Source organism: Strix aluco, chromosome Z, assembly GCF_031877795.1.
Source record: "Strix aluco isolate bStrAlu1 chromosome Z, bStrAlu1.hap1, whole genome shotgun sequence".
NCBI lineage: Eukaryota > Metazoa > Chordata > Aves > Strigiformes > Strigidae > Strix > Strix aluco.
The window spans coordinates 60,441,122-60,583,056 of record NC_133971.1 but is presented as its reverse complement, the minus strand read 5'-3'; the positions used below and the strand labels follow the sequence as shown (position 1 = coordinate 60,583,056).

At 43.3% G+C, this 141,935-nt stretch overlaps 7 protein-coding genes across 16 annotated transcripts in view; 3 read left to right on the top strand and 4 right to left on the bottom strand.

Annotated features, from left to right (window-relative positions):
• The window catches only part of LOC141918224 (transcription factor JunD-like), a 12,823-nt gene extending 11,668 nt beyond the window's left edge, over positions 1-1,155 (bottom strand). Inside the window, exon 1 of the mRNA XM_074812426.1 lies at positions 1-1,155. This exon is cut by the window's left edge and continues 379 nt beyond it. Within this exon, the coding sequence (XP_074668527.1) occupies positions 1-1,152 (1,152 nt within the window). The 5' untranslated portion in view covers positions 1,153-1,155.
• Positions 1,156-4,066: 2,911 nt separating this feature from the next.
• Positions 4,067-11,467, top strand: THAP1 (THAP domain containing 1). Its single transcript, XM_074813187.1, has 3 exons — positions 4,067-4,286; positions 4,798-4,993; positions 9,413-11,467. The coding sequence occupies exons 1-3, from the start codon at positions 4,216-4,218 to the stop codon at positions 9,872-9,874; spliced, it is 729 nt and encodes a 242-aa protein (XP_074669288.1). The 5' UTR covers positions 4,067-4,215; the 3' UTR covers positions 9,875-11,467.
• Positions 11,468-28,596: 17,129 nt separating this feature from the next.
• CHRNB3 (cholinergic receptor nicotinic beta 3 subunit) lies at positions 28,597-43,011 on the top strand. 4 transcript variants are annotated; one of them, XM_074813221.1, is made up of 7 exons: positions 28,597-28,839; positions 32,484-32,635; positions 33,666-33,710; positions 38,427-38,536; positions 38,762-39,291; positions 39,379-39,644; positions 41,400-43,011. In XM_074813221.1, exons 1-7 carry the CDS (start codon positions 28,752-28,754, stop codon positions 41,532-41,534), a joined length of 1,326 nt encoding a protein of 441 aa, XP_074669322.1. In that variant the 5' UTR covers positions 28,597-28,751; the 3' UTR covers positions 41,535-43,011. The 4 variants fall into 4 exon arrangements, with proteins under 4 accessions (XP_074669322.1, XP_074669323.1, XP_074669320.1 ...); XM_074813222.1 differs by lacking the exon at positions 41,400-43,011 and having other exon boundaries at positions 38,762-39,024; positions 39,244-39,291; positions 39,426-39,623; XM_074813219.1 differs by having other exon boundaries at positions 38,762-39,644.
• Positions 43,012-46,666: 3,655 nt separating this feature from the next.
• CHRNA6 (cholinergic receptor nicotinic alpha 6 subunit) lies at positions 46,667-59,423 on the bottom strand. Of its 3 annotated transcripts, XM_074813140.1 has the most exons (7): positions 59,167-59,423; positions 54,312-54,451; positions 52,468-52,512; positions 51,279-51,388; positions 50,159-51,146; positions 47,344-47,397; positions 46,667-47,171 (listed from the first exon to the last, which is right to left on the bottom strand). In XM_074813140.1, exons 1-7 carry the CDS (start codon positions 59,243-59,245, stop codon positions 47,034-47,036), a joined length of 1,554 nt encoding a protein of 517 aa, XP_074669241.1. In that variant the 5' UTR covers positions 59,246-59,423; the 3' UTR covers positions 46,667-47,033. The 3 variants fall into 3 exon arrangements, with proteins under 3 accessions (XP_074669241.1, XP_074669242.1, XP_074669243.1); XM_074813141.1 differs by having other exon boundaries at positions 46,667-47,397; XM_074813142.1 differs by lacking the exons at positions 52,468-52,512; positions 54,312-54,451; positions 59,167-59,423 and adding an exon at positions 51,578-51,619.
• A 23,001-nt stretch (positions 59,424-82,424) lies between these two features.
• Positions 82,425-129,802, top strand: IDUA (alpha-L-iduronidase). Of its 4 annotated transcripts, XM_074811708.1 has the most exons (15): positions 82,563-82,581; positions 83,674-83,777; positions 85,788-85,928; positions 114,895-114,977; positions 115,582-115,689; positions 116,315-116,410; positions 116,972-117,174; positions 117,636-117,815; positions 119,378-119,594; positions 120,170-120,385; positions 121,005-121,126; positions 122,388-122,513; positions 123,105-123,181; positions 123,979-124,079; positions 126,160-129,802. In XM_074811708.1, the coding sequence occupies exons 3-15, from the start codon at positions 85,843-85,845 to the stop codon at positions 126,258-126,260; spliced, it is 1,716 nt and encodes a 571-aa protein (XP_074667809.1). In that variant the 5' UTR covers positions 82,563-82,581; positions 83,674-83,777; positions 85,788-85,842; the 3' UTR covers positions 126,261-129,802. The 4 variants fall into 4 exon arrangements, 3 of the variants coding, with proteins under 3 accessions (XP_074667808.1, XP_074667809.1, XP_074667810.1); XM_074811707.1 differs by lacking the exon at positions 83,674-83,777 and having other exon boundaries at positions 82,425-82,581; XM_074811709.1 differs by lacking the exons at positions 82,563-82,581; positions 83,674-83,777; positions 85,788-85,928 and adding exons at positions 94,875-96,305; positions 114,095-114,299.
• SLC26A1 (solute carrier family 26 member 1) lies at positions 90,773-103,547 on the bottom strand. Its single transcript, XM_074811711.1, is given in 4 exon segments — positions 90,773-92,837; positions 94,159-94,809; positions 102,474-102,499; positions 102,502-103,547. Coding segments are annotated over 4 exon segments (2,256 nt in total). The 5' UTR covers positions 102,563-103,547; the 3' UTR covers positions 90,773-91,319.
• Positions 129,803-132,673: 2,871 nt separating the features above from the next.
• LOC141918526 (purpurin) lies at positions 132,674-139,541 on the bottom strand. Of its 2 annotated transcripts, XM_074813139.1 has the most exons (6): positions 139,436-139,541; positions 138,416-138,533; positions 136,820-136,956; positions 135,138-135,250; positions 133,833-134,045; positions 132,674-132,773 (listed from the first exon to the last, which is right to left on the bottom strand). In XM_074813139.1, exons 2-6 carry the CDS (start codon positions 138,530-138,532, stop codon positions 132,763-132,765), a joined length of 591 nt encoding a protein of 196 aa, XP_074669240.1. In that variant the 5' UTR covers position 138,533; positions 139,436-139,541; the 3' UTR covers positions 132,674-132,762. The 2 variants fall into 2 exon arrangements, with proteins under 2 accessions (XP_074669240.1, XP_074669239.1); XM_074813138.1 differs by lacking the exon at positions 132,674-132,773 and having other exon boundaries at positions 133,819-134,045.
• Between the last annotated feature and the right edge of the window lie 2,394 nt (positions 139,542-141,935).

Here is a 141,935-nt window from a genome sequence, read left to right as displayed (position 1 = left end):
CTGGCTCTCCGCGTCCAGCGGCGACAGCGACGGCGGCGTCGGCGCGCTGCTGCCGCCCTCCCCACCCGCCGACGGCGGCACCTCGGGCACCGTCTGCGGTTCCTCCAGGGACCGCGCCGGCGGCAGCCGACCGCCCCCCAGACCCGCCGCCCCGAAGGCCAGGCCCGGCGGCGGGGGGGCGGAGGCGGCAGGGTAGGCGCTGCCTGAAGGGCTCAGCGGCCCCGCGGAGTTGAAGCCGCTCAAGTTGGTGTAGACGGCCGGCGGGTCGGCGGCGGCGGGGGCTCCCGGCGGCCCCGGGCGGGCGGTGCAGCAAGGTCCCGGCGTGGAAAGCGGCGGCGGCGGCGCCGCCAGGAGCTGGTTTTGCTTGTGCAGGTCGGCCAGGGCCTTAACAAAACCGTCGGCGAAACCCTCCTGCTCCTGCGTCACCGGCTGCCGGTAGAGAAACGGCCCCGCCGCCGCTGCCCCGCCATTCCCCGCCCCGGGTGCCGCCGGCCCCGGGCTGCCGGACCCCAGCCCCGCGCCCCCCTGGATCAGCAGCTGCTCCAGGTCGGCGGCTGGCGGCAGTTTCAGCAGCGGCAGCTCCGCGGCCGAGCCCAGCGCGGCCTCCGGGCCGCCGCGGGCCGCCACCGCCGCCCCGCCGCCGCCCGCCGGCTCCACGGAGCCGGGGGGCGGCGGAGGGGCGGCGGCGGCGGCCGGCGGCGGCGGTAGCAAGCGCAGAGCCGCCGCGCTGCCGCGGGCGCCGGCGGGCGGGCGAAGGGCGAAGGGCCCCGGCAGAGGCGCGGGGGCGGCGGCCGCCTGGTCCCGCTTCTTCCCGGCGGCCAGCAGCAGCTTCTGCCCTGTCGCCGCTGCCGCCGCATCGGCTGCGGGTCCGCCTGCGGTACCGAAACCCGGCAGCGGCACGAAGTCGGGTAGCAGCTCCAGTCCTTCCTCGGGGTAAAACGGCGCCTCCATCTTCACGGCAGATCGCCCGCTACGCCCGCCGCTCATGTTGCCGCCCTCGCCGGCCGGCGGCGGAGGCTCCGGTGCGGAGCGGGCCGGGCCAGGCGCCTGCTCCGCGGGGCCGGCCGCCCTCGGCTGGCAGCGGGGACTGAGCCGCTTCCTGGCGCCGCCGGCCCCACGCCACGCCCCAGGCCCGCCGACTGCCCGCCCCATCGCCGCCACCTCCCCTCCGCCGCCACCGGTCCCACCGCTGCTTTCCCCCGCCCGCCCCGCTTGCGCGAAAGGGCTTCCCGCCGCAGCCACGGTGTTGCCCCGGTGGGGTGTCCGTGGGCGACTCGCCCTGCTTCCCCCCGAAAACTCGCCCCGGGGCTGTAAAGCGGGAGAGGAGGCGCTGCCGGCGGTTCGCCAGGGACGAGGGGCTTCCCGTGGGCATCACCCAGGGATGCTCCAGCCGCGACACACGTCCTGCAGGAGGAAAGAAAGCAAAGCCCACGCGCGGCGGCTGCTGTTGGGTCTGTGATGGACGAGCACAGGGTAGTGCAGGTGTCGAGGGTTAACGCATCCCGACAACGCGGGACGGGAAGTCTGCCGGGGAAACGCTCAGCACGCCGACTTGTCAAAGCAACAGCCGCTAGCAAGAAGGAGATGGATCTGACAAAGCTTTTCTTCTGAAAAATTATGGAAATGGTTCGAAACAGCTTTAGACGTCTTTTCAACGTTACTGAAACGTGAAGTATGTTTTTTTCAGTTTAGGGGTGGTATTTACTTGTTATCTTCACTTGAGACAATTCCCCCTTCCAAGTCTCCATAATTCTTACAGGATGAGAAAATCACTTCCCACCCAGTCTTTTAAAAATCCCTTCTGCTGGGGATAATAAAGTGATCCTGAGAGAGCTGCTGAAAGCTCTCTTTTAAATCAGCTTGCTGACTAAGGGCCTCATCTACATTCACCAGTTCTCCCCATCCATGGTGGGATCCACCAGCATCCTCTCAGGTGTTGCCCTTCTGCAACCTACTCGTGCTTTCTCCCCAGACACTTCCTCCGTGCACATCAAAACCAAATGACTCTTCTCCTAGAGTCTAGTGATGCTGCTGAGCTCTGCTGTAGCTCTACAGTGTGCATGGCCACACTGTTCCTCCACTGTTTGCTGCAAAACTGAGAGGTGGGGGGAGAGACAAGGACACTGATGTCAAGTTAGGAAGGACTTCACCCCAGACATGCCACTTCAGATGGATAGGAGAACCAGACTCTAAGCACACTAGCTGAGGCCTTGATGTCTTGACTCACCTACCTTGAGACCCCCAACTACACACCCTGCTCATGGGGTGAGAGGTCCATTTCAACTCAGGGCCTTCAGTTCCTGTCCAGCTATGTTGCAAGTGTTCATCTCTCCAGATCCAGCTCCTTGGTGGACCTTGGACTTGTGTTTTCAATTCTGTTCCTGGCGTCACCTCCTGTTGCTCCTGCCTGGACTCCCTGAGTGGACCTTGCACATGGTTCATCACCTTGCCACATCTGGGTGTGTCAGTAGGTCCAACCACTACTGCCTGCTCTGCCTGCCCTGCTCAGGTGCTACAGGACTCTCCCTGGGCTGGTGAGGGCCACTGCATTTGTTCCAGTCACCTCATCTTCCCGTGGGCCAGCCCCACTCTGCCACTCCCTGAGGCTGTGGCAGAATTGCTGGCCAGAGAACTGACAGCAGCAGGACTCCAGCGAGAAGAAAGCTATCAGGCAAAAGTCAGAAACAGAGGCATTTGTGTGGATAGGGGAGGAGTAAGAATATCTGTTGATATGGAAGGTGGTGCTGGAAAGAGCTTATTTTTGTTTCCTTGTCTCTTGGCTAACCTAGCAGGAGAGGGGCAGAGCTAGCAGTGTTCAGGCAACACCAAGTAGTGAAATCAGCAAATGCAAGTGGCTTTGTGGAAGTATTCCTGTGGCTGCTTGCTGTACAAGCTTTTCCTGTCATATTCCTGGGTGAGCAAGTGGCAGTGACTAGTACCTTCTCTGCAGCTGGGCAAAGAGGGCTGTCTAGGCAGAGAAGCTGCAGCCTCCAAGCTAAAGTCAGTACAGCTTCTCTGCTTTCCCTTACGAAGCAAGTGCAGAGAGAGAAAGCAGACTGAAAAGAGAATGTGGTCCTGGGTGGGGACAGAGAAAAAGCTGGGGGGGTTGACTTGGCTCTGGAGTCATTGACAGAGAAATTCTAGGTATGATGTGATACACAACAGAGATGTCAGTCCTCTGACAAGACCTGTTGGTCAGTTATATAGGATGGTTTTACTAGCTGATCTAATGCAGAGTTGGAAGGTGAGCCCACAGAATGGAAAAATGCAGAAGTTGCTTGAAATAAACTTACTTGTAACAACAGATCAATTTATTTCAATTGTTATCTAATATTTGCCAATATACCTGCAAGCCAGGTTTTGGTGAGAGAAACAGAGTTGTTTTACACATCCTTAGGCAACCGTGTTATCGCACTGTGGTCTTTCTGTTGTTTTCTTTTTCTTCTCCCCGACCCGTCCGCCTTTTACTGCTGAAGAGATCCTGGAAAGCCTCCGGCTCTCGCAGAGCCAGCTTCCTGAGCCTGTGACAACCGCGTCGCGCACGCCAGCCCTCCCGAAGCCCTGCCTGCCGGGTGGGGCGAGCATCCCCGGCCAGGGCCCCGGACATCGCCCGGACGAAGAGCACCCTGACGGGTCTCCCTGCCCGCAGGCACGACCGCAGCGCGAGCACCGCTTCCGCCGGCCTCTGCAGGCCCTGGCCCAGGGTGGGCCCCGGCCCCCACCGCCGCGGCCCTCGGGGGTGCGGGTCTCCGCAGGCCAGGCCAGCCGTCCCTCGCCTCAGCCCCACGGTGGTCCTGCGCGGACGCGGGAGGCCGGGTGGAGGCGATGGGTGGGATCCGCAACTGCCGCTGCCCAGATGTGCAGGCGGAGGGGGGTGGAGGAGAGGGCGGGCGGGGCACGGCCGCAGGGAAGGGGGCGGAGCGGGGAGAACTTCGGCTCGCGCTCACAGGCTGCGGCCCGATTGGAGGGACAGCCGCGGAGGCTCCGCCCCCGCGCGCAGGCCCGCCAATGGGCCAGCGTGGCGCGCGCTACCACCGCGAGAGTTGCGCTGAAGCTGGTGCCGCCATCTTGGAGTTGGGAGACGCCGCGTCCCGTTCCTGTCCCTCTTGGAGGGTCACGGGCGGGGGGCGGAAGCGGGAGTATGGGTGCCTGGCGGTGATTTAAGGGCGCCCGCGAGCTCATCTCCCTGACGCTGGGCCGCACGGGTGCGGAAGGATGGTGCAGTCCTGTTCTGCTTATCGCTGCCGGAACCGATACGACAAAGAGAAGCCCATCTCCTTCCACAAGTGAGCGCGGGCGGCGGGGCGGGGCTGAGAGGGGGCGGGGCCGTGGTGGTGGCTGCGTCTGCGTCGCGCGCGGACGCCCGCCCGGAGGGGAGGGGTCGCGTGTCGGCGCTGGGCGCGCGCAGGATTTGTGGGGAGAAGGGGGGGACGCGCGCGGCGTGTCAGTGGGGGTGGGGCGCAGCGGTCGCCCGCGGAGAGGGGACCCCCGCTGGGGCCCGAGCCTTCCCCGACTCTGCGGAGCTCTCTGCGGAAAGCCGAGGGGCAGTGCGCTTTTCGCTACCTTTTTCCGGGAGAGGGGGACCGCACACACACCTCGCGGGGTTCAGAGGGCTGAGACCCCCCCAGCCCGGTCCGCGTGCGAGGTCTGGATTGTCAGGAGGGGTTTGGCTCCGAAGATGAGCCCGACAGAGGAAAACCCAAGCGATCGTGCGGTCAGTCACAGCAGGGCTTAGCTGTAACCCGACCCCCTGTTACAAAGCTTTCCAAAAAAGCTGAAAGTGCTTCTTATTTACAGGTTTCCTCTTACACGACCTGATCTTTGCAAGAAATGGGAAGCTGCTGTTAAAAGGAAAAACTTCAAGCCAACCAAGTATAGCAGCATTTGTTCAGAACACTTTACTCCCGATTGCTTTAAAAGGGAGTGCAACAACAAGCTTCTGAAAGAAAATGCCGTGCCCACAATATTTTGTTATACTGAACCCAGTGAAAAGGTAAACCCAGAGCTCTTGTAGTCTAAGATACTGGAATGCATGTGTGTTGCTCGTATTAGCCCAGCAGGGCTTGATGTAGCAGAGCAGTGGGGAGAAGATGCAGATTGTGAAGGGTACTGACTGAGCACGTGTACCTGGAGGCACATGGAGGGCTGTGGTGGCTGAAACACATCCAACAGCTGTTCTCATTTGCTTTGACAAGAGCAGAGGCATTCCGAGGCTCTGGAGCATGTAGAACATTGTAGAGACATGCAGTAGCTCAGATCTGCTCTTGAGTGCATATGCAGAAGCCTGAGCAGTGTAACTTTGGTTAAAACCTTGTGCTGAATTAAATGGAATGGCAGCAAAGTAGGAAAGTATTCCCTGTAGCTAACTTGTTCAACTGTATTTGTAGCATATTTGGAGTTTTAGAGAGCCTTCAATAATTCTTGCAAATTGCACTGTACGCTCCCATGCTGAGTGATGGCTACTGCTAACACTGAAGAGATGACGGACCTTAGTTCTGAAACTTAACTGTCCTCTTTAAAGGTCTCTGTCCTGGCTTCACAGAGTTAAAAGTGAGATGCAAACAAAGGGGCAGAACAGTAGCTGTATCTGCTATATATCTATCTGTGCTGAAACCATCTCTGTATTGCCTTAACAGTTACCTTGTATCATAAGCCAGACTGGTCCCTAACTTCTGTATCTGAACTTCTGATGGTAGTCTCTTGTGAGATGTATTGTTCCCTTAACTGTGCTGCTAAAGCAGCTTATCAGGAGATGCAAGTCAGTTATGAGTTCTTCCTTCTTCATGTAATAACTAAAGGATAAGAATGGAAAAGATTGATTCTTAATTCCCGTATTGGATATGAAATATTAGATATCTTGCCACTCTGCTGTAGAGAAACTGGCAAAGGAGAGGATGAATATGATAGGTCTAGGGGGTGAAATACTCTAATGGGATGAAGTGCACAGAGGAAAACTTGGACTTTTGCTTGTTTGGTTTTTCTCTTTATATACAATATTAGATTTGATGCAGAAGTAAAAAGGGAATGTATTTGAAAAATGAGAAGTGGTTAATAACAGGGAATATAAGCAGAAGGTATATAAGGAAAGACAGACAATTTCTAGGTAAATATGACTGTGTTAAGTTTTTTGTTTGCTTATGCTTCCTTGCTATCTGCACAACACACATTTTCTTAGTCATATGTAAAATAGTTGCAAAGTTTTTTACAATCCGAAAGCTGAATGGGTGTATAGGGGAATCTGCAAAAGTGCAACTGGTGCAGCAGAATTAGTGATGAGCCACATTCCCAATTTCATTATCATGCCTGGATCTAAAACACACAAAAGAGTGCCGTTTAATTATGGAGAAGGATTTAGTGCTATTCCTATTTGTCTCACGGCACTTCTAAGTGAACTGCCATATATCTTAAAGAAATAACAAAGAATAGTGGTGGTTGTTTTGGAATTGAATCCACACAGATTTTGAAATACAGCTTTTTATCTTTTGCATTATGTAATTTGAAACACTTTCTTATGTCTTAGGAGAACCATTTATTGGCTGTAAGAAGTAATTAGAAGTCACCTATGATATGTCTGTGATACGTTGTGACAATAGGAACATATTTATAGAGGTAGCATGTGCTGGATAAGCTGCACATAGAAGTCTCTGTGTGAATTCAGCTGTCCAGCAATGATCTGATCTTTGCTTGTGTTTCCAACAAGGGTGAATCTCTCTTTGCCAATTACATCTTTACCTTGTAGGTTTTTTTAGTAGAAAAGTTTGACAGTGATAGCTGATAGGGTCAGACTCTTAGAATATTCATGTGTGAATTAGATAGACCCACTGTTAGCAGCACTTTTGTATGATTGAGACATAAGAGTGGTAGTTGGCTGGTCTTGTACTTAAAGTGATCAGTAATATTTGAGTGCATGTGAAACCTCCCTTCAACATCAATCACCAAACTGCCTTCTCAGTGACTGTCTGCCAAGTGTTGTAGTTTGTTCAAGAAGGATATCTAGACCCCCCAAGATCAAGTATTAGCTTGTTTGCATGTCAAGTCAAGGAAGTTAATGACTGACCTTCAGATCTGATGAGCTTGATATTTAGATGTTGAGGATTGTCAGCTGTTCTTATAAATATTTTCCCTGTCTTCATGCTTTTATGTCTAGTAAGAATATTGGCAACAGGTGGGTAGTTAGAAAATGTGTTCAGTGCCTCTTTCACTGAGAATATCTTAGGCTTTCTTTTTGACAGGGACTATGCAAGCTCGTTTGTTTAAAAGTGCTTTTTTTTTAATCATTATGTGCACAGAAGCATTTCTGAATTCCTTTGGGGCAGAAGGAGTCTGATTATCTGCTCTGGTCTGTACTCAGGTGGTGAGGGATCCATGTTGTCCTGAACTGTGTAAGTGAATCTATTGAGAGCAGTTTGATAAAGACTGCAGTTTCACGTGGAGTTGAGCCAGTTGATATTCTGCTGCTGCCAAAAGGGAGAATCATGCTTCTCCCTTCTCCATCCCATCTGCCAGCCGTGCAGTCCTGTTTCTCACTCCTTCCACACACCAGTGCAGGTGTAGGTCATACCTTGTCTTGCATTGCTTTGAGTTTTAGTGAAGGACAGATGTCTGCAGTGGTGATGGGAGAGCAAATAGCTTTCTGTCATCTTAGCAACTTACTATATTACAGCAAAGAGTAAATACCAGGGCTGGGAGGGTTGCTTTGCTTTGAAGAGCTGTTTATTTTGGTTCATCATGTCTCTTGAAACCAAACCCTTATGCTGCAGCCCAAAACCAGTGACGCAGTCCCTTCCAGTTGTTGAGAGGCCGGCCTTGCTGTGCCTACATCTCTGCTTTGCCAGTTTGTCAGCCCTCTCAGTAGGTGACCCTTATTCTACTTGTTGCATTTAGGGTGAGAATAAATTTGGTAAGAGATAAATCCCCTTGCATTCTAGCCGGTCCTCAGAGATTAGAGGGGCTAGGGGTGGCTGGACTTATTCCTTAATATGTATGCCAGTTGGAGCCATAACTATAGGTCTGACCTGGACGCCCGAACAGCCCGTACGCTGTAGGTCCGGTTGTGTTCAAAAGAAGCCATCAGATTCACAAATAGTGTGGATTAGTGGCCATCACTATAGGTCTGTCCCAGCCCAAACAGCCCATATACTGTAAGTCCGGTTGCATTCAAGAGAAGCAGTCAGATTCACGAATAGTACGGTTTATTTTCATGCAACATCTACAGATTCTTTAAGATTGCCTACGATAAATGCACAAACTGCAGGTTGGCTATATAGCACTACACAAAAGGAAAACAATTGCAGTCACACACACACAGTTCCCAGGTATACACTCGGCGTAGCCAAGGAAGTCTTACCGAAAGGCGTCCCTTCTCGGGGGGGATGAGAGCACAAACCCATCGATCTGCCTCTCCATTTTGGTGTTGGATTATCATCCCTCCAAGTTAGGTACGAACTTGGGGTACTATTTATCTTAGTAGGTATGGTGAGTGGGTGGGACTGTAGTCAAATAATTATTCTGTTGGTAATGGCATAATTAATTTCGTGGTGCCAAGGGGTACAGCTGGTTTTTGTGGGAAAAAGAGGGAGGACAGGAAGCAAGGTCGACTTTGTATGATGGGTGCAGCTGGGTTGTGTGGGAAAGAAGGGAGGATGAGGCACAGAGTTGGACGGTTGCTACAAAAAATCATATTTCGAGGGAAACGAGTAGAACAGGAGATAAATCTGTCCTTGAAGTGAAAGAATGGGACCACGCGGCCTGCACCCTGCTTCATGTTCCTCCTTAGCGCCACATCAAACACAAGTCACTGGACCTTCATCCCATCCTGTGTTTATTCTGGGCACTCTGTGTCAAGGAAAATGTGTGCTTCGCAGATTTTTCACTGTTTGCTGTTTTGCCTTCCTCACGCTTCCAATACCTAACGCTACCTCAGCAGAAGACTGTCCACTTCTGCTGTGTTTTTGATTAAGTGAGCTGGTAGGTTCAGAGTATATAATGGTAAGATACAGTAGAAAGGAGGAGGAACAAAGGGGAATGGGATGGCAGTGATGAGTTACTAGGTCAGCTGAACTCTGTTTTATGGAACTGCAGCCTGCGTTCTTGCTTCTTAGGTAATCATGGATGTTTTTGACCTAAGTCTTCAAGTGAGAGTGATTGCTACATTTTTCAGTTTTTGATTTATTTGAGACATCAAGGACTTGAGTTTCAAAGAGACATGAAAATGGAGCTGCTTAAAACTATTTCCAGTTGAAAAGCCAGACAAAACAGGCTCGGAACTCTTTGTCAATTTTGAAAATGTAGGCTTTGAAATTTATTTTATTAATTTCAGTCCTGGTTGTTTATGTTATTCTGGGAATGTGGAAAGGGAGTTGTGTTGTAAACAATGTCAAGAATGAAAATTTACTTTTTTTCTTGTTTCTAGCCTGAAGAATTTGCAGAGCAGCCGGAAGATCCACTACCACCTCCTCCATTGCCACCACCACCACCACCACCACCACCACCACCAGCAGCTCCAGTACTACCGCCATCTCCATCAACTCCTTCTTTTCATCTGTCTCAAATAGATGCCAGATTTGTAGATCCAAGTATTGGATTATTGATGCCTCCTCTCCAGACCCCTAGCAATCTTGCTGTTTTTTGTGATCACAACTATACCGTAGAGGATACAGTTCATCAGCGAAAAAGAATTCAGCAGCTGGAGGAACAAGTTGAAAAACTGCGGAAGAAGCTCAAGACAGCGCAACAGCGATGTCGGCGTCAGGAAAGACAAATTGAAAAACTGAGAGAGATTGTTCAGTTTCAGAAAGAAAAAGACATATTGGCAGGAAAAGGCTATGTAATTCTGCCCAATGACTATATTGAAGTTGTAGAAGTACCTGCCTAGAAGTCATGAACATCAGTTTTCACTTTGCTAGGCCAAGAAATTTAGTTTAAAAACTAAATGCTCTCTAATTCTGCGTGTAAGACTTTCCAGAATTCTAAACCAGTAAATAAGCAGTCGTGCAAATGAGATCACATTTTATTTGTTGTTGTTTCAGTTTGATACACTTTTAATATATTGAAAATGCAAGCATCTCAGAATTAGAATACGCATTTAGTTTACAAAATCTGAATTGCTTTACAGAAGGAAAGGATGCAAGGTTGAATGCATTTAAAATCTGTTAATTTTTTTTTTAAATTTTTTTTTTTTTACAATGGCTGTCTTATGCTTACAGGGTATGGGGAACTGAATCTGGCTGAGAGTGAAGTTGAGGTTGTTTTACACTTAGTGCAAAGCTTTGTCAAGGCATTTAATGTTGGCTTTGGTGATACCTAGGAAGTAGTTTTCATTGATTTCAGAAGGAGCAGAATTAGGCCAGCTAAGAACACCTGCAAGTACTGCAGAAACAGAAGTATAACATACACATTTCAGCATGGCAAAACTTCCAACCTGTTTGCTGTGCCTTCAAAGCACTGCAAAAAGTCTAATTCCTGGATCCCTTTGGTAAAGTATGTAAATTAACCTCTTCTTTTGGAGTAACCTTTCACCACATTTGTGCTGTGAGGGAGATGAGAAGAATTATTTAGCATAGCTGGCAAGAGCTGTAGAAGAAACTTTTGTTTTGAGGGCACTTAGAAATACTCCTGAAGTGCAGTGCTGCAGTGAACATACATATTATTAGACTGTTGGCAGTATCAAGAAGGGAGTATACTGTTTAGGGTGTCTGCTTTTCAAAAGTACTCTGATAACATACAGTCCACAGTACGTTGGAGTGCAGTGTTCCCATAAACACTGTAACAGGTAGAATGTTGTCCTCATCTTTGAAACTGTTGGTCTTAACTCACATCTCAACCATGTATTTTTTTTACTTATCCAGGGTGTCAGGCATTTGTGACTTTCATTGCAGTATGCTGTGATTTTCTTTCTTTCTTTTTTTTTTTTCTCTGCTCCTTAAAAGGTATCTGCTAAAGGGCGGTTGCAGAATTAGACTTTGGGAGCTGCTTGGTGCTAGACTGGTTTTTAATATCTCAAATGCTGCTGCCTCTATTTCAGCCTTATTAAGACTCTTTCTAAAAATTAATTTAGCATGACAAAGTAGTGCAGCAGTTTGCACTTACAGTCTAATAATTTGCTCAGTCAATGAACTCATTCAAAATGAGAGAAAATGGCATCATGCTAACTAACCCTATTGTAGCCTTCACAGCTGAAATTCCTGGATATATTAGACATGAGGAAAATTATTCAGTCCATGGCAAACTTGTGTGTAGTGTGGATTCTTGATATTAATCAAGCCCTGTTCATGATGGCTTTAAAAGCTTCCCTTAATAATCTGTTAGCATGACATTCTGAAATGTTTTGAACCAGTCTTGATACTTCTGACCTCACTCATGCCATGTATCTACTTTCCCTACCGTTTCATATACTTAAGATGAACAAAAATGCTGATGCATCCTTTTGTGTACATTTATTATACCTGATTAAAAAATGCAAAGCAAACGGTGTGTTAAATTTTTAACTGCTCTCTCTCAGGATTCGTCCCAGGACTTTGGCAAAACTAACTTGACATTTTATATCTTTTTTTCTGAAGTAGTTCTTTGGTTTAGATGCTGGGTTTTTCTCACAGTGTTCTCAAGTCTTGTTGCTGTTATGCTTTATACTTAAAATAAACTTGAAAATGCTCAAATTCAAAAAGTGACAAGGAAAAGACGTTTAAACAACTGTTGCTATGCTGTTGGCATGTGTGGCCAAATAGCAGATTGTTTCTGTTTTCTCTGCAGAATACCCTCTCTTCTTGCTCTCTGGGAATTTAAAGTGTGATTTCCGGAGGCATGGTGGGTTGCTGCAATACCACACCCCTGTGGTTGGGGTGCTTCTGCCATCCCTTTCTTCCCCCTGCCTGTGTACTCTCATTACCACCCTTCTTATTTGCACCAGTTCTGGTGCTGGTTGTGCCCTTCTGTGGGACAATTCAGCTTGCTAAAGCAGCAGGTTTGGCTGAGTGGAGAGTCAGAGGAAGATCAACAGTATCAGGTGTGATACAAAGAAAAAGGCAGGGCTGGGAGCCGGGGAGAAAAAAGTCCTCTTCCCTGGCTGCAATGAGCTGTTGCATTATGTCAGCTGCTTCTGAAAATATAAGGGTAACTTCATACTCTTAATGTTCAGCACTGTTTCCTTCCACCCTGATCAAAGATCCCTGTCTTCCCTCATCTTATGCTCTGGCTGTCGTGCTTGTTGGGCCTGCCCTTCAGTTATATTTTAGCTTCATAACCCTCCAGAAAAGCAGCCCAACAAAAGTAAGTCAGCAAGGTAAATTTAAGGCACACTGATGGATGGGTGGTGTGTAGAGGTCTTCTGTGTTTAAGCTTTTCATGGTGAAGTCGGTTTAATGGCTGACTCAAGTAAATGTTTCTTCTATTGCATTGAGAGGGGTGATTATTGCTTATCTTGGAGGTTTCAGTAGCACCAGGTTGAGGGGACTGCTCCCCAATTGCTGACATTTCCTTTCCTGTTATAAAAGAATTTTTCTAAGAAGAGATGTAGTCCATCCTGACAATGGGCTTGAATTTCTCCTGCAGCAAATTTTTTCTCTCTTTTTTTTTTTTTTTTTTTTTAAAAAAAAAAAAAGAACACCTCGCTAACTCCTGGTGCAGTGATGTTAGGGCTAGGTGTGGACTCTTGCTAGGCCCATGAGGGCTGTCAGTATCACAGATCTCTGAAGTGGGGAAAAAAGGCTGACACAGAAGCAACTAATTGTCTTTCAGCAGTTGATTTCTGCATTGTGACCCACGCCAGCACTATACTACAATCTTTCTGACTGATAGCCTTCATCTTCTCTTTCTATATTGCTATCTGCTACTGGGCAGGCTAGGAAAGGAATTATAACTTTTCATGTAAAATAAGCACAATATGTTTCCCAAGCATTTGCTAAAATTTCCTTTTTTTTGAAAGTGGGATGTCTTACATTCACACAATCAACTGTAAAAAAGGTCTGCATCACTTACTGTTTGTATTGGCAACAACTGGTACCTGCACATAAACATCTCTAAAAAATGATTGGGAGTTAAAAAGCAGAGGTAGGAATGTAGAATGGTGTGTGGTTGTCCAATTGCACATGAAGTAGGTGACATTTGTTTAAATGCATGTAACTGCACTTCACTGAAGCCTATTCTATAAAGCAAATAATTCAAGGAAGTTAGAAAGTAGCAAAATTGACAAAAACGCTCCATCCTTAACGTCTGGACAGAGAGATTTGTTTTGAAATGGACTGATGCTTCAACAGGCAGAAATTAGAGCCACTTCTAAATAGAGAATTTTTGGCTTACTTCCCCCCATTGCCCCAATTTCCCTTTTGCTGTGGTAGTGTATCTGACCTACGTGTAGTGTTTACTTTTTTCCTCTTTACACCTCTGCAAAGCATTAGATTTCCCTGTCTAACTGGGACAGTTCAAACCCAGAGATATGTTTTGTGGGAAAATATGAATAGCTAAGTACTTGCATTACTGCTTGTCACACTGAGGGAGTCCTTTGTCACTGACCTTTTTTCTGCTCTGCTTCCAGTTGCCATCTTGTCTATGTTGTTACAAGCGTGGTCTTAACAACTGTTGACAGCAAATTAATGAAACTGAGACTTCCAAGATATCTTGTCTTGCTGAGATTTTTATATTCTTTCAGCTGTACAAAGGGTTTAGGGTACAGGTGCCCTCTGTGAGTTTTGAAGGAGTTCTCTTGTAGCTGAAGAAAGTGCAAAGCAAATCGCAGTTTGAATGTAGGAAGAAGGAAAGCGAAGTAGCTGCTTGGGTAAAACTAAAACCACAACAGTTTCAGAAGTCCATTTCAGAAGATGTCTCCTATTACATGCTTCTCTGGAATCAGGCAGTTATTCCTATTTGCCCTTTTGCTTTGATTCTTTCCTGAGATCTGTTTTAAGTTTTAGTCTATAGGCTTATCTGTTTTCTGTCAGTTTACACCTTCAACAGGTGGTTTTGGCAGGGTAGAAAGGGGTGTTTTGAGCTATTGTCTAATTTTAATAACCAAAACACAATCTGCCAAAGCATGGTGATGCTTACAGTCTGTGATGACTGCAAATTCAGGTCTGTAACTTCTGCTGTTTCAAGCACAGCAGGTTATTTGCCATATTTTAGCCATGATAATGATTTATTAATAAATGAGAAAGAGCAAAACAGGATACATGATTCAAAAATAAGATGATGACAGTAATTGCTATTACAGATTTCTCTTTGTGCCTGTTAATGCTTTCAATGGAAATTTTACCTTTTTATAGAGATCCTTTGATGGAACTGCAGAATTTTATTGTACAAACTGGGCAGAAGGCCTTACAGTGTTATACAGACTGAAGTAGTTTAACAGTGTGCTGAAAAAAGGTGTTGCAGAGTTGTTGTTTAATCCACTATGAATACTTGAATAATCCACTATGAATACTTTTCCCAAAGGAAAGTCATTTTAAGTATTAAGTCAAAGAAAACATTTAAATCAGTTACTCAGAAGGAAATTTTCAAGAACTTCTCTTGAGAATAGATACATTAAACTGTCATAATTAAATTATTGCAATAATTAAATGTCTCCAACAGTCCTGCCACTATTAGTTCATTTAGCATTGAATATCAAGCCTTTTATTGCCTGTCAAGCAAAATGATCTAGTGTTCCTCCTGTAGCTGCCTCCTCCCATTGTACAGGAAAATTAGATTGTAAGGCTTGAGCTCATGCATTCCTGGAACCTCTGAAAAAGTGATTGTCCTCTGCATCTTAATTGATTCTAGTGGTCTATTAAAAGGTCTTTTAGTTAGGAGAGAATATCATGTGACCAGTCATTTGAAGTTTTGCTGCTTTTTTCTAAACTCAGGGAGAACTTGAGCAAATTAGGCAGGCTTCTCATTTCCTTTCAGGTTTATTTGGATGTGACTATTAAAGATTCAGGGTCTGTGGCTATACTAGTCATCTATAAATGCACCAACTCTTCAGTATTTGCATCTGTGAAAGGCGTGAGATTTCCTACTGGGAGATCTTAAATTCAGTGACCTGGGACAGGTAATCCAGAAAAAGGAGGAGGTTTTGCCTTCTGGAATGGTTTCTTCTTTTGTTTTGGGCTCATTTAGCAGCTCCCAGCCAGAGTCCAATACTAGCTAACCAGGTTCTTACAGATGTACCCAGGACTTCGATTTAGCGGAATGATACAGCAATATACTGAAATTGCAGCACATGTATAGCAATTACAATATACAGCAGAATCACACTACAAACGTACTATACAAATTCCCATTACTAGTCTCTAAATGCTTGCCATCATGACACTGTGTGTCCCCAGCTGCTGGGAAGGAATATGTGGGTTAAACCCAGCTCAAGCCAGTCATTCTTCTCCAAGTTGATTTTGTGAGTTGTTCAGTTTTTATACTTTATATTGGGCTGAGTCGCATAGAGTCTTCCCTCCCACACTGATCTGGCTAGCTCAGGAAAACGTTACTCTCAACTAATTATTTCAGGGAAGGCTGTTTATGCAGTCTGATGACTGATACAGCTGTATACCAAAAAGAAAAGTTACCATCCAGTCCCCTTGTTTTGAGATAATTTCAGCTTTCTTTATGACAATTCATCATTGTTCCTTACACTCTTCCCTGAGCTCATCATTCTCGCTCATCTCCTGTGGGCCCTCTTACATTGCAGGGGTCAGTCACACATACTCACACAGTCTCTTTTCAGGAGTGTCCTCACATATGTCTTTTGCAGGAAGAAGTGAACTTTTTTTGACTTCAGGTACTTTATATTCTGGACCTGTGGCTCAGAAAAGAAGGAATTTTCAAGGATGGTACTTTTTTTATGTTAAGAGCAAAGGATCTTGCTCTGGTTTTAAGGAATTCTGAGACTTCCATCTGCACTTTCAGTTTTAGGATAATAACCACAGCAGCTGGATCTACAGAGAAGGGAGGTTCAGGATACCCACTTCCACTGTTCAGTCCAGAGTTCTCACTCCTTTTTTTTCCTTTTTCTTTTTTTTCCTTTTTTTCTTTTCTTCTTTTCTTGTATTGATAGGATCAGGCTTTTCATTCATCAGTTCACTGGTGTTGATGCTGTTGGGTCCAGGCGAATGGCACCTGCATGCAAAGAAAATCTACATGCAGAGAGAACTGTTCCCAAGCTGACTGTGAGACACCGAAGTCTTCTCGCTAGAGCACATGCCACGTGAGCCCAGGCCACAGAGGCTGGCCTTACTGATAAATGTTTCCGTTTCGAGTATTTTAAGCTTGATCCACATTTGCAGGCTTGTGTCTCATAGGTTTCCTGAGCTGATATGATGTTTTATCAAGTGATTTTGTGGTGACGGTTTATCTGAGGGACTCCAGGAGTCACTACCAGATGAATGGTCTCTTCTCACAGGTAATTAGCGATAGAACAAGAGGGAATGGCTTTAAACTGCAACAGGGGAGGTTTAGACTGGACATTAGGAAAAGATTTTTCACAGAAAGAGTGGTCAGACAGTGGAATAGGCTGCCCAGGGAGGTGGTGGAGTCACCATCCCTGGATGTGTTTAAGGGTGGTTTAGATGAGATGTTGGGGGATATGGTGTAGGGGAGAACTTTGTAGAGGAGGGCTGATGGTTGGACTCGATGATCCCAAGGGTCTTTTCCAGCCTGAATGATTCTGTGTGATTCTATGATTCTGTGAATGAATAATCATGGTGTTATGTCCAAGAACTGGAAAAGAATTTATTTATCAATAACCTCAAATTCTGTAGTCTGTATGCACATTCAGTTCTTATCTTCATTTTGCTCTTTCTGAGTTTGAACAGGAAAAAATTTTTGCTGGCTTTCTTTTCTTTGACTGACAAGAGATGAAATTGCTCAGAGTTTATTTGTCTGTCCAGCATGGTGATGAACTGGGCAGGTTCTGCACTACAGGTACTACTAAAGCATGGAGATCTCTTGGTCATGGATAATAGGAAACATGTCCATCCTCCCCAAGTGAATGTGCATGTGGCTATTTCAGCCTGAGGAACTGTAGTTATTTGGAAGTAATCTATTTAAAATATAGTCACACACAAACCACAGTTACAGTATGAGTGGAATTATCTTTCTTTGATACTACCATCAGCTGACAAAATTAGACTTCCTGGTGGTAATGTTTCATCTCGTTAAAAATCTATCTATATATAAAAATATCTTTTACAGTATAATGTTCAAGCAAACTTATGATGACATTATAATTAATCTAACAGTATCACTCTGTTGATCACTGTTCTTTCATCAGTATTGACATTTACCTCTTGGTCTGTCTACTAACGTTGTTATGATTTACATTTTTTGCTTCATGATATACCAGCTTAATAGCTGTCAGGTAATTGACATGTAAATAGCTTCAGTGATAAGATGTAATTAAATCAAAATAGTATCTGCAAAGGGTGCTTTCTTGTGTTGTTCCCAGTCTTGCTTGACAGACTGGATTTCTGCACTTGTCCTGGTTTTGGCTGGGATAGAGCTGATTGTTTCTTTGTGGTTTTTTTTTTTTTTTCCTTTGTTCTTAGTAGCTAGAATATTGCTGTGTTTTGGATTCAGTATATTTTTAGTTGTTGCTAAGAAATCAAGGACTTTTCAACTTCTCACATCCTGCTAGTGTGCAGGTACACAAGAAGCTGGGGGGGAGCATAGCCAAAACAACAGACCCGAATAGGCCAATGGAATATTCCATATCATCTAATGTCATGCTCAGTATATAGATACGACATGATTGGGAAGGTCCACTTGGGTTTTTGGGATGGTGGTTTCAGGATTCCCTCTTCTCTGGGATCACTAGTCAGGAACAGGCTGGGCATTGGTCTGCATGTGGTGAGCCATCACATTGTGCATTACCCATTTGTATTTTCTATTATTACTATTATTATTATTTTAATTTTTATTTCAATTATTAAATTGTTTTTATCTCAACCTACAAGTTTTCTTACCTTTACCGCTCCAAATCTTTCCCCCATTCCCCAGGGGTGGGGGAGGATGAGCAGGCAGCTGCGTGGTGTTTGGCTGACAGCTGGGTTTAAACCATGAGAGCACAAAAAGCATGCTCCTTCAACACCTTTTACTCCTCCAGTTACAGAAGAAATCATAAGCTTACACATGTAGTAGATGATGTTGGCCTTGCTTATTCACACTACGATCACCACAAAGTCTTGTGAGCGTGCTGTCTACTGAAACCATCACCTCTTTGATAAAATATGACTGTAGAAGTAAGACTTTTCTCCCCACTAGAAATCTTTTCTAATCTTTAATGTTATATCATTTTCTCTGACATTTTCTTGTGTGCCTTGCCTTGCTCCTCTACAGCATTGCTCTTCTCTCTTACAAAAGATTCATTTGATCTTTTCTATTATTAATTTCAGAATTTAAACACCTGTGTTTCTTACCACATTTGCCTTTTCTGATCTTTTATACATGGTAATGAGACACTGACCTGCTCAGTTACAGAGGCTGTCAACAATTGAGCATTGGGGTGTTTGGAAGGTGGGGCAGTAACCTTTTATTATGGACTGGTAACTTTTTAACTGTTTCATACCATAAAATGTGCCACAGAGATGAAAATGCAAAACACTGTTGGAAACAGCATTGGAATGAAAAGCATGCTCAGCTGAAGACTGCTTCAGGTTAATGGGTGAGTTTGGCCTGAAGAAAAAGGAGGCTTTTTTATTATTTCAATGGGTTTTGCTCTCTGTGCATTCAAGCTGAGTTTTTACTTTTATTCTATTTGTCTCTTGATTCCTATATATAAGACAATGTATGAAGAGGTATAAAAGTGAGCTCAGTGTTTCTTAGGGGAGCTGAGAGCCTTCTGAGCAATGTCTTCACCACTGGCATAACTCTCCTCCCACAGAAATCAGGACAGTAAAAGTCCTGCCTGTGCTGAAATGCTGAAAGCCTAACTCTGAACATTTTGGGCAAGGCCTTGCTGAGTTCTATGAGGCTGGGATTTCTTCTTTATATTGCTGAAAATGGTATCGTTGTACCCTTGGAAAGTCCACCATGGGTTTTTCTCATCAGCCTTGTGCAGAAGAGGGGGCACTGGGGCAGCGTTGTTGTCTCAGACAAGATTAAGCATCATTGCTTTTTGGCAAGAAAGTCATGAAGCCATGTATGGCTTCAGCTGCTACGTGTTTGCTCATGATGTCACAATGGGAGATGGGCTCCACAGAAGGGTGACAGTCTACTGTGCTGCTGTGAGATCACAGTAAGGTAAAATCCAGCTGCAATGATAAATGGTTATTTACCTGAGTGAATAAGGTGTGTGATAGCATTCCTAGCCAAACAGTCATCTTCATTACCTGTAGAGGAATTAAAGTCTGAAGTATTCCTGCAGTCTTTGGTTTTGCTCCTTTTGATTTTGCTGATTATCTGATGCATATGGTGTTAATGCATCATGCTCTCTGGGCTTGCTCAGAGCCTCAAAACATTGTAAACCTTATCAATCTGTTGGCTGACTGAAACACTGTTTGAGGCAGGCACATTGCATTGGAAGTGAATGTGAGGAGTTGCCTGAGTAAGGACACATAAGGGTGATAACATGGAGAAGGGTGACAGCAGCCCGGTTTGTTTTATTAGGGCCTGAGACAGTTAAAAGGCCTTTTTGGGCCTTTGTGGGCTTTGGTGAGGGTGGCATTTTTTCTGCAAGCCCCACAAGAGCCATGGCAATTTGTCTCCTGGCACTCTTTCCTGTCATCCATTGACATGCCAGGGTCTGGCCCTGCGCTTATCAGCCTTCCTTCAGAGAGCTGGACCTCTTCCCAGCCCCAGTCCCCCTGAGCCATGGGAGTAGTATACAGAGCATTTTGGCTGTGGTCCCATATGCACGTCCTCCTCCTAATACACAAAAACTCTTGGACTGTGCTCCCAGTTCAGGGAGTCATTCCAACCCAGCCTTTGTTTGCTATGAGATGAAGTTACCCGAATACCGTTAATTAGGTTAATTCTTCTGGCTAGGCACAGACAGACCATTAAAACAGTTACAGGAAATAGGATATTCTGGCATGGTAGAAAAGACAAATGTAGTTTTTACATATTTTTATAAGTAATATCAATTACCCTTTCTAGTGAGGTGAAGCCATAAACATTTGGGGATTATATTTAGCTTCTCCGGCTTGTCAGAAGCAAGATAAATGACAGATATTGAAGATGTCATAGAGATAGCTTTTTGAGTCTTAAAACTTCTCAGTTTGCTGTGTTAAACCTTTAAACTATTTGATGAATTTAGGCAGTTTTAAGATATATTTATTGGTTACATATGCTATCAAATAATTACAGGACATTCTAGTAGCTAATATTACCTTCACATCCCTTCTGTTATGATTATATATTGTGTAAAAGTTAATTTTTGCAAATTACATAAAAACATACTCCAACTTCACTTGGAAATGGTGAAGGTGTCTGATACACTCTGCTTTCTTTACACTCATGTTTCACAACAAGTGTTTCCATAGTCACATGCTAATTGGTTACTCAAGCACTCTTCTGTTGTAGATATAGGCTGTTATGTATGAATGTCCAAGACCTTTATTTCTGCTATAGTCAATACTCAGACATGTGGTATGAAAACTGAAAAACCACATACCCATTGTTTTGTTTGTGCCACTCAGAAGCCAAACTGGGTTTTGTTTGTATGTATTCATGAGCACAACTCTGAAAAATTTTAATGTAACAAGCAAATACTTGGAGTTAGACAGCACTGAATTTTAAGCACATAGGTGGACATTCAAGGGAACTATATCTCCTTTTGAACTGGAAATAATAACTTCATATAATAAGTTTTTATGGATAGGAAATTCCAGAAGTTATTGTACACAGAAGCTGATTTCTGGGTCTACATTTAAGAGTACTATCTGTTTATAAGCCAGTGAAAATGGAAGCCCAAGATATGCCACAGATGTTCAAAGTGATGATCCTACATATTCTATCTCTTTAGTTCCTACCTCTGAACATTTCTACCTGATCTTAAGAAACCTCCAGAAGGAATAAATATTATTCTTTACAAATCATTTGACATTAATCCAAACAATACAGACTCAGCAAGGCAAGCAGGCATCTCTGGCTAGAAGGCTCACATCCCAGCTCAAACCATCAGGAGGCAGTCTTCAGAACAGCAATGGGCTGATTTGAGCCCTTCTGTGACACAATTAGAGAAGGACAGAAGCAAGTTAGCAGGAGGTATTAAATTAAGAACCTTTTGCAAACTCCCCCCCCCCCCCCCCCCCCCCCCCGCCTCCGGCCTCATTTTCCCACAGAGAAGTTGGTCTTATGATGCTGGTTGCTGGTTAGGGTGATCACTGTGACTGAGGTGAGGTCTGGTCTGCTGACTGGCTGCTGCCAGAGCAGTTTCTGCTTTTTAACCAGGGATGATCTGAAGTAAAATGCATGCACTTCATAGCAGCTACCCTGTTCAACTGAATATCTTGACCACTATGTTAAAATTCCCATTTTGTAAAATTCTTGGCTGTAATGCAGGTGAGTGGGGGGACTTTTCTCTCAGCCTCACAGCCTCTCCACAGCCTCCAAACTATGAGTCCAGGCTGAGTCCACCCCAGGGTGCAGACTTCCTTCCTGAGCAAGTGTTGTAACCATTTGATATCACGAAAAAGATGGCTGCATCTCAAACATCAGGGATCTTGCTCACAGAAGGACTAAACAGCCTGGATCCTGGGTGGCTGAAGATGCTTAGGATTGCCAGTAGTTAGTAACTTAAGCAAACCCAGCCACCATTTGGACACGGAGCATTTCTAAGCAGAGGAGCCTCTGTTCCCCCTTGCAGGACTTCAGCATCTTCTCATTTGGTGGGCACCTAGAAAGTCAGGCATGTAAAATCTCAGCAAAGCAGTGCCTGAATGAGGTGGCCACACTGCACTCACAGAATCACAGAATCACAGAAACACAGAATCATCTAGGTTGGAAAGGACCTTGAGGATCATCTAGTCCAACCATTAACCTAACATTGACAGTTCCCAACTACACCATATCCCTGAGCGCTATGTCAACCTGACTCCTGAACACCTCCAGGGATGGGGACTCCACCACCTCCCTGGGCAGCCCATTCCAACACCTAACAACCCGTTCTGTAAAGAAATGCTTCCTAATATCCAGTGTAAACCTTCCATGGCACAACTTGAGGCCATTACCTCCTGTCCTATCGCTTATTACTTGGTTAAAGAGACTCATCCCCAGCTCTCTTCAACCTCCTGTCAGGTAGTTGTAGAGGGTGATGAGGTCTCCCCTCAGCCTCCTCTTCTCCAGACTAAACAACCCCAGTTCCCTCAGCCACTCCTAGTACGACATGTGCTCCAGACCCTTCACCAGCTTCGTTGCCCTTCTCTGGACACACTCAAGTAATTCAATGTCCTTTTTTTAGTGAGGGGCTCAAAACTGAACACAGTCATCAAGGTGCAGCCTCACCAGTGCTGAGTACAGGGGTAAGATCACTTCCGTGTCCCTGCTGGCCACGCTATTTCTGATACAAGCCAGGATGTCATTGGCCTTCTTGGCCACCTGGGCACACTCTGGCTCATGTTCAGCTCACATCATCCATCAGCCAAACAGGGAGCCTTTTAACATTTCTGGCTCCAGTTTTGAGACAGAAGGCACATAAGGGGTGATGAGACATGCTGCTGCTGAATGGTTGGCAGGGGAAAGTTTCTGAAGAGCCCTCAAGGTGAAGGGCAATGGTCAGAACAAGTCTGAATCAACCAGTACCCAAGTAAGGATTTAACACTTGTTTGGGTTTGGTTTGTTTTTTGTTGTTGTTGTTGTTGTCCCCCCTGTGTTCATCCCCCTGTCCCCGCCCCCATCCTCTTCCAATTTATCTCTGGAAACTAAAGATGAATGCACAGGCATCTGTGCTGTAGCTCAGCAGCCCACATTGAGGAGCTATGTTTCTCAGACCCTGAGTTTTGTGAGGCTGAATGTGGCTGAGACAATTGGTGCTGCTTCTGTAAAAATAGTAGTTTTCCAGAAAAATAAATGGTGGAACACTCACAATATACAAAAATTTGAGTATGAGGGTTGTGTTCATGAAGCACAATCTGATAAGGCTATTGTGTACTTGCAGATTGAAGTATACAATATATAATATTTTTCCACAGAAATGCAACTCCTAATACACATGCTGAAAATGCACATGATGGAGAATTTTTTAACTGTGGAAATAACTGTTTTTCTGTAACCCAAGCAGGTAGGAAAAGGCATAGGACAGCAGAGGAAAATGCACAACAATTGCTTTTCTTCTTATTCATGAAAAAGGCCGCAGCACCAGAACAATATCCAATAATGTAATGAAAGAGACAAAGATTATGGGCCTCCAAGCATTCCTAGAAAATATGTTATGTTTTCACCTTTTGGACAATAGAGAATTATTATCTGTGTCAGGATATATTTCTAAAGCAAAAAAGAAACCTCCTTGTGAATTATGTGTGGACCATGTGGACCCACAAAGCTACCATCTCTGCTAATTCAGGAAGAGATTATAAATAACAAATTCCCTCAAATGCAGGCAGGAACAGGGTTTGTAGACCTCATCCAACTTCTGACAAAGCATTTGATTTTGCTATGGTATCTCCAAGGGATTCCCCCACCCATCCATGTCGGATACAGCGGCTCCAAAAAGAAAGTCTGTCAGCTACCATCATTCAGACTGTGTGGCTGGGCTATTGTGTCTGAAGAGAAGTGAATGAAATGAACCAAGCTGCCACCAGGATTCAGGCAGCTTACTGAGGTCATAGGATGTAGCAGGAATTGCCCTTTGGGTTTTATGGTTGCCCTGGGGACAAAAAGCCTATATTAATTTGGAAGGAGAAAGCAGAAGAGAGGACAATGGCACTCCCTCTTGTCATGGAGCACTGTGTGTGTTGGGATAAGGGCTACCAGGCACCAGGTGTTACCACTGAAAATGAGAGGTTGAGAGGTCAATGAAGAGAAAGACATGGACCAGGCACTTCTGTAATCCCTGGAGCAGTTGTCTTCAAAACAGAGTTTTCTCTCACACCCTGCCAAGTTTTGACCCTTTCTAATTATTTGCTTACCCCTGAAGCCTTGACATCTGAACAGCAAGTCCATGGTGCTCCAGATAAAATTTGGGCTTGATGATGAGCTTGATAAAATGGAAAGACAATCTGAGAAAATAGCAGAGCTGGGTCAGATCTTCATTTACAGTTATCAACTCAGACTAAACAGTTGTGAAAATTATTGTATTTCAGAGCTAGCTAGTGTCACCAAAATGCAGGAAGTGACCACAGAGCCCCAAGACACAGTGCCACATCCTGAACGAGACCTCACTATAAAGTTAGAACTGAAAAAGGAAAACAAAGAGTCTAATACAGAGGGCAATGCACCATCTGTTAGAAATACTAGCGTGCATAGAGTGGTGAAAAACTACACCTCCAAAAGGTCCATCTCCCTGTGTGTCTCCAGTCCCAATGGAGCAGTGGAAGGTTTTTACAGGGAAATGGGCAACAGACAGTTGCATGGACTGCATGCTGTCAGAAGGCACAGGGACTCAAAGATGCCTCAAGTCTGCATTTCATGTAAATGTGGTGGAAATGGAAGGAGGGCAGGCAGGAGTTCATCGTGATAGGAAGGCGCCAAGGAAACCCAGGACTGGAATGGCTCTTGTTCTGAAAAACCTTGACCCTGTACTTGCAGAGCCTGGTCACCACTGAAACAACTGTCTGAGAGTAGCCTGAAAGTGAGTTCAGTTCTGGCAGTCTCTGTCAAGGGTTCCTGTCAGCCCTTTCCAAGCTTGCTGTGCTAAGTGGCTGCTTGTTCCCTAGCTGACACAAAGACCTTTTTTTCCCGTTGCCCACTATGTGAAAGAAGTTAAATCTCTTGAGGCAAGCTGTAATTGCTGTCATGAACAGGTCCATGAGTAAGTGCAGAGTTGTTACACATTTTTAGAACTCATTATCTAGTCCCAATTAATATTTTGCAGAGTTCCAGCTACAAATGTATCATTCAAAGCCTGAGTTTTCAAAACTGCACGCGTTACACTGGAATCCCAAATAAAGCCCACACAGCATGTAATCTGCATTGTAGCCCAAACAAGTCCTACGGGCCAATTATTTCCACAGATCTTAACACAGCACGGCCCTGGGCACTCCAGCGAAAGCACCGCCTTGCACCTCAACGCCGTGCTGCCTGCACTGCCCGGATTCTGCCAGGGAGGGGTGCTGAAACAGCACGGGAGAGCAGGGAGGGAAACGTCGACAAAGGAGACTGAAAAGGAAAAAGGCAAGGAGGAGGTGAAAGGACCTTTCCTCAGCGTGAGAGAAGGAAAAAGAGGAGGAAAGTGGCGGCTGTGCTAGGGCACCATGGGAGAGATGGGTTGCGATAAAATGCGGTGCAGCTCCCCGTGGGAAAAGGGTGCATGGAGGAGGAGGAAGGGATGGAAAGCAAACAGCAGGGAAGAAGAGACTGAATGGGGTTGTGCTTGGTGGGGCCTGTAAGCAAGCCAGGAGGAGTGACAGCAGGAAGGTGCCTGGGAGGGACAGGGAGCTGGAGGAGAGCAGAGAGGTTTCAGGGTGTATGGGCAGGGCTGGCTGCAAACTCTGTGCCCTCTGGCATGTGGAAGGGCCTGGTGCTGTGGAAGTTGCTGGCAAGCTGGGTTAAAAATATCATTTGCCCAGAGAAGATACATGTTTTAGGAAGCTGCTGATGGCAAGATGTGTCTTGTGATGGAGAGAACCGAGAGCAGAGAGGACTGGAGAGGAATCACCAGGGCAAAGATGAAGCTCCAGAAGTGCTGCTGTTTGCCACTCCACTTTTGCTCTAGAAACTGTCCCTCACCCCTTCAGGGCTGGTGTTTGCCTGCTGGCTCCCTCTGTGGTTCATGATGGCACAAAGGTGACTCAGTCCTCCCTTGGGAGCTCTGGGAAGCCTGGCTCCATTCCAAATACTGTCACCCCAGCTGTGCCTCCCTTGGCTCCTGGCATACTAGCCTGAGGGACCAGGGAGGCCAAGGCAGGTTGGGGAGGAAGAAGACACATCCACCTGGAAGGAGCCTCTGCTGTAACAGCCTTGCCTCTGCAGTTTCTCTTTTCTTCTTGCAGCTAACAATGCTGGTGGTGCTGCAAACCCCTCTCCAGCTCTTGGTTCTGGAAATGGGGACCCTCAGTTCTGGTTCACAGCATCTCCCATCCACGTCTTTCCTTCCCACCATCCTTCTCCCCTTAGTCCAGGTTCCTTACTCTCTGGTAGCCAGCCAGCACTGCCAGCTCTCCCTGGAAAATACATTTTGCACACTCAGCTGTGTGACAGCTTCGGATAACATGTCTTGGCACTCTCCATCATAACCTCAAGTTTTCAGTCGCTCCTAATATTAACCATGTGGGCTCAGACTGACGGATTTATGCCTCTAGGTGGATTTTTTTTTTTTTTCCCCCAGGAGTTTGAGCCACCCAGAGCGTGAGGCCCTGTTCCAGTGTTGCTTGTGCTCGTGTAGCTCTTGGCAATTTGCAGCCTGGAATTGCAGACTCATGTCAGGTACAAATCCCATGAAACCTGTGGAAAAGCAAAGGCAGGTTCTCAACAAAGAAGATTCCAGTTTTACCTAGGAATTCATCTGCTACGTCAGTGTGGATGCTCCCCATGCTTCATGGCCCACCTGCTAAAATGGAGCATTCATGCGTACCTCCCTTCCCAAAATGTTGGAGAACATGGCTGAATAAAGACTTGTAAACAGAAAGCATCAGCAGCAGTCAAACAGAATTTATTTCTCCAGTACCCTCGTCTGGTTGCCAGATAACTCTGGAAGCCAAAGACCAGACTAGGTCTTTACCTCTTGTCACAATGTAGGCAGTTGGTGGAAGCAATGGTAAAGCAAATGGTAAAGCAATGGTAAAGCATCATACTTCCTCCAAGCAACTACCATGTAGTAACAAAAAACCTACTCCTATAGCCAGCTAACAGATTAACTTTATTATCTCAAGGCAGCAAGTTAAAGCCTTATGAAAACAAGTTTCTCTTCAGTCTGTGATACAGCACTTGCTATCAGAGCAGTGCTTGGACACGATCTCAGGCAGTAATTACAACCAGAGGTGTCAGTGGGCAAAGGCTGGGGCTTGCAGTCATGAGGCTGTGGTTCAGCAAAGACGATAGATGCTGCCTGTGGGTTCTGAGCCCTGTACAGGACCAGAAACATGCTGGAAAGATGGGTTAGTCTGCACAGACATTTTTAAGGGGTAGCTTTGTGGCAGAAAACTTTGCATCAGGCAGGATAATTGTCTTAAGTCCATGCTCAACTTTATGGCAGGTTGTGGTGCTGTCTGTCCACATGACTGTGGCCAAACATATGCTGTTCTCTCAATGCCAGCATAAAAAAAGGGCCTTCACTGCGCACCTTGCTGAGCTGTCTGCTTATGCCTGGTCTAGTTCTAATGGGTAAACTGTGCAGTCTGGTAGTGACAGCAGCTCGTGATAACAAGACACTTTATTCAAGTCAGTCTCTTGATAGCATTGTTGGTTTTGAGTTGCTTTCTGCAGCTGGGATGAGGAAAGGTGCAGAGGAAACCAGCAGCTCCTCCAGCCCTGTCAGATGAACACTGGCAGAGACAAGGAGCTAATGAGGGCCCTTGCAGATGTCCCATATAGTGGAAAAGGCAAACCCTGCTGCGAGCTGCCTGCGCAAGCGCTATGGATGAGGCAGACTGAAAGTCCACAGCAGCATGAATAAGGTGGCAGGACACTACAAGGTTACTTGTAGCAGCAACGTGACTTTGAACCACACTGAAATGCCATCTTTTTCATTACAGGAAGCTGAATAATCTGATAAGGTTACAGCTGCCAGTTATCTATCCGCTGTGAGAACCTTAGATAAGGCAAATCTGAATCACATGGCTTATGACTGTACCAAAATCTGGGCCACTGCAAGAAATGGGCCCAGCTGTTGCTGAAAAAAACAGGCTTCCTTTCTAAAAGTCAGCAAGCAATTGAATTCCTCTAGGTTGTGTATCAGTGGATGAAGACAAACTCTGAAGATATGCGAGTAGCCACAAACAGTGTTGTTTGCAGCAAATGTGTGGGATTATTGTGATAGCACAGAGACAGAAAGAATAGCCAGAAAGAATAAACCAAAGCAGGAAGAGTTTCACGTCTGGGTGCAAACTAAAACAATTTTGCATCACTCTTCTTCTCTTGCCAATAGATAGTACTGTGCAAGCATTTCCATGCTGTTGTCTGCGATGTTTCGTGTATGAGTGATGAGATATAAATTTAGAAATCAGCCCTGTTTTCCCACCTATATCTTACTGGGTTTTTTCCTCCCCAAATCCATTTTATAGCTGTAAAACAGCAAGTGTAGTATGAAAAATAAATAAGCTAAGTTAAGTCTGTAGGGAGGCTGCCCCTTTTATTAGACCAACTGATACAGCTGAAGCAAACAACCAACCTTTCAGGCATGTGATTTGTCTTTAGGTCTGATCTGCAGCCTGTTTTTTTTTTCCCCAGCTGTAACTGGCAGCATATTACAAGATACTACCTCACCTTAAAAACCTTGCCTCACTTCAAATCCTAGACCGAAGCAGCTATAGCAACCCAAATACCACCACAAACAAATCAGAGTTTAGGACCCAGAGCCCTGTTTCAGGCTTGAGGGGATGTGACAGCTGACTGAAAATCAATGAAGTGTGATTAACAGAGCATCATGATGAGGCAAGATAAGGCTCAGAATGTGCTGTCTTGCCTTGCAGACTCAATTGTCTGCCTTGATTTTTAACTAGATTGTTTTAGTACCCTACTAGGATGGGACCAATTTGCTTATGAAAACAAAAGATCAGACTAAAGGAAAAGCCACGGTGGTGCCCATGCTTTGCCTAGTGCTCTTTGTGCTGTGTTTGAGCCGCTCAGGTAAGTGCTATTTCTTCTTCTTCCAAGCCAAGCTGCAGATGTTCAAGATTTTTTTTTTTCTACTGACCAGTTAGCTGCTGCTTGCTGAGATAAGGTAGATGCTGGCTTCCCTTGATCTCTTCTTAACACCGTCTGACTAGCAAAAGAGGGTTGTATCAGCTGCTGCCTTTGTATTGCAACCACAGCCAGTTTGGTGGCAAGGTTTTAATAGCTGGGTTGGGAGTGGGGGTGGGGTGGTGGTGGTCGGTGGGCAGAAGTTAACAAAAAAATCCTAAACTCGACTCGTACTGCTAAAGGGAATTACGAGACAATCTCCATCACCAGGAGGAAAATTGAAATGCCTCAGGCAAGGTGATGAAAGGCTAAGTGTCCTGCCTGTATTTCTCAGGGTGTTTTGCACATTTGTTTAGCAGACTTCCTGTCCCACGTCTCTTGCTCCTGTGCCTGTGAGGAACTGCTCCTGGCACGGACTGCAGAGAGAAACGGGAACCTGGAGGAGAGGAAAGATGGCAAACAGTGCTTGGTTACTTGTACATGTGGTAACCTGACAGGAAGATACCCAACTTTTGCCTTCTCTGTGCACCATATGGTAAATTCAGGGATGCATCTCTTCTATGGCTACTTCTCTGTTTTTTCAAAGGCAGTGCTACTTTGTTCAGTGTTTTCTCCATCCCTTTATCTAATTTAATCATCATATGGGGCTTGATCAAAGGAGCTTTTAGGCTATTTTTTCGGCTTCGTATATCTTCCTCCTCATTGCTTTTAAACTGTCCTTCTGCCAGTACCGAGGCTGTCTTATAAGCGAACCAACCTTGTTCCTTCCGGCTTTCTTCTTTGTGAGACTTCTCAAGTCTTTTTCACTCTTTTCTGTGGCTTCCCAGCAGCTGAGTATCAACACATCCAGCCCCAAAACCAGCTTTACCACCTCTCTGCTATACCCCCTTGGAGCGTCAGAGCCCTTGGACTTCATGTGAGGTACGGGCTGTGAAACAGCACCATTTTCCTGAGGGAGTTCATACACAGCCATGGACACCATGCCCATGGGATGTGTGGTTGTGTATGTGTACGCAGAGAGTTATACTCAAATAAACACAGAGCAATGTATTCCAGCACTAAGATAAATCTGGTTTTGATCCTGCATGTTTTGGGGTTGTGGATTTTTTCTAGTCAATGGCTTTCCCATTAAATTTCCTGTGTTTAACAAACATGCACCCCTGTAATCCTCCTAAATGGAAAGCAAAAGGGCTGGGAACTAGGGTCTCTGCAGTGACTCTTATGTGTCAGGTGATTGGACCACTGAGGTTGTGGGTAGTGAGGGGGGAGAAATACGTTCTCTCTTCTTTTTGTTGAGTTTTCTTTTGGTTATGCCTGTGTGGCATATTTGTGTAGGTAATCCAGTTTCTTAGGTCAGGCCTCAGAGTCTGCCCCCCATTTGCTGCGGTGGAGCTAGGGTTAGCCCTGGAGTGAGAATAAACTCTGGAGCAAGCAGAAGGAGAAGGCATTTGTGGTTTCCCAGCTGGTAATAGCAGACCTCGAAGGCTTGTGACAAAGCAGCAAGACACAGGGTGGCTGCAGAGGTTGCTATAAACTTTGTTGACAACTGCATGACCCTATCCCTGGCTGTGGTGCAGAGCAGGTGGAAAGGAGTGTGAAAACTCCCTCTGACCAGCTGGCCTCCACCTCTCCAAGGTTTGGTAACCCCACCACAACTGCACGTCCAACAACAGAAGACAAGCATGGCATGTGCTAGAACATCGAACAGTAAAGTAATTGTTACCCTGTGAGCAGCAATCATTAGGCTTCAGAGTTTACAGCTTCTCAAAGAGGAATGGGCATTTGCTGTGGCTGGAAGTGGGGGATGACAGTGCTGCTTGGACCTTGTGCTACCTTGAGAGAATCCAGACTGCATTAGGAAATTATTTTGTCCAATAGGAAACTCTCTCATGGGAGCAGGTTTTTGCCTTAGGCAGCAGTGCCACTTTCTGCCAGGCTGACAGGTCTGCCCCTGCCCATGGCCTCACATAGACCCCACTGAGAGAGAGGAGGCTGCATGGCCTGTCTCACCCAGAAGGTGAATAGCAGCTGCTGTGGGAAGAGAACACAGACAGGGATAGTGGTCTGTGATCACACCCTTTCCTCCCTGCATGTGGCAGAACATTACCCTCTGCCTCCAGTTTTCTCTCTGGAGGCACTGCTGAGCTCGGATGCCCTTTCCTCTTTTCCCATGGCACAGGGACCCTGCTGAGGGCTGCCTTACCTCTGATGTTTGCTGCCCAGTGTGTGTGAGCCCCTCAGCTGTGCCTCCTTGCCAGGGCTCTTCCATTGCCCAATCCTCGCACCGTCCCTCAGCTGCAGCCCTCTGCCTGCAGACCCCTTCTGCACCTAATGGCTGGCAATCTAGGCACGGGTGTCCTGCTCACATTGGAGCTGGCAGGGAATGGGTGGTGAGGGGATAAGGTGGGCCCAGGGCAGTGCCCTGTGAGGTCCCCTTTGTACAGCAATATTGGCTGTGACCACTGTGGAACAGGGTTGATCAACATGAGCTCCTTTTTGCTCCATGGTGCCTTTGAAGATAGATGAAATCCTTTTCACCCTTGGGTGCTGTGCGTGTGCACAAGAGTAGAAGTGGAGGTCATGTCAGGACCTCAGCATCATAGAGAGTGGGGCTGGCATTGGGGAAAGGATTGAGGGTCTGAATGGCCCTTCCCCTTTCATGGTAGCAGGGGGAAGAGGTAACATGGTGGAAGGGACCAGGGGAATCCCAAGTCTTGCAGGTACGGACCATGATGGCTCCATGCTTGGCTGTGGGCAGACCCTGGCTACATCATCCAGCTCCTCCTGCTGCCAGATGAGTCCTTTTGCTTTTTGCTCCACTGATGCTGTTGTTCACCCAATCAACTTCTCCAGCTGGGAGAATTCAACTTTCTCAACTATTTGCTGCTATCTTCTGTTAAGCCCAGAGGAGGATTCATTTCCGAGTGCTGCATGAGGCTCCCTCAGATCTAGCTTACAGGTCAGAAAAACAGCAAGGAAATCCCACCAGCCCAATCCTTGCACAGGGCAGTCTCTCTCTCAGAGACGTCATAGAAACACACAAGTGCAAGTGAAATTCCTGGACCCTAAATTGTTCACGGTGTATTGCTGCTGTTTCTAGCTGCAAACCAGCCAGCCAGGGATTGCCCCACAGTGACCAAATTTCCCCTGTGGCCCCAGTTATCTGTGGTAAACAGAACTCTTTCTGAGGGTTGCATTTATCAGGCTGGATATTTACTACTCAAGAGTGAAAGAGAGTACCTGATGCTCTGGGCCTGTGGATTTTCTAATGAGTAATAAACAAGAAAGACTGGGCAAGTACGTTGACTCAAGACAAAAAGAACACAAAAACCGGAAACCTAGTGCAAGGTCATCACTGCTCTCGTGTGATGATTTTTCTGTGTGAGTTGGGCTTGGGCTGTGTTGCCCTCCCCTCCCGTCCGCCTAGTCCTGACAAGAGTCTGTGCATCTGAATTCCTACAGATTTTACTGGCAAGAGCTGCCCAGAGGCAAATTTGTCTCACATCATTGCTCTGCCTCACTTCTTCAGGTCATGCCATTCTTCACATCTGCTTTCTGGCATGGCCCTACTCTCTGTTGTTCTCTTCCAGATGTGGCTGCCTTCAGCTCAATCGCTGAAAATGAGGACGCTCTCCTCAAGCACTTATTTCAAGGCTATCAGAAATGGGTCCGCCCTGTGGAAAACTCCAATGACACCATCAAAGTTCTTTTTGGATTAAAGATATCACAGCTTGTGGATGTGGTAAGTCTTGTGTTGGGCTTGGTAAAACATTCTTTCTTTTATAGACAGTCATGCATCCACCTGGGAGGGCTGGTGGTGCTGTTGGCTTTTGACTTCTGACACATGACATGCAAAGTGATGGTCAGGCAACAAAACACTGAGTGTGGTGTGGTGCTCCTGCCCCACACACAGCATGGGCTGTAAGACTTGTTTGTTTTGCAGCAAAGCTGAAGGTTCTTTTTTCCCTGGTGTTCTCAGGGAATAAGGCCTCATTGCATCAGGTGTTAATCAACAGTCCATGCCAGTCAATTCCTGACATTTACATTTGTAATTTAATGAAAAGACAGCTACAAGACAGAGGTGAGGAAGAGTAGAGCTGGTTGGACATTGCTTACTACAAGTAAACTTGTATTCAGGTCAAAGGCAGCTTGTATCTTGACCCTGCTGGCCACTAGAGGCAAAACAGACAATCCTATATTTTTGCCCATAGGGAAAATTTCCCTCCCCCTTCCCCTCCATCACTGCAATGCACAGTGCAATTTGCACAGAGCTCAAAGGTACCCACACAACAGCATGCTCCTTGCATCTCCTGGCTCTTGGCAGGATCCCCTTGTGCTGTGGAAGGCAAACTCTGATCCTGTGCTCTGTTCACATGTTCAGGACAATGTTTCAGCTTGTATCTTCCCAAACTCACTCCAGGCTGAGCAGTGTGGGGAGACAAGCTATCCTGTGAGCCCACAACCATGTGTGTCCTGACCCCACTTGCTGGCTGAGCCCTGCTGCCTCCCTGCTCTTTGGCATCTGATTCTTTTGGACTACTGTGAAATGCCACATCTTGATTTTTCCAGCCTCAGGAACTCCCAGCGAGAGCAGGGGCAGCACCTAGAAAGTCAGTTCTCTTCCCCCAACAGTGACTTAAAAGCCCAGGCCCATGGGGAAACAGGACCATAGGGGTCTCCTCTGCTCAGCACAGGGTGGACTCAGCAGGCATAGGGTCTGTTTCTTCTGGCTGTTTTGGTATTGCAATGCTCTCTACCTTGTGTCACCCTAGGATGAGAAGAATCAGCTGATGACAACCAACGTGTGGCTGAAGCAGGTAAACTAGACCAAATCAGACCTCCCCTTTCAGTGTGGGACTACTGAGCGAAGCAGCTATCCCAGCCTGCTGCCTGCTGCACCATCCATCCCCTTTCATGACACTGAGTGGTCAGACAAAAGCAGCACCATGTTACCTTGCCTGAAGTTTTCATATAAAAGGGCAGAAAGGCGGACAGGTGGAGCTTTAGGAAATAGGATACCCTCTTCTCCTGGCCTGCACCCTAGCTGTGTATTCAAGTCAGCTGTATTTCAGGGAAGCAACATCTCTTGATACTGCAGTAGCTGTTCCTGGGATGCTGTGTGTGCCCTGAGGAACCATCCTGTCTCAGACTTAGAGGTCACACAAGTACTGTCTATCTCACCTGAGCTAAGACTGGTGCCTCAGATAGATTTCTTCGTCAGCATAAGTAAAGAGAAAGAAAATGCCATCATGTTATCCCCCCTTACCCCCCCCCCCCCCCCCCCCCCCCAATTAAACTCTGTGGCAAATTAATCAGATCTCTCTAACATAATTACTTCTGGAAGTGACAATAAATTATACAAATGGGGGAAAGGTGCAAGTTGAACTGTTAGGTCTCCTTTCTTTTTCACTCCTGAAGAATGCTGCATTTGGTTTAGATTACATTGCACCAGTTTATTGACCTTGTGACAATTATTTTAAGTCTCTCAGCCATATGAGTATCTATAAACATGTCATCTGATCCTAGGCAGAGGACATAAACCTCAAGCCATACTTGCAGTGGTGCCATGGGAAGTGGCTCCCAGGGGTCGCTGTGCTGGGAAGGAGAAATGTGGCTCAGTTTTTGTTCTCAGTCTGATACACGTAGTGCTGCAGGGAGTGTGAGCTTCTGGATGGAGCAGGACTCCTAAAGGCTGTATGGACATTATGTGCAAAGATGGTCTCTCCCTTGAAGAGGGAGGAGCTCAGACCTCCCCTTACTGCAGGGAGTACAAGAATTTCCCATTTTTCTGGGGAAATTTGCTATGGATCTGAATCCAACTGCTGAGAGCTTGCCTGGAAAGAGCTGACATGTTACGTTTTCCCCACCTTCAGCTGCAATTGCAGAGCCCCTCATGTTCACAGGGCCAGATCTCGACTTCCTTACTCTGTTTGAGTAGCCACTTGGGTGGAGAGCAGAGCCCTTCTACAAAAGTAAACCCCCTGTCTGTCCTCTCCCCATTCCCACCAGCACCCAGCTCCACCTGCAGGTCCAAGCCCTGCAGTCTTCAGGTGTGGAATCAACCCACTTCACCCTCCTCATTCTTTCTATTCCTGAAAGTGTCCCCAGAAAGATTTTACAGCCTTTTGCAACCTTTGACAGAATATTCCTGGGTCTGACCATCTCCTTCTTCTTAGATAAGACTTGGCTGCTTGCTCCACCCAGGACAGCAAAGTCTCCTAAGCCCTGGGGCAGCCTTCATCCCTCTGGCTGGGTGACATCTTGCCAAATGCAAGGTTACAGTGACTGCAGAAGAGAGGGACCTGAAATATTGACTGACATTAGCAGGCCAAATACAAACCCAGGCTGCCCTAGGGCATTAGGCCTGAGATGCTAAGGCAGACAGACACCTAACGGTCCTCTCCATTGCTGCATGAAGCTGTGTGGGGACATTTCAGGTTAGCCCATCCATGCTGACACCCTGTTTGTACTGCAGCATTGACCTCCCCAGAGTCATAGCCTGAAGGCTGTGTCACCATTCTTGCTGTGGGAAATCAGGTTCTGCTGTAGGTTACTCCATGCCACCATCCACTCATTGCCTCTTGGGTTTTGGGGAGGATGAGAATGAGGGGGAAGTCACTTTATCTAATCCTTCTGCCTCATGCTGTAGCTAAAAGAAGGACGTACCCTGGAGTCTGCACTGTAGACATGCTGATTTCTCTGGAGCCTTTGGAGACTGTGCTCAGATTTTAGCCAGGGCAGCTCCCTAGGGTAACTCAGCACTGTGATTTTCAGAATCATTGAGCTGGGCTCTCACTAGTTGTTACCATTTCTAATATTTTTTTCTCCATCTGAGTGCCTGAGAACATCAAGGCCCAAATGAAATGCAATGGGGGCCAAAAATAAGTGAGACACAGGCACATGCAGATGCCCCTATGAGGTCAGGAGGAGCCCTAAATACCTGTGGCCTAAGCCAGGTGTCCTGCTTTGGAAGTCATGCATTCTTGTAGGAACTGGTCCCAAGAGCAATCCAGTGCTTGGTGGATTATTAGAGTGCATAAGCACAACAGTTATGAAAAAATCCATAAAACTAAGCAGAATAAAAATATTTTTTTCTTTTGCGTAGGGAAAAGTGAAAAACACTAAACCAAATCAGAACCTGTCCTTCTGCAGGAAGTCAGGGAAGTCTGGCCCTCCCCCTAGGTGTGTGAGGTTTAGGGGGAATCACAGTCATAATTTTTCTGCAAGAGTCTGGCTTTTCTCAGGTGAGCAAAGCTTAAACCCAAGGGATTTCTTTTTTTTTTTTTTTTTTAACCTCAAATGTCCAGATGTTCAAGATGGTGGGACTTGATGATGTGTATGCAGGCAAGCACACAAGGCACAAAGGGGTTCAGGCAAGCTATGGTGTCTACCATCAAGAGTCAAGAATCTGTATCCAGTGTTTCTTAGTCCACTTGCTGTGGATTGAGCACTTCAGTGACAGCCCAGAGACAGGAATTTGGCAGAACTGGAGGAAGAGGAGAGCAGCTTGGAAGAAAGGGAGAAGAGAGGAAAGGGCCCTTCACATCTGCTGCTACAGTTTGTGTCAGCATAGCCCGTAGGGAGATTCCCATTTTAAACTGCTCATCTTCAAAGTCTGCACACAGTCTATTTTCTGCTCTAAAAAGAAGACACGCAACCATTTGCCTTGCAGACACGAAAGAGCACTTTAGCTGGGAGATAAATCAATGCAGGGCAGAGGGGTGGGAGGAGTATTGCAGATGTAGCAAATAACCCAGGCCAAGGGGCTGTTCCAATTCCACTCCAGAGGGATGATTATATCTCCAGGTGGCTCACAGGGTATTTGCTTCTGTTGTGTTAGTGCATACTATGAGCTGACTGTGTTAGCTGATGCAGTCAGCCCTGACTATCCACTTGCATAACAGATATGTTTCCAGCCTAAGCCCCCTTGCATCAATTACAGGACATGTCCAGGACATGTGTGAGTCTGTGCCCACCTAACAACCCAGGCTGCTGGAAACATCTGGTACATACCCATCCACAGAAAAAGTGGTGTGCTCTGTCCCTTCTGCTGAGGCTAAGAGCGGCAATGACTGCTCTTCTCTTTCTACACCTGAACAGCTCCCATCCCTCCTGCAGGGAGGAGAAAGAGCAGCAAGAGGAGCCAGGGGTGGAGGACTGTTCCTGATAGCTGATGCCAGTCATTTGGGCAGTTCAGAGAGTGGGTCCATGTGTCTGCTGGTGCAGGTAGTGGGGCATTAATCCTGCTATGATAACACCCTGGGCAACTGCCTCCTTTGCTTGTGCCTTGGTCCAGATTTTAGGAGGGCTCTATCAGCCACCTGCCCATGACCTGCGGCCCCATCCCATCCCTGCACCTAGAGGACGAAAATGCTTGTTCTTACTGTCTGTGTTTAGGCCTCTACTGAGGCTCAGGGTTGCTGTCACACTGTAAAGGACTGCAATAACAAGTGTCTGTAGGTATAGCTGTGAAAAGCGTGTGGAATTGAAGAAGTAAGAGGGGAACAATATGGTGGGAGAAGAAGCAGAGAGTATCACATTTTGGCTCGTCCTTAAGTCATAGAGGAAATTACTCAGAGAAGGATGAGCCCTCCCCATCCTCGGGGAGCTCTTAGTGCTGGAGCTTAATGGAAAGTGGTTCATCTTCTGCTTCTTGGTACTGACCACAGTCTACAGTTCTTTCTTCCTCTTGCTGCTATTCCCATGGGTAAGTGAAAACCCCCATCAGTAGTGAATGGGGAACAGAGAGCTGTTTTTCCACTACATCTTTGTGGAAATCCCCAGGTTGCTAGAGCCACTTTGCTAGGATGTCCCCATCTGAAAAACAAAAAGAGGAGAGAAAAATTATTCTGGAGTTCAGCATAATGAAAATGGACAGGACTCCCCTTGCTTTTGCTTTTTTAGTGTTATCTCTTCAGGACTGTAACCAAATGCTTTATAATAGTGTTGTATTATTTTTCCTGCAATAGTGTGCAGGTCTTTCTGATGAAAAAACGATGATTTGGTTTGCAAGGACAGTGTACAGATATTGGATGTTGTATTCTGTTCACTGAAAAAAGACAGGTCTCCACTGAAAAGTAATTAAAGGCCACCTGTCTGTCACTAGGGTAGTACTAGCCATGCCAGCTGGTTCTTCTACAGGTTCAGTGCCAGCGAAAAACGTCATAGGCTGGTTCTCAGAGGGACAAAGTGCCATACCCAAGGGAAGTGGCTCCTTCCTTCTGGACTACCACTCAGGTGGGCTGGGCAGATGGGTGAGCGAAGTGAGAGTCAAGTGCTCTCCGGGAGTGCCTGCCTCGGGGTTGCCTGCAAAGGGATGGGTTGTTGGGGCCCACCTGTGGCTGGAGGGGTAGTGCTTGTGGGGATTGACATCTCCCAGCCATGCCTGCCTGGCATCCTCTCTGCAGCTGTGCAGTCTTACATTAAGCTCTGTCCATTGTGCTGTGCAATGCAGTCCCTCTGAGGCAGGTGGTGGGAGGAGGAATGAGGCTGTTGTGTATGAGTGTGCAGAGGACTCTGCTGGCTTGTTACAGGAATGGATTGACTACAAGCTCTCCTGGAATCCAGAGGAATATGGTGGGATCACTGCCATCCGTGTCCCCTCTGAGTCCCTGTGGCTTCCTGACATTGTTTTGTTTGAAAAGTGAGTAGCATGGCTCCTTGCTCCAGGCTTAGGCCAGAGCTTGGGCAAGGCATGCCGGTCGCCGTTCAGCTTGCGTGTGCTGTCAGAAGGCTGCTTCTTTTAGCAGTATGAATGTTGGCTTCCCTTGTGCTCCAGGTGATAGGCAGAAGGCAGAGCTGTGGGGGGGTAGGACTGGGGCAAACATAGTACTGAACTTGGTGCTGTTTCTTCCTGTCCAACTTGCAGTGCTGATGGACGTTTTGAAGGATCCCTGATGACCAAAGTCATAGTCAAGTACAATGGAGTGGTGACGTGGATGCCACCAGCCAGTTATAAGAGCTCTTGCATGATGGACGTGACCTTCTTCCCCTTCGACAGACAAAACTGCTCCATGAAGTTTGGGTCATGGACATATGATGGCAGTATGGTGGACTTGATTTTAGTGGATGAAAATGTAGACAGGAAAGACTTCTTTGATAACGGGGAGTGGGAGATCTTAAATGCCAAAGGTATGAAAGGCAACAGGAAGGACGGGTTGTACTCTTACCCATTTGTCACTTACTCCTTTGTGTTGAGACGACTTCCGCTGTTTTATACTCTTTTCTTAATAATCCCTTGCCTGGGATTGTCTTTTCTAACTGTCCTGGTGTTTTACCTGCCTTCAGATGAAGGAGAAAAGCTTTCATTATCTACATCAGTTTTAGTCTCCCTCACTGTTTTCCTTTTAGTGATTGAGGAAATAATCCCTTCTTCTTCCAAAGTCATCCCTCTGATTGGTGAGTATCTGCTGTTCATCATGATTTTTGTGACCCTCTCTATCATCGTGACTGTGTTTGTTATCAATGTCCACCATCGCTCCTCAGCAACTTATCATCCCATGGCTCCCTGGGTTAAAAGACTCTTCCTCCAGAAATTGCCTCAGCTGCTCTGCATGAAGGGCCATGTAGATCGTTACTCCTTCTCAGAGACTGAAGAAAGGGAAACCACTTTGAAATCAAAGCTCCTGGGGAAACAGAAACACAAGCAAGCAAAAGACAGAGAGAAAATTGTTACTGCCTTTCTGGAAAAAGCAGCTGACTCCATTCGATACATTTCCAAGCATGTTAAAAAGGAGCATTTCATCAGACAGGTAGGTGAAGAGAGGGCAAGGAGGGATCACAGTTTTCTTGAGAGCAGTGGCTTCCAAGCTCTTACCTTTTCTGCATGCCTTTCCCTTTGCCTCTTTCTCCTGCTGTCATCTGAGACATGGCCTGGGAGCTTCCCTTGCTTGATAAATAATACGGGTTTTGGGAAAATGCACTGCTTCAGGGAGAACTGTATAGTGCTGTGAGTCCCTGCTCTTCACAGAAGCAAGAAGCCACAGCAGCCTCCCTTGAAGGAATTCCTGTTTGGGGATTATTTGAATAAGCTTGGCCTGCTTAAATTTGGGATAGACATGAATCTGGAAAATCTCTGAGTTGTCACATGCTCTGAAACTCTCTGAAATAGGCAGGCTCTACGACAGTTGCTAGGTCTCAGTCCTGGCCTCTCGGTGACTATAGACAGTGCAGCTGCCCTGCTTTGATTCTTCTCAAAAGGTCTTCTAGATTTTCGCTAACATCAGATCAGTCCCCAACTACCATGTTTTTCCTTCTCCCAACAATCCACGTGACTATCAAAACGGCAAATATGTGTGTGCATAAACAATGCATCTACCCTAACCCCTAACCCTAACCTTAAACCCTAACCCTAATGCCTAACCCTAATGGCCTAACCCTAACTCTAACCCTAATGACCCTAACCCTAACCGCATAACCCTAACCCTAAAACTACTCCTAACCCTAAAGGCCTAACCCTAACCCCTAACCCTAACCCTAATGACCCTAACCCTAACCGCGTAACCCTAACCCTAACACTACCCCTAACCCTAACCCTAAAGGCCTAACTCTAACCCTAACCCTAAACCTAATGCCCTAACCCTAAGACTAACCCTAATGGCCTAACTCTAACACCTAACCCTACCCCTAACCCCTAACCCTAACTGTAATGGCCTAACCCTAACCCTAACCATAATGGCCTAACCCTAATCCCTAACCCCTAACCCTAACAGTCTAACCCTAATGACCCTAACCCTAATCCTAACCCTACCCTAACCCTAACCCCAACATTTCTGTGCTCTCTTACCCTTGCATGAGATGCATTGGGAAGAGAAAAACTTCTGTTAGCACCCTTTTACCAAAAGACAAGGGCTTTGTTCAAACTGTGCTGAGACAACTTCAGCAGAGAGATGAAGAGTAAATCAAACATGCAGTTTGTGAGCATATAGTGTCCATGAGTGAAGCCTTCTGTTTGAAGCTGAAATAATTTTTAATAAAAAAAGTCACTTGCATTGCTTTTATAAATAGTCCTTTTGTGTGTACAGGGTTGTGCCAGTACTCACAATGCAAAATCCGCCTCCACCTCCTCAATGCACACAATCTGAGCAAACAGAGCACTTAGGCAAACACAAACCAATAAGACCACTCGAACTAGAAGCAAAGTCTGTGCTAGAGCCACATCCTGGCACTTCAGGGGAGATGCAGTTCTATGGAAAGAAAAACAGTTCATTATAAAGTCATCTTCAAGCTTGAATCAGTAAACTTTCACATATGCACTAAGCTGAAAGCTTTTGCACAGGCTAAAAGAAGTTTTATTACCATGTGTGTAAAACTACAGATTTGTTTTGGGGTTTTGAGTGACTCACAGCTATGGATGCTGAAAAAGTCATCCATGTCAGTTTTAGGATACAGCACACTACAAATTTAGAATGTTAAAAACAGATTTTTTGAGCTAAAATATATGTAGAGCATGAATAAAGTGCTGGACTCATTACTGTTTCTGTTTGTTCTCCGTCTCTCCCTCCCAGGTTGTCCAAGACTGGAAATTTGTAGCTCAAGTCCTGGATCGGATCTTCCTATGGCTATTTCTGGTGGTGTCAGTGATGGGTTCAGTTCTCATCTTTACCCCTGCATTACAGATGTGGCTGAACAGTACTTTGTAGAAAATGCTCTCACAGTAGCATACAACAGGTACAATGCCTAGGGATGGTGTTGCCTTTGACCTTGGTCTCTATTGTACAAGATGGGAAGCAACAGCAAGACCGAGGAAAAGTGATGGTAACAGTGGGCATTGGTTAATGCTTTCTATCTGCATACAACTCTACCAGTTACAGATTTGACAGATAGGAGAAGGGCTTGGTGAGCAGCTGAGTCCTAAAGTGGGATTGCACAATTGAGTTATAAGTATTTTCCTAGTAGCTTGATTATATTACAATAAAAGCCAAGATTATTAAAATTGGAAACAGTACATCTGGCACAATGATTACGCTTAAAAGGCAGATCTGTCAGTTAAAATGCTACTTTATAAAAGAAGTTATAGTAGGCACACAAATCAGTACTCAGTTTATCTACATTTCCAAGTAAAAACCACAAAGTCTCTACAGATTGCTCTTTGCATGTGTCAGAACTGGCAATTGCACAGCATGTGCATCACAAGAAGTACAAATACCTTTAGATGGGATGTTTGAAACCTTGACTCTGTGGCTTCACCTTGCGGCAGGATCAGCTCAACAGTGACAGAACTTACCACTCTGCCCACCTGCTACCAGCCTTTATGGCATGCATGCTTTGTCTCTTCTCTTGGACATCAGGAAGCTACAAGGTATTACCCACTTTTCAGTATTATTTGCAGTTTTGCCTGCTGCTCTGTAATGTACCAAAAGGCTGAACAAGTAAGGATTTTCCCCATGCTCCTCATTTAGAAACAATGATTCCTGCACCTGCTTTTTCACAAGACAAGTGGAAATGGAAGATCAACCAAAGTATACTGCTTGGAGAAATGTGGCTATGTTACTCAGTAAGGCAACAGTGATCTTCCTAAACAGTTCAGCTGGAGGGAAGCTGCAGACATTGTTTTTGGCAAATGAAACTTGTGGTTGGTGCAGAAGTGGAGTTTCTCCTGAGAGCTGTGGGGTGAGCTGCCTACTGGGAAGACACATCTTTGGGTGTTGATTTGTTCGTGTCGCCCAGGCAATTCACAGTTTCATTCCTTTGATTCATTCAAATGGGATTCTCCTGCATGATTAGCAGCAGCTCTTAAAAGCGTAAATGAAACCTGACAGAAAATGCACAAGTGAAGCTCTCACCACTTTTGCTGGGGCAGTGTTTTGCTGACATGGAGTGCTTTAGAAAAACCCATTCAGAACTTGTAGATGTTTTCACGGGTAGCGAGGGATTTGGAGATCCAATTTTTGACAGTCTAAATGTGCACCTGGTGTTAAAGCTTTAGCTAGCCTTGAAACTTTCTCCAGAGGGATGGAGGTTAGAATGTGTTAAAAATACACAGAGGTATTCTTGTGCTTGGATTATGTGTACACACCAGATATCTGTGAATTAGTATCATTCCATCTTGTTGGGTCACTTCAGAAAGTTCTGTTCACTTGTGCAATCATTATTAATAAACATGTATTTAGTAAATGACTCCTGGGATGAGAGTGCTCATATGCTGGGCTTTGTTGTTGTTTTGTTGTCAGAAAAGTCTAGATTGTAGCCCATTTTAAAAGCCTTGTCTCAAATCTATTCAAACAGAGGAGTTGTCATGTTCTTGGAAAGTCCTCATAACTTTTTAGTTCTGTGTGTGATTTTGAGGAGGGAGCATTCAGATCTGGTTATTATATTGCAGGAACCTAGAACAGAACCATTTAGTTTAGCATATACAGATAGATGTCTTAACATAAGACACTGGTATAAAACTTCTAGACATTGACTTTACTACCAGCTGCTCCTCTCTTTTTGCATTAAGTCTGATTTTATTTCCCTAGCCAATACTGTGAAATATCCACAGCAAAACTGCCAGGAAGCTCTTCTTTCCAGCATTTAGACTCTTGAAATCAATTAGCAATAGGTTTTCCGTCTGAGCACTGCTGCCAGGGGGCTGCCTCTTAGCCATGACAGATGACAAAATCCTCTCCTGGGCAAGTGCTTCAGGTGTTTAGCTGGCAGATGGTCCTGTCCTCACCTTGCAACATGACATTTCAGTTGCCTGCCTGAAGGCAACACGTGGCTGTGTCTCACGCCAAGCTGCTTCTTCTGGCTTATGCTAGAGGAGGTCAGCAGGGCTCAGATCTTTGGAGCAGGAGATGTATGAACACTGCACAGGTATGGCTTTTGGCCTCTCATCTTCCTAGCATTGCATCTAGGACTGCTACATCTGTAGTCTCATTAGTCATTATTTACTTGCACTGACTGTTTCTGAGCTTCCCTGAATCTCCTTGCCACTGGTCTGAAAATGCATTCAGCATGTCCCACAACCTGGCCTGCCACTAAAAAACAACTAGGAAGGACATCTGGGCAGACAGTCCTCCAATGCGCTCCTTCCCTCTGCTCCATGTGCTCTGTCTGTGAATGACAACATTGTAAATTGCAAATCTTAAAAAAACCCCAGCAATCCTCTGCCTTACTACTGCCTCAACATGTGCTGCGTTGACTCTGGGCACTGGTTTGCCAGGGCCTTGGCACTGCTTGGCAGGACCATGTATCTGTATCATTCATTCACCAAGAGATGAATGTGACAAACTCCTCTGGGCCTTTTAGTAGGGGGAAAAGTGGAAAAATGGTTTCCCTTGGGAAACAAATGTAATGAGCTGGTTGAGCTGTCAAATTGCTTCTGTGCTTTTAAAATCAATTCAGAGATGCCATCATTCTCAAGGAAAGGAGATTTCTTGCTGCCAGTGCTACGTTTATACTAGAACATACAATAGGGATGTTGCCGATGTGGCTTTGGAGCTGATGGGGCAAGAACAGACACACCACTCTGTGTGCCTTGCAATGAACATGAGTACTTCTCCTGTGGCTGTGCATGGTATGCAACCCAACCCAGCGTCTGGGATGGCACCAGCTCTGGTTGAAACTTTCCTTGGTATTTCAGTCAGAAGGTTCCCCAACAAGACTTGGGGCAAGTAAAAAATGTACCTTTTGTGTGAGTTCTTCCATGTCAGTTCAGAGGTGAGCCCCTACTGCAGCTTTCTCCAAGGTGAGATGCTTATCGCGTGTCTCCCCTCCTCTCTTTAATCAGCCAGCTACTTTCACAGAGCTGACGGGAGTATGCAAGGCTCCCAAGTTTTGAATGTGCCAAACACAGCTGAAAATGGCAAAAGAAGGATCCAAAAGGTACTGGGTGGGGGGGAAGGGGAAATAGTACACTCAGAAAGCTACAGAACATGACTTTGTAAATCTTACTTTCTTAGGATACCAGGCTGATGAGCTAAACTGACCAAACCCTGTGTTTGAGGTCCAGATGCAAGACAGAGAGAAGTGTATTACCGTAAATGACAAAGACAGGGAGCTGATGCTGGGGCACTGAGGTCTCCTAACTGGAGATGAGGAGCTGTAAAATTGTGAATACTTTGACAAAAAGTCAGGGATTTTGCTAAAATCAACTTACTGGCTGTGGGGTAGCAGCTGTCATGCCTATGACGCCAATGCAGTACACTTCAGCCACAGTATTTTCATCATTTGTATGGTAATAGACTGCAACAGTGAATGCTGGCAGTCAGATGTCTTTCCTATAGAAATGAAGCTTTCGGGCTTAGAATGCAGCTCTCCTCTACAAACTCCCTTCCTTTTCCCTCCCCTCCTTTCTGATTAAAGAACCAGCATAGCAAATGTCATTTAGTAGCATCTCTAAACACATTGTGCATCAGGAAGTTTTCAAAAAAATACAAATTCTTCCAGAAAGTATATCCCAGGAATGATATTTAATTGACAGGCTGACAAAACAAACCATGCTTGTCCATACATCTGTCTGTCAGTTGGTACATAATCATGCAACACTCAGGGGGATTTTAGAAAACACGGTTTTATGATTTTATGTATTTCAACTACTGGATTAAGACAGTTATATTCTTGTCATTTCACCTTTATCTCTGACATATACATTTATTCAGTCCTATTCTCTTTATTATGGAGCATCAAAAAGGAGTAAAAGGCCAGTCAGTGACCTCTGAAACAGGGAGTCATACTTTCCAAGGACTGGTGATGCCCAAAGCAGACACTGATACATGGCAGACACTCTGAAAACACTGCACTGACACTGTACAGTTAAATTTAGAGCCTCCTATAAGAGAGAAAGGCTTTTTACCCTTGAAGCCATTGGCTTTAATTGACATGGTGCCTTTTAGAGAAGAATCCTTCAGCACAAAACCAACAGGAATCTAAACAGACAAGAGACCTGAGGGTAAATTGTCCACATAGTATAGAAACCACACCAGCTGCATATCTACAAAGTATTTAAGGATTAAGTGCCCTAGGATTGGGAACCTGGTCACATAGCAGGAACTTCAGCTCCAGATGAAGAGTCCCTACAGCTACAGGTTTGCACACACAGCACTGACTCATGAGGAGCCAGCAAACAAAAAACTGTCGCAGAGCTCTTTGGACCAAGGTGCCCAGCTTTGCACAGGACTCATGGTAGCCAGTCTTCTCCTGCTGGAATGTGTGTAAACCAAGTTGGTCTTGGGTTTTAAAAACACAGGAGAACTCAGATCAATCCAATGCTGTCAACCCAATTGTCTGTGATGAGTAGCTACTCAAGGACAAACTCTTCCCTCTTGGGCTTATGTCTGAGCCTGAGCAAGCATGAGGTTTCAGAGCAGAATCTGTGGGCTGAGACCACTGTTAACCTGATGAGATAAACACATCTTGGAAATCCTACTGGAGTTCACCAAGGTCTTGGTATTCAGTATTAGGAAGTAGAGGGAACGTTGGTCACATGCAAAGTTAAGTGGCAAACGAACTAGTTTTTAAAGGTCTTAGAAGCATGTAGATTTCAAATGTGGATGCCTTACATGGTAACCACAGACAGTTCAGGTCTTCTCTGGTTTTCCATAGTGCATCTAGGTTATTCCTCTTTGGTGACTCTAGGATGCTTCAAATGATGTCAGCAAGGCTACATGCAGTGCAAAATACTAAGTTGGTTTGTCTTCAACTATGATTAAGTATTTAAGACCTCTCTGACTTCAAACATAAATGTGAACAATGTGCTTTGCTAATCTGAGACCTCATTTGTGTACCTGTATTGCAGAAGACAGGGACCCCTTATTTTAGATTGTATTGAAAATGTTACAGGGTCAAGAGATTGGTTTGATTGTACTTTTATTTTGATTATTGGCTGCCCTGACACAAAAACACAATAAGGAGTATTGGTACAGTCAGTAGGACTGTGGTACCTCATCTAAGTGCCATATCAAAGACTAGCTGTTGTACAAGGCGAGAAATAGAGAGGAAGTGTAAATTAACTCAAAGATGAAGAAGAATTATGATCAGGAGAGAAAAATGAAGTGAGGTAGAGTCTTCTTTGTGCAATGCACTCAGAAGTGCCTGAACTGTCCCTAATAGCCCCCTGTACTGAAATCAAGGGAAAAGCTCAATAACTTCAATGTGCTCCTGTGATCTTCAGTGTGATTGTTACTGCTGATTCACTGAGGGAAAGACAGGTAGGCACTCTAAAAATCCCAGGCGTTCCACCATAGAAAGACCACATGCTCATCTCCCATTTTTGGTCCTTTTCTCATTCTGTTTCGGGTTATTTGCTTTCCCAGAGGACCCTTCTCTTTCTTTCTCCTTTCCTCTGTGGCTGGGTGCTGAGGAGATGATGAGCAGAGGGGTTATGTAATAGAAGAGAAATACAGGGGACAGTTCAAAAATGAAACAAGAGCAAAAGTGAATAAAAAGCAGTGGATCAAGTTATGTATCTGCTATTAGCGGCTGGATAAAGAGCCCTGCAGTCCCAAACGCACAAAGGATTATAAATACCCAGAGAAATACTCTGTCAATCACCATAGCTACATATTTCCAATCATCTTCCACCTGCAAGAGAAAAAAAATGAAAAGGATAAACTACATGTAATGTAACATGCAATTATGAGTAGACATTATGCTTGTGCTTTTTAACGTGAGGAAGAACATACATGCACTCAAGAACATTGCTTGTCATGCTTATAGTTGCTGCAGTTTTCAAGTGTCTTTAGCAGGGGGCTGAATTTCTAATTGTCTGAGAACATTCCTAGTCTGCTGAATTTTTCTAAATATTCTAGTCTGTTGGCAAGCTATGGCTGTGACACTGACATTAACAAATAGGACTTGATCATGTGGTGGGTGCAGAGTGGGGTGGTTTAACATCAGGCAGAACCACCACAGCTGCACATCACTAGACCCTGTCAAAGGATTTATCCTGACAGCCCACACAAGAGACAGTTTGCTATCCTGGCCTGATTTGCCACACTATCACTCCAATCAAGTCCTGCTGATTTCAGCAAACTGGACAGCTGGACACAGGGCCCTGACTGAACAAACCACAGTGTCATGTGCTAAGCAGGCCAGAGCGGATTTTGTGTGTCTGAGACATATGCCTTAGAACCACATTCGATGAAGTTGCTGTCCTTCATACTGTTCCTACATACGCTGCATCAGAAGAACATTCACTCATATAAACCAGTGACTGCTTAAAAGCTCTCTGCTGAGGGATGTTCCACTTGTTTTCCCAATTTCTTTATGCTTTTCTCCAAAAGGCTGCTGTTGTACTTCTTGTGAAAGAAAATGCAGCAAGAACTCCAGCTGCTGGAAATGTTGCCACAGTTTTTAAAGCCTTTTATTTATACAGGACTAGTACATGATATCACCCATATGGCTTTGCATGTCTGGCTGAAGCAGAAGCAGCCTGCAGAACCATTTCCTTAGTGCTTGCCTGAAAACAACCCTTTTTTTCCAAAGGGAGGATTTTTTCTCAAATGAAAATTCCTGCTTCCCATCCCTAGTATCTTTTGAAAGGTAAGATACAGAGCTGCTGATGCACACACCAGACTAAGAATGCAATTTCATGTGGCAGGAGAGATTTGCAAAATGCAAATCAGCAGAACTGGCAATGGAAGACTTATCATGAGCTGTATAATCAAGGCAGAATGTTATTTGGACTGCTTCACGTAAAGCCTCTTATTTTTTGGAGTGCATTGGAGAAATCAGCTGACTATGCTAGCTGAATATGGTACATGGATAAGTTTCATGCAGCTGGTCTGGCAGTGAGAGCAGGGCTAAAATGTTGGGGTCACAAAAAACATTAAGGGCATAGGTACTAAGCAAGTCCCCATCCTCCTCTGTGCTGACAGATTCCTGTCTTTTCCTTTGGGCTGGCACATATTATCCACTTATCCTACAAATTCAGTCACCAGGCCTTAACTGTAGCCCTTTACTTAGAAAGTTATGGACTTTGTTTTCAGATGAAACTTCTGCAGGACATAAAAAAGGGAAAAAAAGTAATTTTGGGGTTGCACAGAAGTTGAATGAATTTGTGCTGATTTCAACAAAATATTCTGACAGAAAGAATACCTCTCAACATTTCCCTCACAAAGTATTTGTGTTTTTCAATACAAATACAGCAGTATTTAACTTTGAAATGGATTTTACCATCATAGAGCATCTAAAAAACTTCAAAACCAAAAGAAAACACTTCATGACAGATCACAGACAAATGTTTCATTAGGTTTTAAATACTTTTTTAAAACAAAGTGTCAGAGAATTCCTATTCCTTGGGAGGCCTGGGTGTGGGGAGATGTCAGATAATCTTTCTTGGAGCTGCTTTTTGTTGCTTGTGTTTACACCTGAGGACATGGCCCCATTATTCTCTAAATTCCAACATGCATCATTTTCAATGACAGTAATCCCAGCTAGGATGAAAGATTTATAACCTCACACAAGCAAATCCATTAGTTCAAATGCCAAGTCTCATTTTTAAACCCCTCTCTCTTTTTTTTTTAGTCTGTCTTTATTCATCTGTTGTCTCTTTTTATTCAGTTGTCTTCCCCCAAAACTCAACTTTTATTTCAATGTATGTTTGTCATGGCTGAAAATAATGTATTGCTGAAGCCACAATTAGTCAAATCACTGTAAAAAAACCAGAACACACCAGACTAAAACAAAGTAGAGACAAAAGTATTCTGAAAGGAGTATCTTTACCAGATTTATCACTGGCTGAAGATAGTTCTCCAGATTAACTACTGCACTGCTAGACAAGCCCTGTTTCTTAAAGAGCTGTTCCCAAATTTGCTTGTTCCACTACTAACACAGAAAAGAACCCTGCTTGACAAACAACACACTTAGTATTAAGATATTACTGCTTACCAGGGCTAAGCAGTTGGTGAGCAGTGGGAGAGGGTTGCTTCTGAGGATCTGAAGAAGGTTGGAAGACACCTTGAAAGGTCCTGTCTAGTCTATCCCTTGGCCTATGGCAGGATCAACTCTGCCTGAACCATTGCTGATCAAAGTTCACACCTCATAGCTCTAACAGACCGATGCTTCTCTTCTTTTTCTTTGAAGGGTGAGCCTCATGTCTAGTCTAAAACTGTCCTGCTGCTTAAATTATCCACTGGGGATAGGGGAAGAACAGATGAGATTGCTTTTCTTGTTCCATCCCCAATGAATGATTTATTTTCTCCCTTTCTGTAGGAAATTTTGATCCATTCACAGCTCTCAAATTTTCTTCTCTAAACCCAACAACTCCAGTTCCTCTGGGCTGCCCTCCTAGATTATGCTGGAAGTGTGGCCCCATGCCCAGCTGGGTGGTTGTTTCCCTTACCTCTTTGGTTTCATTTTGAGACCTCATATTCTCTGCGATGAACTGAACACTGCTAATGACATCGTTCACTTCTTGGGAGTACTCCACGGGCTCTGCCATCCATTTCAGTGACTGACAGCTCAGATGTCTTCTTTTGGTGGTATTGAGTTCAGATGCCTTATCACAGTGACTGCATCGCTGCTCCCTGTGTAATTTGGTATCTTTGTGTTTGCTGTGCTTTGACTTGCCTGACATATTGGCTGGTCCTTTCTTGTTTTTTCTGGAGATGTTTTTTGTCTGCTGTTCTACTGGCCTCTGCATCAACAGCACTTTGGGGAGCAGGCTAAGAAAGACAGTTTTTACCCATTTAGGCATTGTGTGTGTGGTTGGAGTTCTGTAATGTATATTCAGAACAAACACCGTGATGACAATTGACAGAGTCACAAATATCATAGTAAAGAGTAAATATTCACCTACAAGGGGAATTACTAAAGAGGTGGATGGGATTGTTTCTGTGATAACGAGTAAAAATACAGTCAAAGAAAGGAGCACAGAGATGCAAAGAGTCACTTTCTCACCACAGTCAGATGGCAGGTAAAAAACTAACACAGTCAGGAATGAGATGAAGAGACAGGGAATGATCAGATTTATGGTGTAAAACATTGGCAACCTTCGAATATAAAAGGAATATGTTATGTCTGTGTAGATCTCTTCACAGCAGTTATATTTGATGTCATGTTTGTAGCCAGAGGCATCAACTATTTCCCATTCACTATTTTCCCAAAAGTCACTCATATCTACTTTGGATCCAATGATCAGAAGATCAATTTTGGCTTTGTCATAGGTCCATGAGCCAAATTTCAGTGAGCAGTTCTGATGATCAAATGGGAAGAAGGTAATATCCATAGGACAGGAGCTTTTAAAAATAGCTGGTGGGGTCCAGGTGACCATTCCATCATAGCGAAGCAGGGCTTTGGTCTTGCCTTCCACTTGAAAATCTCCCACAGCACTAGAAAGACAAATGAGGCAAAGAAAATAAAATTAAATTTAAATTAAATTATTTAAATTAAAACATCTTTCATGGACACTGCAAGAGGATACTTTTGAGAGAAAGGGTAAAATAGAAAAGTGTTCATCATACTTATTATACAAGACAATATCTGGTTTCCAAATTTTATCTGCCGGTACCCGAACAAATTCAATGCCATCGTATTCTCTGGGATCCCACTGCAATTTGTAGTCATTCCAAATCTGAAAGAAGAACGGACAAATATTTTAAAACCTTGTATTATCAGCAAATATCTGCTTCTCAGATATTTCTGTAAAATGACAGGCTATGACAAAGACTGAAAGTGCAGCATGTGTAGAAGGGTACAACGGTCCAAAAGACAACAAGGCCATGACCTGGAGAAACACTGGACATATATGAATTCTGCTCACATTGATCTGCTACTCTCTCCTCTGTGAGGGGATGGGATGACAATTGTTATCCATTGCTGACATGCTGAGATCTCTCCTCTGTCTTGCTACATCAGTACCGACCCTTGCAGAGAGGAAATACAGGCCTTGCTGTTGCTGTCATGAGAGTGCACACTGTAGGTTAAAGGAGGCCGGCATCAAAGGCGACCAGCATCCTAATGAGAAAGGAGGTACACTAACAGGCAGTTGCTGCCAGGGGACATTATTGGTTCCACAGGGGTAGCGAATTACCAAGTTAGGGTCAGACAGCTCTTGCACTGCTGTCTAGTGCCCTATCATGGGGCCATGCTCCATGCTCTGAGAGCCTGCCCTGAAGATCCTGATCATAAGTATGGTATATTTCACAGAAAGCTTTGTGTGGACCACACTCAGTGCCTGAAGCTGGTTTTGGTGGAAGTTGGCTTGTTTTTCTCAGCAGTTTAGGTCCTTTAAGGATCTTTGTCTATGCACAAATGCTAAAATCATCAGGAAAAACGGAGGCATGTTCCTTTTGCTAATAAATGTTTTGGTTGGAATCTTCATTATGGAGATGACCTAGCAGAGCAGAGCAGAGCTGCATATTTAATCACTCTTTAATGGGTACATCCAGCTACATTTACCAGATAAACCAATGATCATGAAGTTGGAGGAGAATATACCACACAGGAAAGATGGGAGATTAACTTCTTGGAAATAAGAATAAAGAAATTACCTTTCCAAATGTGGCTTTGGTTAATGGAGCTTCTCCTTATTCATACCTTCAAAATCCTTGTTGCAAACCAAGCACTTATTCTATAGATGTAGCTTACAAGGTAACACACATTTCATCATATCAATGCAAAATGCATGAGAAATGCAATGTAGTCACTTACATGTCTTAGCCACAAATTTGTTTCCATAATCTGATTGACTTCATCCTAGAAAGAAAAACAGGCATGCACATCTTCACTCCATAAATCAGTTACAGTATCCTGAAATGGCCACAAACTAATTCTGATAGAAACGGAAACTAGAATTCCACATTAACAGATATCAGAATTTTTTCTGGCTGTTTTCAGGGGACTTAACATATTGTGCACAATCATGTGCAAGTCTGTTGAAAAAATTTTAAAGATCTACTGAAAAATTATCCCCCACAAATATCAGACATACAAAGAACTGCACTGTTTTGCCATGGGCCTGAGTACCTGCAGAACACAAAACTTAGAATTGCTCTGACCAGTACCAGAGGAATAAGGTTCTGCTGGTGGCTATGTGCTTTGTTGGATTCAGTGTTTAAAACCTCTGTTTACATAGTACAGTACTGGTCAAGATTCAAGGAAAATGGCATCTGTACCACAGTGTTCTTGCATTTCTATGCAAATTAAGTTGCTGTTGTACTGAGACCTTCCTTTTACAGTTAATTATTGCTATTGCCAATCAGCAATGAGTCAGGAAGGGGCTGCAAGAGACATCAGAAAAAAATATCGGATCCTGTTCTAATGAGCTTTTGGTCTAAAAGTGTTCAGAAGGATTCGTATTACATATATTTACGAATGCAGGTTGACATTCACAATGAAAATATCTGCAGGAATATTACTTTGGGTAGTTCTTAGTTTTTAAGAATGTGGACTCAAAAAAAAAAAGTGATATTTACAAACCAAAGGTAAAAAATGTTGTACATGAATTTTCAACATTGCATACTGAAGATTAAACACAAAGATCATTTTGAAAGGCCTGTAGGGTTCCTGTCTATGGGTTAAACTATCTAAGTTCTTGTAAAAATAATTACTTTTCTTGAGAAAATTCAACTGAGTTACTTATGATGTTCCTTTTTTTCTCCAAAGACAGTACTGGGAATCAGGGACTGCAATGTGAGTCAGAACTGCTGAAACCTGTCAAGCTATCTGTAACATAGAAACAAATAATTTGACAAAGGAACTCCCAAAAGTGACAACGCCATCACCATGAGGACTTACAATGCCTTCATTTATAATCTCAGAAAATTTAGCTCCCCAGCTGTTGTTGAATGTTCCTCCTCACTGTTTGCTTGTCACTTCATTATGGACTCAACTAGGTACCTCAGAACCAAAACTCAGTCTCTGTTCTGTGGATAATGTTTCACAGAGCAGACCTCAGCAAAGGGTTAAGATCATGTTTTGCTTCTTCTACAGTCCCTCTGCCCTGCCCAGCAGGTCTGCCACCTCAGACACACTCACCCTTATATACAGTATGCCCCAGAACACACAACATTCATCCCCAGCTCCATGCTTTAAAACACCACCCTGCAAGTTTCACATCTCTTACGTTATTCTGAAACAGACTGAAAAAGCATGCAAAAAAAGAAGATTTTTATCTCTCAGAACCACTGGGAAATGACACTAGCCCCACAGGAGAACTAGGCTCCATGTTACACAACGTAGACACAACCAGGTGTCTCTGGAGTGGGCTAGCCCTGTGGAGAGTGGGCTTGAACATTTGGTACTGCTGCTCTGGGTGCCAGAGAACAGAGTAAGCAAATGAATCTGTGTAGTTTGAACAGCGCATTCGAGCAGCTGGAGTGACTTGGCCGACAGGAAGAACAGCAAAGGTTTCAGCATGCACACATATGCACACATGACAACATCAGCTATGAGAGCTGTAGGTACAACCATGACAATCATGTCTGCTTCTTTAGCAATTTGTGTGTGTTTGCAACCATCCCCAAACCTCAGCAGTATTCTGTAATGAGTCTTACCACATTAGTAAGCTGGGTAATGGCCACTTCAAAATATACTGTGACAGGATCAGACACATTTTCCACTGGCCTGATGAACTGGTTGTACTGGGAGAAGAGCCTGTGAAATAATCGTTCCTCTGATTCACAGGCTGTGGTATCTGTGTTGGTAAAGATAAAGAACAGCTACATCAGAGGTAAGGAAGAGGAAAAGAAGGTGATGGACAACATACTAGTTCATGCTGTATTTCTGGATCCCGTGCTTGTCACCACGTATCAAGACACAGGAGCACAGAAAGGAGAGGGCTGCCAGTGTGCTGTCAGTTGAAAGTCTTCTCCTCCAGGATGTTGCCCACTGCTCCCTGTCTCCTCAAGGTGTACGGTAATAGCCTGAATGGAAATGTCTCCTAAGCTGGATCCAGCTTATGGGCCTCCATTTGGCCCACCTTGATGATGAGGGGAAAAAGTTAATAACTAATCTGTACCTTTAAGACTCTGAGCCTTTTGCCCATCTAGCTGTAGAGATCTGATAAAAACTGCAGGTCCTCTAAGATAAGCCTGCCTAGAAGACAATGGGATTATACAGAGACTGGTTCTGACCACCCGAAGCACACAGCTCAGCAGAAACTAGCAAGAGGTCAGAAGTTTACCAGCGAGGAAGACTTCGAGCCTTCATCAAACGACCACCAGAGAACACCCAAGGACCACCACCACATTTTACAGAGCATGAACGGTTGGGGGGGGAACTATGTAAACGATTTCTGGGAAACCATTTGAATACTCCAGCCTTTTCTCAGAAAACTCATGCACATGTGTGTATAATATCTATATAGCCTGAGGGCTTTTTAACTCGTGTGTGTGTGTGTGTGTGTTCGCGCGCGCGCATTAGGAGGACAGATCCTACACACACCTGGCGCCGTAATAAAGGAATACCTGCTTAATAACTCTGGTTATTGAGTTGTCATTACATCACTGAGATTAGACTGAAGTAGAATAAGATGGTGTGAAGCAGAAAAAGAAATATGGTTGATTTCATCCTTGGGATTTTTATGGTAAAACTGAGAGTTTACGAAAAGCATAGGTACTTACTCAGAAATTAAAAGCTTGAGGCTGCACGGGATCAAAATCTATGTCACAGAATCACAGAATCATAGAATCATCTAGGTTGGAAAAGACCTTGAAGATCACCTAGTCCAACCATTAACCTAACATTGACAGTTCCCAACTACACCATATCCCTCAGCGCTATGTCAACCCGACTTTTAAACACCTCCAGGGATGGGGACTCCACCACTGCCCTGGGCAGCCCATTCCAATGCCTAACAACCCGTTTTGTAAAGAAATGCTTCCTAATATCTAGTCTAAACCTTCCCTGGTGCAGCTTGAGGCCATTACCTCTTGTTCTATGGCTTATTACTTGGTTAAAGAGACTCATCCCCAGCTCTGTGCAGCTTCCTTTCAGGTAGTTGTAGAGGGCGATGAGGTCTCCCCTCAGCCTCCTCTTCTCCACACTAAACAACCCCAGTTCCCTCAGCCGCTCCTCATAAGACCTGTCTTCCAGACCCTTCAACAGCTTTGTTGCCTGTCTTTGGACACGCTCAAGTAATTCAATGTCCTTTTTTTAGTGAGGGGCTCAAAACTGAACACAGTCATCGAGGTGCGGCCTCACCAGTGCCGAGTACAGGGGTAAGATCACTTCCGTGTCCCTGCTGGCCACGCTATTTCTGATGCAAGCCAGGATACCATTGGCCTTCTTGGCCACCTGGGCACACTGCTGGCTCATGTTCAGCCGGCTGTCAATCAACACCCCCAGGTCCCTCTCTGACTGGCAGCTCTCCAGCCACTCCTCCCCAAGCCTGTAGCGCTGCTGGGGGTTGTTGTGGCCCAAGTGCAGCACCCGGCATTTGGCCTTATTGAAACTCCTCCAGTTGGCCTTAGCCCATCGCTCCAGCCTGTCCAGATCTCTCTGCAGAGCCTCCCTACCCTCGAGCCGATCAACACTCCCACCCAACTTGGTGTCATCTGCAAACTTACTGAGGGTGCACTCGATCCCCTCATCTAGATCATCACTAAAGATGTTAAACAGGAGTGGCCCCAAAACCGAGCCCTGGGGGACACCACTCGTGACCAGTCACCAACCAGACTTAACTCCGTTCACCACAACTCTTTGGGCCCGGCCATCCAGCCAGTTTTTTACCCAGCAAAGTGTGTGCCCATCCAAGCCATGAGCAGCCAGTTTTGCCAGGAGAATGCTGTTGGAAATGGTGTCAAAGACTTACTAAAGTCAAGGTAGACAACACCCACAGCCTTTCCCTCATCCAATAAGCAGGTCACCCTGTTGTAGAAGGAGATCAGGTTTGTCAAGCAGGACCTGCCTTTCATAAACCCATGCTGACTGGGCCTGACCATCTGGTTGTCCCCCATGTGTTGTGTGATGGTACTCAGGATGAGCTGCTCCATCAGCTTCCCGGGCACCAAAGTCAAGCTGACAGGCCTGTAATATCCCGGATCATCCTTCCGACCCTTCTTATATGTGGGCGTCACACTGGCCAATTTCCAATCTTTCGGGACCTCCCCAGTCAGCCAGGACTGCTGGTAAATGATGGAAAGCAGCTCAGCGAGCACCCCAGCCAGCTCCTTCAGCACCCTTGGGTGTATCCCATCAGGTCCCATAGACTTGTGTGTGTCTATGTGATGCAGTAGTTCACTATCTCCTCCTGGAATGCCGGGGGGGTCATTCTCCCAGTCTCTGTCTTCTGGCTGAGGAGGCTGGATTCCCTCAGTACAACTAGTCTTGTTATTAAAGACTGAGGCAAAGAAGGCATTAAGCACCTCAGCCTTTTCCTCATCACTTGTTACCATCTTTCCTCCTGTGTCTAGCAGGGGATGGAGGCTTTCCCTGGTCTTTCTTTTGCTGTTGACATAGAAACATTTCTTGTTGTCCTTGATTGCTGAAGCCACATTAATTTCTAGCTGGGCTTTAGACCTCCTCATGTCAAGGACTCTAGGTGATTATGATACCTCCTAGTCTTAAAAACTATGACTACATTTTATCCTCATGTTTGTTATTCCAGGTCTTTAGATAACACAATTGTGCTCTGAAGGGAGTTCATTTATCAAGTTCAATGAGAAAAAAAAGTTGAAATATTAGAATTTCTTGTAGAATAGCATGCATCTTTGTAATACAGAGCACTTCTTTGGGAACAGTAGATCATTGATATAAACCCCAGACTGGATAGCTTAGTGAGAATAAGGTATATGACAGGCACTGAGCTGTCTCACTGCAGACAAGAAGAATGCTCTTAACCTGTTACATAATAGCCCAAACCTGAAATAGTTATTTCCACAGTGCTAAAGGCTACAGATTTTGATTTCAAATGGAATGATTAAATCATGTGGACTGTGGCGACACCAGCTCAGAATAATATTTTTCTTGAATAACTTTGTTATTTCAATGCACTACTGTAATTCAGCACTTAAATTCAAAATACTTTATAAGGCAAAGATTTAGAACTTGCTCCTCATATTGAGCACAGCCGTGTTACCAAAGCTATATGATGATGCCAAATACTACTGATACAACTAAGGAAAAATTAGTTTTTCAGATACATGGTCATAAATTTTTGTGTTAGTCCCAGCCTGCACTAGGACATGTCAGGAAAGCAATCATGATAAGCCTTTACGACTGCAATTATTAAACACAGAACAGGTTTGTGTCAGGCAGCGTGGTCTCTGGCACAGCATAAGACATAAATTTGCAATTTACATTTCCTTTGGTGGCACAGCTGTCTTACAAGAAGATGTTTAGTCTCAGCATACTACACTGTTTTCATGCTTAGGCCATCCTTACCCTGTTTTTTAAAAATATTACCTTTCTGCCTGTAAGGTGATACAAAGCATACTCAGATTCAGGGGACTATCACAATTAAATGCTAAAATGTTGGTTACCAGTGACTACATGTATGAAAGAAAATTCTAGTAAAACTTCCATGACTACATGTTTCGTTTCATCCTTTTAGCATCATGAGAGCAGACATATGAATGTCTGTAAAGTTTGGATGTTTGTATATCATGTATTGTGCCATTCAAAAAGGAAACTGCAATTTCCTTTTCGGATCTCATCATCATCATCCATCACACTGTGACTAGAAGTACCCTACTGTGGGAACATGAATGTCTTACCAAAGTCTTATGAATAAAGCCGGTGAGTCTAAAATCATGTTTTATTTGAAAATTTCCTACTGGCTTATTAACAGACACACAGTTTAAAATAAAGTAACAGAAACAGACAAGTATTTAGGCCTTTCATCTTTATAAATCAGTTACAGATTCTCATCCTATTGGTGCTGCTTTAAGACAATGCTTTATGGCTTGCTAACACAAGCACTGTACTTCACACATGTCTTGGTCATCAGCAGAAGTGAGACTTTCAAAAAAGATGTAGTGTCTTAAAAGCAAAAATCCTGCTGAACCTCAGTGAGAGGTGAATGGAAATCACACCAACAAATTAAGCATAGATCACAAACAACAGTGAACAAAAATACAGCAAGTTCTCACTTTTGAAGTGTATTGAACATGCACATCTTTAGTCTGCATTATTTAAACAATTGCAAAATTCAAGCACCAAATTAAATTACTAGAGCTTCTATTTAATTTTCATTCTTTGCTAGACACAGTTCCTCAGTTATCAAACCAAAACAAAAGGTTTTATGTATGAAAACTAGTATTGCTTTAGCTCTCTTAAAATACTGTTGAAACATTAGATTTCTGGTTAGAAATAGCTGGTAGATGCTTTACATTGAATTCATTCCAGGAAAAGAGAAGCAGAGACAGTGACCAGAAAATATTTTACAGACTAGTATCAAAGACAGCCTACCTTTAATCAAGGATGTGAACACGAATGCCCACACACAGAAAGCAGGGTAACACCAACATTGCCACCTCTCAGGATGCATTGCTAGCAGCAGAATAGAGCTTCCTTTTGAGGTTTGGGGAAAGAAACATAAGGCAAAAATACATACAACCCCCTGGACAGTAAGTAGGTGGCACAAAGATGGATTTCAGTTTTGCATCTGTTTTCTAACTCTGCAGTCTGCTGAGCCGAGCAAACGCTTGCAGAGTTGCTTCACGATCACCAGGTGAGCCGAGTTTATGCTGTGCAGAGAGTCGGCCAGCATTTTATCAGGTGACTCTTTACATTTACAGTCACATGCACCGCTGCCTCTAGGGGAATGTTTAAGAGTGCAGGAGAGAGAGGGAAGGCAAGACACTGGGCAGCCATTGGGAGCTTGGGGGGAGGAACTCAGTCAGTCCTCCACCCACTGGTTAAGGAACACATCCAAAAGTAGCTGCTTTAGCTGTTGCCTGGTGCTCCCCTGAGTGAGTCCGGCAGAATATGCAGAAAGGAAACAACTTCAGTTTATTGGCTGAGGACTAATTTTGCAGCAGGAGAAATGGATGCTATATGGTTTTAACACCTCTACCAGAAACCACCTGAACTTTGAAATAAGCACAGCATCGTGATAGTATTCTTGTCAGTATTCTGAGTGAATAAATCTAAGGAAAGTAGATTTATTACTGCTGTCTAACAGGAACAAGTAAGCATGATAAGTGCTTTCCTGCAGACAAATCACCTCACAATACCAATTCTTCTCTCATTTTTTTTTGTGTGCAGTGACTCCTGTGCCAGCATCCTGCTAGTGTGGAATGGGAGGAGTAGAACAAAGGAGAAACACCAGGCGCCGTTACAGAAGTACCTAACAGGCCACGTTCACTCATTCAGAGTGTTATTCTTAATCACAGAAATTAAAAAAACGGAGATCATGATCCTGTACAGATTAATGCAGGTTCACCCCTCAAGTTTTCAGTATGCAATGTCCTTGCAACAGGAATGCCTGAAAAGAATCTGTAGGCAAAGGGTTTGAGAAACTGAGGGCCCTGTTTAACTGCAGAGGGGTGGAAGGCACCAAAGGTTACTTGGTGCCATCCAGCCTCCCACAAGCAACTCAGACAGGAAATCTCTTTTATGTGTGCTCAATCCAGCATGAACAAGTCTGAGTGACTGGATGAATGATTTGATCAAAACAGAAATGCTGCTGATTTCCAGGCAGTTACATTGTGCACATGTGGAGAGAAGAGAAAAGCCATGAACAGAAAAAGGATGCCCTTCATACTGCAGAACGTGGAAGCAATACTGCAGCTCAGGATAAGAAAGCAATTTATCTTCCACACAAGTTGTTAAAATATGGGTAGAAGGGAAGAAGTCTGGAAGAAAGAGACTCAGGAAGGAGTTGCCTGCATAGAGAAGATATCTGAAGTGGACAAAGTTGCCCATGGCAAGTTTTGAGGGGTGAAAAGACAGTCTTGGAGGATTACTAAAAGAAGGTCACTGGAGTCAGCCTTCAGCAGAGATGAGAAAACAAAAAAATCAAACCACAAGTGTTTGCAGGGTTGGGAGTCATCTTGCACTCTCGAAAGCAGTAGTAAACTAACATGGTTATAATGGAAGACCACAAGGCATGGCTATAAGACACCTGCAAGCTGAAGTCAGATATAAGTTCTCCTTACAAATGATTTTAAGATGAAAATGTGGCTTTCAGCATAGTGATTTTTCTTGTAAATTTCCATTTTGCCAACATTTTCCAAGGGAAAAAAGTAAAAAGCACAAAAAAAATTTGCTTTTTGTCTGGTTTTCCCCAAATGCAATGTTTGTTAGAATGATGTTAACAGTCCAGGTCCATAACCTTGAAATTCCCTCACCTTATCCAATGAAGCTCATACTTCCTCTGTGAATTTATGCACTGTGGCTAAAGAATCACGCACCCATGCAGCATCACAGGATGCCTGTGGCTGGCTGTCATCATGGCATATGCACTCCTGTTAAAGTCCAGTGCTTGTAGAAAGATGATAAATGGTAACATAGTCAGATGCAATTCGAACACAAGCTGACCCCAAATTAAAACATTCTGACATTTCCAAACTTTTTGTTCTTCCAAAAAACTGACAGGCCAAGGAGTTGGCTGTGAGAAGTTAACATACCTTCAAACGCATATCTGGGTTTAACTGAAAGGTCTTCAGAGGTGAAGGTAATGAGTGTGTTTCCCCTCTGGAGAGATGGAGAGCAGTGGCAGGCCAGCTGGCAAGGTGATCCTTACTGTTACACTTGAAGTAAAGAGCTGCTTTGTTATGGGGATGAAGGGACTGGGAAAGCAGGTGGAGTCAGGAGACAATACCAATCATTCAGTGAGCAGATGACAGGCCCTGCTGGTAGGACCCTAGCGTAGTTCAGCTAAGTATATATGGACCCTGAGTTTGCTTGCCAAGTTGGCAATGTATTCTCTTCAAGGTCTAATGGCTCTGGGATGTCCTTGCTCAAATGTGTCTATCTACTTGTTCTTCTGATTAGGGATGCCTTTGGCTTTAACATATACAGAGAACATATTTCTTGACCTAAGCATAATATTGCTACATTGTTCTAAAAATTCAACCTTCAACAATGGCACTGTCCTATGTCCTGTGTCATCTCTCAGTGATCAAGCCCCTGCCTGCCCACTTGCACATAGTTTCTTTTCCTTCCTCTCCCCTTCACCTTACATCTGCCCATGTTGAAAACACCTTCAATTACCACAAAGCCTTCCACTCCCAACCTGCTGCTCCCCTCCAAACCTGTTTCCTTTTGTCTTTTTTTCTCTCCTCTAATTTTTTTTCTCCTCTCTTCTCTATCTATTTATCTTCCTGCCTCTTCTCCTCTTGTGGACAAAGCACCAGAGGATCAAGAGGGGATGAGAAAGACAGGGGAGGGAGAGAAGAGTCATAAATTTTTTCCCCCTCTCTTACTCATTTTTATTCCTGTTACTTGTTATTCTCTTTCCTCCCTTTATGCTGCTACAACCTCTGTCTTTCTAGTCCTCCCTCCTTTTCTTCTTTACCCTGATATCTGAGATCTCTTTCTCTCTCTCTCTCTCTCCGTGCTGCCCCTCTCTTCATTACTGTTTTGTCCTCTGAAGCCTGCTCTGCCTGCCATAGCTTAGTGTTCCAACACTGAAATGCACAGCACAAAGCACATTTATTGGCTTCCACAGGTGCCGAAGCAGCACCTCCCATGTTCACAGAGATGTGCACAAACATCCTCACTATCAGACAACTCAGACAACGTTATGTTGTACCCCCCCCGTATGTGCATACGTATGCAGCACCATGCACTTCCACCTGAGTGAAATCTGACATATATTCTCCATAAATGCTTGACATGGAAATCCAACTGGCAACACCGGCCTGCCAAACCCTGAATTCTTTAGAGACCCAGTCTAATTTCCTACAGCTGCATAGAAGCAATGCCAACAGCAGCACTTCTCCATTCCTTTTTTTATTCTTCTGTGGAGTGAGAGCCATAGGGAAGTGGAGAAACACAGCTCTTCCTGGGGCACTGAAGAACAAAGCACTATATCGCTGTTTGCTCTGACCTTTCACGTGCTGTACCTGCCTTGTCAGTGCCTACTACAGTCTCATCAGGGAAAAAGGTTTCCATTAACCTGAGTTAGCACTGAGTGCAGTTGAGATCCCCTGTTTTGTTCGACTCCTGGACATCACTACGATAAACCAGGCTAATAAAGCATTTATCAGAAGAATATTAGGAATCCAGTTTTCACTGCCATGATCGCAGACATTCAACTATCACAGGAGCACTTCCAGGTCATTACTCTTTGCTTAAGTGTTAGTAGAGTCCAGCTTGTCAAGTCTCACACCCTGAGCAGTACATTCACACAGCTCACTCACCTCACAGCTCATTCACCTCCTGCACTCCCTGCAGCAAAGCCTGAATCTCATTCATGTGTAAGCCCTGGGCTTTGGCCTCTCTCCTACTCTGGGATCTCATGTGCCAACAGCGTTTGCTCTTGGATCCATTAGGCACTGACCAGTGTCTTCTAGTGTACAGGAGATATGAAGCATGAGTGAGTATGGAACTTCAGTGGCTGCTTGTGCAAATGTCCACAGTAATGTGCTCATGCTTCAGGATCATTTATATTAAAGCATTTTTTTGTTAGTCAGATTTTAAATGATGGGTGGGAGGAGGTCTTGTAGCTTGCATTGATTAGGGTATTTCCACATATTGAGCATAGAATTTCTTCAGTTCAGTGGCTTCCTCTGTGATACAGTCCCTTCTTCCTTTTTCTTTTGTTTTAAAGAGGTTGAACCACAAGACCTCTGTCAGACGCCCCCAGCTGCCCCAGGTATAAAGTCTGGTAAGTCTGGCAGTCATTACACACTGAGTAGCCAAGTACATTAATGGGGATGCCTATTCCCATGATGCTGCCTGCCAAGCAGCTGCAGTACCCAGAGTACACAAAGAGCCATCCTTTATAAGCTAAAGCATCACTGATGGGAACATCCTTAAAGCACCTTCCACTGTACACATGGGGTCAAATAGCATCAGTTTTTTTAGCTTCAATGACCTCTAGCTCGGACTAACTCTTCTTGTAACTTGATGGAGACTTACATAGGCTGATAAAACCTGATCTGTTTCAAGGAACTAAAACCCAAATCAATTATCTGTTTGGCTTTTCTAGCATTCTTACTAAAGGAACAAGTCCTGGGAGTGTGTTTTCAACATGTAAAATACATGTTTCCACACTTCACTAATGTAAATACCTTTCTTTGGTGCAAACATACTTTCACATTGTAGAGAGGGGTGGATTGGATGTTTCTGTATCTTCTTTTGACCTCTTTGCCATAGATGCCATTTCTCCTCAATCCCAGAATGAAAATCAAGACCTACTTTGAAGCAACTCTAAAGGGATACAATGGAGATAGACCTCTTTGTTTATGCACATAGTTACGATAACATAAATAACATAAAGACCAAGCTTGAGTAGGATCTCTTGGAAGTCATCTAATTCTACATTGACATCTGCAGTGCCTCCAGGGATGCTAGTATAACTGACATTTTACTTCTAAGAAATTTACCATCTGATAAGTAGGGAAAAACCAAATCAAGCAGAAGTGTAAATAGAAATACTTAAAGGGATGCTATGACATGTGAAAAGATGGACTGTTGGATTCAGCAAGTGTAGAGGGCTCACCTAATGTCCTCTTCCTGTGTGGCAGGTGCATCCTCCCAATGAAAGCAGAGCTTCTTGGCTGCTGAAGTGCAGCAGCTCCTGGCTGCCTTTGTTCTCAGGGCTTCGTGGTAATTGGGGCCTTTGGCCAATGGGAGCTGCTATTGACCACAGGTCAGATTCGGCCTGGGTATAAATGGAGTCCCCTGGGGGAGCCATTTTGAGCTTGTCCCCTGGAGCAGCAGCTGTGGTCAAGCACTCTCCCCTTGGGTCGGGATGCTGCCCTGAGCAGGTCCTTGAGGTTGAGAGCCCTCCATTGTCAGGTGAGTGATAAAGCCTTTTGGGTTGCGTTAAACCCTAGGGAGTGGGGCTTTGTTCTGTGTTTTGGGTTGCCGTTAAACCCCATAGAGTTCTTTGTTATGTGTTTTGGGTTGCCATTAAACCCTAGAAAGTTGTTCTGTCCTCCTCTCACAGACATTCGAACCTGTAATTTACAGAGAGCTAGTTAACTGTATTAATAATTAATTTTTTATTTTTGGTGGTTGGTTGCTCATTTGGGAGCCTCTGTAACATCCTGTATTGAGGATAATAGGTATAGTAGTAGTATTGTTAGGGAAAAAACAATAACAATGATTATGATGACTGGAAGGGGTAGGCATCTTTAAAGGTACAGGGTCAGATTGAGCAAAAGAGTGATAGGGTTATGATGCAGTAAGGAGTCCCAGACTGAAGGTCTGAAATTTCCTAGCCTAAAAGAGATGAAGGAAAAGAAGAATATTAGAGGGTTTAGCACAACAGGGAATGTTGCTTGGAAATGGGGAGTAGTATGATGGCCCTAGAAACAAATTATTGGGGGACAATGTGGCTTTGTCTGTGTATAGGCATCAAGCCAGATTTACTCTTCATCCACACTTCTTTCTTGGGAGAATGAACTGAAGTTTAGGGTGCTCAAAATGACAATGCAAATGCCCAGTTTTAGCCCTTATGAGGTCATTAAATAATAGACCATTGCAAGGAGAAGGTAACTCAAGCACCATGTGAACAGAGCCATGCAGACGAAGCACACCAAACAGTGCTCTTGCTGATATGACATTTCATGAATACACTTATACACTGGCTGAATAACTTCTCTGAGGCCACATTCTAGTGGACTGAGATTTCAAACTTAACTGTTTTTGCAAATTCATAGGTGTGTTCAAAAGAAAGAATAAAATCTGTGGGCAACTTTGTGGCTGGGAACTGCAGGGAAAAAAAAAAGAGTCCTTAGACTAATTAGTGTGGAAAAAATACTAATAATTGAAAAAAATTATCATAGTTATCATGAGGGAAATGGGCTGGTCAGTGAGATGGAAGACTAATGAAACGTCGTTTCTTGTGCCTGCATCTTTTGTCACTAAACTTCCCACATTCAACAGCTTTAAGCACTGCTCCTGCACCCTTTCATGTGTAGAAGCTAGGCAGGAGCTACATGTATGCTGATTAGTGGACTAAGGTATATGTGCCGACTGGCCATGTGACTACTTCCAAATTAGATCTATAGTCTGTCTGTTGCTCGTTCAGATGGGGCAAAGTGGAAATCTCATTTGGATTCTTCCCTTTGTGCAGTGTTTGATTCACACCAAATTTACAGAAATTTAATTATCTTTAAAATTCATTATAAATTGGCCTTTGAAGGGGTCAGTGAGTAGACAGAAAAAAATACATGATGCCATAAATATTGTTTGAACAGGAAGCTGGGCCGAAGTAAAGAACAGTTTTTCCATTCCTGCTTTAACCATTAGCATTAGCATAACCATATTAGCAATAATAGATAGAAAATAAAACCCTCACACAGGAAATAACTGGGAGAGGTACTATATTTTACTTTTTATCCCAAAATCTGGAGTAGGAAGAACACCAAACACTTGGACAAGCAGAAGAGAGAGATGCAGGATAAATCTTCCCAACACAGGTGTACCTCCTGGAACCTTCCTGTCCACCACATGTCCGAGTCCAGCAGAGATAACATATGCTTGACTACATGGTGATAAACACTGTCTCCATTCATGTCTCATTAAATGTCAGATTCCACCTGGGATAGAAACCTCAGAAATGCACCACAGCTAGACCAGACAGCTATTCCTCTGTCATTAATTTTCCTCAGAGGACAGAAACTGAAGAGAAGCTAAGTGAGGGAAAAGCTTTTGTCAGGTTGGACACCTAAGTAAACCCTTGTACCTTGCTGATGTTGGAGGAAAGCCTTAAAAATGTACTGAGTACTCTGAAAGTCTAGCTCCCAGATGACACTCCACCCAATACCGAAAAAAGTGTCATTTGAGAGGACATGTAAATACATGAAGTGAAAAATCCATGTTAGAAGGAATTCTGACATTCACTTCTCAGATTTCCCCTGTAATAAAACCAAACCAATGCCCCTTTAAAAATACCTATGATACCTCCCACTGAAATCTGAAACTCTTTCCCAGGTGATGAAAACGTTGAAGGAACAGCTTCTCCATGGATCATAAAGAGGCCATAAATTTTGTTTGAAAGTTGTCAAGACTTCAGTCCTTACTCCATATTCTGCAACACTGGAATGATTTACAAATGTTTCTCTTAAAAATTCTTCATACCTAGCTCCCCAACATCTCTCAGGGCATTATGACATTTTTATGGACACTGCAAAGGTGTTTGCACATGGCAAATGGGACTCTTGAAGACAGAGAAGGATATCCTTCTGGAAACAAGATAGGTGCTGCAGTATTTTGTAAGGGCTCAATATATTTAAGACATACTCCTAAAAGTTTGTCTGGGAATTTGCCATACTCACTGCAAATGAATGGAAAAATGAGCAAAAATATAAAAAATTTATGAACTCCACTCTCCTATCTTTGTTAAAATGAGCCAGGAGCTGCGAAGGTTAAGTAATCCTGTTTGTTTCAGAGTCCACTGTGAGATGTTCTCATCCTTAGTGTCCTGTGGCTTTTGAAGAAACTATCTTGTTTGTGATTATCTGTGCTCAGTTTTATGAGTAGTTTTGATCCCTTCTGATCGGTAAGTATTAATGTTATTTTTTTAACCTGGCTTATTCCCTTTCATCTCTTAAAGACCATATCCTCACTCTGGAATAGCAAAAGCAGTAATAAAAGTGTTTGAGTTTGAGAGAACCCAGTATTTCTTCCTCCACCTATTTTCTGAACCTGTCACTAAAGGTTTCTGGAGTTTCTCAAAGCCAGTGGGCAGTGAAGATGCTGTCCTGTAATGCAGGGGCAGCCAAATATTCCAGTGTCAAAAAGATCAACTTTGTATGAGCTCTGCACAAACACACTGAGAGACAGCCCATCTTCAAAGAAGTCAGTATCTAAAGTGGCATAGGAGACAGGGCATGGAGGAAAAAAATCTCAATGGTCACATGAACACCTGGAACAGCCAAAGCCCTGAGCAGTCATGGGAGTCAACAAAAATTGAATAGGAAAGTGTGTACTTCAGAGCACAAAGGGATACTTCCTGGACAATCAGGCATATTCACAGTCATAACTTCACCTGAAACTAAGCCCTTATTTCTGTTTTTCATCAGATTTCACTGGAAATTGGTCAGCCGGAGCCCTTCTGGCAAAAACTAAAGACACAAAATCTTGATAAATTTTGGAGCAAAATGAATGATGGAAACAGGCAAGAATGTAGTCAGTCAGACCTCAATAGTCCTGTTAAAATTCCATGTGAAACTGGGAAATTGTGTAAATGTTTTTCTTTTGATTCTATGAAAACCTATCAAAGTATGCAGGTTTAGAGCACTGATGTCAGAGCAGTTGGATTTCCCATCAGCTGAGAACGTTGGTTAGAATTCTTCTCAGGGGACATTTTGCTTCTCCAGAAAGAACTGGTGCAAGTCTCTGGTGATTTTCATTTACTCTGAAAGACAGAATTGTCATCTCTGCTACAACTGAATCTGCACTGTGCCACCGAACTTGTACTCACATTGTGCCAACAAGTCTTAGCAGTGTTGTTTTAAATAGCCCAGAGCTATTTTTCTGAGCCATTTCTACAGTTTGTCAGAAAATCATGAACATTTTCACAGGACATTTTAATTTTCCTTTTAGATAAAAAATGAAAAATGAGGAAAAGAAGAATTTGGCCAAACCTAAACTCCCTGACAAGAGCTCCTTGGCGAGGAGGAGTATGCTATGACTGTAGTGACATACAGCAGCCTCAGAAGAGCAAGCAGCCAAGTGACATCTCCCATGAAATCTCATGCCTCCTACATGAAATACTTCAATTTTCAGTTGATTTGTATGAAGGGCATGAAGAGGACTCTCTTACCCTTTTAAAATGGTGTCATTCTTCTGCAAACAAAACCACTTAGCCAAAAATCCAGACTTCAGCTGAAAATACTTTTAATCCACTTTATTCATTACTTAATTGCTGACTCTCAAAGAAAGTGTACTGAGAATGACAGCTGTGGGACTGACAGAATTTAAATCAATCACCAACTGCAGAGGCGCAAAGAACAAAGACACTGCAGTGTACATGACCAAAACTCCAGTGGTTCTGAAACATGTTACTTTGGGATGCCTGAGTTATGATTTTTTAACCTTTTGGGCAGGTTCTGTTAGATTTCTGTGCCACGTGCCTTCAGGCACTGTAACTAAAATATTGTTCATATATTGTATTTGAGCTTATGACTCATCTATATGAATATCTAATGAAGCAAAAATTGGTGCAAAACATATGATAATAATCAGCAATACAGTTGGGCAGCAGAGTGCTGTAACTAGCTATTGTGATTTGCTTTTTGGCAGAGCATCCAATAGCACATTATTAAGAGCATCTTAAATCAGCCTGTATTACCTGCATAAGGAGGAATGTCAATACACAGTCACAACTGAAGCTGAAGCATGTGCTGAGCTAGAATGTGCAGAGCTGGCCAGGAAGATTTCAACTGTCATTCATACAAAAGATACAGAAGTTTTGTATCAAAAGTGGTGAAGAAGGTAAATATAAATGGGTAGGACACCCCTTGGCTTCAGGGGTGCAAATTCAGCTGTAAAGCTCCATGGCCACAAATGAAAACTTTAAAGGAAAACATGATGAAGAGCAAGAAATGACACGAAGTGGCAACTGTGATCCACTGGGCATCACAGCAAGTTGGTGCCATGTCAAAATCAGCAGCAAGACAGACAAGAGCATGTCAGTGCTTGTCTAACATATTTACACTGTCAATGAGCTGCAGCTTGGTGAGGAAGAGCAAAGGGTGAAATTCCCTGAGGAGACACATGAGGTGTGAGCAGCAATGACAGCTAACATCTGCTGGAACTAAAATGTTGCTGGCTCAGCCAACAGGACCCCCTAGTTTAAAGATGACTAGAAGCCTTGCAATTCAGACAAGGTCAAAGTTTGAAAGAAGGCAAAAATGGAAAGAAGAGACACATTCTTTGCAAAGACACTTCATTTTTCTGGGCCTCCTCTATGGCCAGCAGAAATTTTTCAAATATCCTAATTCGTGTTTTTCAAAGTGATTTCATTTGAAAAGAAAACTTTCAAGAGAAAATTGTGAGGTTAATTTTGGGAGGGGAAAAAAATTAAAATTTAAAGCCAGTCTGATAAACATCTCTAGATTTTACTGCTTACTACCCACAGAATACTTTGTTACTTGTCACATGAAAAGGTATCAAAGAGATTACTGAGTTATATTTTGTTTCTATCATTTCTATAGTTTGTTTCATCCTTTCACCTAACCCCAAAATTCCAATGACTCTGAAGAAATTCTTATCAGTATGGCTGAAGTTTGCAAAGTACAAGTCAAAGAAGAAGATATGGGTTTGGAAAGTAGAGATTCCAGTGCTTGCTACTTTGCATCCCCTTTTCCCCCCAAAAATCACTCTTCCTCACCCATTTTGTCATATAGAAACTGTGAGGAGTACCATGGAAATCTGGGAGCAGCAAAATATGCTCCATGAAGAAAAATGAAATCACCATGTAGTAAAATTATAATACAGGATGTCATCACTCCAAGGAGACCTGTTTAAAGACAGAAACCTCTGACAGACAAGAAATTGAGAGTTGACTCCCCTGGTAAGAGTATGTGTGTTTGTGTGAGTATGCATATAAATTTTTACTAATCTTGTTGATAGGTTGGGGAAGGCCCTAAGAGTGCAAGGCATACTTGAAACTGGTGCACTGGGCTAATCTAAACCCTCTGATGATCCTGTCCTGTCCAGATTAGGCTGCAGCACAGCGTGTAATGGTACAGAAGCATATGCCCATAAAATCCCAAATGAGTGTGCAACACTCATGTCTGTTGAGCTGCTAAAGCTGCTTTGGACTTTGGAGGAAAGCAGTTGCGCTCCAGTTCAGTAAGTTTACCAGTTCAGTTTCAGAAAGTGCTAGAACTGAAAAGTCTAACTGTGCAAAAGAATTCACAAGGTCTATTTAGGAAGCATCTGCAAACCCCTGAAGCTGGATGAACTTGAATTCTGTTTTAATATATTGTTTGAACTTCAAAAATTGCCAATTTTAACATGCATTATTTTAAGAGTTACGTTCCTTGAAAATGCGTACTCAGTTAACTTGAGCACATCCACTCACCACTGTGCAAATGGGAAAACCACGTCTGAGAAGTTTTCCCACTAATTATCCACCCACAAGTACAACCAACACCTTCTCCTTTGACTTAAATCTGTGGGCAAGCACAGCAACAATCTTTCAAGAAACCCAATAAGTCCATCTTGCTTTAGTCTGGGTACCACTACACACACATACTTTTCAGGACTTGTTTCTCTCATTCTATATCAGGCTAAGCATGAATACAAGTCTGAGGTGCAAATGCCAAGCTTTTCTTTTCACATGAGTGCACTCTGTGTTTTAACAGCCTCCAAAAAGCCTCTACAGAGTACTGTATAGAATGGTGGAGCAAGCTGGCAAGAGGCTGTTGCCCTGGGACTGGTCATTGTTCTTTTAGAAGAAGGATGGGCTTCCTGGGGAAGCTGTATGAAATGTTGGCATGAATAACCTCCACTATCGTTTGTAATGGCAATGAAATGGGAAGGTTACCACAAACTGTCACCATTTACTTATGGCTTGCGTACAACTGTGACCACAGGTAAATCTGTCAAGGTCTGTTATAAGTCTAAGCCAGGTAGTGCAGGGGATGGGATATGCCTGAGAATTGTAAGCAAGTACCTAAAGAGACCTTTCAGGAACACAGAGGAGCAGCACAGCCATTTCGCAGACAGCTAGAGATTGTCCAGGCCTGGAGGTAAAGGGCACAGACTGTTTTGCAAGGCAATGCAGCAGCAGAGCTACCCAACAGCTGAAGTTGTTGACTCTCTTCCCTTTCCTCCAGCTGTTGCCCTACCACAAAGCCCAAACACTTGGAGAGTACAAAAAGGCTTTTACCAGCCTTACACAGTGCACTCTTAAGCCCATGCTAAAACAGCACAGGTGTTTGTCATCCCCTACATAGCTTCAGAGAAGTGACAGTTAGTGTTACTACTTGATGCAGAGAACTGCGTAAACCCATGACCCAAAAATATTGCAAGCCCTGCACTGCTGAGGAGATGTCTCTAAAGCACAGTTCCTCTTCTACTGCACTAGCAGTAAGCCTTTGCAGAACGAAGTAGAACAGATAAACAAATCACTAGGCAAAGTATTTCCAGTGGCTTTTCTGAACTTTATTCCTTCAGTTTCTAAGTATCACTCAGTGGCCTGTTACTCTGGTCTGTTCTGCAGTTCATGACTAAAATAGGCTGCAAAGCTGCAGGGAACATACTGATGGACAGCTCTGCAAATTGTTCCAACTGAACCATAAAACTGTCAAAAAAATGATACATGTTAGGTGTGATGGTCCTATGCCTCCCAGAAATAAAGTGAATCCCTTAATGGAAGACTTTGGTAAGGAATTAAACATTCATTAAGGCTTATACAAGATGGATATAAAGGGGATTAGAGACGATAGGTTTGCTGTAGCAATGGTAGAATGAAAGTCAGAGCATTTAATTCTGAACTTTGGTTTCTTGACTGATTATGAGCAATACTGACCTATAGCTCAGAAGATCACATGGCAGAAGGAAACATCTTTATTCCTTGTTTTGAAAGGGGTAGTGGCCCAATGCCCTTAGTTTTCTTTACCTGCTTCACAAGCACAGTGTTGGGAGAGTACTTATGTTCTCAATTACTGACATGGCTCCTAACTGTAAGAGCTTCTAATGGGTTGCCTCATGAGCTCATGTGATGGCCACAGGAAGTCTAATATAGAAGTTAAGGCTATACTTGGTGTGAAAGTGGCAAATAGCTTTGTAACAGAGAGATAGTTTTAATTAAGTACAGTTGGGTTGACTTGTTTAGACAAAATGAGCCAATGAAAGCTTTCCAAAGGACTCAAAGAGCAGCCATTCTGATTTTTCTAGAGGATTTTGTGATTGTATTTATTTTTGCCTCTGCCTCTCCACAGCCCACACAAAATGTCAGTTGCAATGCATGTCCTGTGGAGCAAACAAGAGAGAACATGTAAATCCTGTGCCTTTCCATTTTTGGGGCAGGTTTCCAAACCTGTATGAATTAGTATGTTGACGCGCATCTAACCTGAACTTAAAGTTCAAACTATGAGCCATCATTGATATTAACGCATCCAGCATCACAGATTTCCAAAATTTGCTGTCAGATCAAATACAGACAATTTTAATTCTAATTCACAAAAAAAAAAAAGTGTCTGTTGGATTCTGTTTACTAAGCATTATGGCAAATGATAAGTTAACTGACCCATTAAGAACAGATATATAAATAATAAATATTCCCTCCTGGATCAGATGCAAAACAGAAGCTGACACAAATCTTGTAGCAACTGGGAACACCTGGAAATTGTAACCATAGCTCAAGAATTTGCTCTTGCCCAGCTACAAGTGACTGGAGATTCTCTCCCTCTACTCCACTCTCATGAGACCTCACCTGGAGTACTGCATCCAGCTCTGGAGCCCTTGACATAAGAAGGACATGGACCTGCTCAGGCGGGTCCAGAGGGGGACCATGAATATGATCAGGGGGCGGAAGACCTCCCTTATGAGGACAAGCTGAGAGAGCTGGGGTTGTTTAGCCTGGAGACAAGAAGGCTTCAGGGAAACCTTACAGTGGCCTTCCAGCATTTAAAGGGGGCCTACAGGAAAGATGGGGAGGGACTCTTTAACAGGGAGAGTAGTGATAGGACAAGGGGTAACAGTTTTAAAATGAAAGAGGGTAACTTATATCTAACTTATATTAGATATAAGGAAGAAATTCTTCACTGTGAGGGTGGTGAACCACTGGAACAGGTTGCCCAGAGAAGTTGTGGCTGCCACCTCCCAGGAAGTGTTGAAGGCCAGGCTGGATGGGGCTTGGAGCAACCTGAAGTAGTGGAAGGTGTCCCTGCTCATGGCAAGGGGGTTGGAACTAGATAATCCCTTCCAACCCAAACCATTCTATGATTCTGTGACTAAACTTCCACTTGTTTAGTACCATAAAGTATAATTCAGTGCTGTGAAAGTCCACTTGTTAACGTTCTTTGAATGGTGGCATAAAGTACCACCACTGTTGGACCATACAATTTGAAAGTTTCCCTTCTGGTCTTTAGCTATTCCCATTCATGCAGAAGAAAGGTGCTGTCAGAGGATAAAACAGATTCACTGCCCCTTCCTGTTCAGACCCAGTGCACATAAGGAATCAGAGAGCTGCAGACAGTGTGGTTTCCTCCATACAACTAGACCCAAATCTTCTGATGGGCCATGCAGCTTCTGCTGCTGCACTGCTACCAAAATTACCCTCTTCCCTAGCACAAGGTCTCCAATGAAAGCTAAAGGTTCTTCCTGGTCCTCACACAGGCATGAATCCTTTCTCTTCCATCCTGGTAGGCACGTTTTCCTCCCCATATTCAGAACTGAGCTCCTGATGGTTGAGCTCTTCCGAAGCCACATGGCCATCTATCTGCTTTTGGACATTCACATTTTTGCCCATCCAAAGGCATGGGTGATGGCAAGAAAGCGTTGTGTTTTTCCCCTTCTAATTTCAAGGTTACTCTGCATGAACATTACAAAGGCTTTCTACATAAGTACAGAGTAAGATTTGCTTAGCAGAGCAGAAGAGTGAAGAAGAATAGGCCAGAGCCCTGATTTCAGCTGCATCTTTGTGACACCCTGCAGAGACAGTTTTGAAAACGACCATGTTACCCAGAAATGTTACCAGCAAATTGTCATGTCTGACATGGGAGGGAACCATCTACACATGTTCACAAGCTGCCTGAGATGTGCTACACCACCACAGACTTGACGAAAAGACTTGTAGCTGCTCCCAATAAAGGAGAACATGAGTTAGAAACAGGAGCTGACATGGAGTGTGCTCTTCTAAGGAAGCCCTGTAAATAGAGGTTGTAATAAAAGGTAAATCTTTTACCTCTGCATGAGACTTGGAGAAGTTCACTAAACACTCCTCCAATGTTTCAGCTTTTTTTGTATGCTCTTGGCAGAGTGAGCTGTGGAAATCAACTCCTTCACCCCCTGTCCAGCCTGTGTGCTGATGCCAGTTCTAGGAGCAATGATAGTACCAAAGACTGTCTGAGGTTTGAGGGATAAATCTGTTCTTTCCTTCACATTAGCCTCCTTTCCTCAAAGCAAGAGGTAGAACATGCTCTGACCATAGGTAAATACATGCAAACTCTCATTCCAGCAGAGGACCTAAAGGAGTTGAAAGAGAACTATGTGGGGTGTCACACAAATAAATGGTAATTTCTGCCCAGAGGAGCTGATGCAATGTCCTGGTTTTGGCCAGGCTAGAGTTAACTTTCCTTGGGCTGAGAGGGAGCACAGCTGGAGGGCCGGGTCCCAATGGACCCTTGGACCATTCCATGTCATGTGACGTCAAAGCCCAGCATATAGGCGGGCGCGTGCTCTCACGGGCTCTGTACCGGTCGCTGCTTGGTGAGCCGCTACTGCATTTTACCCGTCTTGGACTGCTATCATTACTGTTGGTTTTGCTAGTACCTTTTTTAATTTAACCTACAGATTTCTTCTTTCTTTTGTTCCTCCCCTATTTTCACCGGCGGGGGAGGGAAGGGGAGTGAACAACTGGCCACAGCGCAATTTGCTACCAGCTGAGTTCAAACCACAACATGCAGCCAAAGAGGAAACTGAGGAGATAAAAGCGGCTTATGAGAAGGATGCAAGGCAGTATATCATCCTCAGCTAGCCAACATAGTACTGCCTCTCCTACACATGACCACAGTCACAATAGAGGTGTAGACGGTGACTGCTATGTAACATCAATGCCATTCTTTCTGGTACCTGTGCAACACTCCCTACATTATAAACAAATTTTGCTATGTGCAAAAGGGAACACAGATTAGATGCAGAGCTCAGAATTTATCATTAGTCTAATTAAGGTCTTCACAGTCTAACTAAAATACAGGAGACTGCCACTGTTAGTTCAGATACAGTAATCCTGAAAATAAGATTAAGACCAATATAGATTAAATTCCTAGTATCTATCCCTTTTCTCTGCCCTTATGTTTAGCCCACCATTGTCCTTCTGAGTCCTAAGACTCAGGGAGGACATAAGCTCTGCCTAAGCAGAAAGCACTTATCACTCTGAGTCCTTGGCATGACAATTTCATCACTGAAGGTAGAATAGTGGTCCTTGTAAAGTGGCTGCCTGAGCCCTGCTTGCACTACTTCTGTATATTTTCCTAATAAAGTGTGCTTTGCTTTCATTGGTTCCCAGCTAAACACTTGGAGACAGGGTAGCTCGTTGCTCAGGGACAGTGGAGTAAACCCAGAACTTTACAATCAGCAGTAAAGTCTTCCTGATTTATTTCCCTCTGAAGTGCAGAGGGACCACATACTACCATCAAGCCCAGCACCACAATACTCCTAAAGAAGTACATAACCCAAAATAGGAAGAACATTGCATCTTCACAGTGGTCCTCTCCATCAACAAAACACAAGTGTTGCCACAGTTTGCAACACAACCTCCCCCAACTTCAGTTAACATAAGGAATTATGCAGTGACAGTCTGTATTGACAGATGTTTATTCAGAGCCTGAGTGCACTAACAGGCCTCAATGGCCCTGACCAGCCTCCCTTGAGGCCCTCATCTACAGCCTCTGCTCATGGGGCAGGAGCCCCATTTCAGCTCAGGCTGGGGCCTTCAAACCCTACCCCAGCTATCTTGTAGAAGTGCTGGTCTCAGCACTGCCTACATCTAGCCATGGACCTTGTTGATCTGGACCCTGATCTGTAGACTGACTTCCCAGCAAGACCTCAGAGCTACCCTGTCACCATGAATTTGCCTGGTCCAGACTGGACTCCGGGCTGACCACATCTGCCACTTCAGTGTCTGCCCTGCTCATGGATTCAGAGGCAGTTGTTGGGCTGGTGAGGCCCCTGCCAGCCCTGTTAACCCCCTTAATTCCCTCTGTTTCAGGAAGCAGCTAGCCCTTGCTGCACCCTGACACATTTTACCCTCAATGGTATTTACTGATCTAAGCTGAAAAAATGTAGGCAACAGTCATCTGTCCACCAAACAATCATTACCATGGCTAAAACAAGCTCAGGCCAAGACAAGCCCTGAGACAACCCTCTGCCAGGTTAATGTAAAGCCCTTGGCCTTGATACGCAGAAATAGACTCTACAACTCAGAGTTATAAAGCAGGTATGTTTACTCCAGCGCCGGGGTGCAAGGGGATTTCTCCACAAAGCTTGCACACCAACAGCACATTTTACCAGAAACTTATAGAGTGTAGATATACATATTCATTGGATTACATAACACAAACATACATATGCATGAGTAAGGCTGGGTTAGTTCAAAAGGCTGCTGTCAGCAGTTTATGTTATCTTTGCACCTGCGCATTGCCTCCTGGGGGGCGTCTTTGGGGGTCTTTCAGAGGAAGGCTCACAGTCTTCTTCACCTTGCACTTTTCCTCAGAGCATGTGCAGACTCTGTTAGCCAATTTCTTGAACAACAAGAGTGGTTCCAGCTGGTTTACCCATTCTATCTTATCTAAAAGCACCAATATATTAGTTTCTACTCTTCATACATGGCTATCCATCCACTACAAAGACTAAACTTGTTAAAGCACATCTGCTTTCCAAGGACATGTTTCTTATTTTTGCTGAACATTGTAGTCCTTGGTAAGTTTCCACAGAACAGTCAGGGCAAGCAGGATTATTAAGCAATATTCAGAAATCATTATAAATTGCTATAAGTAAACAAGTTGCAAAGCAGGTGATCATTTCCTTGTATCAGCCTAATACTTGCAATGACAGAACTATATGTACCAGGTTACATGTGAAGACAAAAATAGATGTACAGTGCTGAATTACAGTAAAGCAACCCCCTTGAGTCATGTTGAATCAAGGTGGGTTAGGAGGTGACATCTGGATGATAAGGTCCATGTCCCTGGAAAAATGAGAAAGCATTTATTGAGCAACCCTACTGTATACACTATTTACACTTGGGTGAAAGCCAGGGTAGAATGACAGGTATCACCAATGCAGGAAGATGACAAATCCTGTCCTTGAATGTATCCAGCTTTGGGATATTAGAGATATGCACATGGATGGTGTCTAGAATTGCAAGTGTTCCCATAATACTTATTAAATTTGTTGTATTCTGCAGAGGTGATAACAAGACCTCCTAACCACATTTTAGGTAAACTAAGCAATGAGAAGAAAAGCACTTGTGAAGGGCTGAGAAGTATTTTCATCACTCTGAGTCTGTCCATTTGCATCTACCCAGACTACATTGTATACCAGCAATTGATCTCCTCAGAGTGCAGAGGACCTGCACCTGAGCTATGAAGTCCAGAAAGTCCACTGCAAAAGCCATAAAGCACTTCTAAAATTTGTCAGAATTGTATCTCTAGACCAAAAGTGGGAGTTGGAAAAAAAACGATGGTGTCGCACGAGGAAAGAAGCAGACACTGAAAAATCTGAAACCCCTAGGAGGAAATGGCATATCCCACCCTACACAGGGGTGTAAAGCACCCTGTTCTCTCCTACCCAACTGATTAACGCTTGCCAATCTCAAAAGTGGTGACCGTGCAACTCAAGGATGATATGTCCCAGGCACCTTCAAGCTTTTAAGTGCCTCACAGGAGAGCACCAGTGTATCTGCACCACATCCTACTTCTAGCTGGGGCTGATCACTGCTGCTTTAGAGAAAAGCAAGCATCAGCAAAGGCAATCACCACCAGGGAGCAGATATTTATGTCTGTCTGCAATCCACACAGCCTGTTGGCAGAAACCTAGTGTTAGAGGTACTACAGGTCTTGAAACAGCATAAGACTCTCCCATTGAGGTGAAAGGCCACAGATAGCTGCAGGCCACATCCAGTTCAAGTACTCATCACAAGGGCTGGGATGAATCAATGAAGAAGAAGAAGGAAATCCCAGGGCTCACAAAGTCTCACCAGGTCCTGCAGGAAAGCTGCAACATTGTCATAAGCTAAACTTTAAAAACAAGCCCTCCATAAGAAAAGCATAACTGAGATCCATGCTGCATTGCTTATCAGACTCTTGATTTCAGATATGTACGTCTGATCAATAGATACCTTTAGTATGTTGTAGACAATTACAAGCACAGTCGCAAATAGGTGGTAGAGACAGGTCTATACAGCTTGCTGGACTCCTGCAAGCAACAGGATCACTTCAGAGTTAGCTTTTTACAAAGGCTGCCCATACTATGGAAGCTATGGAGATGCATGAGTCAGAGTGCAATTTTGTACTGTGCCTTCTCCAGCCTAACAGCATGCAGCTGAGTCAAGGCGGGTCTCACTCTCCCCCAACCCTGCGCATGTGCTTCCTCTGTTGCGGACTAGCAGGCACTACAGCCACACGGTGCCATGTCTCTGCAGTTTGCTAGTCCACAAAAAAACAAACTGAGCCAAAAAAGGAGTTGCTTCCCACCCAGTCAATCAGCTGGATTATCCTCCATTCAGCTGCCTTGCTGTCAGATCTGAGTGTTGGGAAACAGCAGGAGCAGGCAAGCAGTGGCAGGGAAGAAGAGCAGGACCTGGTTAGACTGGATTAGCAGGAGTCCTGGTTAGACTGGATTAGATGTGACATGAAACTCAAGACCATTCAGCTGAGTCCACTTGCCCAAAGACCAGATGCTACCATGTGGGAATGCGAAGCTATCCAAGAAACAAAGGCTATCTAGAACACCTCACCATTATTAGTGCTTAGTTATTACAAAAAATATCCAGATATCTGTCCATCCAGGAACATGTTGGTCCAGTTGGTTACCCTGGTTGGGAAAAACCAAAACATTTGGCCTCAGCTGCTCTCCCTGCAGCATCCCAGCAGAAGCATACCAGACTCCTTCACAGGGAGCTGGTAACACTTTCTGCTGCATTTTCTTTCTCTGGCAAGAGGCACCAGGGCAGTTGTGGTGATTAGGAAAGATTTTCTGCTGGGAACTGCAGTTCTTCAGAAGTACCTTGAAAAATCTTGTTAGCTGCTTTCTCAGACATGGGAAGAGAAACCTGGGAGTGATGCAGAGATGCCTCCAGTTCTCTGTCTCTCCTCTGGCAGGGGTTTTGTCTTATCTTCCATCTCCCAACTTCTGGTCTGATGTGGTTGATGTGCTAGGTGTAGCACTTCCCCATGCCTTGGGGGAAGTTGTAGAAAACAAGGATGACAGTCTCATTAGCCACTACCCCAGTCTCTGAGAAGGACCTTCTTGGAAATGCTTTGGAGATCATGGTCTTGTCAGGCTCCTGGTGAAGAGTCTTTCCCTGAGCTTTGGCAGACACTTCTTTAAAATGTCAACAGAGTTCCATCTGCATCCATGTCTGTTATGTTTCAGGACCTTCTACAACATGCCTGGTATCATGTCTGAGAAGAGCCAAGGTTTCCTAGTGAAATGAACATAGTTTTGGTTTGACACCTTGTCTTCCAGATGTGACTTTGAAATCAGCCAAGCTGAAATGCAACAGCTCTGTTTTGACAGTCTCTGAGGGAAAGTCAGGGTGGTCTCCAGGGCTCAAGCCTTCCTGATGCCAATGGGGACAGTCTGTGGTAGGAAAACATGAGGTTCATGGGGTTTCTTCCCTGTAAATATATTTTTGCTGAAATTTGCTGGTAGATCTTTGGTTGAGAGCTGAGCTTTTGGCTCCTCTGCAAGGGATAATTTCCATGTCCATTGCAGCTAGGTGCTGGTATCTGTGGCTGCCCTGCAGTGAACCTTCCACACTTAAAGGCAATGAGGTGCAGGGCTGCTGTTAGTAAGCAACAAACCACGGTATAGCATTTGGTACACAGATGTTCATCTCCTCCAGACTAACCCTCTGGAGGGGAAGAGAGGCAATGTCTGTGAGGTCCTTCACCCCAAGCACCATCCTTTCCAGCTGGCAAAATGCCTGCAGCCCTCACTGAAGCCCAGGCAGCAGCACTCACCCCAGAGTTACCCCAGCTCAGGGTGCAGCTAGCAGCATAGGACTGACTTCCCTGCCTACTGGCCCCTAGGTTGTCAGATCCCACTTGAGTTTGCACTTCCACTACCTGTTTAACACCTTCCTCAGGTCTTCGCAGAAAACAGAGTTTGGAGGAAACAACTATCCCTCTGCAGAAGCCCTGGCTGTCAAACTCGCATTTCCTGTAAGGATAAAGGCAATTTCTTAAATATCCTTCATGGAAACCTCACTAGAGCTCAGCTTGGGCCTTGCTGCTCTTCCAAGGCATTGGAGTACTGGAGCTGAGCCACAGCATGAGCAGCCCTGGGAAATTTAGGGAAATCCCCCTTGCCAGAGTCAAGTCACAATCCCAGATTGCTATTCCTACCTAAGTCTGCAGGGTATAATGCTGCTGCCTCAATTTTGGCTGTGCGCCTTGTAAGCTCACAAGTCCCACAGGGACTGAAGGCCTCAAGAGGAAGATGAAGCTGCAAACAGAGGAATAACATATCAACAACCAGAACCAGGCCACTTTGCAACTTCTTAGAGATAGGTCCCAGTCTGCCACTCCTTTGAGACAGGGAAACTCCTGGCTCCAGCAGGATTACATATGGCATAAATTTACTTGTGCAGTCTCTTGCTAGTTGCAGTATTCTAGAGCTGAGGAGTAAACGTCTAACTTCCCCTCTGCTAGCTCTGGCACAACTGCTTCAGGGAGAGCTTTGGTGAAAGGGGCTGAAATACCAGAGCTTTTGGGGTGGCAAATTTTGGTTTCTCCACTAGGACTGATAGCCTTGATTTTCATGAACACAATTATCACTTTGTTCTCTTTTTGGTGATCAACTGGAGCCAGCTCTTTGCCTGGCAGCTCTCTGCAGTTTTCCAGGTGTTACAGGGGCCCACAATTTCCCCTGCTGAATCCAAAACCTCTATCAGAAATCAGACTGGAGTACCCCATCCACCCAATTAATCAGAACTAATGAACACAAAATGAGATGCTACCACAGTATTTAGGGATGTGGAAGGGAGTCCCAGTTCCCCACATTTTTCTTGAAGTTGGCAAGGCTTGACAAGATTCCTGAAGGCAGTACAGTATGTAAGAGAGAGGAATCCTAAGGAAGAGAGTCCCACTCCCACGGAAAACCCAGTCCTCAGACACACATCATAAGACAATAGGCATTTACAAAGCCTATCTGTTATAAGGTGCATTTAAAGTTCTTTGCCATACTGAGATCGGTAAATACGTTTAGACTGAAAAAACGGACAGAGTTTCAATTCTGTTCATATGTTCTTTTGGAGAAGGCTGTTTTGATCACCTGCACCACTACATACCGCTCCTCTTTCCTAAAGGTTTGTCAACACAGAGCACTAGGACGTAAGAGTATACTTCCCTCATGTGGTATGTAAGAGAAATGCAGCAGCAACTGCGTACCGTGCCGCAACTCCATGGAAGTAACTCCTGGTCATTAGCTATGCCAACAGTACGAAACGCCCAGGCTTCAGACAGACACGCTACTACCCAAGTTACCTGATCTGCGCTTTCTGAAGTGAATTAAATACACTCACCACAGGGCCGGCGGGAGCCCTCGGGGGCGGGAGCTGTTGTCGTCGTGCCCCGTGGGCGGGCGCCTGCGTCGCGTCCGTGGTGCGTCGGTAGTGGGCGCCGGCGCCAGTGTGGCTCGGCTCGGCTCGGCTCGGCTCGGCTCGGCTCCTCGTGCCGACATGGGGCTGCTGCTCTGGCTGGTGGTGCAGCTGGGTGCCAGCTCCGCGGCGTACGTGGTGTCCGTGAATGTCCGGCGAGCCGAGCGGCGCCTGGAGCACTTTTGGAGGAGCACTGGCTTCTGGTAAGCGCGTACAGCCCTGCGGCCGGCGGCCGGCGGTAGGCCGCGCACTGCTGGCAAGAAGCAGCTGGGGAGAGAGCCGGCTGCCTCCAGCCCTGCTCAAGTAAAGGATCGCCAGGGTGTGAGGACACATCCTTTCTGGAGGAACATATGCTGTTCCGGGCCTGCTGCTCGAGAGTCAGAGGGCTTGGCACCTTGCTGCCCTTTGCTGCTTAGCCTGTTACCTGCGTGGAGCTGGTCATGGGATGTGGCCAGTTAATGTAAACAAAGCAGATCACAAGATAGGGCCAGTCGACCTCTCCTCTCTGACTTGCTGCCTTGCCTCCAGGGCCCTCGAACATGTGAAGACCTTCCTCTTCCCCAGCACTGCACATATGTTGATGCTAGGAACTCATTCCCTTTACTTTACAATGTTTTCATTGTCATGGTCCCTAAATGGGCCCCGGCAAAGCTTCCCTGTCTGTTCGTGCTAGGAATTTGTTCTTGGAAGACACAACGTACCGTCTTCCTGATGTGGCCTGTGAGTCCAGTTAATCTAAGCCAGGAGGATGGGTGGGAGCATGCATAAGTCCCAGCTCCACTGCTTCATATCCTGGTAGTGCTTTGCTTCTCAGAGAAAGCCCAGTCTTGCTGAGCTAATGGTTTGAACAGCCAAGTTTTGTGAGATACGTGAAGGCTTCCAGCAGGCTCAAAGGCCTTTGGTATATTCCTCAGCTGTGTTTATGTTTTACTCTAAGCTGATTATGATCTCCTTCATTTAGGCATACAGAGGATTAAATAACAGTTGTAGGAAAAAGAATTGCAACAGGGATTTAATCAGCAGTGTGTGCTTTGGACAAAAATGAATTTCTGTGCTTTTTTTGTATAATGCATAAAGGTGGTCTAAGACAAAAAACTAATTTTCCACTAGTTTTCCATGTTGGTGAGAAAACATAATAGGACCTAAAATACATTCTGATGAAGAGAAATGTGTGTGCTTTCTAGATATTTTCTTTTGCTGTTCATTTCTTGTTTCAATTTTTTGCTTTCAGTGTTAACAAACATTAATGAAAAACTACCTTAAAAAATATTATGTTTTGCCCATTTAAACTGCAGCCCGAGAAACACTCGTGATTTTAATTGTGTGAAAGAAACTTTGGAAAGCTGCAAACGTGAAAAGCATGTGAGGGCAAGCCAGAGGAGCAGCAGCAGAGCCAGAGGTCAGCAGCTATTCAGATATAACACCTAGCCAACACTGGTATTTCTCAAGCTGCAGGATCCCAGCTTCCTTGAAAGTTCACACTGTGACAGAACTGGGTTCCAGTTGTCAAAGCTTCTTTTTTACATTACAATTTCAGACAGTTGGACAAATGCACGGTTGTGGATCAGCAGTTTGATAAAGCCTGGGAGACTGCAAGGCTTGATGTTCTCTTGAATAGGCACTTTCCACTCAGAACAGGAAAGGACAGATACTGATGCTACCACTAACAAAACCCACTGTTCTGCCAGCTTTCTTTTGTATCTCATCATGTTTTCTTCTAGATTTATTCTAGCAGACTGAAAGTGTTTTTATTCAGTGTGGACTAAGCAAAAATATGTGAATGCTTTATGCCTTGACTTCCATCTTTGCCACTGCCTGAACTGAAGCAGGTTTGAATCTCAGAGTAGTAGTAAAGCACTCCTTCAGAAACAAGAGTTAACATTGTCCTTATGCACTGGAAAAATGAGAGAGACCCAAATGTCTGATGTGTTTTTAGTAAGAGTGGAATTGCTAACTTCTCAGTCTCAATTGTGTGACTTGAAGCAATCTCTGGGAGGTGATTTTTAAGTGTCTTGTATGCTGGTGAAGTTGCACAGAGGGGCTCACATGTGCTCACTGATTTGTATGAAGCACTACAAGGATATAATCTGTGTCAAGAATTGCACTTAAAGATATGGGTGCAGGAGATGTGTTAATAGATGGGCAGTACCTTAGCTGGGACAAAAGTTGCATCAAGTTCTTATCTAGGTGGGGTCAGGCTTTTCCAGCTTTGTGCACATACGGTTATACAGTAGCAGGGTCATTTATGGGTGACCTTGGAGGTAGGATGGATATGTCGAGGGGGACAAGGAGGAGAAGATGACAGTATTATTCTTCCCAGCATAGTTACAGTCAGCATAAGAACTGATCCACCCCTCAGAGGAGGTAGATTGCAGTAGGCAAAGCATAAACTATTTTAGTTTTTCACTTATACAGTTTGTCTACAGTCTGCAGTTAAGAGTACAAGTCCTCTCTGCAGTGTGAAGACGTGTGGAAGTATTGTACCAAACCTTGGGGACAATGTTGTTTTATCTTTCTTGTAATACAAATGCTTTAACACTCAGAATTTGCACAATACCAGGAGACTTAATGGGAGTCTCAAAGGATGCCCACACCCAGTGAACTGGGCAGCATTCTAAGTTTCTGACTTGTGGAGGGTGGGGGTGAGATCTCCCTCCATCTTGCAGCTACTTATCTGTGGAGATAGAGGCAGCAAAAATTTGCCTCAGTGTTATGTTAATTTTGGTGGAATAAGTGGAATAAGTAGACACCAAAGTCATGCTAACATGATCATTGCTGTACAGCAGTGAGCAGTTAAATTGCTTGCAGCATCAAGCATAGAAACCTCAAGCCACATACTCCTGTGATTTCTTATGCTTAGGGGTGAGTTGAACATGGCCAAATAATGTGGAGGCCCTGAGGGTCTAATTCTGCTTCTAAAAGTGTAGCTTCCACAGCAGAGCAAGAGTTGATGTCATTGCATGGACTTCAGCAGGAAGATCAAGCCCGTATTTGTTCTATTACAGACCTCAGGAAGTCTGACTTCCACTCCAAAGCTTAAAAGACACTGAGCTTCCCTATCATTAGTTACTCAGAGACAAGACAATCGCCATTGTATGGCTTCTTCAGGCCACTGGTGCCTGAGATTGTTATCTGTGCGGCAATGACTGCTTATAATACCTTCCTTTGAGCATGGCAATGAGATGCACCCAAGTTGTGTTTCACTTTGCCAAACTACATGTGTACCCAGTTAGCCCCAAATAACCTGCAACTCTGTTTTGCTTTCATCTCATGTTAGACAGTGCTCCTCATGCCAGGGAGGATCTTGCAGGTGGTATAGGGAATTAGCATACAGATCTTTGGATACCCAGTGGAGCTGCTAGTTAATGTTTCAATGTGCTGTTTCTTTTCTGTCCCTCCTTTCCTGAAGCCCTCCCTTACCTCACAGCCGTGCTGACCTATTTGACCTGAGCAAAGACCAAGAGATGAACCTTGCTTACATTTCTTCTGTTCCGTATGGTGGCATTGAACAAGTTCGAATTCACTGGTTACTGGAATTAGTTGCTCTCAGGTAAGCAAACACCTCAAGTTGAAATCTGGAAAAATGTGACACATTAAATTGTCCAACAGGTGCTCACTTTGATATTTATCTTAGTACAATTGCAAGCTGGACATGTCTTTGCTTCCTTGGAAGTCAGGTAAGTGCCAGTGGGGGAGAACCAATTTGAGGATGTATGAGATTAAGAAAGAGAGAGCTTGTATTGAGAAAGATGGAGCTAACCTTCATGCATTACATCCTAACAACAGATTAAGGAGCAGTTTATGGTTTCCTTTCATTTGAAGAGTCTTGTGGGTATGCTGGTCAAGTTTTACCAAGACCATCTCAGGTCATATGCTACAGTCATTCCACATCTCCCCTGCTGCCATGTTCAGGCCTCAGCATCTTGATTCCCAGTTGTACCATGACCTTTAGAAAGGCCTTAGGCTAGCAGAGATGGGTTTCATGGACTATTACATGTACAAGTTCTAGTGCAGCTTTTTTTTTAACTGGGTGTATCCTTTCTAAAATACTGCTTGGCACAGCCTTGAAAAGAGCTCTAGAGAAGTCTCCAATGGTTCCTTAGACATGGAAGAGTTCTGCTTTGCAGTCAGGGCATCTATGCCCAATGTTATGGAGAGAGGTCTCAACTGGATTCCAGGCAACCGTCATTCCAACTGTTTTCAAGATTTACACTGAGTGTTACCACTGCTGTTCCTTCAAGTCCAGCTGAGTTTGGTCTTACTGCAGTTACACCAGCCACTACTCAGTACTGGGAAGAACTGGTGGGAGAAGCTAGACTTTGAGAGTTCAGTTCCTGTCCACATACTGGCTGTCCACATGTACCTAGAGCTCCCCCTGGCTGTAGGTCTGCCTTTAATATTCAGGTCACAGTGTTATGCTCCCTTTCCAGGTTAGATGAGTCTTTGGGGAAAGCTAGGAATGGAGTGGAATAGGGTGATAGGCAGAAATTCAGTCCATTCCTTACCAAAGAATTTCAGATGGCGATACTGTCCCAAACAAGACTTCTCACCCATCCTGTTAGGTGCTTTGCTAACCAGTAGCCATTCTAAGAACAGAGCTGAGGGACTAGAAAGAAGGCTTACTTTTCTGTCCTTTAATTTAGGAGACGTGATACAGCAAAAAAAGTGCCACAAAGATTAAAACAAGCCTGACTTATTTACAGGTCCAAATGAAAGCTGCCACTATTTTATTACTATTTCTGTCTTCCTACCACTTAACTTGGGAGTTTATTTTTGCATTCTGAGCCCACTTATGCGCTGCATCGAGTGACAGGTAGTGACAACTAAAACAGTGTGACTTTAGTTAATACCAGTTAATACCCTCTTCCAAAAGAATTCATATATATAATAGCAGTTCTAGTTCTAGGGAAATACATGTTATCTAGGAGAACAATGTTGGATTTCCTTGCCTTTCAAGTCCCATTTAACTCAGCTTAAACACACTCATAGCAATATGCCCAGAGGAAAAAACATATAGATGCCTAGATCAGGAGTAATTGGTCTGTAAGGAAAGACAAACCATAAAAACCTCAACAAAAGTAGTAGTATCTCTTCCTGAACCAGTGATTTCCAAAAGGACCTAAAGAGCTTTTTAGTGAGAACCCTGTAACACCAAAACTGTGTTATGTCATGAGGTTGGTGAGTAAAGAAGACTTCTTGGAAGGTGATGGTGGGTACTTGACTGAAGAAGAGCACTTAAAGAAAATGGAGAACTAGGAGATACTACGACTGTCTGGTGGAAGGCTAACGGAGACAGGCATTGCTTTTCCTCACAGTTGTGCCATCTGTAAAAAGGTACCATAAATGTTCCTCCTAAGAAGCAGGTGTGCTCAAACAAAAGACTGCCACCTTCCCCTTCTCACTTCTATAATGCTCTTTCTCATTATGCCTTCTAATCCCCCAGTGTCAGTGCATCCCTGTATTGTAACCCTTTTCTAGGACAGCAAACCCACCACTTATATTTTTCTTTATTCCAAGTTATCCTGTTATTTCACAACCTGTGAAAGGATACCATGAGGCAAACAGTTTTCAAAGAACTGCTAGTTTTACTTTCCAACCAAAAGCACACATATTTCTCTAGATCATGTGACAGAGGAATATTCATAGTTACGGGTGAACCCAAGGTATCTTTCATGGACTGGACAGTTACCAGTGCCAATAAATACAGCCATTTTGACATCTAGACCACACATTCTGGCCATGCTGCACTAGTCAACAGGAGAGTTTGAGGTGACGATTTCCAACTCTTTGTCCAGCAACATGGGACCCACACAGTCTGCAAATTGAGAACCCTTTCCTATTCTTATGTAGCAGTACTAAAGTTTGTTGGATACATGATATATACAAGGCACCACAGTGAACAAAAATATAGTCAATCTACATGATGGATATAACATTTCCTAAAAAGCATATAATGATTTTATTTCAACATTAGTATTAACCTATTACAAGCCCATCTGCAGCTGCTGTCCAAGTCATGGTACCTAATTCCTAGTAGAATTGGAGAAAAGAGAATCAGCAGTTTTTGACATTTTCAGTCTTTGTACCCTTAATCTTGGTATAATGCAGTATAGCAAACATAAATGTGCCAGAGAAATGCTTGCTTTTTTAGTTTCCTTAGAAATAATTTACAGTGTCCCAGCATCCCTACACCATAGCACTTGAAAACTGTTTCCCTGCTGTGTCTGACATTGTCCAACACAACAACTTGATTGTGAGCCAGCTCTACCAATGAAACTGAAACAGAAAATTGTTTTTATGGTTTATTCTGGTCAATACATTCTTCCTAGTAGAAGTCTTAAAGCTTGCCCCACCTCTTATGCATCACCGAGTTTCTTTGCTTAGGTATCCTTTGGTGCCATTCTTACAATAAATGTGATGAAAAAGAGACTTCTGACTCTTAATTTCTCAACCTGCTGGACAAGAGAAGGGCAGCCTCTTTTCATTTTTTACTAGAGACTGTTACAAGGATTAACCTTCCATTGGAATCTCTCTTTTTTTTTTTTTTTCCCTTTTAAAATGAGATTCATCTAGAGTTAAGGGTATTTCTGCATTTTTTTCCTTTACGTACTAGGCTGATAGTTTGACCCATAAAGATAAAAGAGGTCTGGATTGCTAGGGTGTGTGTTCTTTTGTACTGAAACAATTTTATTTGAATTCCAATGACAGCTTGCTTTGGCATGATAGCCTAAGAGTGTGTATATTGATATTGTCTGGCAGTAACTCCTCTAAATCTACTTCCTCATGCTAGGCCCTGTCAGGACCTTAAAGGAGAGGTTAAAGAATGGTTACAAACAAAAGCAGACACAAAGCAATACTTTGTCCTTGGGCTCTGGTCATTTGCTTTTATGACAGAAAGAAGCTAGTCATACCAAGTCAGCAATTTAAAGAATAATGTAATTAAATTGTTTTATGGCAGGAAAATGCTGCCAATGGTCAATTCCTTAATCTCTCGACAGACATTTCTGTCGGCTTCTACTTCTCAGGCAGTGCTCACAGTGTGCAGCTGACATGCTTTTTTATAATGAGTACATGTAAATGTCAGCATTGAATTCCTTACCTAATATTGTGCTATTCTCAATCCCTGTGAAGACATTTTTTATTTTGTCTTTTGGGAATGCACTGCTTTTTCTTTAACAAAATGTTTGTTCTTGAAAGCCAGATACACTCTGGGGCACCTGGAGAACCTAAGTTTGAGTGTTCTTTCATTCAGTGACCTGAAAAGTTGAAATAAGTCTCATGATGTGTTGACCTGACTTTTTTGTTTTTTAATGGCACAGCAGAAAAATGGCTTCTGCATACATGGAAACCATTTCTAGAGTCTGCTAATAGTAAGAGGCACAGCTGTTACAGAATTTCCTTCCATGCTTGGTGCTGTCTGTGAACTAGCTATGAATAAGGAAAGAAAGAAAGGGCAGCTGTCCTACCTTTCATGCAGGTAATTATAAGCTTGAGTATGAGAGAGGATATTCAGTCAATGCCGTGGCCCAGAACACTGAGTACTAACTGTGTTACAATCAAAATCTAAATCTATGTTTATTTGTAAAGAGAGAACATGCATATATAACAACACACTGAATCTGGGGGTGTCATTCGACACAAAGCAGACTGAGTAGCAGTTAATGCAAACTATTATAGAAGGTAACCCAGCCCTGGAAAACATGGCTTAGAGGACCTCAAATCAAAGAATAATATAATAGAAGAAAAAAAAAACCAAACACCAAAATGTCTGTAGTATGTACAAACAGTGGTGGAATTTTTCCAGCATATGGGGATACACAATTACAAAGCATTGCTCCCTTCACATGGCCTAGGTATGCTACTGTAAAGCTTCGTTAGCATTGCATCAGAGAAGACCAGCCAGGCAGTTCTGACTGACCTTCTAGGCACATCACAGATTTAACCTTCCTACTCTACCCGCTTTTCTCCTGTTTCTCTTTGCACCCAAGCAGGCAGTTGTAGGAAGAACATGCTGTTCTGCATCACAGTTCTGAGGTTTCATGTTTGATGGTCCTTATGTGTCCCTGAATTGGAGTTGCATCTGCCCACCAGAAGCAACTTATTTTTACAGGATGGTACAACTACCTGGGTGTGACTGCCAGTTAAAGCCATTCATTTTTCTTAACCTTGTTTATCCTCTTACTAGTTACAAAGTTGTGCATCAGAGCCATATTTCTTTCAGCAACATTAAGGATATCACAACCTTCAGTAACTAATTACTGCAGAATGAAGCCAGTAACACAGCAGTAATTTTTGAAAATGATGGTTTTGAAAGGAACCTGTGATGGATCATGGTTTCTTCTCCTGTGGCAGGCTGTGTTATTAAGCCTATGTAATCAAGATGGAGAGACATGCTACATTCCACAATATTTTATACAATTTATTTGTATGGAAAAAGTGGGAGTTGTTTAGGAGCACATCTAGAATGATGGAAGGGATAGGGCCTTGCAAGGCAGAATTTAAACCATTATGTGTCCAAGATGCTAGATTGATTATATTTTCATGGAGATGGCTTAGCCCTCTTAACACAAGCCAGCCATTAAACCTCTGGGAGAGTCAGCTGACACTGGGCAGACCTTCCAGCACAACAGTCTCATGATGTATATGTTGGGTTACACATGGTCATGGCGCAAGGTGGAAGTCAATCCCAAACTGCCCTATTGTGCATCACCTGCATTTTAAAGTGCAGATGCAGGTAATAAGCCTGTTCCATCCTAGTACTGGACTGCATCCCCAGTGGCTGTTCTGTGTGGCATCTGACAAACAGCAGAGCTCTTCAGGGGAGAGTGGCTTGTAGGCCCATTGCTGTACACAGCCAACAGCATGTCTGATAAATTAATTATTGCAAACTGCCCCTCCCCATCTGTCACTTTTGTAGTGAATCATTAAGGAAGAAACAGGATTAAACTGAGCAATCTGCTGGAAGCTTTTGGTCTTTTGCGAACTGGACAGCATTATGTATACTGTAGAACAGCATTTCCTGCATGCTTCCACAATCTTTCCCAAAGTAACCTCCTCTTTTCAGAGAGTCTGTCACTGAGGGATTGCAGCAAGCCAGGAGAACAGAAATGTTTAAATCCTTGTAGTCTTTCAGAATTTCCTTTAGAGTATTAACTCCAGTGGTGTCCAAAAAAGAGATGGAAGAGCAATCTACAACAAGGGCTTGGAAATCATTTTGCTTAGGAACTAGTTGCAGAGTGGTTTCTCTCATGCCCAGTCCGTTAGCAGTTGTGTGATCTCCTTTTTTCAGATGCTGCTTTTCCTTCTCATATTTCTTCCTTCTAGCAGCTTCTAGGTTAGGGTCTAAGTTAGTCAATCTGTACAGAGATTTTAGGAAGTAGTTTCTATTTGCATAGTAAAGTGGGGCCTCAAAACGGAATATTTTGACCTTTGGAACAGAAGAGAGATTTTCATATTCTAAGTCATCCTCATAAAAGCTGGTATTTTGGATCTGTCCAAGCAGAGTTGTCCGTGGTTGCTGTGTCCGAACAATGATGCATAACATGGAGAAAACTATGCCAACCAACAGTCCTATTTCTGTGCTGATCAAGGCTGAGGCAGACATGGTTACAACCCAGATAAGTGTGTCCACCTTATTCACATGGTACCGTGCTGGCACATCTTGAAACTTCCTCAGGGCTCCTCGGAGGCTGACAATGATGATACAAGCCAGGACACACTTCTGCAAGGAGTAGAAGAGAGGGGCCAAGAAGAGCAGCACCAGCAAAACCACCATTGCACTAATTACTCCAGAGACTTGAGTCTGGCAGCCTGTAGATGTTTTGACGAGTGTTTTTGCCAGAGCTGCACTGGTTGCAAAAGAGTGGAAGAAGGAAGGAATGATGTTGCAGAATCCCACAGCAAACATTTCCTGATTGGCTCGGATGGTGTAAGCATATTTCTTTGCACACATTTCAGAAAGGGATACAGTGAAGACAAAGCTGACTACAGCAAGAGGCAAAGCATCTACAGCGACTCGGAGCATTAAGTTGAAATGTGGTACCTTGGGGGGAATAAATCCTGTTGGAATAGCTCCAGAAACACTGGATGCATACACTTCATTTAACTTCCCGTAGTGTGACACCAGTGTTGCCACAACGATAACTACCAGCTCTGTGGGAAGAGGAAATTTCAGTTTATGCTTATACCGATCTCCCAGTTCCTTAGCAGTGACCAGCACCATGATACAAATGGCACTTGTGATGACATCACAAAAGTTAGCTTGAGAAATGTTCCGGAAAATGTTGATCCAGGTAATAACAAGCATCCCGTGCCCTTGGCTACGTGGGATTTTTATTCCAATCAGATACTTAACTTGAGCTGTTAAAATGGTTAAGGAAGCACCAGTTGCAAAGCCATCTAGTACAGACTCAGATAGGTACATAGATACAAAACCGAGACGGAAGATTCCCATTAGAACCTGAGGAGACATAGAAATAAAAAAGAAAAAGAAAGATGAGCCTTAGATGGTGCTGCAAATAATTAAGTACAGATGGGAGAGAACTAGCTGGAGGCACACAACATTTGGTTATTTGAATCTTAAAACAGCAGTTATCCTTTGATGTTTCTTGTCTGCTTTTAAAACATGTGATTCCTTTTACTGTTGTGGGATATTACAAACCCAAGAGGTGAATAAGGAGTTTGAGACAGAGTCAGTCAAACATTGGTCTGAAGTGACTCTACTGAAGTGTCTTGTCTGAAGTTTATTTCACATGCAAAACAGCAGTGGATCAAAAAATGCTTCTGTTATACCAAAGCCAATTTTATTTTTTCCCCTCGTAAAGTGAATGAAACAGCTGTTGCTTTGTAAACAGAGCTTGAATGTCAACAGCTAAGATCCCTGCTTTAGTGGCACTGTTACATTAAACAGCTTTTAATTTTAGCCCTGTTAACAGAAGCGAAAGTGGACCACAGACAGCCTTTGTGACATGCCTAAGGTCAGAAGTGGCAGAACAGCTCTTAAACTTTCCCAGATCCCAGGATAATGTCCTTAACTAGTTGGTTCTCCTTCTTTTGTTGGCTTTGGAAAATACAGCTTCACAAGGGCATTTTGTTGTTGAGAAATGTGACCTGAAATTTCTTAGTAAACAGGAAGATAGCTAGTTCTTTCTTAATTCATGTATATATATATACAATTAATAGGTAGGTATGTTCATCATGCTTCCTTCTGTGTTCTCTTGACATCCTTGTGACGTTGGCAGCATGTTGGTAGGTCTGAAAAGCAGGTTAGTCAATGTATTTTCCCTCTTGTCCTTTCTGCTTCTGAATTACCTTTGGACAACAGTTTGGTAGAACATAGTACTGACTAGCAAAACACTGAGCAGCACATTCTGAACCTGTGTGGAAGTAGGTGAGCGGGTCTGCACCTTTCTTAAAGTATCTAGAGAAACAGAATTCATTGTTGAAGTACACAGCTACCTGGGCATTTCCCTCATGGTAAGATCTGTAATGCATTCATGGTCCCATGAAAGCAGCAAGGCCAAGAGGCAGTAGAATGAACAATGTTAATGGTCTTGCAGAAAACTCTTGTTTTACCAGTGCTTCCTAGTAGCTAAGAAACTGCCTACCTCATGCTTTCTCTGAGTTGCCTATAGTTAGGCTTTCTGGAGAAAACAGTCCAAGGTCATTCAAATGAACTGATACCATATCTCTCATTGAAATAAAGTCAAACTAAAGCTAAGGTCATGCAAAGAATCTTTAGGAACTTCATACCTTGCCTCTCAATGTCAGCAACCACTTACCTGATACACTCCTGCCACAAATGTCAAGGCTGTAGCAATGCCAATGGCGTAGCATTCTTTCCCACACTCAGCATTCATCCCTGCAACTGTAAGGTTGAAGGCAGTTGAGTTGGACTGACTGTCATTCTGCAGAGAGCCATCACCCCAGGCTGATGGGGCATCATCATTCAAGTCAAACCCAGCCAAGAGAAGTTCTCGGTCCACAACTTGTCCTACCATTAAGCTGATCAAGCTGAAAATGCCAACTGAGACATGACGGGATGTGCCCATTAAGAAATAGATGATGTTGGCAAAGAATGACGTGTAAAGACTATAAATGGGCTTCAGACCTGCCAGCAGTGAGTATGCAATTGCTTGGGGCACCAAAATGATCCCAATCACTAACCCAGACATAATGTCCCCCCAAATGTACTCTTTGCACTGGTACTTGGGAAGCCATCTTAAAACAGGAAGAAAGTCCATGACAAAGTTCTTCAGCTTCTTTGGGGTGCACGAACAGCTCTTCCTCAGCTTAGCTAGCATGACTTCTTTCCTGTTAATCTTGACACGAGTCCTTCTTTCCATGAGAAAGCAGGAAGAGGTGCTGTTTTCCATCCTGGTAGCCTCAAGTGGTCTTTCCATTGTCCCAGTGTTTACTTCATCTATGTGTTCCTGCAGTGTGAAGAAAATGGCTGTTAGGTTGCAGTTCATGAAGGGTTTTTTAGCAAGATGCTTAATGCTAAAAGTTTATCACCTGATTGTGCTTTTAAGGAAGCATCATCCCGACAAGAACACCACCACAAGGCTCCAGTGACACATTACACTAAGAAATAAATCTGCAGATTGAGCCCTTTCTTGCAGACAGTTAGGAGTACATTTGATTGAATCCAGTTTGTTTTACTAAGGAAAAATAGAATTAAATTAGTCATTTCGTTGTCAAGAAGTATTTCCATCAGCTCTTCCAAATGCTTTATCACAGACATCTCTCTGATCAGAGGCAGCACTTGATGGTGTGAAATAAACATATACTAGTGAGGTAGGGTATGATCTTTCTAATAGTGCATCTTGTAGTCATTGATCTGGAACTCACATGTGGTATAGTAATCTGTCACTGCAGCTGTTCTTAATGCACAGGAGAAAGATTTTGCTAGTAGAACCTGTAAAGCAGTTTTCCAGAGAGCAACAGCTTAGTCTTATACAAAAATTTGTTCACAAACCATTGATGGATTCTTGGAAGCTGCTACATAACATGAACCTGTTGAATTGTAGATTGTTTTGATGTGCAGCTTTCATTAATTAATAAGCATTCCTTCACAAATACCACTTGGGCAACATATGGACCATGCACCTTGATGGAATCTGTTATCATCTCAGAAGAGTGCTACATGTTAGTATTTTCAGGTTTAAGCCCATAGTTACCATACCTTTGCTCTCCAAGGAATAAGATACAACAAATAATTCTGTGGGCAGCAGAACAAACACAGTGGTGTTTCCTGTGGTTCTCCTGCATGTCAGTTTTCTGATACATAAGAACTGGGAAGATTTGTATTCTCTAGATGGAGGTGCTTTTGGTGTCTCTTTGCCTGTATGAAAACAACTGTTTTCACCAAACAATCTCTGCATTTTTACTCAATTGTCAAATTAAGTTGAAATTAACTTAGTACATTCATAAATCATTAGGGGTAGGTGGGGACATGACTGAGGAGCAAAACAGTATAACATGCAAGTGCCCTACCTTAAACAGTTTTAAAATAAGAATAGGAGCAGGAAGGTGGAAAATGTCAAACAGACTATGCCAGGTGGCAAATCTTGTCTTCTAGTTTGCAGTGGAAACAAAGAAGAGACTTCCAGGAGTGGTTGTCCATATATAAGTACTGGGAGATAATGAATGACTCATACTGACCTAGAAGAAAGTATGTGCTAGTACAACAGTATGCAGAATCTCTAGGAAAGAAGAACTTCTCAAGCCCAGCCTTTCCCAGTGTCATAAACAGCCACGATCTCTGCAACAAAGATTTTTGGTGCTAGGTGTGATATTGCAATATAAAGTCAAAGCTTGTCTTCACCTACAAATAAAAGCTGTTTCTTTCCTCTTTCAGGATCTAGAGACAGAAGCCATACCCATCAGTTTCCTAAAATTTGAAGTACAGTTCACTGGACAGTATTCTGTTGGTATATTTTAATGATGTTAATAGTAAGTTTAGACTCAAAGTCATCATTCTCTGTGTAAATTTCATACTTTTTTGTTTTCTTAAGAAAAGTATTTTGATTTGTTAATGTTTGGTAACACCCAGTTAAAGTGCAGAATTCCAAGCTGAGAAAAATCAAAGGGTTTATGAGTCCAGCTGGAGGTATAACTGATAAGCAAAAGAATAGATTACCAACAGCCTGCAAGCTTTTAATCAGTAGCACTCCAAATAAAGAGTGGATTATTATAGTCTTCTTTCTATCCTGCTTAGAATTTTTTTTTCAAGATTTTAACAAATGCCTTTTGCCAGCAAATTGAAAACAATAAGAAGACATGTATCTGTAACTAGCGCAAAAGTCTTAAACAAGTTCCCAGGTATTATTTGAAATGACATAGTGTGATTTCTAAGGCCATGCAAAGTTTATCTGCAACTTGAATCAGGATGTTTTAAGTGTTACGGCTACATAATTCATAATTTGGTAAAAGGCAGAAAAGCGATTCTTGTTAGAGATGTGTGGACTGATTGTCCAAGTTGTAAATGACTTGCATAGTAGTCTGAATATATTTAAAAAATTCAGTAGATTTCTATCCATCCCAATTACATTTGTTTTTCGCTCCCACTGTGTAAGTTTCTTTATGTTTGTAAGTAAGGTTTATTTCCGTCATAGGGGAAAAATAATTACAATTTAATGTAATTACTTAGAAAGATTGATGGCTATTTTTTAGCAATAATGTCAAATTTACTTTAGACTCTAATGTACAGTGTAGTTATGCTAGGCAAGATCTGCTTGGACAGGAAATAGGTTGGATCTAGTCTTTGTTGGAATGCAAAGGTGAGACAAAAGATAAAAGAAGTTACAACATCGAGAGATACTTAAGAGCATATGATTAAAGTTTACCAAATACAGAATGCTAGGAACTGTAATAAAGACGTAATTTTTAAGATGCAAAATACGAACACTTCCTGTCTTACCTAAAGTAGTTTCGAGAATGAGAGGCTTGTGCATGAGGACAGCAAGTCCTATTTGAACACCACCCACTTTTTACAGGCAAGTGAATTCAGACAGCCAAGAAATAAATACAGTGCCCTTGTTCTACATACTTAAAAGCTAGTGGGCAGTTCAGTATCCAATGAATGCTTTTGATAGGCTACATAAAAAAGATTTAATCGGTTTTTGTACACTAAGCTCATGTATTTAATTGTACAGTTGCTGTCTGCCTCTCTTTAAACTCACACAATTTTCTTGCAAGTAAATTTGTGTGTACAAAAAAATCCTATTAAAATTCAGGCATATGCATTGTTTGTGCAGCTTCCTGAGGGATGACAACAGTTTTTAAAACATAAGATTATTGGAATATAATTTCTCTGGAAATCTGTTAAGAGATCTTGTGTATAAATGATAATTTAGTAACATATCTTGGCTGTACTGCCTTACTGGATAATCAAAATAGTAGCTTTTTGTAAAAGCCAACAACAAAAAAACCCTAGTATGATAAAGCATGTATCTTTTCAGCAGTTTTGATACATTTTAGACAAAGGTCAAAAACCCCTTCCTGGTGGAATAAATACATTTAACCTAAAACATAGCCAAATTCTGACAGAAGGTCATTTTCTTCAGTTCTTTTTTCTCCTGAAAATAAGGGTTTCCTTCCTGTAAGTAACCATTTATTATGCTAGATACATTTTCAGAATCCATGTCAAATGAACATGCTAGCTGTAAAACACTCAGCTCTAAAATGAAATGTTACTGGTTTCCAGAAATTGTTAATGTTTAGAATTTAATTGTTGCTTTTAGAACATAGTAAAGCCAGAGCAAATAATGGAAGGGACATTGCTACCAGCAAAACATTTTTCAGCTGTGTAACCCAAGAATTCTTAGGCTGTGATGTCTGTAGCTCAGTAATAACTTAGTTGCTTCACCTGAAGAAAATGGGATTCCACCAAGGCTGTGTGCTATCCCCTGTACATTTGTGAGCCTAGCAGCGAGCTGGGAGCTTTCAATGCTCTTGCCATCTCCAAAGACAGGAGGATAGATAACAGATCTATCTACTCCTGTGCACGTGACTAGACTCTGACCTTCTGATTCTGGCACTGAGATATGACACCATCCTTCCACAGTGGTAATGCTCAAGCAATATTCAGGAGCCCTAGGGGTGTCAGTAAATAAATTCCTCTACTAGTTCCCCAAACTGACCCATTTTCAGCTTGGCCTGTACTAAGTGATTTATAAGAAAAGGGACGACCCATATTTCAGGCTCCTTCTCATCCCCCAGAGCTTCACAGAACACAAAGTTTGCATTTTATTCAAGTGAAGGCCTCCTGTCACTTGCTGAAAGAGCTGTTCTTAGTGGGGATGCACTGATGAAGCAACATATAGCATAGAAAATGTCTATCCATTGCATTTGACTTTGGTATGGGAACATTCTCAACAGTTTAATATAAGTGAAAGTTACTTACACATTCATATACATATGAGCGAAAGCAAAAAGCTTTTTTTTTTAAATTTTTGCTTGAGCAGAACCACTGTCTGAACCACTCATTCCTTCAGGTTAAATGCAGTGACTCGGTTAACTTGTGAAAAAGAGAAACGAAGCAAAGAACCATTCAAGCCAAACAAACTGCCAGCTTTCCAACTGGCCTTAGTCCCACCTTTCTTCCTGCCTTTTCACTGTGCCACTGACCTGACAAAATCTCGCTGCAGGGGAGGAAACATTAATTACAATGTGTCCAGTGAGATTTCTCTTTGCAGATTCCTTGGCAAGCAGTTTCTGCTGGTACATGTATAACCATTCTAGCTGGATGAGTTGTTCTTTGTGAAACACATAATCCCCCAAAAATTTATTCTGGTGCATCATTTTGTCTCCCCTTCCTGATTGTCCACCAGAAAATCTGAAGCTGTATCTCTAGAAAGCCCAAGAGGGAATAGGCAGGGTGATCCTACCTCTGTATGCTAAGGAGATCTCTTAAATGCTATGTTTAGGACAGGAGTCAGACAGTGTATCACAAGTCTGTACTAGATCAAGGGGATCAAGTGCACCCTCAGTAAATTTGCAGATGACACCAAGTTGGGTGGGAGTGTTGAGTGAGGGTAGGGAGGCTCTGCAGAGAGATCTGGACAGGCTGGAGTGATGGGCTAAGGCCAACTGGAGGAGTTTCAATAAGGCCAAATGCCGGGTGCTGCACTTGGGCCACAACAACCCCCAGCAGCGCTACAGGCTTGGGGAGGAGTGGCTGGAGAGCTGCCAGTCAGAGAGGGACCTAGGGGTGTTGATTGACAGCCGGCTGAACATGAGCCAGCAGTGTGCCCAGGTGGCCAAGAAGGCCAATGGTATCTTGGCTTGTATCAGCAATAGCGTGGCCAGCAGGGACAGGGAAGTGATCCTACCCCTGTACTCGGCACTGGTGAGGCCGCACCTCGATGACTGTGTTCAGTTTTGAGCCCCTCACTAAAAAAAGGACATTGAATTACTTGAGCGTGTCCAAAGACAGGCAACAAAGCTGTTGAAGGGTCTGGAAGACAGGTCTTATGAGGAGCGGCTGAGGGAACTGGGGTTGTTTAGTGTGGAGAAGAGGAGGCTGAGGGGAGACCTCATCGCCCTCTACAACTACCCAAAAGGAGGTTGAAGAGAGCTGGGGATGAGTCTCTTTAACCAAGTAATAAGTGATAGGACAAGAGGGAATGGCCTCAAGCTGCACCAGGGAAGGTTTAGACTAGATATTAGGAAGCATTTCTTTACAGAATGGGTTGTTAGGTGTTGGAATGTGCTGCCCAGGGCAGTGGTGGAGTCCCCATCCCTGGAGGTGTTTAAGAGTAGGGTTGACGTAGCGCTTAGGGATATGGTGTAGTTGGGAACTGTCAGGTTGATGGTTGGACTAGATGATTTCAAGGTCTTTTCCAACCTAGATGATTCTATGATTCTAGATCGCTTGCTACTGCTGAGATAGTGATTGCATGTGTAAGTTAGGATAGAGTCCTTTATGTAGTTTGAGCCAAGTGATACTTGCAGTTTTCTCTATGTTCAAACTATGAAAAATCAGCTAAAACCTAACATGAGTAGAGCAGGTTTTGTATTTATCATCTGTATTGTTGCATAAATCACAAAAAAAATGAGAGAGTTTGTCTAAGGATTTGATTTAAAACACTTGTAGGTGTTGAGTTAAACCTGTTACTCATCTTTCTGCCTCTAGGAAAGCTCTCTTGGTCTCTAATGGCTATGATCACATTACTTTTCTGATTTTGAGCTTTAATACAGTTTTGGAAAAAATCCCTGGTTAGACTCATTTACAGTGCATAGATTCAATGTACAGAGGCCTGTTAGGCTTGCAGACCAGACTTTCTTCAGAGAAAAGTATGCAGATTCTCTGCCCCAGTGCACTCTGATCCTTTATGGGGGCATAAAAACCTGAGCCAGCAATTGGTTCTTTGGAGAAATTTGAACAGATGTGGTGAGGACGTTTAGTCTGTGGAACCTCACTAGTCTGAAATAAAATCCTCTGAAATGCATATAATATAATACTGCTTCAGTACCTACTGCTTTGATTTATTAATCTGCTTTTGTTGTGCAGAAGTACTTAGAAATGTCGACATAACCTATGAGTTTTAGAAAGGATCAAGTGACAGAACAGAACAAGTGAAATGAATGTTTCTGTCTTGCATAAGCTATTGTAATTTCAGCTTTAGAGCACCAAGACCTAGATGTACTTGGAAGCAGACTTAAGCAAGGTGCCCGCAATGAAAACCATTTATTTGAACACTGACCTAGCAAGCTTTCAGGCTATAGGCAAAAAACATCGCAGTGCTTTTTAGGAAAATCATGTGAAAGTTAATGGGCTTAGTTTTGTACTGTATCTGGGCAAAATATTGTGGCTTCAAAGCATTTTTCTGTTGAGTTTCAATGTTATGCTAATCCAAAAGTGAAAGAGGAGAAAATATTACAGTTTATTGGTCTGTACAAGTCAAGAAAGCCAGAACACTAGTCTTAAATCCTCTACAAACTGACACTGCTGTACTAAGGAGTTATTCTGAGACTCAAGCAATATTTTAGAGTTGCTATTTCTAATTAAAATCTCTAGTTCATAACTTCTACTTCCAGCTATAAATTGATCAAGGATTTCCAAGGCAAGTTAGGCTCTTTTTCAAATGCCTGCATTCACCAGCAGCTGTGGTTCAGTTCGTATTTTCCCAAGGATTCTCAGTCCGGTGTCCTGGTGAATAAGATGACAGCCGCTGACATGTAACAATCCCAGAGGAGATGAGCAGGCTGCAGTAGAACCCATGCAATCATCATCAGCTGTTGTTAAGGCTGGCCCATTAGATCATCCTTGGGAATGATCAGACCTTGGAAAAAAATAATCAAGTAGTTTCACTGGTTCTCCAGGGACTGGTTTTGTTCAAGGGTTCCAGAATGTGCTTATCAAAATATTAGCAGGCACTCTAAGGCAAGACTGTTATTCTTCTGGAGAGTCCTAGGGCATGACCAGTAAAAAAAGATTTTCTGTGGGGTCAGAGAACATTCCTAAAAATCAGACTTTTGGAAGGGGAGCTGGTCCAAAGTGAAAGCCTGTTTTTTGAAAAAATCTTCCAAGTCAGCATTTCAAGACCTTAGTCATCAGTCACAAAGCTAAACACTAAGCTCTGTTTTCTGCCCTGTGGTTTTGCTGGACTTTGTGTAGTTACATTAAGCTGTTGTAGAGAAAAACAAATTCATATCCCATTCTCATATTTTTTCCTGTTGCCTTCCCTCGGATCTTGGGTTTACTACACACAATAAGGACAATATTTTGGAAACCCTCTTTCATATTCAATCACTAGGAAAATGCTCAGTTTTAATAACAATTTAATACTTTGAGAATAAGCTTCATATAGGCCACTTTTCTTAAGTACAAATAAAACCTAGCCAAATGGCTGGTCTTTTTTTGCAGGAAAGAGTACTTCCATGCCAGTTGCAGCTGACTACATGTTTTACAAACCTCTTCCCAGTATCTACCTTATAAGCAATATTTATGAGGAACAGAATAATGCAAAACTTAAAAAGCAACGCCAGTGTGCAAAGTAACTGAAAAGAGGCAGTTTTGCACCTCTGAAAACAGGCAAAGAACAAATAAAACCTGAGTTCAGAGGTGTGGGTGGGGAAGCAAATCTCTTACCTGGATAGCTTTTTGACAGGAATGTTCAGCTCTGTTTTTGCACGTTGGAATGAATGAAAGTCTTCAGTCAGGCATTGGTCTATTTGCATAAAGGATAATTATTAGCTAAATATTCCTCAAGGGAAGAATGGGTAGTTATGGAATCTCGAGCTTGCTGCTTGGTAGTGTGTTGTCACTTGTACCGCTCTGTCAACTTGGATATATATGCAGCACTCGCTGAGGATTTGAGTTTAAATAATGTGTAAGATTATTAATTAACTAACGCTGATCCAAAAATTATGCTGAGTTCAGGCTAGCACATCCCTGACCTTTGAAGCTGCTTCTCATCTGAAATTTGATCTGGTTTATGCATCCTCATATAGCATTAGCTTTTGATTTTACATATTCAGTGTGTAAGAACAGAACTGCAGTTTTGCCTGAGATTTGTGCATTTTGCAGGCTGGAATAACTACTGTTCTGCTCAGTGCATAGGATGGGACTGCTGGAAGTCAGAGTTCCATGTGTGCATGTCACCACATTCTGATCACAAGATCTCTGTTGCTTCTGTGTAAACCAAAGACTGTAAAATGTAGGCAGATCGGCAGGACAAAGACTGACTTTCTGTTCGTTCTTTGTGAGGTATATAAATGATCAAGTCCCCTCTCTGTTGCCGTAGCTCTTTGGGCACCTATCCAAATGACGATAATCATCCATCTCCTCCTCTCAACAAAGGTGATGGATAATGTTTAATGGTTACTAAACAGTGTAGATTAACAGATTGGGCACGAGGCCAGGACTCACAGGAACTACCTTCAGTTGGCCTACAAGCTAAGGGATGAGGAGATGTGTATGTTTCTCAGACAAGGAAGAACATGAATGCTTGCAATAAGAATCTGAAATGGGAGGTATGAGGCCTGAAAAAGGCTGTGTTGCTGGATAGACAAAGATATTTCCTCCTTCCCTGATAGCAGGAGTGCTTGCAGGGGGGTCCAGTGCACAAGCATATCTACATGCTTGTAAGGTTCTAACATTGTCTTTTATCCCAGCGTAAAAAGTTGTTTGCTGCTTTTTAAAAATAAAAAGAAAACATGGAAATTATGGAAATGAAAAGTCAAAACACCAACATGAGCGTGGAACAGAAAGGGAAGTGCATCTCACCTCTGTGATGCTAAACTAGTAATTGATTCTTAAAACTACCGGCTGATTCTTAAAACTACTGGCTGTTGCCAAGAACTCAAACTTAGTGACAGTAGTTGTGACATTCTAATCCCAAAAGCTAAAGAAGGTCATTTAAGTCTTAGTAAAATCCTCTTTCTCACCCCTTCACTGTAGAAAGTCTTGTCAAGCATTCCTGTCCCTTTGCCATTCCCAACATAGCTCTTAGAATAAAAGGGAAGCATAATGCATTTTACACACGCTAGTGTGTCTCTTTGGTCTTGTGCACCACAGAATAGAAAATGCCTTTATTGCATTGTCTGATGTTCTATTTCTTGAAGATAAAGTGACTTAAACTCAGTCTCTCAAATTTGTCCTTCCATCCATTTTACTACCTAATTCTTAGAATCAAGAGTCATATTCTCTAATAGCCTCTTAAAATGTGCATGCCAATTGCTTCAGGACCAAAGTAAGCTTACCTACTCTGTTCTCCTTTACAACATGTTTCCAGTATTTGGAAACTCTGCAACTTCTAGTATTTGCAATCCTGGAATTTGCAAAATAATTGTGTTTTGCCCCACTTAACATTTTTTTGAAAGAGATCTCTCTCCATTTCTCTCCAACAGCACTTTTCCCAATATCAGGCTCCTAAGAATACTACAGGATGTTTAGGTTATTACTTGACCCCTACCATACAGAGTTGGTTGTAGCTTTGTTTTGCCTCAAGATAGCCTAAAAATAACACTCTCTCAACTTTTAAAAGAAAGAAATTTAAAATTATAATTTTAAAATACATGAATGCTATTTAGGCACAGCACCATTCAAGTGAGGCTAAATACCTCTTGACAGGATAATTCTGTATGGGGATAAAAGTGACAAAATGAAACAGTCTCTTATTTTGTCTCTGGGAGTTGTGAAAATAATCTAGTTTTGAAGAAACTACATTTTATGATGCACAAGCTTTACTTAACATACAGAAGTACTGACAGCAGAAGCTTTACCAGGGCTTTAATTATGGAGATGCTAGTTCACACTCCATAGCATGAAGACATTCATTAAGGCTTCAGTCCAACAATAATTCTGAGTGGGCAGCTCCTGGTGTCCTGGTTGAGTTCCACTGACACTAACAAATCAGGACTAAGTTCTTAAAGGTCTGCCTTTCCATGTCAGATGCTCTCAATACGCAAATGCTTGTGTATTTAAGAAACAATGGTGATTGGCCAGAATAACCAAAGGCATGCTACAATGAAACACTTAACAATAGAAACTACATTAAAAAAGAAAAGACCACTGACCAGTAATTGAGAGTTTACAGATGATTTTCCTTTGTGTGGCTTACTTATCTTTATGAACAGATGCCTAATATTAACTGGATTAAGAACTGCAAAAGGTTGAAAGCAAAATCTACCTGAGGGTATTTATGAAGTAAATGCTGTAGGGATAAAATATATTTGGCTTTGTTGACACATTTACTTGAAGATTTCAGAAGATTTCAGAACAATTCACGACATTACTACATACAATTAATATCTGGTAACCAAATTATATACTTAAAAAATAATGTTACATTAATCATACAGGGAAGGTTAATCATAGTTGAAAGTGTTTGTTTACTGGGCTACAATCAATAACATCAAATCTTCAAAAGTGCAAATGTGATACCCTTGTTCTTCCTTCTGTGCAAGTGTTTGAAGTTCATAAATTCAGTGAATTATAAAAAAACCTTAAGCTTAATATCTACATTATTTAAAATGCCCTCAAGCCTTAATTAGTCTACAGTTTACCTTCATACCATAGCAGTCAGGTGATGTGCCTAAAAAGCACACATTTGGTTGCTATTTAATAGGAAGGATGGGAACACTAAAAATAAGCATCCACTCTTTTAAAAGCCCCTATGTGCTGTGCCTAACATTCCTTCTCTAGCTGTGGCAAGTGACCAGTGCAGCTGAAAATTATGTGTATATGGGAGGGGAGAGACATGTTATTGATTAGCTTTTTTAAGAAAAAAAAAAAAATCTTCTGTAGTCTGTGCTGCAGGAGAAACTCTGAGATCTGCAAAGTTCAGTGCAAATGTGTATATTCAAAACTGATTAAGACTGTCCTTTACTATGGATCCCTCCTTCTGTTTCCCACTACAGACATAGAACTAATTGATTAGCACTTACCAAAGGCACAAAGTAGCTGCAGTAGTTCCACAACAGATTTCTTATCAGCACACAGTAGCACAGTTCCTCAGGAGCACAGTTTCTACAAGAGTAGATTAGAAATTCTGTTGTGATATCGTTTGCGTCTGTCCAATGATATTACTCCAATGGTGTTTACAGTGAGATAACATAAATAAATAGTAGCATTGGAAAAACTCTTTGTACTGTAGAATGTAATCACAGGTAGAAGATAAGCTTTAAATCATTACATTACAGGGACTGGTAATCTCTGCCTTCTTACTCATCTCTGGTATTCTGTTTTAATAGAGCCAGTTGCACTACGTGAAGATTGGGTAGGAGTGCAGTCCTGACTTAGCTTTAACAGCTTTGATTTACTTCAAGACAAAAAAAATACTCTAACATGTTAAATGGGATTAGGATAGACAGTGTGTGAAACTGCTCTTAATACACAGTGTTGAGCTGTCCATGGTCATTAATGGAGTTGTGTCCTTTGAAAAAGGCTTTTTATTAAAATGCATCATGGAGGGGGCTTGTCTAGTAAATCTCATGTCTAGGAAGACTTTACATACCTTCAGCTGCCATTGAGTGTAAAATGTCTGAGCTTGTCTGCCTCATAAACAAAACAGCCTGTTATTTCATCCCTAAACAGCCATAACCATGGAACCAAAGCCCATTTATTGATTGGTTTAGGATGAACTTACTACTAATATTTGTAAATCTTAACGGCAGACTTACTGTAGCAAGGAATAGTGAAACATCCATTCCTTGCATTCATGTGTAATCTTAACTGAATATTCAAAACTCATTTCTATGTGCAAAGAAAATAAAGGATTTCTTACTTCATTGTGAGGTAAATTTTCATGTTTCATAAGCACAGAATGTGATGGACTTTTACATGGAAAATAGGGATATTTTTCATATTACTGGAAGTTGTTTGGAATGGGGGAAGAAAGAAGAAAAAAAGATTATACATGAACACAAAGACCATGGAGTGGAAGAGCTATTAGTACCATATTTAATAATATATCACTAGCCTAAACTGTAATGCCAAAACCAGGTTCAGAATAGAATTATCAGCTCTCAGTTTGGAGAGACGTGTAGGTTTGCATGTCATTGAAAACTGTCTATAAATGCAATCGGTTATTTTTACCTCCTTAATTGTAAGAGGGTTTGCTACATTTTACATTCAGGAGCCAAGAGCAGACACTGGGATGCCATTTAAAGAGCTGCTCTTTCTGGATGGGGTTGTGGTGCTCATTTGTCAGTTCTGATGTATTCAGAAACCACTCATCACAAAAATTCTGCAAGATTAAGAGCAAGACAGTGGATGACATATTCATTGTGCCTTTTTCACCATCATAAGTTATTAAACATCAGTAAATTAAGAAATTAATTTGATATCGTTTAGTGAAGACCTCTTCTATTTTTTGTTTTGTGTACAAATGATGTATTCAAGTTAGACATACAGTTACCTGTGGACAGGCAAGGATTGATACAGAAAGACACACCTGAAAGTACATCTGCATTGCTAATAGATCCAGGAGCAGCTGGACTTCATCAGACACCATGTGCTATCTGTACTTTAAACATAGAAAAGTACATCAGCTGGAAAGTTCAGCTGCAAATCTTCACACCTTCAATATTTAGCTCCATGTTCTTTTCTTAGACTGTTAGTTCTCCCATTACATGCTACTCAATACAGATCTCACCAAGTGGAAACAAGTTTTGAAAACCCTAAGATGGAAAAAATTAAACACCTCATAAAAGTAGCACACCGTGCATTAATGCAAAATTGCAAGTCCAGTTAGAGCATGTGAGTGGAACCTGGGAGCAACCTGAGTGCTTGCAAGATGTACAGAGCAGGCTAAGTAGAGCATTGTTGAATTTTGTTCTTGTTACATACTTGGCAGCAGGGAGGGAAATCATTCCACTTCTTGTTGTGATATTACAGAACAGTAAGCTATGTCCTGTGCTATAGTTGTATTCACATACTATATTTCCACATATTTGGACTATATTTCCACATAGAGCTAATAGGTAAAAGAACAGAAGGAGCATAAACAGAAAATAAAGATGTGAAGATGAAGGAGTGATAATAACAGTACTGTGAAATGAAATCAGTAAGCCAAATATGTACCATTGAGACTTTTTACTGACGGTGCAGTATTAGGCTGGTTGCTTGAATTAGAATGCTGGATGCATACAGAGAACAGTTCTGCTGCTGCTTTGAAAGAAAAGTTCAGTGACAGCTTTCCCAGGCAGTGCCAGAAGGAGTTATGTGCTTGAAACAAGCTTGTTTTAGCACTTGGTCATCATTTCTCTTCCTTGTGCATCTGAAAAGTCACCCTTTAATCTTCATTTTGGATTTAGGCTCACTATCCCATCTTTCCAAAACTTTTGCTTATAGATGACATTATTTGGACTTCCATTATCAAGGACAGCGTAAAACCAGAATAAACATTTTACTTGTAGCAATGTGTTATGCAGGAGGAAAGCACTTCCATACATCAAACTCAATCAGAAAGAAAGGTGTCCTCTAGCAGCCCAGCTCACAAATAGTGACTGATCCTACCTTTCAGGCACTGACCAGACCTTTAAATTTGTAGTGAAGAATCAATCATTATTTGATTACTTCCCTTCATAAATGAATGTAGACATAACAGATCTCAACAAGGAATCACAACAAGATCTCACAGCAGTCTAAATTATCCGTGCCTAGATGATCTGATTGGATATGCTCACATGTCTGGAGAGACCAGATACTAAAATACCCTATGCCTTTGCCTAGGTTTCTATGCATTCATGTGCTGTTTCCCCTTTTACATCCTGAATTTGTTTTAAAATGGAGGAAGTGGAGGGAGGCAGGGAAGAGACACAACAGTCTAACAATATTTTCCTAACAAGCTAACTCACCTCAGCACAGGAAGCTGTTGATGCTTTGTCTGTCTCTCTCTCTCTTCCCCCCACACACAGCATGCTCATTGCTGAAAGAAGGACTGAGACTGTGCTCACAAAAGCAGGCTGAGTAAGAAATGGAAAATCATAGGCCGTGATTAGCATCAGCTTGAAAGCATTCATTGTTTGCTTGCACTTCTATGCATGTGAGTTTTAGCCAGATGACAACAAGGATTTTGTGAGTTGCTTTGCAAGGTAAAGGTCAAATAATGCTGATTTCAAAGAGGAAAGAAGCTAATTAAGATGCTGTATAAATCAAAGTCAATTCTATTTTTAAGTATTTAAAAAAAAAACAGTATTCAGCAGAATGCACAGCCTCCTGGCTGGCTTGTAGAAGAGGCAGTGATTTCCAATAAATAGCAGATGTTGTATTTTGTATTTTTTAAGCCAGTTTGTTCCTAAACCACAAAGATTGATTCCCATCCTTCTTTTTGCGCATGTATCATGCTGGTTGGTTGTGTGGATGGATTAGCTGTGACAGGCTGTGACATCAGCAAGGGCTGAATGCTGCCTGGCTGTGTGATTTTGTAATGCACCCTCCCATTATTGCTGGGCTGACTCATTCACACTGTAGGGTGAGTGAATTATGCATAGTATGGGCCCAGCATGGACTGAAGTGTTAAGCATTGTGCTTCTGTGCAGAAACTGTGCCATAATTGTAAAGCAGGTAGATTTTCACTCACCACTTACACAAATGATACAGCTGAGAAGCATATGCGGTATTAATGCTAATAAATAAATCTGGAAGTGATGAAATATGCTAGTTCTTTAGCGTGGAAGCAGTAGTCTTTGACCTTGCAACTTTGAAAAAAGCTCTGAATGAGGTTTTTGGTCTGCAAAGCGTGTGTGAAAAGCACAAGCTGTATTTTGCTGGGGGACTGCCAGGGAGGAAGAATCAGTGTTCATGAACCTGCAAAAGGTCAAGTGATTGTTGTTATTTTGGGATGTGGGGATTTCATGGAAGGGAGCTGGTTTACCATACCTGTAATTATCATAGGAAGCGAGAGTGAGTGGAGCAAGAACATGGTAGAAGCAGCTGTGGTGTGAATGAGTGCTGTACTGTCAGGTTCCAGTGAATTCAGAAGCGGGAAATGTTGTTTATTAAAAATGCAGGAGCCTACTGATCTCATAGTTATTTGTTAATGATCTTGTGTTTAAACCTGAAGTACCAATCTGGTAGGGTTTTTCTGGTTGACATTGAGGAAACCTGGAGCAATAACTGCTGAGAAGGCAGCCTCTGGAAAGGTGAATGCTAATGAGGGCTATTCTGCCCTTCATACACTCTGAGGTATCATTTCGATAGTGCTCACAGTCCCTTAGGACTTGCTTTTAAGGTCTGGAGTTTTTTAAAGTACTCAGCAGAACAAGAAGCTTGTGCAGACAGTTGATGGTTTTGGAGCAAACAAGGTCCTTGTAACAGCCTGAACTTTAAACTGGCTTCATTAAATTCCTCATAGCTGCAAAAGTAAGCAAAAAACAAGGAGGCAGGATCCTTTTGTGTTGTAAGAGGGACTTGGAGGGCAACAAGTTGCCCTCTTGGAAAAGATAAACTTGCTGACATTTCCTGTCCAGGGCTTTTGACCTTCATCTTGAAGATGCTGTGCTCACAGCTTATGTGCTTCACTGTCACTTCAACAGCCTGCTCTCCTGGCTAAAGAAATAAGACAGTTACTTCTGAAGACAGTTCCTTCTAGAGGAGCTGGTAGCAAGAGTTTGAACTAGCGTATTTTACTGGTGTTTGTTCCTACATCTTTCCAGTGAACATCTGGCTTTGAACACTGAGCTCCTCTTCAGGCTAGATGGGCAGTTGTGTCTGTTCTGGACTTTTATGATCCCTAAAATGGCATCACAGACTAGAAAGGCAGTAAGCAATTCTGTGGGTTGCTGTATTTAAGGATGCTCCTGATAGTAGTCACCTACTGCAATAAATGTTTACTTTTGATTTACTCTTGAGAGGGGGAATTTAATTATCATGCATATTTACACTCATCAGAACAGTAACTGTGTTACCATTGGTCCACATCATGGCACCATGGCCAAGATATGTTTGCAGGAACTGGCTTACAAGGCTGGACAAAAATGGTCTGGCACAGAGCTAAACATCTCTATCGAATGAATAGTGGTATGTAATATGATCATTGTCTCAGCAGGCTTCATAATGAGGTAGTATTTTAGACTGCACTTTCACTTCTCTTTAAGACTCTAACACAGAAAACCTCCCGTGGAGCAGGGTCTTTTTTGGGTGGCGCCCTCATGGAGTGCACCTTTCAAGCCTGAGGTCAGTCAATACCCTGCTGAAAAATTTTGTTTACTGTTAAGGTGTCATTTGCACTTCTCCTCTGCCAACACCTTATGCCATTTTTCTGTCCCTATTTCTTCACTGCACTTGCCACTAGGCAAGCAGTCTTTCCCAGCAGAAGCTCCCAGTGAGAATGTAAGCAGGCTCTGCTACCTTGGAAGTGGTGTTAGCTAGCCACTGTGGCCAATCTACAAGAAGAGAGGCAGTTCTCAGACGGTGGTGAAAGCAAGCCAGATTGTGTTAAGTCCTGATGTGTGGGGTAACTATCCACCAGAAATACAAAGGGAGGCCACACCAGCTGAGTGAGAATGTCAGGATGAGAAAGGCACTACTCCAGTATATAGATATTTCCTGATCATATCAACCCTAGGCTAGACAAAGCTCTCTTCAGTAGAATAGCATTGTTGATCGTTACCTTATATGTTACATTTGCATTCCTAAATGGGCTGTGACCTACTGACAGGGGTCAGCCACAAGGCTTCCTATCCCAGGAAATTTTGTTCAGTACATTACAGTAAAGTTTGATAAAGTTAGCTTGACGTGTTATCAGAGATTCTATACTTGACTGAAGATTACCCGGAATGGAAACACTCCCTGCCTGTGTTTTTCTTGCTTTCTTCTCTGTAGATAAGATACTTGGTCCAATGTCTGTGTGTGTACTTGCTTTCCAGGGCGTGCAACTGTATTCCTGGACAGGATCAACCTGGGGTGAAAGAGAAACAGCAGAAACACAGGAAGGAGGCTGTAGCTGTAGGCTAAGGAGCAGTATCCACAACTGTGCTAATTGGAGCCGATCTGGCTGTGATGCAGGGTGTTGACAGCCCTCCCAAGAGATTAAGTTTGTGAATGGGAGTAGGCTAAAAGTGGCATGGGTAAGAAGCACAGCATGATTATCTTACACCACTTTGGCAAGCTATCCAGTAGCTGCCTATGTGCCTGAATTTCCCTCCATACTGGGAAAAAACTTACTCCAATAAAGGGAGGCAGTGGAAAGCTCTTAACATGGGTCTATAACCTTTGACTCAGCAGAGGATGGCCCACAAAGCAAGCCTTTCCAAGGAAGAGAGCAACAAGATTTTGTGATAGCCAGCAGACTCCACTCCATACTCATCACTGCTCTTCATGTTCACAGCAGAGTTGTTGCTCTCAAGAGGCAGAACATACAAATATGTCTGGATCTGAGACCACCACAAAGACTGGAAAGACACCTCACCAGCAGGCAGCAGTCTCTGGAGTATAGCAGCCTCAGGCCTGGGGCTTATAAGGGCATTGGTGTCAGGATGGCAGTAAATGTGCTTTAGTGTAGTTGCTTGTTATGACTGAAGATGAGGAAGGCCTTATCTGGCAAGTCTCCCAGAAAAAGCCCAGTTGAGGAGCATTTGAAAGCCAGGCACAGACAGGACAGTGATCACCGCTCCACATCAGAAATACCCAATACCAAACAATGAACAATCCCAGCCTGGCAAGCAGTCAAATGAAATAACATTTCCTTTGGACATAGCCTTCTGAGTGTTCATAAATGAAGATGGTGGTGTCTAAAAACCATGACTTAAGGGCAGAGAGATCAGAAGAGTAGCAGGCAAATAAAAGGTAGAAGACTGTAAAGGTCTGTGAGCTTACTGTCAAGGGCCCAATGATAGGTATGTGATGCTGCAGCAGTGGGTCCTAGGTCAGACATACAAAACTGTTTTGAACAACGTTGACAATGTCACATGAATTTATCTTGGGTCAGGGATTTACCTTGTCACATGCCTTTAACAGTTTTGATCTGGTCTTCAGTGTCCTAAAATTATATTTATAGCACTCCTGGTAACAGCTTGACAGTTGAGCCAATCTTCCTCATGCAGAATGTTTGTAAGTAATACCAGCTTGTGAGGTTCCTGCTGTGCCTCACACGTGGCAGTCAGCATGGCTTCTAGACACCTGATGGCATGCAACCATGCAACCCAAATTCTAATGATCCTGTATAGCATCAGTTATAAAAAAGTGCATCAATTTCACATCAGAAAAGTAGTATGGGTAACGGTAAGATCAAGATCTGAGAAAGTGACAATCCTAGCAGTCAAGTAATGATTTTATTAATAGGAACATACTGCCTAATCCATTTGCAAGCAAGAAAAGATTCTCATAAAGTGACAGATCAGCCAAAGGATATAAGAAGTGCCTCTACACCTGCGTACACCTCTACACATAACACAGGATCTCATGTACTGTCACTTCAGTCATGGCTAGCAGTGGCATTCTGTTTCAGATGTTTTACTTAATTGATACAGGAGGAAGAATGTAGATGTGCTGGGATCTTAAGTGTGCATGTATCAGAAGGTCTTATTTACCCATATGTTTTTACATAGTACTATGTACACCTTAGCCTGGAGTCAGGAAGACACTGCTTCCTTTGCTATTATCTAAATGGTGTTATTAAGTTTTTACAAGACAGTAGAGTTAATCATTCTTATGGTCACTGACTGTAAGTGTGCAGGTAAGCAAATATTTCAATAGAACACAGGGTACAACTGGAAATAGTTAATGGATCTGAGGGACCATAGCTACCTTTTGCAACAAAATATTTGTCTTTGAACTTTGGAATGGGAGTGTCAGACTTTTTTTTTTTTTTTTTTTTTAGCCTCTATCTAAGCCAAAAAAAGAACCCTAGTTCCAAATGGCCATTCTTTAGTTCAACAGTAACTTCGAAAATGCTCTTATGGATACCAAAGTAAATAAATGTCTTTCTGCTATTTGCTTTGTTCACAGCTGCACCATTTGACTCTGGCAGGAACTGCAAGCCCATCAGTAGCTGCAGACATGACAATTTCTGTCATGGTGATAGGACAAACTTTAAAAAAGAAAAGCCAGGTTCAGATCTTTGGTAAAAAGAGTGTGACCATCCTGGGACTAAGATTGTGTGCTTGATTACATCACAGGGGGAGCTAGTACAGTGATATGGCTTACGTTACATCTGTTTTGCATGTCCTGTTTTCCTCTTCTAGATCATAGTCAGAAATGCTGATGTTTTCTTTGTTCACTAGGCCCTTCTTAGTTTTCTGAGAACTTCAGGACTGCTATTACAGGTTCTTCACTGAAACCTTCCCTTGTCAAGAAAGCACAGAGGAAGAGCCTCAGTCTAAGAGGCTCAGAAATGCATGGGAAGGCACAGAAGGAAACAAGCTGTGAATATCAGCACAGAGCCCAGCGTTGATCGGCTGACTGCCCCATTCTCACATTTTATCCTGTGTGCCCAGCATGCCTTGCTAGCACTGATCAGTTACAGGAACTGTAAGTGATTGTCCCTTCCCCTTCCATCATCACCCAGGACATTACATTCACTTGTACAGCTTTCCATCCAAGCAGAGGCAAGGTGCCCTGGAAAGAGTAGGCAAGATAGCAGAGGCAGAGCTCAGGCTGCACTGTACCAGAGAAACTAGGTGTAGTGCTCTGGCAAGGCTGAAGAAATAAGCTTTGAGAGGTGCTGACAAGACCTTGATCAGCCTTCCTATATGATCAGGGCTGGACTGATCTCAAGGGTGCTTACAAAGCCTTACTTTATATTTGTTTTCACTAGATACCAGGCAAGAAAAGCCTTTCAGGAATTTGAAGCTGTTAAAAACTCAAGTAAGCAAGCAAGTTCATTATATTGCTTCTATTACTGCTGCTGGAATAGGAAAAGGGCATGGATTGCACAAGAAACATGACTTGCTTATGGTAAACACCTGTTACTTTAGAGGAAAGAAGTTTTTGTACAATTCCAAGAACCCTAGTTATATGTAAATTTTGAGAGCCAAAAGAAGGCAACCATCTGACCCATTATCTACAACCAAGTGCCACCTTTGCCATATTTACATGTGTACTTTATCTTACCTGTATGCTTCAGAGTGATGAATGGGAAACTTCACTACAATTTTACTGCCTTGGATAACCTTATGGATCGCCTGTGGGAAAATAAGCTAATTCCAGGTAAGGGCAGCTCCCTACCTCCACAACTTGCTACATCTGTTTGCCCATATTGTACAATCATCAGAAAATTCTTAGAGAGCTTTGCCAAAGCTGATTTTTATAAAAATTCTTTCTTTTCCTACTTGCCTTTACCTCATGTCCATCTAAATGTAAACAGTGTGAGCAAAACACTATTACTGCAATTAACACAAATGGTTTTACATTGCTTTCAACAACAGTTTGAGATGTATGAATTGGGAAATAAGACCTCTTGAAGAGGAGAAAACTCTGTACCCATTAACATGTACCTAAAAGGGCCAGAGAAGCAGATACTCAAGGTATAGATTATTTTGTATTTCTGCAAACATCCACTGTTTAGAGTTCCCTCTGAGCCCTGAATTTATGAGGGTAAGTATTAGTATTGATTACTATAGTCATTAACAAGTGTGAGCAATTTCAAATCTGAAATATTCTTGGTGGGGACATGTAGAAACAGGAAAGAAAGCCCATTTAGTGATGCTTCTTCATTAACAATTTTGTTTCAGATAATGCAATAACTCCTTCATAAATCAAAAGGAGATAGCATTCACCAAAAAAGGAGACCAATCTTTTGTGTCTTTTTTAGGATTTGAATTGATGGGGAATCCATCAGGATACTTTTTAGATTTTGAAGATAAAGAACAGTTAATAAGGTGGAGAAACTTAATTACACTTCTGGCCAGCAGATATATAGGTAAGTTAAAAAAAAGAAACAACGTACAAAAAACCCGAAGAAAAAGCCCCATTATTTATTCTGTTGTAATCCCTTCTAACTACCTCAAAAGTTCTCTATATTGTGATCAATTTCAAGACCCCGGATTTCAGCACAGAACAGGAAAAAACCCCTGCCAAAACAGATGATGGGATAATAGCCCTTTTTTTTGCTGATCTGTGACCAACATCCTGAATAAGTAGTGTGTTCTGTGTAGCACATTTGGCCTGTCTCTGAGGACTGACTTCTAACTTTGTTATTTTGTTGTGGTTGCAAACCACCAGCTTCTCACATGCCAACTTCAAATATCTCTAAAGAGACAGAAACCTCAACCTGAATTAAGGCTAGGTGAGTGCCCTAACCACAAGGCTGTAATTCATATCACCTCCCTCTCACCTTTCATCTTTTTCAAATATTGCTGCATTTCATTGAAAATGAGAGATAATTTTGAAACTACCAAAATCACATTTCCCTCATTATTAAAAACAGGTAATACTTATACCCTGGTTTACTAGCAGCCCTAGTTGATAGGATTGTCTGGATCAGTGATTAATTGATCGAATTGTCTGAATATGCAGCTCAGTGATAAATGAGACCTCTCCCACAGATAGGTATGGATTGGAGCATGTTGCGAAATGGAATTTTGAAACATGGAATGAACCAGACCACCACGACTTTGACAATGTGTCTATGACAGTGAAAGGTAAGCGTGTTTTGGAGCAGTTACTAGTGTAGTGAAGTGAGACATATGTGTGGGGTAGGTGGAGGGGTGAGAGTAAGAAAGGAGAGATGTTGGCAAAGAAATAAGGTAGATAGGAGTGATAAGGAATGTGAAAGGTATACCTAGTCTGTTTTACTAAGGTCATGTTACTGACTACACTTGTTCCTGCTTGGACATCAGTATAAATACAGGGATAGTAGAACAGGGAAAACAGAACAGCAGTTACACGAAGAAGATGCAGTTCGTTATTTGGACATGAAGTAAGGTTACTGGGGATAAGTGGGTGAAGGGTGGAGTAAGGGGAAAACTGTTCATTGGCAGATGTATGCTTTGGGAACATGTCCTCACAAGACCTTTGGAAGAACCTTATGAAGGCAGCTGAGGTTTTGATGTCTTCTCATGTTTTCGGTGCATAGAAAAGAGTAGTCCCAGTTTGTGACATCCTGCTAATAAATGCAGTAATAGAATTATAACATCTCCGTGTAGTTTTAGATCAAGATTCTGATTTATCGTCTCTGATATGTGCATTGGTTTGTACTTTAGGGTTTCTCAACTATTATGATGCGTGTTCAGAAGGATTAAGAGCAGCTAGTCCTCTACTAAAATTTGGAGGGCCTGGGGATTCCTTCCACCCCTTACCCAAGTCACCCATGTGCTGGAGTCTTCTCTGTCATTGCTACAATGGGACCAACTTCTTCACAGGGGAGACTGGTGTAAGGCTGGACTACATCTCTCTCCATAAGAAGGTCAGTCCAAAATTTCAGTTTAAGGCTATTTTCTTAATCTGTTCAATCCAAGGTTTTTTTTATTTTATTTTATTCTCTTTTTTTAAAATTTATTTTATTCTGATTTATGAAGTTGATTTCCAGATGAGTGTCGAGCCTATAGCAGGAAGTATGGCTACCTGTTCTAACAAAACCTTGAAGATGTTCAGTTGCAAGACTTCAACTCAAAGTAAATTTGCCTTTTCATAATTACCAGGGGGAAACAACTTCTCTACCTCTATTCTATTTTATATTCTAGGAGGAGCTCATGCAAACAGCACATGCTGTAATGGATTAGGTAAAAATACTAATACTCTCTGGCCCACAGCTCCTCAGGGACTCCAGGAACACGTTTTTGTATTGTGTTTATGTCTGTATGTTATGTCTGTGTGTTTACTACTGTTTGCTCACTTTCACTAAGCAGATATGAAATATTGTTGCAGGGAGGTGGGAGTTCTCTCTATATCTTGCAACAAGAAGTAGAAGCAGTTGAACAAATTCAGAAGCTGTTTCCAAGTTTTGCTTCTGTTGCCATATACAACGATGAAGCAGATCCAATGGTTGGATGGTCCATTCCACAACTGTGGCGAGCTGATGTGACCTATGCAGCTATGGTTGTAAAGGTAATTCAGTTCATTGACAGTCCTGTCACAGTAGGGTCTCCTGATGCATGAATGCAGTTGCAAAAGTAGACTTACAGTCAATTTTTAATTAGCTACTCAGAATAATAGATCCAATAGAAGGAGAGCTCCTTATTGATACAGCTGGGGTTTCCCTGAATAGTCTGTTTTCAGTACCTCTATTTAGTTTGTATTAGTTTTCTTCATCTTCCCTTTAAAAATAAGCAACTGATAACTAGCCTTCCATGTGTTGGAGAATATGTCAGATATTGTATACAGTCCCCCAGTTAGACCCACCTGATAAGACTGTACCTACACATCTTCTCTCCATGTAATACTTCTGCTAGCTATCTCCTCACTTATGTGAGACATTATTTCCTAACTCCTTCATAAGTTTATCTCATCAAGAGACATCAGGTATCATTAAAAAGCCCCTTGAGCTCTCAGCATAAGTCCATTCTTTGGTTTTGGATAATGACTGTACATGTGGTCTTATTAATTACTGCTGAAGTAATTAATGCTCAGCATTCCTGCCCCTGCAGGAATTGTAGGCTGACTCCAAGCTCACCTCTTGCCCCTGCATAGCAGTAGTTCCTACTTGTTGCTTGTTGCTTTGCAACCCACTACCTTACACAGCATCCAGAGTTCAGGTGCTCCTGTGCAAAGTGGTAGTTCCCAAACCTGGGAGCATGTATGTCACCCAGAAACAAGATACACCTTATCAGCTGCTCCTGTGGAGACAAAGGCTCCCAGCTCCTTTAGGCTGCATACAAAGCTGTCTTGTCCAAAGCAACAAGTCACTGACTACATTGCAGGGAGTTTGTGAGACAAAACAGTGTTTATAATGATGTAGTGATATGAAGGGGAAAAAAAAAAAGACACATCCAATGGAAAATTAACTCTTGGGTGTATAGGAGCTGGAGCCCTGTGTTCCTTCAGGAACACAATTATGAGACCTTTTCAGTTGTCGGGGTTGTGAAATTCTGTTTGATTCTGATACTTAGGCACAATCTGGTAAACAGAGAGCTTGGGAGCTCTGACATTTTGCAGGAAAGAAGCACAGCAACCACTGAAACACCAGGAGAACTAATTCCATATTAGCACCAAGTGGGTAAAATGACTCACTGAGGAACAGAATCCAGGACCAGCTCCCAGACACTTGTGTAATGGGTACAGAGTAATTCCAGAGTTGGAGAACCATTCATATTTAATTCAGATGGTAAATCCAGATTACTAGTTTAATATTCAAGATAGAGGAGCATCATTTGTAGTGCAGTAGTTACGGAATATGTTCATAATTTATGTAGAGTACTAGTAATAGTTATTTCAGAAACTTTTTACTGGCAAAACTATGTGGATACTTCACATTTTCCAGTGATTAATGTGTTACCTAAAGAATAGTTTCTTCAAGAGTTGTGAGGAACAGTTCAGTTCTTCAAGCTTTTCTAAATGGCAGAGTGACAGCTCTTTTCAATATGAAGTAAAAATTTTTTAAAAAATACAGACATTGTGTGTTTGTTGGATTTTCTTCAGGACGAAGTTCTATCTTCTCTATGAACTTGCAGGTCATTATCCAGCATCAAAACCTGCTGATTTCCAAAGCCAACAACACCATCAACTACACACTGCTAAGTAATGACAACGCCTTCTTGAGCTACTACCCGCATTACTTCACACAGCGAACTCTGACAGCCCGTTTTCAGATGAACAATACAAAGCCACCTCATGTCCAGATGGTGCGGAAACCAGTGCTAACTGTTATGGGCCTGCTGGCACTGCTAGGTATAGTAACCACTGATTAAAGAGCATATCAATAACCTCTTCTACCTAGAAGCTTCCTGCCTAAGAGAGATTATTCCAGCCATGTCACCATTGATAAAAACAGGATTTCTCCTGCTCCTCCTCTGCTTACTAGCTGTGTTAAGAAAATGAAACTTAATTTCCTCTGAGAAATTAAGGAGGTAAAACAGGAGATGTTCCTGACAGTCTGTTAACCATTTGATTTAATTTACTGCTTTGTTTATACCCTCTGTATGCCAACCACTCTTTTTTGTTGACTGGTACTTCCCTCTTGTGCCATCACACCAGGCTGCAAATGTCTTTAAGAAATCCTCACAGCTGGAAGAACCATGCAGCATACTAAAAGAAGATCCTAATTCACTGTTACATACTTGGATGTTGCTAGCTGAACTGCTGAGCATAACTGCTGTAGTACATGCATGCTCTGCTGTTGTAAAATAAGCCTGAGTTAATGCTATACCTGGCAACATAAGCTAGAACATAGCTCAACCTATAGATCCCCATGTTATGACCCTTGACTAGCAGTGATGCTTACAGAGTTGTCACATTTTTTAAAGGAGAAAAGCAGATTTTTGCAGAAGTGAACAGCAGTGAAGGTGAAAGCACTCAAAACAGCACAATTGGTGTCCTGGCCTCTGTGCACACCCCAAGTGAGGTGCAACCTTCAGACAGTTGGCAAGCTACTCTACTGATGTATTCAAGTGAGGATAACAGGACTTCATCCAACATCAGCACCGTCACAGTGAATGCCACCCACTTCCCCAAACTTAGAGGTAAACAAACATCATGTAGGCAGCTCACATAATTGATCTTTAGGATAGAACATCTGCTGAAACACTTCTGCCTGGTTGCCTTTTGTTTCAAGAGTGAGTTTCGTTTGCTAACTCTCTCTCTCATCTTTTGGGAACTCCCAGATTTTCTGAGATATGATGGTGCTCTTCTAGGAAAGGTTCTTTTTTAATGCCTGCACTTTGACCCTGTCTTTAATGGCAGCTGCAAGTGCTGCCTTTTTGGAAAGCTATTAATCTCAGTGTGCTTGGCTGCATATTGCCAGGCAACAATTACCTTACTGGGATGACTCCAACACAGCCAACATGACCACAGTATTACACAGTTGATGCCGTTGTCCAACAAACATGTGCAGCACCTGTGCAAAAAATAAGAGTGTTTCAATTCTGGTTATGGAAGTAACAAGCTTGAAATTTAAACTTGGCAAATATAAATTGTAGAGCCTTTTAAGAGTGCCAGCCTTGTGACTTTCCAGTGGAAGCCAGGCTCTGAATGCTGAAATAACTTTAGAGAAGGTAGACTTAAACACCTTCTGCTAAATTTACTCTTGTTATCTTTAAATCAAAGTAAAGAGTTTACTCTCTTCCATTTGTGTTCCCAAAGAGCTGGTGTATATGACATATTACCTGGATAACAACCAAACCAATCCCTACCTGAAGTGGAAAATGCTAGGAAAGCCTGACTTTCCTTCCCCAGAACAGTTCCAGCAAATAAGGGATGCTGAGGTATGACCGTTTGTTTGCTTGAAGTGTTGTATGGGTAGAGTGCTTATGAATTGGTTAACTACAGCTAAAGAGACAAGAAATCAGCTCAGGTAGTCAGAACGTCCTTAGTCATGTGTGTCTTGTATACAATGAAAATGCACTTTCAGTCACAAAGAGCAATGTTGCTGATACAGAACTGATACCTTTGCATTTTTATACAAGACACTAAATGTAGATGACCAACTTCTTTGCTACTGGCCTACCCTTAACTAAGAAGCCAGAGTTGCTCCAGAGCAAGTGCTACCTTCTCTCCTTCAATGAGCCTTTCTGTTCTGTCTCCCCAAATAAGTCACATGGCCAAATTGCTGCATTAAAGAGTTGAAATGAATCCCACTCAGTAACAGAAAACAAACAGCTCCCTGAGGTGGAAACTACCCAGTGCAAGTTCAGAAGACACTTGGAATCTCTCAAGGGCTCACAGGGAGGCCTGCAGTTTCCTTTCATCCTCAGCATTTATGAATGCACCCCAGAGGGGCTGAGGAGTAAGTCCTCTCTGAGGACTCCTCCCTACTGAGAAAAGTCATGCCCAGATTACTTGCTATCTGTGAGAATATAAAAGCAGTCTGTCATTTTAGTTCCCTCTTTCATAGTTTTCCTATGCATTCAGACCCATGGGTTTAAATAAAGGAGGCCAACTTTATCTGCTTTGGGGCCCATAGACAGTAATTGCCTTCTGACTTTGGTGTACAGTGCTATGTCTTCTCTTCCCAGTCACCATAACCCACTATTGCTAAGACCGGTGGGATACTATAGGAGCCAACAGATCTTCCTTCAACAGGGCAGCAGCAAGGTTTTAGATACTCTTGGCCATCTGGTGAAACTCAGAGACCAGTTGAGTGGTTGTTGTAGCTAGCAATAGCTTTCACTGCGCTCTGGGAATCCAAAGCTAAGAGACTGGGGTGTAGTTTGTAAAGACCACTAGCCTGAAAGTCGTCCATGTGAGGTTACTAAAAGTGACAGACTGCGCATAAAGGGCATTTGTGACCAACACAGTTCGTGAGATACACAAACCCTCTGTTTCCTGAAGAGCTGGAAAATGGGCAAGATAGAAATGTCTCTCAGCTTGAAGAACTTTTGTGGCTGTAAGCCACTTACCAGCACCAACTCCATTGGAAATTTACAGTCCCAAAGTAAATACACAGTCCCTTTACACTGATGTAACAGTTGGCTTTTAGGTGCTGTAATGAAAGATTATTCACAACACTTCTCTTTGGCTCCACAGGACCCAGTGGCAACAGGCCCATTCCCATTTCCTGAAGGTGGCATCCTGACACTGAAGCAAGACTGTCCTATTCCCTCAGTCTTTCTTATCCACATTTGTGCAAGACCCAGATCTGTTCCTGATCAAGTATGTGTTGTATTCTACTGTCAGACTCACCAAATTAGAAACTGCTTCCTGCTTTAAGTCTCACTAAGAAGAGCTGGACTAGCATTTGGGCCTATTATTTGTAAGCAATTCTCTCCTTTGATGAGAAGGCTCTTCAAGGCATAATTCAAGATAAAGCATTCAACCACAAGTAATAGAAGCCATCTCCTGAGATAAATGCAAGTTTATCCATGGTGAGAAAATAACTAATGCAGCACTGGAAAGTACAGTATCTTTTTAAAAATCACATCATATGCTTGACAACATCTTTCCAGGTAATAATTGATCACTAAAAATAAAATGGAATCATGGCTGTTGTAGATTAGACATCTGTATCTGCCCATTCAGTCCCACACGTGTTCCCAGTGGTGCCCAGAGCCTCTGAAGGTGCTCTGCAAGGTTGACAGTTTGGAGACATAGGCTAGAAAGCCACAGAGCCAGGAATTCTGCTTTTTTTCCTGTCTCAATGGAATGAATCAAAGTAAATAATTAGTGAGGAAGGGTGAACACAGAAATCTGACCTGGCTGATTGGTTTGTACAGTTTTCTTACATGGGCATGTGTCTTTGGACAGGTGACCGGTGTTCGTTTGATCCCTCTCACAAAGGGGCAGGTCATTGTGTTGTGGGACGATGGCTGTGTAAATTCAAAGTAAGTAGCTTTTAAAATAAAATGTATATAACTGAGTTACCAGCACATTACTCCCTAAGTTGCCACCAGTCCTACAAAGTGAAACAAGTTCACAAATTAATGACTACTTGCTCCTTGAGAGATGCTACAGTGCATATGTCTGACAAATGAACTGTAGGACCTACATGCAATAACAATGGAGAACAACCATGACTGATCTGCAGTCTGAACAAGGGAATCTGCCTGTTGCTTACCAGCATCCAATGCCATTTTTGAGGGACTTGCCTTCAGCATAGCAGACATGAAGATCCATGTTAAAAAAAAAAGTTAATATTAGCAGCAAGTGCCTAGGTGGGATCTTGCACATCCCTGTAAGGGATATGAGCTGGAAGAGAAAACCTCCAGTTCCTTGCTCCAGCAAGCTGTACTAGACTGGAAACCCTCTGTAGGTAAACTGTCAGAGGCAATCCAGTGTGCATTCACTCCCTCAGGAAGCACTGACTTAGCTCCTTTTCAAGCCAGTCTCCCTAGACTCTTCCTTCAGCCTTGATAACCGTGGTTTGGGAGTAAAAGATGCTTAACAGTTTGTGATGCTGCAAGTATCCAATATAACAAGTCAGTCTGGGTGTTCTTCTGTGGGCTGTTGGAGCTGTGGTTCTTAATACTGACGATTCATGCCATCCCATATTTGGTAGGAATGAGTCAACTGAATATTTCCTATTTTTGACCTTCTTTGTTGGAATGGCCCTGAGATTAGGATTTGATTGCTCACAGCTTTATCAGCTGTATTTACTGAGCTGTCTGGTTTTCTTTTATAGATGTATAAAGACATTTGAAGTGGAGTTCTCACCAGATGGAAAAGCATACCAGCGGATTAATGCCAAAGACACAATATTCACCCTTTGGGTCTACAGTCCAGGTAAGGCAAGAATACACATGTTATGTAATCTGTCATGTTAATAGTGCAGCTCATGAGTGTGTGAAACATCATTTAGTAACTACTGAAGGTACATAGCTTGCTAGTGACATACACTGCCATCACAACTAAGAGCATGTTCTTTCCTTTAGGACCACGTTTTCAGTGAAAGCTTATTCTCAAGGACAAGCACTAATTGACAAATCATCATGAGGACATTATTAGTAGTATTGGCATGAGTAAAATCCTTGTCACAGAAGCTAAAGTCACCTAGCTGTGGGCCTGGCAAGCTCCCTGAGAGGCAAAGCAGCACTTTTGTCTCTATTTGTAGCTGGTGTAAAAGCATGCAAAAATAAGAACAAAAAAATTGCTCCACATGACCACAGCTTCGTGTTGTGTTCTTGGTAGTAAACTCACAGCAAGGCAAGTCTGAGGTTTGAGCACAGTCCCACAGGCTTTTGGGCTAGGGCAATAGGAGCAAACTGCCTTGGTAACACTTGTTTTGTACCACTGAGTCTTGAGGTGTTAGACTGCCTAAGGATATGACATCAACGCACAAGTAAGTGAGAGGTCACATCCACCTTTCATGGAGGGGTTGGTTGTCTTGCATTTATTGTGTTCTGAGCTGCTCCAGGGGAAGGTTGCAATTCTGTTCTCATTGTGGACACCCGTCCCTGTTCCCATACCCTTTTATGGCTTGGCAATCTTAAGCTATTGAGGTGCTCCCTTGTAAGAACAGGAGAGGTCCTCCTGTAGGACAGTTTGTCCTGGCTATCTGAACACCCAGCCAAGGAGAGAGCCTTTTCTTTGCTGTTTCCTAGAGCTTTCTCTTTAGCCCTGACAAGCTGCCTAAGTTTTAGATGTTTCACATTAGAAGGCAGCGAGTTTCATCTTTGTCAACAGGCAAAGCTTCACCCAGAGTCTGTGGTCATTTCTCCTCAAGTACAGCCTAGAAGAAAAATGCTGAGAGAAGGTAGCAATATTTTCTCTGGGTATTTTTTTGGTTGTTTTGGGGGATTTTTTAACCAAATGTGGTCTAATCTCCAATGTGGCTGTCCAACAAGTATTACTAATAAGCACTGATAAGAGCTGTGTGAAACACAGACAAACCTTGCCTCAAAGTGATCCTAATAAAGAGCAGTTCAGAGATGCTTTTGCCGGAAACAAAAGCTCATCTTAGCCTGAAAAAGGCTTAGCATCAGCAGTGGGTGGATAATAAAGTTCAGAGCTATTATTGCAATGTAAAGGCTACACAGGTAAGCAAAGACTGTAAATCATGGCTAAGGCAAATCTCTTAAATTACGATTCATTATCATCTAGTGCTGTACATTAGGGGAACCTTCCAGATTTAATTGTTTCAAAAGCAAAAAAGAAAAGACTACTTGAAAAAAATCTCACATCTCAGCAGCCTTTATTGCTAGTTACTTCCTTCTCGCTCATTATTTCTAGCATTTTCTTTTAGAAAAAAAAATTAAATACCAGAGCACACGTAAAAATCATTTATATTGCTTGTGATGCTAAAAACTCTGCCAGTGAAGGCTGTATTCTTTGAACTGCATCAAGGATGAAAACCAGCAGAGCCACAGAATATCAGCTCACATACCTTTGGAACAAGTGGTGCTGCTTCCCAAGTTGAGCAGAGGGTTTTCAGTCAGCCTGCATGTTCTTCTGCTTCTTTGTTGCTCCTACCCCCATATAACCTGTTCCAAAGGCACAATTCAGGCAGAGAAGTAAATCAGAAAAAAGGAAATTACTAGTTGTGGTTGCAGAAGATGTCAGACCCTTCTTCCAGAGGGACTGCTGGGATGGCAGTCCTGTAGCTGTACTTGCAAATCCTAATGAGGAGAGATTAGGTCCTTGGTGCAACAAAAAAAAAGAGCCAGTAATTGGCCATCAGGAATTCATAATCGTTTTTAGTTAGACAGGCACAGACACACTTATGTAGGGTGCAGAACCGATTTTACCACTTCCCTATTCTGTCCCACAAACCCACATTTTACAGGAGTAGTGCCAGCTCCACATCTTCCAAGCACTACAGGTGTCAGCCTTTCACAGTGACCATTTCTAACCTTTTCATTTGCAGGAGTCTCAGTCTCCGGCTTTTACAGAGTGCGTGCCATTGACTACTGGGGGAAGGCAGGCCTGTTCTCTCTTCCTGTGAAGTATGTTGAAGCTTTCAAGTGACTGCAGAGTGGTGCCCGAATTGGTGACTGAGTGGTGTATGCTCCCTGCAAATGACAACTCCCCAGAAAAATAAACTCCTCCCAAGCTGAGGAGGGAGTATTGAAAAGACCTGATGAAGCAAGTTAGGAATGCAAGTTAAAAGCAACTGTCCCTATTAACTCTTTAGAGCTCAAAAGACAGTGTTCTTAAATAGCCACAACTGACAACCCAACTGGTACAATTGTAAGAGGCTGCCGTAGGACTGGGATTCAGTTTGGTAACTAGGAATTATGGGAATAAATATTTATTATTCCCTGTTTTACACTGAGCTAATGGCCAGGACAACCGAAGATTTATAGAGCTCACAAACTGCAGCAGGAACAGGATGAACTGTATGAGTGAGCGTGACAGCAAAGGCACAAGGAGGACCTGTCTGAGACTGAAATGCCTGCCTTGCAATAATGGTTTGATTGAAAAGTGCACAGCAACCACATGTGTCCAGAGCACGAAGTGAACGATCCCTGCTTCCCCACCAGTTAGTCACACATGCTCCAGTGGGTTATTTCAGAGCACTTACTATGTCTTCAGATGTATGTCTCTCACAGAGGGGTTCCCACCCAGCTCTCTCTGCATTTGTGGCTGTTTCTTGGATGCCAGAACTATTCCCCTCACACAGGCAGAGGAAGGGGTAGCAGCTCATCCTCAAAGGGGAAGAAGGCACAGGGAACTCTAGCCTCCAGCCTTCCTTGACTTTTCTGCTTTCAGCTTTTGCCCAAGTCACCTGTTTGCACTGTGGCTTTCAGCCGCTGTCTCTTTGTGGTGGAAGCCACAAACCCTGAAAGCCCCTCTTTCTCTCCATTGCTGTCACCTAGTCTAGTCTTCTGCAACCCTTATAGCTAACATCTGTCCCTAGGTGCCTCTACTCTCAGACTGTTGAGTGACCTGAGGCTTGACTTTGGGTGACCAGATAAAAGCTGAAATGCTAATTAGAGCCTTCTGTGTTTTCATATTACAGGAGAGCACACTCTTGAATGTAACAGGGCTGCTACTGACAACCAATTAGAAAATTAACCAAGAACTGTTTGAGCTTCTGTGCTTTGCAAAGCATGTGCAGAAGTGTGTGACAGCTGTAGATCATGGGCTACAGAACACTCTGGCTGTCCTTGCAGCTGCCAAACACTTTATGTAACAGCAATGTTCCCTGAAATTGCAGGGGTGTTTTTTTACTCTCCTCTTTTCACAACTGGCACAGTTTGAACTGTGCCTTTAGAATTCTTGTAGAGGGAAGGATAACGCCAGTGGAAACAGCTGGAGTGTGTTCCGTAAGAGGAGCAACTTTGTCGCACAAACAAATCCCCTACTGCGCTCTTTGCTGACATCAGCCTCCTCACCAACTTAACAACAAAGACTGAGTATTTGATGAAATGTTTAGGCTTCAGACAAAAAAAACAAGTTTGCACAGTAGGAGAGAGCTGAACTACCTCAAATGGCCTCACTTTGACAGCACAGAAAAGAAACATCTACAAAAAGTCAGTATATATGAGATGAGGCCTTATATCTCCTTACCTTCTGGTTACTTGATCATGTGCTTATGCTGAAAGTAGTCTTAAAAAGATTCATTTTGTCACAGAATTCAGATGAAGTATTTCTTGCCTCACTAAAGTTTGAATAAAGAATGCTAGTCACATCCTAATCTGCCAATTCCTTGCCCATAAAGGCTTGTGCAGAACAGAAAAGGGCCATTGGAGCCTACTTATTTGATAACTTTCTCAGTTTCAAAAAAACTTGGAAGTTCTACTTGGATGGAGATAGTAAAAATACATTTCAAAGTTGCTATAACTGCCCCTATGTGAAGAATTAGAATACACAGTTAAATAAAATCAGTATGTCTTAAGACATATTGTTTTGCCAGTATGAATTGGAACCGCAGAAAAAATGACGTTTAGAAATATTCAAGTATAGGATCTTGAGAGATTTCAGTGCATCTGAGGCAGGGGAAGATACAGGAGCTTGAGAGATCAGTAGAGCCTGTTAGAATGTCCTAGTTGAATAGTCTTCTGCTTTAAAATTTTCCCACGCTGGCAATCAGAATATAGCAATCTTTATCAAACCAGGGACCATGCACTGGTTACAGGTGTTTGAAAAAAAATGAAGCATAGCTGTTGTGAAGAGTATTGTTCTATGCAGGGATGTACTAGGAACGGTATAGGTGTGCAAATCATGAAAAACAGAAGATCAAAAATCACTGTCTTGCTTTATTTAGCACACAAACTTACACAAGTGAGGTCAGTAATGTCATATGAGGCAAATGATGCAAAGCTGATGAGTCCTGGTCGAATGTTCGACTTTTGCAAAGATACAGAACAGAGAATGGTGGTTCACTTACTCTTTCACTGTACTGAAGTCTGTCTCTATGGTGATTTCCTTTAGGGCAAGTTAGAAATATTTTAGAAGACTTTAGGCTGTGAGTTCTGCTGGCCCAGGATTTCTGCTTCTCAGCAGTGACAGACATCAGACTTGCAGCTGCTTCTTTGAAGTGGTTTGTAATTCTCATGCTTACTTTTTTTGTCTTGTTAAAAAGCAAAGAGTGGTGTTTTCTTGAGATTCAAGGTAAAATTTCATACATTATTGTAATGCTTATTGAAGCCACGAAAAAACTGAAATTTCATCTGCAAGGGCAGAGCTTAACATGTTGTAAGATGCAAATAAAATCCAGTTTCTTAGGGTCAAGTCCAGCCACTTCAAAAATCTGTCACTAGGTCCCTCTTTTAGGACTTTTACATTAAACATCATCCAAAGTGTGTAAGGCCCAGTGCTTTTTCAGGTGTTTTCCTGGCAGTAGCAAATATGTATGGAAAGCAGAGCTGACCAAAACTGGTGCAATGCATGTTCAGAAACAAGTTTTGAATATTCAGCAAGATTTTTTTTCTTCTTCTTTGGTGCTTTGGTATAAACTTACTCCTTTAAGCAATGAGCATGTCAAAACAATTCCAACAATGAAGAAAATTTTATATTTCCAGGCTGGAATTTTTTTCCAACAAAGTATAGAAGGCTGCCCTTGTCTTTTTTATAGTTTAATGTCTGCATTAAAATGCTGTTTAATAATTGAAACTTGAGTTTTCTGTAACTATGTCACTGACTTTGTCTGAGATGGCTTCCAAAATTGCATGTTTAACTCTACCACCTCCTCTGTTACTGGACAGTGATCAGTCTCCCCTCACAGTTTCAGTTTTCAGAAGTGCCAGATGTGCAAGTGCCCAGTGGGAGTAGCAGGTGCTTAGTAGTTCTGTAGCATCAGAACCAAAGCAAGACTGCAGAGTGCTCAGGTATGTCTCTTGCTGACTGTAAACCCAAATAGGAAAAATCTAGCTGCGACTGCAAGATGAGATTGTTTGCCTGCTCTTCAAGCAAAAGCTTCTGAGGCTATGTAGCAGTTTTGCGACTGATTGTTAAAATGAATGCTAGGGAAAAACCTTTCAAAGGAGTGTTTTGTCTAACTGTGTATGTACTGCATTTATTACCATCTTTTGTGCTACCCAATAAAACCAGTTTTTAATCTTTCACATGAACCCTGTAAAAACAGGATCTGATCATTGTGTTCTAGAAACTGCTCAAAACTCTTGTGTCAACAACTTAATCTTGGGAAGTAAAGCCTGTTCTCAAGGTATAAAAGATAGCTTGATTGGTGCAAGTTCCAACATTACATAAAAATGACACGTGAATTTCAAGGCTGAAGTAGGAACTTAAATGCATAGATTGCTTCAGTTACCACAGCCCAGGGAAAACTGGTCTAACTCAACATGGTATTATAGCATCTGATCCCAGGACTTGCAGTGTCCTTGCTGAGAGGAGGTTCAGTGGCGCATGAAGGACAATATCCTTGCAGGATTCCTCCTGCTGTTGCACAATCATAGCCTTTCTGCCAGCACTAAAGGACCTCTGAGGACAAAACAACAGTCCTTTTAATTTTTAAACAGCTTTTTATTTTCTCTTGGTAGTGGAAAGTTTGTGCAGGACAGAGATTATGACTTGGGACGTGTACGTGCACTTAAGATTGGGAATAGACTGGTTCTCATCAGCCAGCTCAAACAGCAGACAGAAGTGTGTCTGCCTCTAGACCTACCCTAGATGTTTTATATTTAACTCAATAGAATAACAGGACATGTGTAAATCAGATCAGAATACACTCATAGCCTGCCCTACCCTACTTCATCTTTCACATTTCTGCAGTCAGTGGAGAGAAATGGATATGAGCTAACTCCCATCTGTTTGTTAACTCACCAGATCATATGATGAGGGCCTGCATGTACCTCCAAGAGCAAGGCAGATTCCTGGAGCACATATAACTCCATGATGTATTCTCCCAGAATCACGACTATCCTATGAACCTGGAGGCACAACCTTGTGTGTCTGAGGAGGGATTTCACTGCCTAACGCATCTGAGCAGACTATACCAAGCACAATAAGGATGCGCCTGGTCCTGCATATATATCGGTCTTATTAGGACTCCCGTCTGCTCTGGTCATGCAGTTATTATAACTGTAGACATTAAAAATCCCACTTCTCTAGGACTGGTAGTATTGGTCTGAATGCCCTGGCCAAAGGCCAGGCTCCTTCAGCTAAATGTAAGCGTTGGCTAATCACTTGTGATACAAGTCCTAAGTTCACAGATCTCCACCCTAATACTTCCTTATGGGAGAGGGAGGGCAAGTGGTGAACATTCAATCAATGAACTGACCTTGCACTTAGTCCAGCACAGCAGACTGATATTTTTTCAACCCTCAAATAGTCTCTATGTGTTTTTTTGTTTGCACTGTCTGCTGCTCGTCCTTTGCTTTAGATGGTAGTTCACCATGTTGTTGCCTGTCAGACTAACTTTCCCTAGATCAGAAGAGCAAGGAACACCAGCAAGGAATATTGCTGGCTGAAGCCTTAGGAGTCCCACCTGGAAATCCTGGGAAACCCAAGCCTGAGAGACTTCCCTGCATCCCTGGATAGTGTCTCTGGCCTTGGAGAAGAGTCTTTAGTGATTTTTATGCTCCTTCCAACAGATGCAGTAGGTAATTATTGGATACTGTAGGTAAGATTGTGCAAGCATCTTGCAGAAGCTGTTCTATAACATAGTGTTCTGAAGGTCTTCACTCAATATCAACCTTGTGCCACATACCTTTTGAAAGCCCCAGGAGCAGGGACTGTTCAGCTTGGTCTTCCCTCTATGCTTTGTAGTCATGACTTATAAAAATTTGTGTTTCTAACTGACGGGTTCGCAGGGTGCTGGGGGTGTTCTGGACTGGTAGTTTTAGTCATAGGAAACATTCAAAGTGAATGTGATTTTACTAAGAGCAGTGGAAAATACATGACAAAAATGCTGACTTGGGTTACCCTTTTTCTACATGGAGTTGTCTAGATACTATTCTTTTGGTTGCCTCTATGAAATTCTCGGCCATAAAATCTGTCAGTTCTATGTCTTTCAGTTCTATGCCTCTCAGATACTGGAGGCTGGATTATAAAGGCAGTGGGGAGTAATTTACTGCTTATGCCATTAGAAATGCAAGTAACTGCTCATTTAAAGCAGTGTCCCAGCGTTATTGAAAGTCACATCTGCTTTATTGTTTTTGTGATTCAGGGGCTAGTTACAAATACTCTATGCAGACTTTTGAGTATTCAGATGTTACCAGAAATAACTGTGAGATATTACCAGGCAGCAAGGATCACACTATCAGCTTCATCTCAAAGCTGTTGTTCAAGAGGATTTCTTAGCTTCAGAATTTAAATAGAAATATTGGGGGGAGAGGTATGTTGTGTATGCTAGGGCCCAGCAGGCACCCACAATCCTTCGTTGCTTTGCGTAGCCTCACCTGGGACCTCCATCTGCATAACCCTTGCCCATGGTCCACAAACCCTCTTCAGCTCACCCAGGCCCCAGTCCCCTTGGGACCCTTGGTGCAGGTAGCTCTGCCTCTGACCCACTTTCCAGTCCTGCTTCTGGCTGGAGCCACCTCGCAGGTGTGCCTGTGTCCTGTCCTGTGCCTTGCTGCCCTCACTTGCTGGCTGTACTTCCCAGGTGAACCCCAGACCTGCCCTGTCACCTGCATTTGTCTGAGAATCAGCCCTGTCAGTGGACCCGTCCCTGTCACCACCCCTGCCCTGCTCCCCCTGCTTGGTGCACAGGAGGGACACTGGCCTGCCTGTGCTGGGGCCACCCTTGGCTGCTGTCTCACCTCTCCTCAGCAAGCAGCTCTGCTCTTCCTGTTCCCTGACATGACAGCCGGTAACAAAAAGCAGTTCCAGACATGGGGGTTTTTTTTAAAAATTTATTGACAAATGCCATGTTAGGTATTCCCTTGAAAATTCAAATATCAATAGTATATTGCACACAGTTTACAAAATCCCCAACATTTTGATGTGTTTTTCAGGAAAAACACACTAGTCCGTTCTATTTTATTTTTTTATTAACTGAGTGGCAACTTCAAGACCAACAGGTCTGGTTTCTGTGCTTAAGTATAGGATCAGAAGTGTACTTTTAGCAGGCCCCTGGAAAGAAAGAGAAGTAAATTTTAGTCCTTGTAAGTAAATTTGCAAAGTGCTTTAACAGCCTTTTAGTTTTCGGTGAAGCTGTAGCTACAACCTTCCTAGGGTACTTCTGAATCATAGTACAAGATTAGCATGGGAGAGTGCAAAATTTGCAGTTTGCATTGCTCTGTGTCTTTTGGTATAGCACTTGCACAGCCTATGTTAGTTCCAGCCAGCTGTGAGTTTTCTGTTTATGTGAGCACCTAGGCATGAGTCCACAAACCAACTCCCTTCCGTCTGCTACAGTAAACAATATGTAGGGTCATGGGACGTGGCTGCCCATACCAGTCCCATAACCTTGAATGATGCCAGCACCTGCTCTGTAGTGGAGGACTGGCTCACAAAATGATGTGCCGTTCAGAAGGTTTTAGCTCCTATTTCTTGTCCAGCAGTGCAGAACACGTGTGTTACCGTGGCAGTCCCCCAGTCCAGGTCCTCAGGCCTGCCTTAGGTCAATTTCCAGGCAAGGCAGTGTGCATGTGGAGGGTGTGGGCACTCACCTGCCAACAAAGAGGATTTTCTGCCTCCAGCATAACCCTAAAAAATTATTTGCCTATCTCACAGGCAGCACATGAACTAGAAGATCAGCTCCCATGCCTCCAGAAAAAAAGCTCTCTCAAAATGGGATTTAGACATGCCCAGTTCACATGTATGTGACACAACTGCTGACTCCCACTGACATCAGACACAGTCAGAACCACTGCTCAGAGCTGCTAATCTCTGCTACTCAGACCTCCCAGGACACAAATCATGATTGAGCTAAGAAGAGTGAGGTTGCTCCTTCCTGGAGACAGCTTCTCTTCCTTTCCTGGAGGACAGTGCGCAGACCTAAGGTAAGCTGTGGTAGTCCATGTGGCCAAGACATGATATTTTCTTATTAGATATGCTATAAAAAAAGGTTGCTAAAAGAGCACAACTTAGTTTGCTATGGTTCTGTCACATTTACAGCAAATGCAGTCACCTAGTGTACAAGCTGCCAGAGCAGCCATTTCAGTAAGTTTGCTAGTTAGCCCAAAGTACCTGACTGAAGTACGGGCTGGAACTGGCCAGACATGCAGATTTCTTCCTGCTTCTGACGCACAATGCGCTGAATGGCTGTGGGGAGGCCACGGGGGTTGCGTGAGAAGATCAGGGAGTAGCCATCATCACAGGAGCCGTCCTCCTTTAGACTGCGGCAGGCATAGGTAATGGCATAGTTATCATAGTCAGTGTCAATCACCCAGTAGTTGTCCCCTGAAACATCAGAACACATGTGTTTGTCACCGTGGGCAAAGCAGAGCAGAGGTGGACCTAGTCATTCCACAGAGAGACACCTCACTTCAGCACATGGCAAAGATAGCTTCTCAAAGGATCTAAAGTCACCTCCCACATCCAGTTTATGTCCACACCATGAAGTGAAGAACTGGGACAAGCACAGGGCATCTTGAGACCACATTGTTCCCTGTGACGCTCAGTGCATTTTCACTTTTAGTTTCTTTGGCTAAAAGTATTAGTAGGACTAGGACTTTCCAATGACAAAAAAATTGCTTTATGTTTCTCACTCAAGCATGGGGGAGACAGGGCATACAGATTAAATTTTGGCCATACAGATTACGTTTCCTATACAGGAAGCCTCAGCAAAACATGCCTCCTGTTTTCCAGCCTTGCTAAACTAGGTGCATTTTGGTGTGGCTTATCTGCCAGTACTAAGTGAATGTACTTCTTTCTTATGCATCAGCAGGCCAAGTCCTGCCCAACTTTCACAGATGGAGTCCCAGAGCTATGGGATACTCAGGCACAAAGTATGGGGTGTTCTGGGTGCATAACTGAGGTTCAGCATGAGCAGTTTCTGCAAGGGGGACTTCAGTTAACAGCTCCATTTTGTTGAGTCCAGCTGTGTCTGTCTGAGGAGAATTATGCCTTGCTGCTGAAGTGCAGATGTGGGTCCATATGTCACCTCCCATTAGCTGTGAGGAGTACAAGGACAACTGACCCTCACCACCTTTGTAATGCCCACTGTGCATCCCAGGAAGTATTGTTTCCCTAGGTTCAGCACTGCACTTGGCTGTACAAAATCTATGGGTATGGCCAATTAGCTCTGGGCTGCATTCTTCCTGTTAATATATATGGTGTATAGGTGGGGTCTCTGGGGAGTCTCTGAATCCTGCCCCTTCTGTGGATATAAAAAGCACTACTCAGATAAAAGCATCCCTCCAGAAAAGGATTCTTTGTTTCCACTTGAAGCAACATGAACTCAATTGTTTTTCCTGCTCATATACTGAAACACAAATCTGTGCAGCTGTTAAGCTATTGACCAGCACCGTGGGGCTGGAGAAGTTCACTCACCACCACTGGAGAGGTAGCTGGCTAGGCCCTGGTAGGTCATGTACATTTTTGCTGGAGTGGTTGGGTCGGGTACTGTATACTGAGCAGCCATGTCAGCACAGATCACCCAGAACCTGCAACAAGATCCATGAGACTGAAGATAAAACCCTGCAGCATGTGACCTTCAAATGGGTGTCCCTCACTCAGGACTTGGGCAAGAACCAGACTATGGTTCAGCACAGCTGCCTCAGGAATGGGCATGTCCTTTCTTAATGCAAAGTCACTGTTTGTCATTAAGTAATGCAAATCTGTGACGTTCCTCCCCATCACTGACAGCTGCTGTCTAGTTCCTGCCTCTGCTGTGCAACTGCACTGCATCTGGGGCAGTGCACTGACCCTCCTTCAGCTCAGCAGGCTTTTTACAACCCGTTTCTGTACAAGCAGACAGCCACCAAGCAAAATGATGGACAACCTTTCTTGGCTCCCTGCTAGCAGTTTGCAGAGTGAGCTGACCTGCATTTGGGTTCATTTTGACTCATTTGCTGTGTCCCCAGGTGGAGGCAGACTGCTGGCTGTCCTCTCTCTAACCCTTCCTAGCTCTATTGGCACAGGGACATCTGTTAAAAGCATGGAAATAATAACAGCCACTCTGCTGCCCAAGCTAGTGAAAGGCCTTCGAACAGGCTGTGAGAACTCTGTAGGTGCCTGAACAGCCTATCTATCTTTATCATCCATTTCTTCTAATGCTCTTCTCTGATTGGCATCTGTTTGCTTTGAATACTACCTGTATTTTAGCACAGTTTGTCAAGCATTACCTAGATTTGTGAAACAGTGGTCTTCATTCCCTTCCTTGCACAAGCTGTGCTTCTCCTTTACGCTGCCATTGCAGAAATGAGTTCTCAGCAGCCTTGAGACCCCACTTGGTATTTGAAGAGTCCTTTCAGGAATCTTCCCACCTGTACTGCATGGTATGCCACAAAGCTTCATTTGCCCCATCCCAAAATATTCTGGAGTGCTGTGCTGTTAAGACTTATAAGGTTCATAGCCACCTGCTCTACTCTTCATGCAGTTAGACAGGTTTTGGTAGTTAATGCACAACAGAACTAGTGCTAACCTACTGGAAGCCACAGATTTTCTTTTCTACACCCAGAAGGCTATTTAATCTCCTTACATGCTGTAATTCTTTATGGTAACCATGTCCAGTAGGCAAAATTCAAACTTCCTTCCATCTGTCTATTCAGGCATCACAATGGCATCCAAGAGTTAACCATGTGTTTTCCCCAGAAGTCCATCCAACACTGTGTTGAAAGATCTGTGAAAGTAATGCTCACTCACACTCCTCTCCTTCCCCTGAACCTCTCAGTGAAATGAGACCTGTCCTGCCCTCACAGCCACACACGCTTCACTAGCTCCTCTCACCTGGTTGCAATTCATTTACCTAACTGCTCCATCATTCAAGATTTGATTTTATAATTGACTTTATGCAGTAGTTTTGTGATGGACCCAGACTAGAGCCAGGCTGAGAAGTAACCCAGGACTCAAAAGTGTCTAATGACTGGCTTCTAGTATATTACCTTGACTGAGCTTCTCTTTTTGATGAAGAAAACCTGGTCGTGCTGTGTGCTCAGGATAGATCACCATCCACGACCCCCTCCTCTAGTACCTCATGGTGGCAGCTGGAGGTGAAAGTCAAGAGAACTCACCCAAAAAGCTTCACTCGGCCTTTGGAAGATGCTGTCATTCTGCCATCTTCCTCCACTGTGTATTCAGCAGAGATGTTATCCTGAAGGAAAAGGCCTTCTGGATCCTTCTTGGCCAGAGCATACCATTTCCCTGCATACTAACATGAAAGACTATTAATATCTGGATTAATCACCATGGCAAGATTAGCACAAAAGCATTTTTGTAAACATAGTGCCCTTCTAACTACCCATTGCCTGGCATATGGAGGAAGGCTAAGTTTGGGTGGGTGTGTAGCACACAGGTCCTGCTACACCACGTGAGGAACCCTTGCCTCTGTGCCAGGAGGGTGGATCTGGCAACTCTGCACTTCTGTGTGCATGTACTCATTGTCCTATGAGACATTCCTGCCACAGTGACCCCACACTGAAAGCTTCTCCCATCCTGAGATGCCTGCTGGGAGTCATCCATTTCTCCCCTGTTCCCGTTCAGGCCCCTGCTTTTCCATGGAAGATGTCATCAATGATACCAATTTGCAGCCACAAAGACCTTAGGAAGCTGGCTGAAGACAATCTTATGGCTGCCAGGGGCCATAGTTGACCTCTGATGGTGAAAAGGCTCTACCCAGAGAAGCAGAAAGTGATGACTCTGCACTATGAAGAGGAAAAAATGTGTTACGTAGACTAGCAGCAGAGGGAAATGAAATGAGATTAAGGGGATGAAAATTTCTAGGAAAAAATGAGTCCCTGATACAAGCAGTATCTAGTAAAATGAATATAAGATCTAAACAGGTTACTGACAGACAGGAAGCCCTCAAAATTTAACATTATTAGTAGAAATACTGAGGAAAGCGAACTTAACTGTGTTAAATTTGATTCTTCAGTGAAGCTAATGAGATTTGTTTGGCAAGTTACATGCTTTAGCCCGAAACAGAGTCTATAATTCCCAAATACAGGAGCCTGAGAAAACTTCTACTTTTTAAAACTGGGATGTTCACAAAGCTCTCCCCAGACATGGGTTTGTTTCCAACAAAGCCAAGCTTGTATAGAGGAAGTGCTGGCCCCACCCCAGCTACAGCTGGAAGTGATGTTTGCTGAGGAACAGTCAAAATAGGTACTGGCACACCTGTCTGGACCTTTTCAACACCAAGTTAGCCCTGATTTCCTCCTCAGAGGCAGGCAGATTAAACAAGAGTCAGTCTGTGTTCAGGATACCCAACTAGATAAACTTTCAGTTTGCTATGACTCCCAAGAATGCCTGGTGGTGGATGCAAATCCCCAAGGGCATGTGTTTGGGCTTTCTCTCTGATGGGGTTATAAATTGTTTCATTCATGGAACCACTTAAAGCTGAGATCTGTACTGAGCTTTGATCTGACAGAAGATGATGTCTAACAGAATAACATCCCTGACGTTCAAGGCCAGTATTACCATAGTGCTCAGAGGTTAAACAGTAGTGAGAAAAACAAATGTCAGCAGTGTCTGAGAGACAGCATACAAAAAGAGTTAACTTTTTGCTGAGGAACCTGAGGAACTCCTTTAGATTAACACAACCCATAACCTGTAAAAACAGTTTATATATGAAGCTTCTTTACATATGCTGTTGAAGAAACCATAATTACCCTTTTTGGATCAAAATTGTCTTTCACAGAGAAAGACTCCACTGCACAGGTCTGAGCTAGGCTGTATTCAACACTGGTGAAGATTGAGGCCAGGAAAATATACTGTGCGTATTTCATTCTGCAAGACAAAAGCAAACATGGAGTTTTATTTCACGCAGTAGATATGGGTAGCTAGTGCTGTGCCTACAGATACATTCCCCCCATCTTAAAACTAGTTTCTTTCTGTTCTGAGTAGACTACCAACCCCTCCACTGAGAAACCACTGGGTCATTGTGGTGCCTAAATCCAGACAAAACTGAGCATCAATGGCAATTACTTGCAAGAGTATTTTGCTTGCCAGTAGCATTTTTACGTTATAAATCAAGCCAGGTTCTGGATAAGGTTGGTAAGTATTGATAAAAATTTGAATTTTTTTAAATTTTTGTTTTCACAAGAAGAATAACATTTTGATAAGCTCTGGTAAAGCACTGTAGGTTCTAAGGGTGTTGTTTCTAATCATTTCATGGTGAGTGTCCACTTTGCTTTCAAGCCAGCAGAGCTGTGTTTTTTATGACCAGTTCTCATCACTGAAACAGGCTCTTACTAGCCGCCTACTCTAATGGCAAAATACATCTTGGTATTGTCTGCCCTCAGACCATTCCATTTACAAACACGACAGATAATATTCAATTTCTAGAGGCTTGATTTGCCATTGCAGCACAGCCACAAGGTGGCCGTGGCTTTATTTGTCTCCTCCAGTATCCCAGCTCATCTGCATCCCAGCATATTTTTTTCTCACACCTTGGGAAGAGAGCACCTGCATATACATTCTTGCAGAGTATATGACCCTGAATACCTGTTCTTGATACTAAGATAAAACACAGTTACCTGAAAGTTGTCTGCAGCATCCAAGCTGAGCTTATAACCCAGGACTTCCTAACACCTGAGCAGTTACTCTGTTCCCATCTGTTGCCATGCAAGCTGCACTTCCCTGCTGCAAGAGATGCTAATCTGACCCACCTCTGTTGAAGAGAGACCTACCTGTTGGGGTAAAGATGTTGAAGATCTCTGAGACTACTCTGCTTCACTCTTTGGCCTGCAGTCAGTGGGAGAGTTTTGTGTCAATTGCCCTCCAGCTGCCTTTAAATAATGAATCTGCAAAGTCACTAATTGGTTATTTTTGCTCGTGTGCCTGAATAAAACACTTAATCTTGGATAATCCATTATGTAAAAACCAACTGTAATCCTCACACTGGTGGGTCTGACTGCTATACTAATACAAACACAGCTTTTACATAATGGAAAAAGCTGACCAGAAAGCTAGTAAGTCTGCTGATATGATTGTACTACACCTTTGTCTCACAGAAGTCTTTCTGATTCTAACACGTGTTAGGAGAATAAGCACAGAGCATTAACCAGAGAAACTCATGGACTATACATACTCATCTGCACAGGCACATGTTCATATTTGTCAACTTGCATGGGGTAGATACATGATTAGCTCTTCCAATATCTGCATCATCAAATTAAGGTGATCCTTGCAAAAGTAGAAAGATGTTATGCATTATCTACTGGGAGAAAAAAAAGAAGTGCAAAACCAAAGATTTTAGATTCATGTTCACATCAAAATTTTGGAGTTTCCAGTTCTCCTGTGCACTGGAATATATTTATACACATTCTTCCCAGCTCATCTTGTCAGCATTCTCAGTTACATAAATGCTATAGCTCTCTCCTTCCCAAGGTGTGCTTCCTAGAAGTCTTCCATGGGGATGCAATAAAGCATAAAAAGATTAGAAGGCAGAAATGGCTATAAAAACATTTTTGGAAGCAAACTGCCTGCCATTCTTACAATTTCACCAAATGCCCAAAGAATTTCCCCAATGGCAAAGGCTGCCCGTGTCCTCTTTCTACTCAGGCTCATCAGGGAAGAGGGGCCCAAGAAAGCTGGTTGGTATTCAAGGATCACCTCCTCCTCCAAGCTCAGGAGCAATGCATCGCAACGAAGAGGAAGTCAGGTAAAACCACCAGGAGGCCTGCATGGATGAACAAGTAGCTCATGGACAAGCTCATACATAAAAAGGAAGCCTACAGAGGGTTGAAGCAAGGACAGCTAGCCTGGGAGGAATACAGAGAAACTGTCCAGATAGCCAGGGATCAGGTTAGGAGGCCCAAAACCCTGCTAAAATTAAATCTGACCAGGGACATCAAGGGCAACAAAAAAGCTTTTACAGGTATGTCGGTGATAAAAGGAAGACTAGGGAAAATGTGGGCCCTCTCTGGAAGTAAAAGGGAGACTTGGTAACCTGGGATGTGGAGAAGGCTGAGTCAACAACTTTTTTGCCTCATTCTTCACCTGCAAGCACACCAGCCACACTGCCCAAGATGCAGAAGGTAAAGGCAGGGACTGGGAGAAGGAAGAACTGCCACTGTAGGAGAAGATCAGGTTTGAGACCATCTAAGGAACTTGCAGGTGCACAAGTCTATGGCATCTGATGAGATGCATCTGTGGGTCCTGAGAGAACTGGCAGATGAAGTGGCTAAGCCACTATCCACTGTATTTGAGAAGTTGTGACAGTCCGGTGAGGTTCCTGCTGACTGGAAAAGGGAAAATCCCTTCCCATTTTTAAAAAGGGAAATAAAAAACCCCCAGGGAACTACAAGCCAGTCAGTCTCACCTCTATGCCCAGCAATAAAATCTATGCCCAGCAAGGAAAAATCATGCCTGACAAATTTGGTGGCCTTCTACAACGGGGTTACAGCACTGATAGATAAGGGAAGAGCAATTGATGTCATGTATGTGGACTTGTGCAAAGCTTTTGACAGTGACCTGTATTACATCCTTGTCTCTAAATTGGAGAGACATGGATTTGAAGGGTGGACCACTCAGTGGATAAGGAATTGGCTCGATGGCCACACTCAAAGAGTTGTGGTCAATGGCTTGATGTCCAAGTGAGCAGTGACAAGTGGCATTCCTCAGTGGCCAGTATTGGGATAGGTGCTGTTTAACATCTTTGTTGGTGACATGGCCAGTGGGACTGAGTGCACCTTCAACAAGTTCACTGATGATACCAAGCTATGTGGTGTGGTCGACGCACTGGAGGGAAGGAATGCCATCCAGAGGGACCTTGACAGGCTTGAGAGGTGGGCCTGTGCAAACCTCATGAAGTTCAACAAGATCAAGTGCGAGGTCCTGCACATGTGTCAAAGTGATCCCAACCACAAATACAGGCTGGGCGATGAATAGATTGAGAGTAGCCCTGCAGAGAAGGACTTGGGGGTGTTGACGGATGGAAAACTGACTATGAACAAACAATATGTGCTTGCAGCCAACCATATCCTGGGCTGCATCAAGAGAAATGTAACTAGCAGATCGAGGGAGGTGATTGTCCCTGTCTACTCTGCTCTAGAAGACCCCACCTGGAGAACTGTGTCCAGCTCTGGGGCCCCTGAAATAAGGACATGGACCTGCTCAAGCAGGTCCAGAGGTGGTCTATGGAGATGATCACCTGGAGCACCCCCCTTATGAGGACAAATTGGGAGA

Coding starts and splice junctions, on each gene's coding strand:
- THAP1 (XM_074813187.1), top strand. CDS start 4,216: ATGGTGCAGTCCTGTTCTGCTTATCGCTGCCGGAACCGATACGACAAA. Junction 4,287..4,797: donor AAGCCCATCTCCTTCCACAA/GTGAGCGCGGGC, acceptor TCTTATTTACAG/GTTTCCTCTTACACGACCTG. Junction 4,994..9,412: donor ATACTGAACCCAGTGAAAAG/GTAAACCCAGAG, acceptor TCTTGTTTCTAG/CCTGAAGAATTTGCAGAGCA.
- CHRNB3 (XM_074813219.1), top strand. CDS start 28,752: ATGAAAACAAAAGATCAGACTAAAGGAAAAGCCACGGTGGTGCCCATG. Junction 28,840..32,483: donor GCTGTGTTTGAGCCGCTCAG/GTAAGTGCTATT, acceptor GTTCTCTTCCAG/ATGTGGCTGCCTTCAGCTCA. Junction 33,711..38,426: donor CCAACGTGTGGCTGAAGCAG/GTAAACTAGACC, acceptor GGCTTGTTACAG/GAATGGATTGACTACAAGCT.
- CHRNA6 (XM_074813140.1), bottom strand. CDS start 59,245: ATGCATCCTGAGAGGTGGCAATGTTGGTGTTACCCTGCTTTCTGTGTG. Junction 54,452..59,166: donor GTTCACATCCTTGATTAAAG/GTAGGCTGTCTT, acceptor TTACCAACACAG/ATACCACAGCCTGTGAATCA. Junction 47,398..50,158: donor CTCAAAATGAAACCAAAGAG/GTAAGGGAAACA, acceptor TTTCTCTTGCAG/GTGGAAGATGATTGGAAATA.
- IDUA (XM_074811707.1), top strand. CDS start 82,460: ATGGGGCTGCTGCTCTGGCTGGTGGTGCAGCTGGGTGCCAGCTCCGCG. Junction 82,582..85,787: donor TGGAGGAGCACTGGCTTCTG/GTAAGCGCGTAC, acceptor CCTTTCCTGAAG/CCCTCCCTTACCTCACAGCC. Junction 85,929..114,894: donor CTGGAATTAGTTGCTCTCAG/GTAAGCAAACAC, acceptor TGTATGCTTCAG/AGTGATGAATGGGAAACTTC.
- LOC141918526 (XM_074813138.1), bottom strand. CDS start 138,532: ATGAAATACGCACAGTATATTTTCCTGGCCTCAATCTTCACCAGTGTT. Junction 136,957..138,415: donor ACAATTTTGATCCAAAAAGG/GTAATTATGGTT, acceptor CTTTCATGTTAG/TATGCAGGGAAATGGTATGC. Junction 135,251..136,819: donor GGCCGAGTGAAGCTTTTTGG/GTGAGTTCTCTT, acceptor ATCTTGTTGCAG/GTTCTGGGTGATCTGTGCTG.